Source organism: the organism of the source record quoted next, unplaced genomic scaffold (assembly GCF_019419815.1).
Source record: "Pyrus x bretschneideri cultivar Hongxiangsu unplaced genomic scaffold, Pyrus_bretschneideri_v1 Contig6, whole genome shotgun sequence".
NCBI lineage: Eukaryota > Viridiplantae > Streptophyta > Magnoliopsida > Rosales > Rosaceae > Pyrus > Pyrus x bretschneideri.
The window spans coordinates 3,009,100-3,117,030 of NW_025999798.1; the positions used below are offsets into that span (position 1 = coordinate 3,009,100).

A 107,931-nucleotide genomic window follows, 5' to 3' on the forward strand; every position below is an offset into this window, starting at 1 on the left:
CACGAACTTTGGTACTTTGGTTGCACGCGACACCTTTTTATTGCATTCTTCTCCAGCAGAGCTTCATGAACACCCTTTTTTGTTGGTTCAAGAAGATGAAGTTGTATCCACGAACTTTGATACGTTGGATGTCTACGCGTAAGTCTGCTTCTCTTTCCTTGAGAAACTTGGAAGCAACTGGCCATATTAGAGTGTCGTCATCATCTAGCGTGTATCACAGTAAGACTCCACTTCTTAGTTCTCCGCTTGCTGATCGAAGAAGGAGAGTTTGGTTCTCAGTGGTTGAGAATTGAGCATTTATGGTAGTAGTCTTTGAGCGTAGTAGTATGGTTGGTTAATCTACTGACTAAGTGCCAATGAGCTGACGATCTTTTTTGCTTGTGGAGTCCATCTCACCCCATCATTAGTCACAAAGACTTGGTTTTTGACATCTTCTGGTTGCGGTACTCTTATTTGTGCAGCATAGTTCAAACCTACCACATACTATACAAGACTAACCATTCTTTTTTGGTTGTATGTTCTTTGTTTGACCATTGTAATTAATGATCCAATTAGTGGATGTTGCGAACAGTTGAGAATCGAAAACCATATTCTGAACAAGATCTTGTGCGTAATCGTGCGTCTTTAGCGGATGTTGCAAATAATTAAGAATCGAATACCATATTTTGTAATTTACTTCGGGAATCAAGTCAAATGTTGATCGAACAAAGCATGTGGAGGTTAATCGATACTTTGTCAAAGAAAATCCTGTAAGGAAGATTGTGTTTATACCGTTTGTGAATTCTGAGGACCAGCAGGTTCATGTTCTTACTTAGGTAGTATCTAGTAAAGTTTTTTAGGATCCAATTATCAAATTGGGCATGTATGATATCTATGCACCAACTTGAGAGGAGTGTTGATTTGAGTCTTAACATGTAAATATTCTAGGAGTCCTATTTTAGATAGGACTAAGATTTGTTTGATTGTAATCTCTCTTGTATTTAGTTTTCATATCCTTGTAATTATATTCCTTATAGAATAAGGCAAACATACGTATATATTGTAAACTTAAATAATAAATAAAGTAACGAAGTATTTTAACGTATTTCTTCTCTTTGTACGCGTTTTGTCGTAAATCACCTAGGTCTAATCTACATGGAGGGAGTCTTGACTTGGGTGCAACGGGACGTGCACGCAGCCTTTGACCTAACCATGAAAAAGAATTAAAACTGCTCAAATGATTTATTAAATGATGTGCTTTGGATAATCAGAAACTTTCAAGTGTGAGTGGATCGAGCTTGGAAGCGAAGCCATGGAGATGGAAAGCAATCTTGTGATGAAGAATCAGAAGCTGGAAGCCTCCGGTATTCTCAGGAAAGCTCTTATAATCCCTGCCAGAAACATCAAATTCTTAACTTTCACAATCCTCACCTCCCTTCCTCTCTTCTGTTTCTTGATTTACTATGAATCCCATCTCCAGAAAATCATGGTTGAAACCTTGAAAACCCTAAACCTGCCTCCGCGTGAGGCCGGCATGAATCGCTACTTGACTTCCTTCAGGTTGAGTTGGTCCATTCCAGTTGAGGTATCCAGAAAATTGAACCAAGATTTTCCCAATGAGTTATTTTATCTGGGGTTTCTCTTTGTGGTGCCTCTTCATCTCCTCCATTTTGTAACCGCGATTCCGATCGTTTACTTGGGATCTAAGATACACACAGAAGAGAGTCCAGTGATGACTCTAAGAGAAATGGTGAAAAAAACCTTTGACAAAACAAGGCTGAAGGGAACTTTTGTAACATTTTCTTATGTCCTTGTGTTGTCAAGTTATACTCTGCTAGGGCTGACATGGCTAGGAATAACCTACTATGCTGTCTTCCGAAACTTCAATGATTTCGATGCTTTGTTGTATGCTGTACTGTGTTGGCCGGCATTTGGGCTTCTGGTAATGTATTTGGCATGGAGTGCTGTGTGGAATGTGAGCGTTGTGATTTCGATACTGGATGGGGCGGGCGGCATCAAGTCGTTTGGTCAGGCGATATATTTTAGCAGCGGATGTGAGTGGAGAGGGTTTAGTTTGATGCTCATTTTCTTTTTCTGGGAAATAAGTTTGAGGTTGCCTTGCCTCTATTCCGGCTGCTACAAAAGCAGGAATTATTTTGGTGGTATTATTGCACAGGTTTGCTTGTTCTGCTTTGGGAATGTGCTGAAGTGGATTGTCTGCATGATATATTTCTACGATTGCAAGAATCGCGCGGTGGAGAAGAAATTGAAGATGCAGGCTAAGAAGAGAGGCAGTGGATGAATATTCTGTTTTCTTGTAGCTCAATTTGTAACTTTTATTTTGGTAGTTTTAATTAATGTGTTACTTGGAAATGAAATTGTGAAGATGTTGCAACCCTTCATGTAATACTATTGCAGTTTGGATGCATTCTTCCATCAAATTATATGTCTTTCTCTTTTACTATATTGATAAGAATTTGACATTTTGCAGCACCATTGCTAGGGCAACTGTATTATCTCATCGGAATTTCAAAGCGTCCAACAATCTACAGAAACAAAACCAGTAACTACATTGCTGTTACACTGAATTATGTATTACTGCATTGTTGTTGCACAGGGTAAGAATTGGTCAATTTTGGTCCTTCCACAAAGTAGGCCAACCTTTTTTCGTTATCTTTTGTGAGCCAAGAGACAAGGTCAAGAATATAACAAACCAATGGCCCCCTCTACATGTGAAAATTAACAACTTTGGGCCATGATAGTAATGTTGTAATTAGTCGAGAAACAAATGGGGTTGTTTCAAGAAGAGTTAAAAGTGCTTTCTGACAATCAAAAGCACTGCGAAATTTGGCAGAAAAACTTACATAAAAATATTTTTGGGAAACAGAGTGCTTCCGAGTGCCCTTTTTTAGGAAGCACTTGAATTTTTAATAAAAATCTCAACGTATTTGCATCAAAAGCACTTTTAGAAAGAAAAAAAAAAAAAAAAAAAGTTTATGAACATAAGCAATTCCGGACGAGACTTAAAGTTTAAGTCAAGTCTACCCTTGGCTCTCCAAGTATTCAATAGGCTGAAATCATCAAGAAAGACTTTTTCTGTTGATGGTGGTTGGGGTGGACTTGAGTATTGACTTGGACTTTTCCGCATTGCTAATTGCATCAAGAAAGACTTCAAAGACTTCATGTTCATTTAGAAATTCACGGTTGTATATGAAACCGTGTGGATTGAGCTTGGAAGTGAAAGCGATGGAAAGCAACCTTACGGTGAAAAATACTTAGCTTCTTGCCTTCGGATTTCTCCCCCCTCTCTTCTGTTTTTTTCCCCTAAAAGTTCATGGTTGAAATCTCAGAAATTGTAAAACAAATCCCTGATGATCTCCACTTCAATTGGCTCATACCATTTGACATAGCCAGAAAAATGAAAGACTATTCAGCTGGATTCATTCATCTCGGTCTTCTCTATCTGGTGCCTCTCCATATCCTAGAGCTCAGCACCATGCTTTTGATCGTTGATTTGGCCTCAAAGATCTATGAAGAGGGATCGACGATGACTCTCAAGGCAATGCTACATATACCCTTTTGAGAAAACTGTTGTGATTGGCTCATATTATGAGTTGGCAACAATTTCATCTCAACCATGTGGAGTGCTAGCTACTTTCGGCTAAAGAAAGGGACAAAGAAAAAGGGGGACATCATTATGATGTCTAGCCCTTGATTTGTGGCTTTTACAAAGGCAAAGAATTGGCCTTGTGTGATGAGCCGAAAGAGAGAAGAGGAGAGAGAGAAGGCGGGGCCTTTTGTTTATATTAAGGCATTTGGTTATGCCTTTGTGAAGTCTGAAAGAGAGCGTCCAAGGGGGAGAGCATTCGGCTCTCCCATGGAAAAGGTTGAACATGGTTTGAGAGAAAATCAAGAGAGCTAGAATGAAAAGTATTCTAGTGAAAGAACTCTTGGGGTAGAGTGAGGCTCTTGGGAAAATTCTGTGAGTGGGTGTACAAGGGATATGGGATTGGGTTATGTCGATTTAACTCATGTATATTTGTACTGTTATTCTCATAGTGAAGAGCAATATCTCTCCGGGGACGTAGGCAGTTTTTTGCCGAACCTCGCAAATTTCTTTGTGTCTTTATTTCTTGTATTTTATTTTGTTCAACTGTGTGTGATTTTGGTGAGGTTGTAATCTGAATCTCGGTTCCGCACTAACGAACGGGCCAAGGCACAACAATTGGTATCAGAGCATCGTTGGGGGCTTTGGTTCGTTGGAGGTCCAGATTTGTTGTTCACCATGGAATTTTCAGTTGAGCAGTTTAAAGGGAGAGGCGGTTTTGCTCTTGGTAAAGGAGAGTAATGGAAGCCTGAAGAAATGGAAGCCGTGTTTAGGGATGCTTGGATCAACTGCGAAAGTTGATATTGAGGAAGAAGACAAAGGCCTCTTTCTTCTTACCTCACTTTCAGATTTGTACGAGAACCTTGTGAAACTTTACTGCAAGGAAAGAAACAGTAAGTTTGGAGCAGGTGCAAGCTTCTTTGGTGTGGAATGATACACACAAGAGACCATGGATGATGGTGGGCACAAGACTGCTTAAGCTATTCAAGGTTGAAATCGTGGAAGAAAATTGGAAAGAGGATCTGAGAGAGACAGCAGGTTCGGATCCGGTTCCGAAGGCAAGGGTCCACAGTGCTACGGGTGCAAGGCCGGGTTAGCAAGTTTGTGGTGGAAGACTTTGAGTATGCCCTCTAGGTACTGGAAGCAACACTTCTCCTGGTGATGTTTAGTCTCAAGTGTTGCAGGGGTTTTGCAGCAGGTGGAGCTATGGGATTCACAGGTGATGAGAAGGTCCTGAGGTAGGAGGAAGTGTGGGAATTTTGTCTGGCTCGATGGGTTGTTGCTGGAAATAGGCGCGCTGACGAGTTTCCAGGTTGCAGACAATGAAGAGGAGGAAAACCTGCTGGAGGAGACGAGGATGTGTTGAGATCCTGTCTGAAGCTAAATGGTGATTTTTAGCTTGCAGCAGCTGCACATGCATTGGCAGTAACTAAATCGGAACAGGACCAACGAGGTGGATTCAGAGTGTGCATGCTGGTAAGATATTTTACTTGGTGTTTGAGGACCAAAATAAATCGTGCATGCAACAACGTACAAGGTGACAGTCGGCGCGGCAACTCCCAAAGATAAGTAAACGTGGGTCTTAACTCTTAATCACCATGCTCGAGTATACTCAACTCAAACTAGCAATTGGCAAACACCAATACGTGTGCAATTAAATTTGCTTCTTAATTTTCTACGTTTCGTCACATCCACAAAACTGTAAGAAAAAGTTGCCTGCTTTTTAGGAATATTTGTCAATAGACTGCCGAACATAGCCACCAAACCAGCAAAGACAATCCTTTCATTTATATTTCATCAATTTTTGAAGAGAAGAGAAATACAGATCAAACCTTATAGATTAATCCTTGTTTCATTTATCTTGCAATTTTGAACATTAAACAAATTTTTAAGAATTAATATGGAATGGGGATTTTAATATTTTGAAAGATTTGTTTTTGTAACTTGTGGGAGTTCGGGAAAAGACAAATTATAGTGTTGTTGGGTGGTTCTGAAGAAAGTAGATCAGTTAAGAGGAGAACGTGGGAGAAGAGCGATTGAGGATTTTTTTGGCGACAGAGTGCAAAGAGAGGAAGAGGAGAGAGCTAGGGTTTTTTTATTTAATTTTTAATTTTGAATAGGGCTGCTATGTTTGTGTGGATATAAGGTTCACGTAAAAAAAAGTAAAATTCATGTTCGTGTAATTACTAAATTGTTCATAGTTTTTATTTATGTTCAGTTTTGTCTAGAAAGTTAGAATGATAATTTTACGAAGTTTTGGTTAAGAATCAGAATTCTATTAATATGTATAGATTATTGTTTTATCAGGTGTATGATTGAAAACTGAAAAGAACAAAATCAAACGGTCCTTTAATCATCAGAAAATACTCTGCGTATTTTCGATTGTGACTGGGATGAACGCGCAAGTGAAGGCAGTGGACATGGAAGCAACCTTGTGATGAAGAATTATGAGAAGCTGGAAGCCTCCACTATTCGTTACAACAGATATTGGTATTGTTGCTCAATGTTGGAACCATATTGGACTATAAACTTATCTCATTCGGGTTTTGAGTTTAGTGGAAACTGAGAATGGTTAGAGTTAATAGGTGAATAAACCTCTTTCCTTTAAAGTAGGACATTAAGGGTTAAACATGTTGGTGAGTGGATATCCCACGTTGGAGCACTATAGACGTGTGTTTTGAACAAACCGTTTTCCTTGATAGGAGGAAATGGTTATGGTTGCACATTTATAAAAGTATAAGTCCCTGCTCAAGAGGAACATGTTTGTATATCAGAAAATCTAGCCCTATTCTAGAAAGAACATAAGGTCCTCCTTGAGTAGAATATTTCCTTTTCATTTCCCAGCGATCAATGGCTTCACAAAGTCTGAACTCAAATCACAGTACTTGATGCATGTTCGTAATCTATGTTTGCAGCTGTATTAAATTCCAACACTCAATGCTTAGATCAATTAGCTTGTTCTGCTTTGGGGAATTAGTATGGTGAAGTGCGATCACCTACATGATTTATTTATGCGATATAGAATTTAATATAATTTTGATATTATCTTTAACTTAATCATCAGTCCAACAAAATGTGGTTCGTACACACCAGATAGGCCCAATAAACCATCTAATTGTAGATTATTGTCGTACTTCTCCGATACATGTTTATAAACACCAATTAATGGTAAATTTTTTTATTTTTTTATATTTGAGCAAAATTAATTGTATTTTAAACTTTTATTTTTTATTGGAAGCTTTATTGTAAAATATAAATATGTGCAATATATTTTTGTTTGTGTAACGTTTGCTATGTTGCTTCATGGGGACATATGAAACTACAACTTGTTGAGATCACTTTCCCTCACAAAGAGTCCGTGGAAGCCATAAGGCACCCGCCGGGGCATCCTCACAGCAGCCACAATGTCAAGCTGAGGAGACTTTGCATCCATCACCAAGAACCTCGATTCCCCAGCCTTCTCATCGTGAACATACGACACCAAAAACCCGTCGTCCTCGTCCGCCTCAGGATTCTCGGGCTCTCTGGCTACGAAAAACGGCTCGCCCCCGTAGCACCCCGGCCCAAACATCCTGCTGGCCACAATACACTCCTTGTGCTCCGCATTGGACACATCCAATTTTACAACTCCTGATATCTTAGGCATGGGATCACCCACAGCTACATACACATACTTATTCTTCCTCCCGAGGTAAGCCGGATTGATCACGGCGAAATCCAGATTTCTGGTCGAAATCAGCTGCCTCGTCACAATCCCCGTTTTGAGATCAATCCGAACCTTCTCAACCAAGGAATGAACAAGATCCATCCTCTCCATTGTGTGCTCTGCTGACAAAACGTTTGGTGCCACCATCACAATAGCATCGTCCTCATCCCATGCATTGGTGGCGTGTACGCTGTTGAAACCCGGCACCTCAAACCACCTCATCTCCGACTCGTCCTTTGCGTACCGCGGAATCACTCCAATTCTCGGCACTTTCGAGGGGTCCAAACCAACGGGGGAGGCTCGTTTAGTGATCATGTCAATAAGGTTCAACCCAATTTGTATGTCAGCAAATATGGCATGTTTTTTGGTGATTGCGAAGTCATGGAGGAACGTTGGAGTGACCATGGAGAATATCGGAACGTCCGGCTGCTTCACGCCATTCGAATCAAAGTGGAAGTAGGTTAGAAACGGCCGTATAAAGCCATAGCGGAAGGCGAAGGCCTCCCCCGTGTCAGGGTCTATCTTGGGATGAGCTGTCATGTTCATGGAGAGCTTGCCATCGAAATCATGGCGTCCCAGAGTTTCGATATCTCCGTTGGACGTCAGGCGGATGGAGTAAGGGAGATCGGACTCGCCGAGAGCATAAAGTCGGTCGCCAAAGAAGGCCAAACTTGTGTTTGCAAGACCAATGCCATTTGCAGGATTGTATTGGCCTATAAACAAAGTAACGGTGAATATTTGAATATTACATCGATCATTTGATAGTAATACTGAATGAAAGATTAGAATAAAAATATAATTAATTTAATTTTGTTATGACAGTTATGTACTTGCTAATGTTGTACTAAGTATCAGAAATTACTCCTTTTTCTTTTGTGCTCATCCTTTAACTTTTGGATGGAATAGACCAAAGAAAAATTGAGGAAGAAAAAGGAGATGTGGAGTAACAAAAAAGATCATTACTACAATTATCATGTATTTGTACTATTTATTTGGGCCCACAAATGTATATGGATCCCATTTTTATTAAAGAGATAATAAATAATGATATAAATAGATAGTAAGAACAACAGTTTTGAACAAAAAATAAAGGGTTAATTACAAAATACTATTTCAACTATTGGTGCCACGACACTTTCATACCTCATCTTTTAAAATTGACAATTTCATACCTCATCTTACGAATTTGTACCAATGTCAGACCTCCGTCAGTTTTCTGTTAAGTTTGACCGTTAAGTTATGAGCTGGTAGGTGTGGGAACCACATCCTTACCCAACTAAATTAAAAAATTAATTAAATACAAATAAATATATTTCAACAAAAAAAAAAACTAATAAATATAGAAAATCATTTAAAAATTTATTAAGAAAATGTGGGACCCACCCCATCCCCCACCTCCCACCTTTTCCCTTCCCCTACCTTTGTCCCTTCGAAGATCTTCGACCCAAACAGAGGCCCAAGACCTTTCCTCCTCCAACACCCCATCCAAACCCCCACCCACTCCTCTTCTGATCGCTGCCAATCCCAAGACTCTGACCACCGCCGCTCCCCGCCATCCTAAACCACATCCCACCTCTGACGCCAACGTCATCCACATCCTTAGCTATTCCAGCTAGTTCTCGCCGGACCACATCCACCACTGAGTTCTTCGATTCTCGATCCCCTTCGAAAAACCCTACCCTCTACAAGTACTATCGCAACACCATCATCGCCAAATCTAGGGCCATTAACCTTTCTCGAAAGCTCACCTTCATGGACCCCCACAAGTCTCTAGTTGACGACATCGGCTCCGTTCAGAGGATTTTCGATTTCCTCGAGGCGTGGGTTTGATCAATTACATTCATTCCGCGCTCAACAAACCCCTCAAGTGGGAAGACAACAGCAAGGCCGTCGATGCTTCTTCTAACGGAGGCAGTGAATCCCCCGCCTACGGTGCCAAGGAGAGCCCCAAGAAGATGACCTGCAATGGTTGTAAGTCTGTTTGCAGCATTGCCTCAACTATGGAGATTTGAAATTTAGGGTTAAGGTTTGGGGGAATTAGGGTTTTCTGTTTGAAATTGGGGAATTAGGGTTAGGGTTTGGGTTGAAGAAGGGAGGGGGTTCTGAAACAGAAATAAGGACAAAGGTAGGGGACGGGATGAGTGCGAGTGGGGATAGGGACGGAGGAGGGAGACCGCATCCCAAAGAGAGGAGAGAGAGAAAAGAGAGAGAGGGTGGTGAAGGAAGGTTGGGGGGACAAGGAAGGGTTTGGTGGCTGTCGAAAAGAAGAAGAAAAAGGGTTGGTGCGGGTGGAGGAAAAAGAAGGGCGGATCCCTTAGGCCACTTTTTATTTTTTTTAGTTTTTTAATTTTTGAATATTTTATTATTAAAAATATATTTTATTATTTTTTTAATCTAATAGGATTAGTGAGTGGGTCCTGTCTTTGGCTACGTCAGGATTTAACAGATAAAACAACAGAAAAACTGACGGAGGTCTGACATTAGCACAAATTCGTAAGATGGGGTATGACATTGTCAATTTTAAAAGATAAGTTATGAAAGTGTCGTAAAACCAATAGCTGAGGTAATTTTTTGTCATTTACCCAAAAATAAAACTATAATAGTTTTTTTTTTTTCAATAGTCAGGACAATTTATAATAAGAAAAATGAACAATAATGATTAAATTGAAGAAAAACTATTTTGTTTCTTTATCAATTTAGTAGCCATAAAGCCGACATGTTTTGTAGTCCGGATCGCTAAAGATTATGTTATCCAATTTTTTTAGGCTTAAATGTCAAAATAGTTTCTGTGTTATAGCCATATGGCCAATTTAGTTCCCGTATTTCGATTTTGACTACTTTAATTCTCATGTTTGTCTCTATTAACCAATTAAGGACATTTCATTCAATCTCTTTTAAAAATTTCATATGAGAAATAATTACTCTTTCTCTTTTGAGAAAAATGCAAATCAACAAGAAATAACACATATAAGAAATAAAACTTCTAATCTGAAAAATGATTAAGGTTGTGACATAGAAAAAAGAGGGAGCAATGTTAGGGAGGAGGTCAGAGAGTTGGGAGGAAAATAATTTTTAATTTTATTTCATTTTAAATATTTTAAATCAAATAAATTATAATTTTATAATAATATATATATTTTTTATAAAAATTAGATAAAAATGTCTTTAATTAGCGAACGAAAAGAAAGACAATAACTAAATTGGCCAAATTAGAAACACAAAGATTACATTGATCCTTTGATTAAAGGGAACTTTAACGAAAAACTCCCGGTACAGTTCACTTTAACGAAAAACCATATTTTTACACTAAAAAGTCAATCATGATACTATTCACTTTACCATTTATTTTTTCCTTATTGTTAAAACTAAAAGTTTTCAAACCATTTTCATTAATTTCTCTTTAATTTTAAAACATAGAAATCATTTTAACATTTAAGTCAATTTTTTTAAAGGAAAACTAATAAAAATGGTTTGAAAACTTGAGTTTGAATGATAAGGACAAAATAAAGGGTAAAATGAATAATACCAGAATTGATTTTTTAGTGTAAAAATATAATTTTTCGTTAAAGTGAACAGTACCGCAGATTTTTCCGTTAAAACTCTTTTTTTTTTAATAAGAAATATGTAGAAGAGAATGCATTGAAATGTTTGCGTTTTAGGTATGGAATGGATTGTGGACCCTACCTGTAAAGACCCGGGCAGCGAAGAGAGCGCCACGTGTGGCGGAAGCGGTGAGGCCGTTGAAGCCAGAGAAGACGTTGGGAAGTATAGGGTGGCCGGCGTCACGCTCAACGGTGTACTTGTAGGTCTTGACGTATCGGCTGCAGAGCACCGCCCGGCCTCCAGAGATCCTAACGGAGTGCAGCATGCCGTCCCCGTCGAACAGGTGGTAGGGCCCACGAGGAAGGTATTGCGGGTTGGGGCCATTGCGAATGTAGGCTCCGTCGAGGCACGGCGGCAGGGAGCCGTGTATGATCTCACACTCCGTCGGCGAGAGCTCCTCAACCGGAGCAAAGTTGTGGGAGAGCACGTGCCTGGGGTCCACTGAGGGTTTCACTGGAGGGTCGATGAAGCTGTTGATGAAATCGTCCAAAGCATTGAAGATCACTGCGGGTAGCGCAGAAACTGTTTGTTTTGCCGCAGTGAAAGTTGAGGCATTGTTTTGAAGAGCATGATCGGCTTTTGCCGCTAGCGGCGGTGGTGGAGTGGTTCTCGGAGGCTGCTGCGACGGCGGCGGCCTTGAAGCTGGTGGTTGGGAGCTGGGTCTTTCTTCCATTCTGATAGAGGAAATACTGCTGAGCTTGGGGGAAGAGAAGGCAGGAAATGCAGATAGGAAGGAGGAAGAGAAGGCGTCCATATTTGGTATGGCCTTGGACGAGATCAGCTGGTTGGAAATTGGAATAAATAAAGGGTTGGGAGCTTGGGATATTTACATGATGTTGGGGGCCAAAGTATTTCTGGCCACAATTCTGCTACATACATCTGTGCCAGTTCCCAAATCGGTGGTGTGTTATCTTGGGTTTCTCTCTCTTATGTGAATTTTTTTTTTTTTTTTTTGTCAAAAGTTGAATATTATTAAATACGTATCGAAATTTTTACATCAGATGCCATAGTATTAAATAATTATTTTGGTTCAAAATCATCCTATGAGTGATCACTCTCCACACGCATGGCATAAGATGCCACAAGATGCGCAGCCTCATTACAGGCACGGGGAGTATAAATAAACTCAACAAAACATAATTGTTGCTTAATAAGGTTAATGTCCCATAGAATACCATCCATGATTGCTTCTGGTTGCATGCTTTCATGAATCATGTTGACAAAGACCTTTGAATTAGCTTCCAACTGAACAGACCCGAAGCCCATTTCCACACAAGCAAAGCCAACCTCATTGCTTCCGCTTCCACCATGATGCTCGAAACATATAGTACTTTGCCCACACCTCCAACACCTTTTAAAATGCCCATAAAATCCCTCGCATTCTACCCAAAACCACCCACATCAGTATGATTACACCAGGCTCCATCACAATTAACTTTTATTGTTCCAAAAGGTGGCTTAACCCACCCTTCAGGACTCTCCCCTCTTCCTTGCTGCCCACAGGTTGGTTGTTGCACTACTTCCCCATCACATCCCGCTATCTTCTCCCATTGTTGTTGAAGTAATTGCATCACAACAGTAGGCTCTACCTCAATTTTCTCAAACACCATACTAGTTCGACACTTCAATATTCTCCATAGACCACAAACCACCCAACGCATAAGATCACTAACCTCCCCCTCCTCACCATATTCCGCCATCTCCGGCAACCATTGGGCTTCCAAATGAGTATAATCTTGTTCTACACTTTTCTATCTTCATTTTGATCTATTATGGGTCGAATTTAGTTAAGAAACGATTGAGTTACGAAGCTTTTAAATTTGCCCAAACTTATGGCCAAGAGCTCCAGGACACTTAACAAAGTTTTTAATGGAATGACCAAAATAATGGATGGTGAACAATCTCAGGGACTATTTCTATTGATTTTCAATCTCAGAGACCAAAATGATGTGTTATGCAAATCTCAGGGACCATTTTGGATATAAAAAGAAGCCTATAAATAAATAGACAAAAATGCCTAATATGCCTAATAATTGATTTATGTATGTTTTGTCACACCCAATAATTGACTAATGATTAACATGCCTAATATGCCTAATAAATTTATTACACATATTAGGCATATTTTAGCTCATTATTCATTTTTATTGGTGAATTTGTTTTGCATGTATTGTTAACTTAATCAAACAGCTTTTTTTTTATGTTGTAGGTAAATTATTTTGCATGGATTCTTATATATATTAGACATAATTTTTTTTTATAGTATATATATGTGTTTAAAATAATTTACCCACATTTATATGTAAAATATAATTTTCGTAACATTAACTCTACATTTATTATTTATAAGTATGTTTTTTAACATTCATTTATTTTGTAGGTAACTTATTTTCATGTAATATTATATATATTAGGCATGTTATATATTTTATAAAAATATATATATGTATTTATATATTGGTAAATTAATTAGTACAAAAATATAGTTAAATTTTGTACATATCATAAATGGATGGTGTATTCAATTCAGATTCTAAGGAATTTTAATTCTTTTGATAAATCTCAACAAAAAAAAATCTAGAAATATTTAATCAGGATTTTAAATGATTCTCTGAAATTTAACATGCATTGAATTAGGGTTTTAATATAGTTTATTTAGATTTTTAGAAATCCATGTGTATTCAATTAGAATTTCAAAATGTTGATAACATTCCAGGTGTATTCAATTGGAAATTCATTTTATATAATTTTTAAAAGTTGAGGAATTTGAGGGAATTATAGAGATTTCGTAATGTATTTTAAGCACTCGCAAATCTCACCTCTTCCCTTGAGATTTCAAGAGAATTGAATCAAAATTTTACATGCAATTTCTCAAAATCTAAATAGAATACACATAATTGTCTTGGTCAACTCTTGAAAGAAGCTACAGTTTTTCACTCTCACAAATAGTGCACCTACTATTTGAATTTTAAAATGTTAAATTGCTTAAAGAAAAAAGCTAGATGGAAATAAGGATTTTACGAGAGAAAAAACAAAGAGGAAAAAAAACTGAAATCGTGCTTATTAAAACTCAACGAATTACATCATTATTGTAGATAATAATATGATTCATTAACATAATTAGTGTATTGTGTCATAAATTGCAAATAATTTGTAATAATACGTTATTTCTTTGCTCACATTTCAACAAATTTGAATTTTGAGTTTTATTTGAATGTTTAAAGATAGATGGGCTTCTATTGAAGAAACAAGAGTTACAAAGATCTATCTCTAGAAGAACCCTTAATTTTATGGTTCTCACCACATGATTAAATAATGTGATGGGAGCGATAGACATATGAGATAAACATATGAGGATAGTCAATTTCAACTCTCCTATTACAAGACTAAGTAATGTAATGAGAGTGCTAAACATAAGTGATACACATATATATATATAAGGACAACTAGTCTGGTATCTCTCGTTGCTTTACTAAATAACGTGAGATATATACATACACACATATTATGGAATAGATACGTAAAGTATGATTATTGTTTTTATTAATGGCATATTTTGCGTTTATTAACACAGTAGGGATTAAGTAGGCGATTTTCACGTTGAAGTACTATACATGTCATATCTAAACAATTAAGTATGTGTTTCGCATAGAGGAGTTGTTCATGACTTCTCTTATCTCAAGTAAGTAAGCAAACCTTACCGTTACAGGAAAACATAAATCACCGAGATATTACTTTATCTTTACTTCTTATTAGATCACGTTATATGTCATGTGGTTAGAGAAATAAAAAATAGTATACACTCGTGACATGCATATTCTTACCCAGAAGGCATTCTTTAACATATAAATAACGTGGATATAGTTTCAAAGTACACAAGTTATCATGTTACATGGGACCATGGGTTCAGATCAAAGCCAAACGTACAAGCGAAAACAACTGTAGGGGATGTGGTTTGTGTCACATTCATATCAACTTGTGACTAGAGTTGTCAAATCGTTCGGCTTGGTCCATCCTCGTTCATTTCAAGTTCGCTCACATGGGTTTGGGATCGAGTTTCTCTTGAAGTATTAAGGCGTTGATCTAGTCGTCATCGGAGTCACAAAGGATATCTAAATTGACTCTTTTATGCCGACCAGCTCCAGTCAGCCCACTTAATAAACGAATTATGCTTGAGCCAATCTTTTAATAAAAAATGAAAAATGATCTACGTCGAATTCTTTTCTTGAGGATTCTAAGGATCATGTGATCACGATCGTTCATCGTATATCGTGCAATTAATTTTCATTAAGTACTATTTACATTTAATTTTAAAATTTAAAATAATTTCTGACCGCACGATATATGATGAACGGTCGCGATCACAGGATTCCTAAGATCCCCAAAAAAAAAGATCCGACAAGGATCCTTTTCCAACATTAAGACTTGGACCATGTTACTAAACACGCCAAATTCTGCAAAACAAACTGCAGTTAAACATGTTATTAAGCTAAATATCACTGCTATTAAGTCTTACTAACCTTAAAAATGTATTCTTTTAATTGAAAATCAACGAATAATGAATTCTTTTTATAATAAGTCAGGGTCGCGAGCCGTGCTAGGCTCAGAACATGCCCAATGGGCCTCTATCCGGGTGACCCATTGAACCTATATCTTAGGTGCGGTCCGTCCACTTCTTACGAATCGTGTCGTACCGTTCCCTATTTAAATAGATCGTGCCTGTGCCGGCCGATCCGTTTGACACCTCTAAATTTGTCTAGTATTGGATTAATATATGCACAAATATAAATAGGTTATGAGTTTTTGATAAAATAAGAATAAAAATAAACAAAATTGGAAACACCAAAAATCATGATATAATGCCATTTACTAGACGTTGTCGTATATTTGGATGAGAGATACGTAAGACTAACAAAATCAGGCTAAATTAATTGGAAATACATTGTAAAAAATTAGATTGAGGGATTTGAAATGATTAGATAGAATGCAATAAGAAATGACTGATTGAATCATTTGTAAAATCATTATTTATATCTTTGTATTTGGCCTGCGAGACAAGTGCCTTACATACCTTAATTAGAACCACCTAATATTAGAATCATGGATCTGTCACTGCTTTGCATTCTCTTTTTTGTAACCAATTTTATTTGTGTGTATTTCTCACACACTTTTAGTGTCAATATAGTTACTATTTGGGTAAAATCTGCTCTATGTTTCTTTCCAACTTCAATTTTAGAAAGGAAAAGCTACCAACCCTATGATGGTGAAAATTTCCTCATTTAGCTTTTTGTATTAATCACCTACCTTGCATTAGAGAGAAGAATTATACAGTTGTTCATGTTTGCGTAAAAGAGTGTTTCTAGCACAACTTTTGCAAAAGAAGCATGCTAGCTGTCAATCTTTCTGAGCTTCATGATAATTATATGTAAACGTGCGACTAATGCTAACATGACCATTGAAGAAGTATACCTAAACCAAAAAACGAAGGATGCAAAATCACTATCCCAATGATGCAAGTCCGTCCTTTCGACTTGTGGCTGTCTTTTGCATTGATTGATTCGCGGGGTATGTTTAAAATTAAGAAGACATAACCCGCACTCAAAACTCAAAAGCAATTCAAAACCCTACTCACTCGTCACCACATATATAACATCAATGTCCAATCAGTCAAAATCACCAAATTACCGATTAAATAACATGCGCCACCTCGAGTTATGAATTAATACTCTATCATGCAAGATTCTGGTAATGGAGGAAGACGCTTATCATATACATGTCATGATTGACCATTGTCCTTTCTTATATTTGGCCTGACGAAAAGATCGTGTTTGTTGTGTTCATGCCGTTTTCATGTGATACTCGTTAATTTAAGTGGTTATGTCATGTCAAACCTATTATCTTAACAAGTTCTTATCAGGTGACCATATAATGGCTCGATTTATTAATGGGTTGTGTCGTTTTGTATCGGGTTAACGAGTCATACTAGAAATTAACATGCCTAATGTCTAGATCTGAAAAACGATATCTTGTCGGATTCTTAATGGGTGACACTATAATGACTCGACTTATTAATAGGTTCTTAATAGGCGACCCGATAATAACTCGAATCGTAAACAAGTTAACTCAAAACATGTTATTTTTGTGTCGGTTTACGTGTCGTGCAAAAATTCAAAGGTCTACTTACATTCAAAGTTTAAAATTTGTTCGATGCAGTTGATATTTTCATGGAAATATCAAAAAATCAAAGAAATATATGGAAATGGGGAGCGAAGTCTAAATTCACCTCATATTGGAGGAACTCTTAAGTTTAGACTAAAATCGACATATATTACCAATATTTCTAACCCATATGTTAAATATCAGAAAAACTCTTGTATTTTGTCCAACTAATGTTTGACAATCTCTAAAGTTTCATTTTAAAGCTCCATCATTTCCATTGAAAATAATCGATATCGATATTCGATATTTTCACAAATTCACATATCGCTATTTTTACCAATACCGATATTTTAAACACCGCTTATATAAACGTCTTTTTACAATGAAAGTGGAGCTGCATTGAGTATCAGATTCCCACATTAGCACATTGGGCCTCCTTAATCCAGAATGCTATGAAAAATATCTTATTTTGGGCTTATCCAGACCCAGGTACATATATTTATCTCTGGTTAATTAGCCATGCTTCCCTTTTGGACTTAAAAATGCGGAAAGCGGGCAACAAGTTCAATCACAATGCAATCCCATTGAAGTTTGTGTAGATAAAACCCAACCCCAATTTGTTGCTAAATTCTCAATATCTCGTAAGGACATTAAAGTGATTGATGATGGAGTTTTGGTCAAGTGATGGATGGTGTTTGAAATCTCTTCCCTAATATTGTTAGATCACTTTAAGCACGTCCCAAGCTATTCGAATTGGTAGAGAGCAAACAAATCAAAAAAAACTTTGGGAAGCTAAAATTTGTCTTTTAGCATGCCAAAATCTAGCATTTGACACCACAATATTGGAAATGCTCTAAGCGCACTAAAAGTGCTTTTGTTAGAAGCATATTCAAATCCTTAATTAAGATTTCAAGAGCTTCCTACGTAGAGCTTTTGCTTTTAATTATCCAGAAGAGCTTTTAGTCTTAATCCAGCATCCGCTTGTATGACAATGTAGATGTATGGAAGTAGAACCTCACGTACCAGCAAGTACAGTATCATTGTCAGATACCATCCAAACCCATTGACTTGATGGCCACTGGGTTTAATCAAACGAAGCCTTCTCAATACATTGTCGTTGACTTGCTTAATAAGCTATTTTATATTACATGACAAGTGATTTCCGCACACATCCTTGTCACTTGTATTCTTGTTTATTTTTTGCATTTGAATTGAAAAATAGTATGCGTCTATACAGAAATCATTTTCCTTTCATATAAGTACTGAAGTATCCCCTGATTAATTTGTAGCTGGTGAAGGTTGTTGATATGGAAAGCAACCACATCATGCTGAAGCAAAATCTAGGGTTATTTGACATACTGAAACAAGCTCTAAACTTGACCTACAAGAATACCCACTTTATTCTACTCACCTCTCTCCCTCTCTTCTGCTTCTCACTTGTCTATGAACCATTGCCCCAAACAACTCTGGTTCAAATCTCATAATTCGTCCGACAACACCACCTCGATTCCTTCAACTACGAATGGAACATTGCTCCACACGGCCACAAGATTGATCGTTGCATTGATGCTCTCAGCTTCTCTAATCAGAGGTAGTGAGCGGCAACGGCATCAAGGACTTGATGATTCACCCGTTTTCTCTGTTTTCGGACTCGGTTTAAGAGGGTCTTGCTTGTTTTTTGCATGCTGTGGAGGAAGGAATGGAGTTGTTGCTCATGTTGGGGTTTTCTGCACCGTGAATGTGATGAAGTGGGTTGTCTTCGTGGTTTACTTCAACAACTGCAAAAGGCAGAGCTTGGGGAAGAAAGTTGATGATGAAGTCGTCGGAGACGATGGTTTGACGAACGCCAAAACGGCATATGATGTTCATGATCCGCCAGACGGAGCACTTGATTTCGGGACCTGTTGAAAAATGACGCATTTGCAGGAAAATATGATGTAATGAAGATTAAATGGAGGCAAAAACTAGCTTGCATGTATATAACCATCTCTGTAATTAATCATGCGGAAAGACGATCTTCGAAAACACTGTTCACATCACTACTACAGCTCCAATAATCCCAATAGGGATCGACTCTAGAACAGCAATTCAAATATCAAATTATTCCATGGTTCATTGCTCTGAATTAAACTATTTCAACTACGGGATAAAAAGGCGCTCGGCAACAACAATTCTGCTTGTTGGATGCTACTAAAGTGTTCCTCACTTTGTTTTTGCGTCAATAACCTTCTTCGCAAAAGATGGTAGACAGAAAGCAGCTGTATGAATCTGAAAATGAGAAAGGAAAGAAAGGTTAAATCTGACAGAAATAGGGATATCATGATGATGAGCTCAACGAAAACAAGAAAAAGCAAAATCACACCTCAGAGTTGTAAAATCTCAAGGATCGTTTCGACTCATCAATTGAATTCACGGGGTGCTTAAAATCCACAGCAGGTCCCTCGGTAGAACAAAGCATAAAACCAATCACGCCACTGAAACAGAAACGAAAGCAAAATAAACAGTAAGATAGGAACTTGTTCAATCAGATTAACGATGGACCAACAAACCAACATACAACACAACGCCAAGTTGTGATAATGAAAGAAAATTTGTAACTGACTAGTGACGGCCATGCAAGTGATGGAAGCACAGAAGAAAACAACAGATTAAGCTAACTTTGGAAAAAATATGTGGCCTATAAGTCAATTGTTGCACTTTTGAAACCATTAGCTATGATAATTTACCACCTAGTAAATTGCAAAATGAAAAGAATCCCGCAATTAAACAAGTTATAAACACAAACGTGGTCATGCAGGCAGGCACATCCTTGTACATCCGTGTATGTGTGTGCATGAGAGAGAGAGAGAGAGAGAGAGAGAGAGAGAGAGTGTGTGTGTATGCGTGAAGGAGACTCAGAAAAATGTATACCTTGGATATGTAGGGACTGTAGTCCATGCGTAGTTGACAGAGCCTTTGAATATCTCGCGACAGTTTGCCACAATATCCTCAATGATGTGCATGTGAAGCCATATACTCTCTGCCTGTGTACACACAACTCCTCCCGGACGAAGAGCATTCGCTACTGTCTGGAAAAAGGGCTTCTCAAAAAGTTCTTTTGCAGGACCTGATTGAAAAAAGAAAAAAACATCAAAACCAGTAAACTCACAACTCTCATATTTCTATCGAAAGCAAGATGCATGTAGTTTCTTATTAATACCTATTGGGTCAGAAGAATCCACTATTACTGCATCATAAGTTCCTGCAGGAACAGCCTTCAAAAATGCAACTCCTACAATATTAAGAGAAATCTTATGAGTAAGCCGTTTACAAGAAATGAAACGAAAAGGCAAGAAAAAAAAAAATTAGACAGAAGAAGAACAAGCGTACCATCACCAACATGAAGTGTGACCCGTGGGTCCTCATATCCAATAGCTACCTCAGGGAAAAACTGTTTAGACACCTGGAATGCAGAAGGAAATAAATCTGTTACCATTTCATCGTATAAAAGTCAGAAGTCTTGAGTCCAATTGTGCGTATTGACAGAGTCTATGTCAAATGAGAACCACATGGTAACATGCATGCTCCAGTCAAAGTAAATTCCTTCAAGTAATGAATCTAGGTGTACACGAAAATATTACACAAGCTACTTTGAAAAGTTTTATACATTAAAATTACAAACAGAACAAGCCGAAAGACATCAAACAGAACAAGCCGAAAGACATCATCATCAACACTTACATCAATCACCATCTTATCGATCTCACATATATCAATCTTCTCAACCGAAGAATAACGAGCCACTTCCCTCAGTACCCCACCATCTCCTCCACCAATAACCAAAACCTAAACAATACCAATTTGGAAAGATTAGACTTCAAAAACAATTCACAATGCTAAAACCACTCAAAAGAATTTATTAAAAAACCATTGTCAAAGCACACAGTTCTAGTAAATGGTAGTTCAACAAAAAATAATATTAACCTTCTTTGGATTTGGAATTGAGCAGAGTGGGAGATGAGTAATCATTTCTTGATAGGCACATTCATCCCTTTCTGTTAACTGAATCACCCCATCCAACACAAGAACCTTTCCATATGTCGCTGACTGTAAACAGAAATCGTAGCATCAATTGAGATAATTTTTTTTCTTAAAGATCAAATGATTGAAACGATTAGAAATAGACGTGAATTTATGAGAAGTGTCAATTTACCTGGAAGACCATCACATTCTGATAGTCAGACTTTCCCTGAAACAAAATCTGCTCTACCTTCAAGGAGTGTGCCTCTCCTGCATAATATCATGTATAAATCAATTTCCATAGAGTTGCAGTCTAGTTCTATAATCAGTCTACCAAACAACGGGAAGATACAATAAACAATCAACAAAACACCGAGCAATCCCTGTTTTCATTTGGTAAGCATCCGATTATCAATCTTATGTTTCAAACATCCAGCAACACGCATTATAACTTGAACAAACATTTGATGAGAAATTATTCACCATAGTTAGAGAAAGTGCAAGTATTGGAGCATGTGACCATATAATATCAACATTTCAAACTTGCAAGTGACTCAGAATCGCTAAGCGACATCAAGCAGTATACCCCTGCATTCCAACACTTGATGACATACAAGAAAGCAGAGGAGGGAAATTTATCATATACTCTGTACCCCTGCATCCCAACAATTGTGGTCCATAAAAGCGGCACAATCTATTAGCTTCAATCTAAACTGTTATTCTGTGCAAAAACCCATTTCCAAGATTTCATTAGCAAGCATTAATACCTAACAGGCAAACAAATAACGATTCAGAAAACAAACCAATAATTTCATAACATTTATAGCTATAAATATTAAATAAACTATTTGGAAACTTTCCCACAATTTCTGAGCTTCCAAACACAAGTTATAGCGAGAAAATAAATGGGGATGGAAGAGAAAACCAACCTGGCCACATTGAGCTAATCTCAGAAAACCAGCCGGGAATGACAGCGGAGACAGAATCCGGCTCCTTGCTACCGTCAGTCTCCATGGAGACGGCTGAGGCAGCAGCTGCGGCGCCGTTCTCTTCTTCCTCCCTGGGCCTCTTCACAGGAAAATCAGCGGACCCCGCCACGCTCTCGTCCGCCATAGCCAAACGCACCAAAGGAATGAACCAGCGAAAACCTAAAGGAGGCGAGATATGAATGAGTGAGCCGCGAGCGAGTGAGTTTGCTAGCGGTTTAACTTTTAAGGACACTCTGAGAAAACAGACCGCACAGTCTCGGACTCTCGGCGTCGCTCAATTTTATATAAAGCCACAAATTTTAATATATTCTTTAATAATTAATTAGTTATTAAAATGAATTAAAACGTTGTATGGTAAATTAATCTGGTGAAAAACACAAAAAGTACGCCTCACCCGGGCTATGTAGTATTATTGTTTATTTGTAAATAATATCGTTTGTTTAAAAAAAATAAATTATAATGTTTATTTAATAGTACAATATAAATATATATAATTATTTATTTATTATTTTAGAAATATGTTTATTTATTATCTTAGAAATATTTATAAATATTTATTTATTTAATTATTTGTTTAATGGGAAAGTACAATATAAAATGATAAGGTTCTCAATTAGGGTTTGCTGAATTCGGCTTTTGTTTTTGTTGGAAAAAAAAAAAGAAACAAATGTTCCCCAAAATATCATGTCTGACGCTTGATATTTGCGCAATAAACGCCCTTCCTTTGTGGGTATTTTACCAATCTTGCCACTGATTTGCTTATTCTTCTTTTTTTTAAACTTTTGGTTTCTGTAATTATAAAGTGAAGAAATTATTCGAATTAGATGTGGGCGGTGGCTTTGTGTGGCTGGCTGCTGTGACTTGGGAGTGTTTTTAGTTAATAGGTGACAGGGTACATTAGTTGTGGGGCAGCAAAGTCGAGCGAGATTAAGATAATAGTGCAGAGAACAAAGTTGACGTGCCATCGACAAAAAAATAAAACATAACAAACCCTACATATCCTTCGGCTTTCACACCCCATTCCACCATGTCGGCAATTTGCGGACTAACTAAGAACAGATAAGTTGGAGAAATTGATTGGGCGTGTGTGCTGAGTAAAAAGTAGTGTGGTGCATTTCCAGTAAACAAAGTAGGAAAGCAAACCCTACATATCCTTCGGCTTTCACACCCCATTCCACCATGTCTTTTTTTCATTTTTTTTTATTTATTGAGAAAGCAATTAGCAGCAAAATTACAGAGACAATGATGGCTTCAGGCTTCTAGATGGAGAGATCGATCAGCCCCAGAAGGCAATGATGCGTGTGATGTGAACGCATTGTTGGGCCATCACAACTTGCGGGCGATTGCTTTCACTGTTGAGAGAGACAGAGAGAGATCGAGAGGGACAATGAACTTTTGCCAAATAATTAGGTTTTCCTAACTTGATGTTAATAGCAGTGGATGCCGAGCTGGCCTGTCGTCTGTAACATGCATGCACCCATGCACGCATGATTCCCATATCAACTTTGGATCCGCTTTTTAATTCCTATGTAATCATTTCTCTGACGTCTTTTTGTAGCCCAACATATAGAAGAAGTATCATTGAGAGCTGAGAAGCCTGTTGGGCCACATAATGGCCTCTTCGAAATGCAGAGCATGACGCACTTGATGAATGTTAATGGCCCGTTTGGGATCCGCTAAGGCGCATTTCTGCTCGTAAGAGATGTAAGCACTGTCAATTTAGAGGCGTTTGAGATTACTTACGTAGGAAACACTTTTATGACCCAAAAAACAAAATATTTGTTGAAGAGTCTCCCGAGTCTCCTTCCGTTTAGTTGATCTTTTTAATCTTAAAATTTGGTGTTCATGCTGGCTCTTTGCCCCTTGGTTGCACCGAACCAGTGGTCAGTCAAATGTCCCAATGCCGATCACGATAAGTTTAAGGTTTGTCACCTGGACAATGTTGGCTATTCCACATTGATGCGGAAAGAAGAAAGAATGAGTTTAAATATGATTACTCCACTCTAACTAATAACAAGACTTCTTGTGATAAAGCTTCGCACCTGACGAATTGGGCAGATAGTAATTACCAAGTTTGGGATAATATCGATCTCGTTAGAGTGGGCCAGTGGTGGATTTACAGAGGGACCTAGAGGTTCCATGACCCCCCGGAGGCCCTAAATTGTGCTTTAAAATTATCTGGAGACCTCTCGTACTCAAAGACAACGCTCAATGCAGGCTGCAGTGGCGTGGTCTTCAAGTAAATTGCCTTGAGAAGACCGACCAGTGCAGGCTGCAACAGCGGCGTCTTCAAGTAAACTACATTGAGAAGACTGATTTTTACACGCTACATTGGGGCGTGAGACAAGCTTCGTAGGACCATCAAGGGGCTAACCAATTTCTGAAAGTAGAGATGATAGAAAACAAGCGAAATTCATATAGAAAACGACCTTGCGAAGACAAAAGAAAATTTTTTGTTTTAAGACTTTTGGGCCATAACGCTCATTTAGGCCAATTGTTTGGTTTTCTTCGGTTTGCTGTATGTTTTTGGGCCTAATCTTTTTCTTAAGCTTTTGGTATGCTGGTTGGTGTGTTGCTTGTTTTTTGGTTTTCAAGGGCCACGTTTTCTTTGTGCAACTTTTTTGGGTCTTTATTTTGTAACTTTTCTTGGTAACTAATGAATTTTACCTTTGTATCATAAAAAAAATAATAAAATAAAATAAAAAACCCAAACCCCTAGCACGTCCCTCCCACCGCATGCCTTGCTCATCTTGATATTATATTCTACCTAAAAAAAAAACTTGATATTTATATTCATCTTGTGGGTTATGGTAATGATTTTTTTCAATTAGGGGATTAGCAACCTTGGTAAAAAAAAATTACGGAAGAAAAGGTTACATCAAACATTTGTGTATGTATATTTGTTTATTCAGTTGACTTTGGTTTTACCGATTGTAATTGTTTTAGTGGAGATGAAATTTTTTTTGAGGGTCGACTTCGTAACAAAGTGAGATATCAATGGTTCCATGAAGATGACATTTTTTGCCATAATTGTTTTTCTTTATTATTAGGATCCCCAGATTTAAAAACCCTAAATCCGTTAGTGGAGCCCCGACCCGTTGATCTAAAATGCCAACAGACAGTCAAGACAAAAGATAACACCTGTGTTATCCAATTTTTTATTTTATTTCAGATTCATACCCACATCACTCTCTGGTCTCGCTCTCTCTTCCCCTCTCTTCCCCTCTCATTGCCCATAATCTGGTTTCCGAATAAAAGAACTTGTTTCATACCACATTATCAGGAAAAAAAAAAATTATATATATATATATATCCATGCACATGTTGGGAAACTGCAGATAAATTATGATGCTGCTGAGCTATTGGGTTTATATTGTATTATATCATGTGTATGGGATCAAATACGCAATACAATGCTATGCATGGTATATAATTTATAGAGTAAATATCAGTTTACTACCTTCAAGTTTTGTGATTTTTAACGTTTGGTACTTTTTTTCGTCCCAGAATCATATCTAAAATATTAATTTTGGAACAATTTCGTACATCCGTTAGTCTGATTATTAAATCAGCCGTTAACTGATGATGTAGCACTAACGTGGACAATGATTAGGCGCCACGTGTCAATATAAGTACCACATGAATATTAAAAAGTTAAAAATAATAAAATTTCTGGGCGTTCACCCCCTCCCTCCCCGCACACCCCACCCATTCCCCTGCTTCTCCTTTCCTTCTCACCTCTGTAGTCCACACGGAACTCTCCCACCCTTACCTCCAACCCTAACCCTAACCTCAAAATTCAAAACAAAAAAAAAAGGAGAAAGAAAACAGTAGATTCACCACCAAGATCAAGAACCCAGGTGGAGATTTTAGCAAAGGCAGCTAAATACCTGATCTTTACGGCGATTTGCGGCGGAGCTTTTATGGGTTTCAAGGAAAAGCCTTAAATCTTGACATATTTTTGTCGGTTTGCGGCGGAGCTTTTTGGGTTTCTTGACAACAGTAAATGGGCTTGCCAACAATAAATATGTGTGGACTGCAAAGGAGAAAGGGGAGGGAGAATAAGGGGAATGGCTGGGTGTACGGGGAGGATGGGTGCAGGGAAGAGAAGGAAGGGAGAAGGAGGGAGGGGGTAGGGAGGGAGAGAGGGGGTGAACGCCCAGATTTTTTTTTTTTTTTTTTTTTGTTCTGAATTTTGAGGTTAGGGTTAGGGATCGGAGGGAGGGGTGGGAGAGCTCTGTGTGGACTGCAGAGGAGAAGAGGAGAGAATGGAGGGAGAAGGGGGGGAATGAGTGCAGGGAAGAGAAGGGAGGGGGTCGGGAGGGAGGGATGGGGTGAACGCCCAGAATTTTATTTTTAAATTTTTAACATTCACATGGCCTATATTGACACGTGGGATCCAATCATTGTCTATATAGGCGTCATATCATCAGTTAACGGCTAATGTAACAACCAGATTAACGGATGTATGAGACTGTCCTAAAATTAACACTTTAAGTATGACTTTGGAACGAAAAAAACTTCATATTACCAAATATTAAAAACCACGAAACTTAAGAATGGTAAATTGATATTTATCGTAATTTATATTATATGTACACTCATTTCAAGGTGATAGAACTGCATAAAATAATCTCTGGATCATCTCGTCCACAAAGCGGTGCACTACGACGACTACGTGCACAATGTGTCGATATAAAAATGGATGAGGATCTCGAAAGATTTTTCAAAATGCTCGAAACACATAAAGATATAATATATTTTACTATGTAAATGATAAAATATATGTCATTATATAAGTGGTACACCGCCATTATTCAACTGTATTTCGTGAAAAAAGTTGGGGATTTCTGGTTTATTTTTCTTGCTTTGTACAAAAGGACTTAAATTTAATCCAATACATTGAACAGCGTGCAAGATAATCCATTTCAAACTAGCAATTTCTACACCGGGTAACCCTTGGTACTTTATATACTCACTTGATTCGACTCAATCAAAAGATGCTATACTTATTTTATTAATACTACAGTTTAGTAATATTTCTTTTTACTTGTAAGTGAGAGGTTATAAGTTTGATTCTTACCTTAGGCGAATTTGAACCACATTATTGCTAGCATATTGTGAGACTAAGTCTATTCTCTCTCCTTAGTGTAGATAATATCGTTTATTAAAAAAAGAAACCCAAGATAAATTAGTTAACGTGTCTATTGTTTATTGGGTAAGGAAACTAAATTTGTAAACTAAATGACATGGAAGTTAATGATTGGATTATTCCTTAAGTGTTAATTAACATGCTTATTCCTTATTGGTGACACATTATCTAGTTTACAAATTTAGTCTACCTAACATTACTTTTATTTTTTAAGACAATAAAACATGTGTAAGTTATTATTAGGCTAAAATCAAAAGATGAGTATATACTATATAGGGTACTCACTAATGAATGTTTAAGTAATTTTCTTGTTATACATACTATGCACGGGCATACGACATTATGTAGTAATTGTAAAACTGAATTACAATATTGGCTTTGAATTTTAAAACAAATATTGCAAATCTCTAGCATTTTTTTTAACAAACGATATTATATATACTAATGAGTGGGAAGTGAGCTAAGCCTCACACTAGGCTAGCCATAATAATGTATTAGAATTTGCTTTTAACAAGAATCGAACATAAAACATCTCATTTATAAGTGAAGATTAATAACATTAGACTGCAATATTAATTGGTGAAAATCTCTGGTATTTAAGGGTCATAGTGATCATTTATTTATTTTTATTGACATGGAGAATTCTCTACGGATTAGACGGAGCACACATATTACGTGCGTAAAATAAAGGATTTAGAAAAACATGTATATGAAAGAGATAAGTTGAAGAGAAAGGTGGAAGAGAGAAAAAACTTTAATTTTTATATTTTTTTTATAAATTAGGAACATAAGTTCAGATATGAAATTACTGCTTAACCTGAATATATTTAATCTTACTTTTTATAGATGGGTTAAAAACAGTAAAAAAAGGAAAAAAACTAAAGAAGAAAAAAAAATTGGGGAAATTGTCATCTTAAAAAAAAATTCCAATAAAAGAAGAAAAACAAAACCCTATATAGAAAAAAAGCCTCAAATAGTAAGATAATTAATCAATTTCAAGGAGTTTCCAAAGAACGAATATAAGGACTGACTCAGAAAATGGTAACTTTTGCCCAAAAAAAAAAGAAAAAGAAAAGAGAAAATGATAACTGAAAAAATCTCTTTTCTTTTGGCAATAACAGTCTTTTTATTTTCTTTTTCTTTTTTCCAAACAGTAACATACTTTTTATAAGTACAGATTTTTGTCGTCGTAATGTTCTTATCTTGCATCCAATTGATTTAAAACAAAACTAATAAAAATGATTTGAAAACTTTAAGTTTTAACGATAAAGACAAAATAAAAGGTAAAGTAAATAGTATCATAATTAACTTTTTAATGTAAAAATATAATTTTTCGTTAAAGTAAACGGTACCAACAATTTTTCGTTAAAGTTTCTTGAGTTAATTCCACTAAATATTCCAACTTATCCAAAGCAAACCAAAATTTTCAGTCTTATCTACTTATCCACCATTACACGTTTTGATTTGTCAAAGTTGGTCAGGCAACAAACACTTTATGCAACCGGCCTTGCACGGGTGATTTAGTGATTAGGGATGTATTTTAAACACATATTTCACACTTCACGTTTTGAGTTCAGCTCTTAGAATCGGTGAATCGCTAAATAGTGATGAGAAACAACTTAAAATATGTCTATGAGTTTTTCCGATCCGTAAAAGAGTTCTCTTTTTCAAATAATAAAAAATCAACCAGCCTCAGAATTATTTTTGTAGGCCGTCACCTGTCACCTTGAGAGACCAAGAGATCAGTGGTGGTGCTGTAACCATCGATCATGGCGACTCGGAGGGTCGGCTCGCTTTTGAATCGTTCCTTCACTTCTGCTTCTATGTTTTCCAAAGGTAATCAATCTACTAACCCAATTCCCCAATTCCAACGCTTTTTCGAACTTTTGTGTTTTTTTTATTGTTTATATTCTGCTGCCTGGATCATATGGCCGACGGATCCGATCGGTTTGTGTTCTGCATTTTGTAATATCATGCATTAGCTGCCATGTTGGTTTGGTTGGTGAGAAAAACGTAGGATGAAGAACTGAAGATTGAATCTTTTTCGAATTTTTCAGAACTTGATAATCATAAATTGTATTTCTTGAATTCTTGAGTTTTCGTCAGTTGACATTGACATTTGAATAAAAAATAATTTCCACACATTCATTTTCTTTCTACCTAACTTGTTAATTTTCGTCATTTGATTTTTTCGAAGAAGAAAAAAAGTGTGTAAAATCAGTTCCTTTATTTTTCTCTTGTGGTTTGATTAAAATTTTCTTTGTTTGAATAAACAAAATTTGGATTTCCATGAGATGGATTGTTGAATTTTGGAGAGTTACATGCTTGCGTTTTTGGATCTCTGATCTTTTTGGTGCAAGTGGCGCTGAAACTGATCCCACCACTGGCTTGTTCTTTCCTGGCTGATGTATGCCTGCTATCCCTATTTCTGGCTTTTAGCTTTTCTAATGAGTCAAGCTCAACGGTGGCTTTCAGCTTTTTCCCAATCACCCACTGTATCTTTTTATGATATAGAAATAAAAATCTTCTCTGGATCTGTGTCCATAAACGACAATTCTAGATATTTAGATCATTTATTTTAAATCATATTGTCCTTATCAATCATTCTATCGGCCCATCCTAAGGTTCGAAACTCTCATTTTCTCTCTTCAACTACCCGAATTTTTTGAATTCTTAGACTCTAAGCATAAAGATTAAAAAGAATATTGACTTAACCATATACGTTCCCGACTGGCCAACTTGCATTTTTTAGGAGAAATAGCCCTTCTATTTAACGAGTAATATTTATATATAAAGCAAATGGAAAATGTGAATAGTGATTTGGTGTCACTAAATTTCAATAAAAAATAATTTGACAAAAATGCTCCTAAGACAAAAAATTTCAAAGTCATCCCAAAATAATGCATAAAATAAGGCAATATCATTTTCGTCATTTTAACTGTACTTTTTTAATAAATTTTTTTTTAATTATTACTTCACAATAGGTTAGCGATAATGTGATTCAATTTATCTATTTTAAAAAACGTTCAAAACATCTTAAGAGACATGTAATGTCAGTTATAAAAAAAGGTCATTCGCACGCGGATAATAATGTGATTAAATTAGTTGTCAAATGATTATTTTTTTAACAAATGATATTATCTATACTAAGGGGGAGGGAGATCAGTTTAGCCTCACAATGGGCTAGCAATAATATAATTCAATCAGTTGTTTATTAAATATTACTTTCTCTATTTTAAACACATTTAAAACATCTTAAGAGACGTGCAATGACGGTTATAAAAAAAGTCTTTCGCACATGGATAATAATGTGATTAAATTAGCTGTCAAATGATTTTTTTTTTTTTTTAAACAAACGATATTATCTACCACTAAGGGGAAGGGGGTGGGCTTAACCTCACAATGGGTTAATAATGATGTGATTCGATCAGTTATTTATTAAGTATTATTTTCTCTATTTTTAAACACAATCAAAACATTTTAAGATGCGTGTAATGCCGGTTATAAAAAACGTTTTTCGCATGCGGATAATAATGTGATTAAATTACATTAAATTAGTTGTAAAATGATTATTTTTTATTTTAACAAACGATATTATCTACACTAAGGGGGAGGGGGTGGGCTTAGCTTCACAATAGACTAACAATAATATAATTCAATCAGTAGTTTATTAAATATTAATTTCTCTATTTTTAAACACGATTAAAACATCTTAAGAGGCCTATAATGCCGATTATAAAAAATGTTTTTCGCACGCAGATAATAATGTAGTTAAATTAGTTGTCAAATAATTTTTTTTTTTTTTAACAAATGATATTATCTACACTAAGGGGAAGGGGTGGGCTTAGCCTCACAATAGGCTAACAATAATGTGATTCAATCAATTGTTTATTAAATATTATTTTCTCTATTCTTAGTGTAAATTATTTAGAGACCGATTTTATTATGTGAATTCAACTGCTTTAATTGGTTTATGAATGATTTATTCTAGCATGATCTAAGATTATTCATGTACTTCAAGCATTTGACTTTTCTTTTGTCAATTTACGCATATAAATACATTTAAAACATGTATGCCGTGATTCAAAAAATGTCGCGCGTGCATGAACGCTAGTGTCACATTAGTCATGATTATCTCAAAAGATGTTCCTACCAAATTATCATGTCATTCGTCACACTATTTGGTGATTAAATATGTTACTTAATTATACATGAATTTGATTAATTAGTCAAAGCACAATGTGTTCGTTTATTTCCATTTAAGTTGAAGTCTCCATACTTCATAGATTAAAGTAGTTTAAAATAGGGAGACTTTGAATGCGGTCCTTAGTTATGAATATTCTTTAATTGAAACCTTGTTGGTTTTGAATTTTTGATCAAGGTTCCTGAAATTAATGTGATAATTTATTTCTATGTACGTTACTGTATTTTTAAAATTAAAAATTAGAAATTTTAGTTGTTTATGTAAATGAGATTTTAAATAAAAAAAACCATAATTTGTGGAATTAAAAATATTAAAATATAAATATACTATTGTGTGTGTGTGTGTAAACATGGGTACATTCATCAAAATTAACCAAAAAATTAATTTTATCAAAACATGGGTACATTCTTCAAAATCACATAAAATAAAATAAAGATATTAGACTTAATAACATTAGTAAATTTCTTCGATTAAACTTGACATGGATACATTTTAAAATCAAAGAAAAAAGAATGTACCCATATAAGTTTAAAAATGAATTAGAAAAAAATTGAATAGATTTTATATAAAAAATTGTACATTTTACATATAACAAATTGGTATATTTAAGAATGAGTACATTTTAAGATTAAAAAGTTTTACATGAATGAGTACATATAATTAGCATGGGTACATTTAGCAAAATAAAAAGTACAAATAAAAAAAAAATATGGGTATAAATACAAATAAACTTTAAAAATATGGGCACAAAAAGAAATTAATATATGGGTACAAATTAAAACTGAAAAGAAAATTGGTACAAATTAAAAAAGGGTACAAACTAAAACTAAAAATATATGATAAAAAAATTAGTCATAAATATAAATATACTAATTGTAACTGTAACATCCCATATCGTCCAGGGGAGTGATCCTTATATATATATATATATATATATATATATATATATATATATATATATATATATATTCCCATCCCTACTTAGCATGAGGCCTTTTGGGAGCTCACTGGCTTCAGGTTCCGTAGGAGCTCCGAAGTTAAGCGAGAAGCGGGCTAGAGCAATCCCATGATGAGTGACCCACTAGGAAGTTGCTCGTAAGTTCCCAAAAACAAAACCGTGAGAGAATGGTAAGTCCAAAGCGGACAATATGGTGCTACGGTGGTGGAGCGGGCCCGGAAAATGATCCGCCCATGACCGGGATGTGACAGTAACATTTTTAACATTAAATGAATGTATTTAGAAATAAAAAAAAAAAAATTATTAAAATAATTAATGATGTTATTAATACCCAAGGACCTTGATAAAAAAATTGAAAATGAATAGGATTTTAATCAAGTAAAAGGAAGGATGAGAACATAATTTCTCCTTTAAAATATCACCTGTCAGTACAGAGAAGTTAATAATCATAAATGTCTATCTTCTTGTACTTTTCTTTAATTTTGGTGTTGGTGGTATTTTCTGACTGGATATTTGACATTAGTAGTTTTACCCCGTTTATATTTTACTCAATTGACTTGATTTTACTTTAACCAGGGAGGTCTTCTTCTGTGGTTAGAGGAATTGGTAAATATAGCACCGATGCTTCCATTGAGTCACCAATCTCTCCATCCGTCAAAGTAAATTATACCCAGCTTCTAATTAATGGACAATTTGTAGATTCTGCATCAGGTGATCTTTCTTTTCCTTCACGAGTTGTCTAACAGTTTGTGTTTCTCAGCATTGTGTCAAGCATTCATGTTGTTGTAATTTAACTTCAATTTAGCATTTTCTGGTTCTTCGTGTGACGCTTGGATTTGGTCTCAGGGAAAACTTTTCCCACATTGGACCCCCGGACTGGTGAAGTGATTGCTCATGTCGCTGAAGGCGATGCTGAAGATGTAAACCGCGCAGTTTCTGCTGCCCGCAAGGCATTTGATGAAGGACCGTGGCCTAAGATGACAGCTTATGTAACTACTCATTTTACTTGTTCAATGATAGTATATGGTTATGTGAATTGTTTCAAGTTCAGTGCTTTGTTCAAATTTTCTAATAGAACATCATTTTGCAGGAAAGATCACAAGTCCTTCTCCGCTTTGCTGATTTGATTGAAAAGCACAATGATGAAATTGCAGCCCTTGAGACTTGGGATAATGGGAAGCCATTTGAACAGTCTGCTAAAATTGAAGTACCAATGGTAGTTCGGTTTTTTCGTTACTATGCTGGTATGGACTTTTTTTACACAACTACACCACATGCTTTATGGGGTTTGAACAAAATTTATGTTCTGATCTTGGATATGCCACAGGATTTGCGGACAAGATTCATGGTCTCACGGTTCCAGCTGATGGAGAGTATCATGTGCAAACCTTGCATGAACCTATCGGTGTTGCAGGTCAGATTATACCATGGAATTTCCCTCTTCTCATGTTTGCTTGGAAGGTTGCGCCTGCTTTAGCATGCGGCAACACCATTGTTTTGAAGTCCTCAGAGCAGACACCATTGTCTGCTCTATATGCAGCAACTCTGTTGCAAGAGGTACTACACGAATAAAAATTTACCGCATCACCTTTTTTGATAAGTTCACTTTCCCATGCGTTTGCTTCGATGTGGTCTCATTTGCTTCAATGGTGTCTCTGTTCCAGTTGAAGTAGTTTTTAGAGATAATCTGCCTTTCCATGCTTACTGTGGTGCTTTACCTTTCATTCTGATTTGACGGATTTTAACAATTTTCTGTTTTGAGTTGGACCTGCGAGTGGATTATGTGAATGAGCTTTCACATTGATCTTTCAATTACTAATGCTGATTGATTTTCCTTTTGTTTTGTTTGTTTTTTTTTTTTTTTCACAGGCCGGACTTCCTCCAGGTGTTTTGAATGTGGTTAGTGGTTTTGGTCCAACTGTTGGTGCATCCCTTGCTAGTCATATGGACGTTGATAAGGTAATGTATAATTAATGTAAGCTTCTTTCTTGTAGTTAGCCATCTTATGTAAGTTCATAAGAACTGAGAATTCCTCATATATTTATTATATCCACAATAACATCTTTTTCTCAAGCGTAACTTTTCCGAATTCATGATGAACAAATGTTGCTCAAGGCTGCAACGAATTCGAGTAATAGTAATGCGTCTGCTAATGTACCAGTTTGCAACTTTGCATCAATTTGTTATCTGATTGCAATGTTCCTGCTAAAATTACCGTTCATCCCTCCACAGTTTGCGTTTACTGGATCAACTGACACCGGTAAAAAAATACTTGAATTGGCTGCCAAAAGCAATCTTAAGAACGTAACTTTGGAGCTTGGCGGGAAATCCCCGTTCATTGTATGTGAGGATGCTGATGTAGATAAGGCTGTTGAGATGGCACATTTCGCTCTATTCTTTAATCAGGTATCTAAGCATTGTCTTCGGAAAAAAGTTTGATTCTAAGGGGCAAAGAAATCCATTTGCTGATTACATGACACCTCTGTTTGTAGGGTCAATGCTGCTGCTCTGGTTCTCGTACTTTTGTACATGAAAAAGTATATGATGAGTTCTTAGAGAAAGCAAAAGCCCGTGCTGAGAGACGCCTTGTTGGAGACCCGTTCAAAGGGGGCATTGAGCAAGGTCCTCAGGTAAAACAAGTGACACCTCTATTAATCTCTGACCATTAAACATACTGCTGTCGAATGTTGTTTACACAGCCTCACCTGCATTTCCGGTTTTGTATTCTAAATCAGATCGATTCGGTCCAATTTGAGAAGATCCTGAAGTACATAGATTACGGTGTTAAAGCTGGAGCTAAACTGGAAACCGGAGGAGAGAGGGTTGGCACAAAGGGTTTCTATATTAAGCCCACCGTATTCTCAGATGTTCAGGTACCAATTTACATTGCAGATCATAAAAACCATAATATTTATCGAGAAGCCGAAACATGATTATATATTTATATTGATCTAAACATTGCTGTCCCGTGGAGTAGGATGACATGTCAATAGCTTCCGAAGAGATATTTGGTCCGGTGCAGACCATCTTGAAGTACAAGTAAGCAATAAAATCCTGCTGTGATTACAGCGTCTGGCACTTCCATTAGAACTAACGATATGGCTGATTGCAGGGATCTGAATGAGGTGATACGAAGAGCAAATAACTCTCGCTATGGACTTGCTGCAGGGGTCTTTACACAAAACATAGACACTGCAAACACATTGACTCGAGCATTGCGCGTCGGTAGTGTATTTATAAACTGCTACTATGTCTTTGATGCCTCTATTCCTTTTGGAGGGTACAAGATGAGTGGAATCGGAAGAGAGAAAGGCATTTACGGTCTTTCCAATTACTTGCAAGTCAAGGCTGTTGTCACCCCCCTGAAGAATCCTGCATGGCTATGAACTTCATAAGCTTTTTTTGTCCTTGCCAAAAATAAGTGGAGAACTGCATCAAAATAAGTGGCTGTGATGTCATGATGGCATTAGGGTGGTGATGATGATGATGATAAAAACTTTTGTTTCTTTGTGATGAACTCTAGAAACGTTTCTGTGTAATTAATTGTTGGTTAAGTTGATCAGTATTTTAGTGGTTGGTCTAATGGCAAATCAACTTTCTATGGTTTGTTGGTGCATCATTTTCTCCTTTTCAAATCACAAATCAAGACTCAGTTTACATGATTATTGTGTCTTACTCTATCTGCCATTAATAGTATGTTAAATTTTTTTTTTGTCAAATTTTTTTTTTGGTCAAAATTAATAGTATGTTAATTAGTTGTTTTGTTAATTATGATACGTTGATCTAATCATGTGCCAACTGAATCCAAAAACTTTTAGCGTCTATAGAGCCAACTGAACCCAAAACTTAAATCATCGTTCAATCCATTTAATTTCACCTTCACCTTACCGTAAAGTTTTGAAAATTAAGGTAAGACTTTTCGTTGAGATTCTTGAGGGTAGAAACCCCATTTGACAATGTTTTGGGCCTCACCGCTAAATATACACTTGTTGCTCAATAAATTGCTAAATATACATCGTAATACATTATAAAAATTTCCTTAAATGCTCATGAAAAATATTTTGGGAAAATAAAAAAATTGCATTTTTTTTTACAAAAAAATGGGTTAACACTCACGGTTTTCAGTTAGTTTTGCAAATTCGTATATAAATCACTATTCAATCCATTTATTTTCACCTTCACCTCACTCTGAAGTTTTGAAAATTAAGTTGAGACTTTCCATTGACATTCTTGAGTGTAGAACCCCATTTGACAATGTTTTGGGCCTCACTACTATATTTTTTTTACTTATTTTTTGAGTTTTCGGATGAAATATTCTACTACATATACATTTGTTGCTCAATAAACCGTAAAAATGCTTTCAAATTCCTTAACAATTTAACTTAATGCTCATGAAAAATATTTCACGAAAATGAAAATTTTGCATTTATGACAAAAAAATGTGGGTACTCACGGTTTTTAGTCGGTTTTGCAAATTCGTAAATAAATCGATTCTCCTGGAAAACATTTCGCAAAAATAAAGTTTGAACTTTTAGCAAACAAACATGTGTGTTAGGCATGCACACCAAATGAGGTAGACTCTGCGAACGCAAAACAAGACAGACCTGAACGTAGGAAAAGTGAAACGGGCTTCGTGTACGCAAAATGAGGCAAGCTCATGGCACACAAAAAGAAATGGGCTTCATTCATGCAAAACAAGTCAGCCTCTGCTCATCGAAAATGCTGCGTCTTTTGGCATGCAAAATGAGACGGGTTCTGTCGCTCAAGCTGAGGCCGACTTGGCGCACAAAAAATGCGGCCTTCAAAACGGGGGAGGCTTGGCACACGAAAAATGAGGATATAAATCTAAATCTAAAGGCATTTGAATCTAAATAAAGTAACGTAAGGATAAAAAAAAATCAATGAAAAAAAGAAAAAAGCAGAAAATAAATAAATAAAATTGAAAATGATCTGATCATTACTTCACTACTGATTGTCCACAAGAGATGTCACTAGCGAGGTAGTGATTTATACAAATATCAATCGATGTCTTCATACCGATCCCTCCTTTTCAAAATTTTATTTTATTATTTTATTTCAACGCTACATTGAGGCACATTCAATAATGGAATTGTCTTCGAAAATCAAATAGTGTTCAATAAATTTTTGTTGCTTTTATGTTGTTTTTTTAGGCTCTCTCTAAAGTGAGCTTATCAAAATTTTTATTTCCAACTAATCACTCAATCAAACATAGTCCTATACATTCGTATAAACTATTCGATCAACTCGACCATTCTATTTGGTGACGATATAAACATCCACGAAATGTGGTACTCACACCACTTGTTCATTCTTCATTATACATACGATGATTTTGGAGCGAGTCCACTCCTGCTATTTGCCACCCACTACATATAGACGGACATCATCTCTATTAGACAAAATTTTCCATTTGTACAATTATTCCGTTTCTCTATTTTTAATGCAACGACTTCAATATGTTATAATTATTCTCTTCACTCATAAGAAACTAAATAATTACACTTTAAATTCTCCATAACTGTTAGAAAATTACACTCAAATCACGAGAATCATTGAAAACAAAAGGGAAGTCTGTTCTTCCCTTCCTCTCTTCACAAGTCATAACTAATTAACACCCTTGACTTCGCATAAATCAATTGAAAAACAAAATTTTAAATATTAATCAATACCAAATTATATTATTTCTCCCATAACAATTAAAAATAATTCCACGTTAACTTCCTCCAAATAATTCCACATTATTAGGTCATCTCAAACGGACTCGACCTAAGGGTCATAAGGCTAATCGCCCGTTTTGACACAAATACTGTCTCCAACCGAAAGCTGGCCAAGAGCAGCCAGTCCACTAGCCCGCCAGCCCAAGCACATGCTACCTGATGTCATGTTGACATCAAGTTACTGTTTGACTTTTTCTTTTCTTTTTTTGACGAAATTTATAAAATAAAAAAAACAAACAAAATTCTATTTTTTTTTTTATATATAAACGCCTAAGTCATTTCTAGCCCATTTCTCACATCTTTTTTTCACAATTCTATACTATCTTAACTTATTTTATTTCAAATTTTCACTTCCTTTTCATTCTATAAAAATAAGAAATCCGAAAACTTATTATTTTAGTGACAAGTGACACTCAAAATATGTTCGAAAACCTTATTTTAATATGGTAGTTCAATTCAATTAAAATAATAAATTATGTTTGGCCTATGATCCTTTGGCCTCCTCGGTTGTAGATGATTTTTTGTCAAAGAACTATGTTTAGCACTCTTTGACCCCCTCGTTTAAAAATAGTATAAAATATGACCTAACATTATTGATTAAAATATAATTTTTTATAAGACTATAGAGCTCAACATAACCCTTTAACCTTCTTTCAATTGGAAATGACCTTAGAACCCAAAGTGTCGACTCTCTCGAGTGTCGCACTCCCATTAGCCTTCCCCAACTCGAAACACTCTACGAAGCCGCCATTTTCCCAACACCCAGGTGTCTCACAGGACACGTGTCGAACGGTGAACTCCCAAGTATGGCGCCCTCGGATGTCTCGTATTCGTCAGCGACGAACATACTTCCAACACGTGTCCCGTATAACATAAACTCACGGACGTCAAGTTCTTGAACCCAAACAAGCAAACAAACAACCAACCAACTCTAAGGAACAGACCTTTTCATCCTTTCTTTTCGATGATCCAAAGATCTAACGGTTCGGGTCGCCGGATTCTCACATACCCGGCGGTTCATCCCTGCGAAGCCATAGCTCCGCAGACACTCCTGACGTCGCTCATCGCTCTCACCCGCAACATTTGCTCTTTCAAGCCGAAGTTCATGGCCAGCAACGCCAGAAACGCCCGGGAAATAATCCGACAAGTCGGAGTCGTACGGGTTTTTCTCGAAGAAGTCCGAGACGGGTCGTTGGGTCTTCCGGCCTCCGCGGTTCTGAGCTTGTCGGAGCTCCACTTGGCCTTCCAGAAAGTTCAGTTCTTGCTGGAAGACTTGGCCAGGGACGACGCCCGGGTATGGATGCTGATGAATTCGAGTCTCGTGGCGAGTCAATTCCGTGTCCTGAGTCGGGCCATGGGTACGGCTATCGATGTTCTCCCTCTCGGGTCGGTCAGCGCCGCCGTCGAGGTCAAGGAGCACGTGGAATTGGTGGCCAGGCAAGCGCGAAAGGCGGGGTATGAAGTCGACCCGGATGATATTCGGGTCGCGTCGGCGGTATGGTCCGTTTTGTCCGGGTTTCAGAAACGGGTCGTTCCGGGCGTGGGAGATTTGAAACGGGTTCTCGAGTTTCTCGGGATTAGGAAGTGGAGCAAGTGTGAGAAGCAAGTCAAGTTCTTGGATTCGGAAATTGTTCTCGAGAATTTGAGCGAGGAGAAGAGAGAGGTGGCCTTGTTGAGCAGCCTGAAGGGGTTGATGTGCTACTGTCGATGTGTGTTGTTCGATGTTGTCGATGGGGAACCGGGTCGAAGATCCGAGACCAAATGCGGTGGCGGCGAGGCGGTGGGTTGCTTCAATTTAGAAGATTTCCGGTGCCCGATTTCGCTGGAAATCATGGCTGATCCGGTGACGGTAGCAACAGGGCAGAGCTACGATCGGTGCTCGATTGCGAAATGGTTCAGAGCTGGCAATCTCATTTGTCCCAAGACAGGGGAGAAGCTCAAGAACACGGAAGTGGTGCCGAATTTGGCGCTGAAGAGGTTGATCCAGCAGCACTGTTTCGAAAATGGTGGTGCGTTTGCTGATTCGGGTCATCGAAATCGCGACATTGGGAGGGCTAGGCTTGCAGTTGCAGGGAGTTTGGCAGATGAGGGAGCCATGAAAATGGTGGCCGAGTTTCTTAATGGAAGGCTTGCGGTTGGGACAGTAGAAGAGCAGAACAAGGCTGCTTATGAAATCCGGCTTCTTACGAAAACAAACATTTTTAACAGGTCTTGTTTGGTTGAAGCCGGTGTGGTTCCACATTTGTTAAAGCTGTTGTGTTCAGCTGATTCGGTGACTCAAGAGAACGCCATTGCATCCTTGCTGAATATTTCGAAGTATTCGAAAAGCAAGGCCGTGATTGTCGAAAATGGGGGTCTGAATTTGATGGTAGATGTGTTGAAGAAAGGTCTCAAATCAGAGGCTCGGCAGCATGCTGCTGGCACATTGTTTTACCTCGCTTCGATCGAGGAGTACAGGAGATTGATCGGAGAAAATGCAGATGCCATACCGGCTTTGATGGCGCTGATCAAGGATGGGACTGATAAGGCCAAGAAAAACGCATTGGTTGCGATTTTTGGGCTCCTCACACGCCCTGCAAATCATAGGAGGGTGATAGCAGCAGGAGTAGTTCCTCTGCTCGTTCATGTCTTAACATCATTTGATAGTGAAGCTCTCGTCATGCATGCTCTGGAAATTCTGTCAACTCTCGCAGAGAAAGCTGATGGATCGATTGCAATTTTGCATTGCAAAGCATTGGATTCGATTGTGGGGATACTGAACTCCTCCATTCCAAGGGCAGGGAAGGAGTTCTGTGTATCTCTGTTGCTTGCTCTTTGTGTAAATGGCAGCGGAGATGTGGTTGCTCTTCTAGCGAAGAGCCCTTCGCTTATGGGATCTTTGTATTCCCAACTAAGCGAAGGCACATCCCGAGCAAGCAGAAAGGCCAGTTCTCTCATCAGGGTCCTGCATGAGTTCCATGAAAGGTCATCCGGCTCAATCTCTCCGGTTCTTCCACAAGAGCGATTCGTTCACGTTAGGTAACCCCGAATATTTGTGGGGTTACTTACATTATCCAGGGTCCTGTGTATATATCGTGTTATTTTAGTTTGATTTTCTGTCTGGTTTGGTTTCGTTATTGGCTCGGTTTTTTCAAAATGACTGTATGTATGATATGATCAGCTTCTATTTTTTTTCAATGAAGCTTTGTACAAAATCATTGTTATATTGCAATGTATTGTAATTCTTTTTCCATTTAAAATCACTAATAAATCATTCATGATTGTTTCAATGTACAAAACTATCTGCTCGAGTTTCTCCGATTTCCAGCCTTGATTGGTAGGGTAAAAGAAGCTGACTGTTTTCGGGTTGAGGTATCAAGTGCCCTTTCAAGTTTTGATACCACTTGCTCCATGCTTGGCCTTTGCAGCTTAGTCCTGTGCACGACAAAGCTAGGTTGAACACAAGGTCAAAAGCTTCTACCGAATACTCCCCGTTAAGTTTGGGATCTGCGAATTCTGTTACATCACCTCCTTTTGTGAGAGCCCTTGCCTGAAGGGCAAAGACACGGAACATAAGAGGCCGAATCAGTGACTCGAAATAGTTTTGCCAATATGTGGGTAAAAAAGAATGAACTTTCTTACCATTTTACTAAGAGGCATTGGTTTGTTTGAGTTTAGGTTGATAACCTGCGCCCTGAGATAAGTTGCAGAAGAACTATTCCAAAACTGTAGACATCTCCTGAAGCATTTACGCGGTGATTCTTTCGGTACTCAGGATCAACATAACCGAATGTGCCTCTCTCTCACTTCTGAGCTCACATAAGACTGTCCCAAGTCCATAACTTTAGATAACCCGAAGTCTGACAGTTTTGCTTGAAAGTTTTCATCAATGAGAATGTTTGTTGGCTGCCAGTTGGGAATGCGACAAGAAAAGAAGTCGGATGAAAAGAGTGGTAAACGAACAGCTACAGAGGCGGCGTCAAGAAGAAAGATATGTTCCTACCTTGATATCACGGTGAACAATGCAGCCTCCTGGATAAGTGTGCAGAAACCAAAGACCCCTAGCGCTGTCAACCGCAAGCTCAAGTCTTGTTCTCCATATCAGATTTTTATCCATACCTGCAATCAGCTTTGATTGAATTGGCTTTCCAAATGATGAAAACGCCAGAGAAAATCTACACGAATGGAAGCGGAAACTTACCCAATAGCCATTCCGAAAGGTTCCCATTTTGACACAGTTCATAGACCAGGAATTATTCTTCTACATCCTCACAAGAGCCAAGCAAAGCTACAAGGTTTGGATGTCTAACATCGGAAAGGCTCGTTACTTCGCGGATGAATGTCTCAACAGATCCATCGTTGATTATGTGCTTCACTGCAGCATGTTTCCCATTGGATAGTATGCCTTTGTATACCTTTCCTGGAAATATTATCAGATGGTATCAGAAAGGAAACTTCGGATTAACTACATAAAAACTACCCAAACAATATGGCTATTTTCGAGTTGCTCCTGAACTATTCAACATATTCAAACTCAGACCCGAACTTACGGATATCTATTTTTCGGAAGAGACAGCTGTCACATATAAATTTATCTGCAAACTTTTATACAAAACATATATATGTGTGTGTGTGTGTATGTATATATATATATATATAGAGAGAGAGAGAGAGAGAGAGAGAGAGAGAGAGTGTGTTTGTGTGTCTGGAGTTATTTGAAGTTGGAAGAGTGCAAACAAGGCAAATGGCTGTGAGGTGATGCAGAAGAGAGGAAGCTGATGTATGTGAGATAGCTCTGTCGTGCCATGTACTATGCAGGCTAATCTAAACAAGATTAGCATTTTGTTAATCAAACAATTAGTTAAGAATCAATACAATATTTTATTGATATAAATAACAAGTAATGCCGAATGTAGAAATCTTGAGAGCGATTTCTGAAGTTGGTTGTTAAGAAATAAGGGAATGACAAACCAATGGGACAAAACGCATGGTACAATTCTCCTGCTAATCAAGCTCACTGGAGGTCAAAATTTCATTTAAAAATAGTGGAAGACCGATTGGAATGAGTATAATAAACTTAACCTAAGAATCGCGAAAATCCTGTGTAGGAACACCCGATCACGTTATTCGTAGGGCAATTCTCCACAAAAATAATAACAGACCTTATGTATTTTGATCTCATTCGACCTCACGCTGGTCTAACCCAATATGAGAGTTTCCCTAATCAAGGAGCTCTACGGCCCTACCTAAGATTTCCTTCTCCAAGACAGATGTTGCACTCAAGATCAAGGTGTTGCACTCAAGAGCAAGATTCTTAACTTTAGTTCTAAAGGTACTCAAAGTCTCAATTTTAATTGAGACTTTGAGTTGGTGTATGATCATATCTCTCTGGTTTGACAAGCGTACATTTATCACCCAAAGAATATCATTTAATAGCAGAAAGTTACTTTGTAAAAGTCGCAATTCCAAAACACACTATCTTCTAAGATCTGTTTGACTTGATGAAGATCACAAGTGTGACCATTTTTATGCCACACAAACGCCAGTAGTTATCAATTTGGACACCTAAACTTATATAAGTCAATTACGAGTGCCAAATGGGAACGTTCTCCCAAGTTGGAGAGGTTTTTCAGTGTGCCAGAATACAAGGTAGAACACACACATATTATACAATTTAAGAGATAAGTTGAAAAGAATTTTTTTTATAACTATATAATAACATGTGATATTCTACCATATATTCCGGCCACAATGATAATTCTCACTTCAAATCGACTTTCTTGCCATCTTAACATCCTCACCGTTCAGGTAGTCGTGCGGTCAGTTTTCGTTAGATAATGTTTGTATGTAATTTTAAATAAAAATTTCAAAATGATTTCTGACTGCACAATGTATGATAGACGGATAAGAAGTGAAAGAGAATATCTAGAATTCTCACAAAGAGGATTTCTAGGATCTTCATAAAGAAAATCTAGATGAGATCCAAATCCAAGAAACATAAACATGAAGATTTTACATGCTTTCATTTTTCATTTAAATTGATTTTTCAATATGCTCGAAATACTACATATATACGATCTGACGTATTATTTTATGTTCGGATCACATTGAAAATCTCTCGTGTGTGTGGTGGGTTGACCATGATTCACGAGCCAATCAGTAATAACAATTCAATAATACAATAATATTACACAATAAAGTTTGCAACCTTGAATATGCAGCAGCAGAAGAAACGCCTATCTTTGTGGAATTCCCATTAACTGTTGATACGCATTTGATTTTGTATAATTATATATTTTGAAGCCTCTCTCTCTCTTTCTCTCTCTCTCTCTCATATTATATGTATCACACTTTTGGAGTTGCACTTTGAAGCCCGTCACCTGTCACCTTGAGAGAGCAAGAGATCAGTGGTGGTGCTGCAAACTATCAATCATGGCGACTCGGAGGGTCGGCTCGCTTTTGAATCGTTCCTTCACTTCTGCTTCTATGTTTTCCAAAGGTAATCAATCTACTAACCCAATTCCCCAATTCCAACGCCTTTTCGATCTGTTGTGTTTTTTTTTATTGTTTATATTCTGCTACCTGGATCATATGGTCGACGGGTCTGATCGGTTTGTGATCTGCATTTTGTAATATCATGCATTAGCTGCCATGTTTGTTTGGTTGGTGAGAAAAATGAAGGATGAAGAACTAAATATTGAATCTTTTTCGAAATTTTCAGAACTTGGGTGTAGAAATTTTGCAAAATACACAAAACCCATGTTGAATTTGATAATCATAAACTGTATTTCTTGAATTCTTGAGTTTTCCTCAGTTGACATCGACATTTGAATAAAAAATAATTTCTGCACATTTTTTTCTTTCTACATAACTTGTTTAGTTTCGTCATTTGAAATCAGTTCCCTTTATTTTTTTCTTGTGGTTTGATTAAAATTTTCTTTGTTTGAATAAACAAAATTTGGATTTCCATCAGATGGATTAAGTTGAATTTTGGAGACTTAGACGCATGCGTTTTTGTATATCTGATCTTTTTGGTGCAAGTGGCCCTGAAACCGACCCCACCACTGGCTTATTCTTTCCTGGCTGATGTATGCCTGCGAAAAGGGATCCCATCCGTATCTCTTCTATCATATTCACCAAGTCAAAGAATTCGAGCTCTTAAAATTTGATCAAACGATTAAAGTTATTATAACTTTTAAAAGAGCTCTTGTTTTTAGCCATTTAATCAAATTTGAAGAACCCATATTCTTTTAATTTGATGGATTTGATGGAAGAGATCCGAAGAGAATCCCTTTACGTATGCCTACTATCCCTATTTCTAACTTTTAGCTTTTCTTATTGGACAAAGATTGTTTGCCTTCGGTGCCCTCTCGTGCCCTTCTATTTTGTGTGATCACGGTTAAGTTATGTTAATATTTTATATTACTTTTTTATAAAAATAATAAGATAAAAATAAATAATAATATAAAATATTAACGTGACCGCACAAATAAACAGAAGAACTCCAGACAATCCTTGTCCTTTCTTATTCGTCAAGCTCAACGGTGGCTTTTGGCCTTTTCTCAATCACTCACTGTATCTTTCTATGATATAGAAATAAAATCTTTTCCGAATCTGTGTGTCTCGAAACGTAATCTTAGGGATTCAAGTCATTCATTTTAAATTTTACTATTCTTATTAGTCATTCTACTAGCCCATCCTAAGGTTCGAATCTTCTATTTTCTTTTTTAACAATCCGAATCTTTAAATTCTTAGACTCCAAACATAAAGATTAAAAAGAATCTCGACTCAATCATTTATGTTCCCAGCTGGCCAACTTTCATTTTTTAGGAGAAATAGCCCTTCTATTTAACGAGCAATATGTCACATTAGTCATGATTATCTCAAAAGATGTTCCTACCAAATTATTATGTCATTTGTCACACTATTTGGTGATTAAATATGTTACTTAAGTGTACATGAGTTTGATTTATTGGTCAAAGCACAATGTGTCCGTTTATTTGCATTTAAGTTGAAGTCTCCATACTTCGTAAATTAGAGTAGTTTAAAATATCACCTCAATACAGAGATGTTAATAATCATAAATGTCTATCTTCCTGTATTTTTCTTTAATTTTGGTCTTGTTGGTATTTTCTGACTGGATATTTGACATTAGTAGTTTTACACCGTTTATATTTTTTACTCAATTGACTTGATTTTATTTTAACCAGGGAGGTCTTCTTCTGTGGTTAGAGGAATTGGTAAATATAGCACCGATGCTTCCATTGAGTCACCAATCTCTCCATCCGTCAAAGTAAATTATACTCAGCTTCTAATTAATGGACAATTTGTAGATTCTGCATCAGGTGATCTTTCTTTTCCTTCACGAGTTGTCTAACAGTTTGTGTTTCTCAGCATTGTGTCAAGCATTCATGTTGTTGTAATTTAACTTCAATTTAGCATTTTCTGGTTCTTCGTGTGACGCTTGGATTTGGTCTCAGGGAAAACTTTTCCCACATTGGACCCCCGGACTGGGGAAGTGATTGCTCATGTCGCTGAAGGCGATGCTGAAGATGTAAACCGCGCAGTTTCTGCTGCCCGCAAGGCCTTTGATGAAGGACCGTGGCCTAAGATGACAGCTTATGTAACTACTCATTTTACTTGTTCTATGATAGTATATGGTTATGTGAATTGTTTCAAGTTCAGTGCTTTGTTCAAATTTTCTAATAGAACATCTTTTTGCAGGAAAGATCACGAGTCCTTTTCCGCTTTGCTGATTTGATTGAAAAGCACAATGATGAAATTGCAGCCCTTGAGACTTGGGATAATGGGAAGCCATTTGAACAGGCTGCTAAAATTGAAGTACCAATGTTAGCTCGGTTTTTTCGTTACTATGCTGGTATGGACCTTTTTACACAACTACACCTTATGCTTTATGGGGTTTGAACAAAATTTATGATCTGATCTTGGATATACCACAGGATTTGCGGACAAGATTCATGGTCTCACAGTTCCAGCCGATGGAGAGTATCATGTGCAAACCTTGCATGAACCTATCGGTGTTGCAGGTCAGATTATACCATGGAATTTCCCTCTTCTCATGTTTGCTTGGAAGGTTGCGCCTGCTTTAGCATGCGGCAACACCATTGTTCTGAAGTCCGCAGAGCAGACACCGTTGTCTGCTCTATATGCAGCAAACCTGTTGCAAGAGGTACTTCACGAATCAAAATTTTCTGCATTACCCTTTTTGATAAGTTCACTTTCCCATGCGTTTGCTTCGATGTGGTCTCATTTGCTTCAATGGTGTCTCAAGTCCAGTTGAAATTTTTAGAGATAATCCGCCTTTCCGTGCTTACTGTGGTGCTTTACCTTTCATTCTGATTTGACGGATTTTAACAATTTTCTGTTTTGAGTTGAACCTGCGAGTGGATTATGTGAATGAGCTTTCACATTGATCTTTCAATTACTAATACTGATTGATTTTCCTTTTGGTTTTTTTTTTTCACAGGCCGGACTTCCTCCGGGTGTTTTGAATGTGGTTAGTGGTTTTGGTCCAACTGCTGGTGCATCTCTTGCCAGCCATATGGACGTTGATAAGGTAATGTATAATTAATGTAAGCTTCTTTCTTGTAATTAGCCATCTTATGTAAGTTCATAAGAACTGAGAATTTCTCAAATATTTATTGTATCCACAATAACATCTTTTGCTCAAGCATAACTTCTCCAAATTCATGATGAACAAATGTTGCTAAAGGCTGCAACGAATTCGAGTAATAGTAATGCGTCTGCTAGTGTTCCAGTTTGCAACTTTGCATCAATTTGTTATCTGATTGCGATGTTCCTGCTAAAATTACCGTTCATCCTTCCACAGGTTGCGTTTACTGGATCAACTGACACCGGTAAAAAAATACTTGAATTGGCTGCCAAAAGCAATCTTAAGACCGTAACTTTGGAGCTTGGCGGGAAATCCCCGTTCATTGTATGTGAGGATGCTGATGTAGATAAGGCTGTTGAGATGGCACATTTCGCTCTATTCTTTAATCAGGTATCTAAGCATTGTCTTCGGAAAAAAGTTTGATTCTAAGGGGCAAAGAAATCCATTTGCTGATTACATGACACCTCTGTTTGTAGGGTCAATGCTGCTGCGCTGGTTCTCGTACTTTTGTACATGAAAAAGTATATGACGAGTTCTTAGAGAAAGCAAAAGCCCGTGCTGAGAGGCGCCTTGTTGGAGACCCGTTCAAAGGGGGCATTGAGCAAGGTCCTCAGGTAAAACAAGTGACACCTCTATTGATCTCTGACCATTAAACATACTGCTGTCGAATGTTGTTTACACAGCCTCACCTGCATTTCCGGTTTTGTATTCTAAATCAGATCGATTCAGACCAATTTGAGAAGATCCTGAAGTACATAGATTACGGTGTTAAAGCTGGGGCTAAACTGGAAACCGGAGGAGAGAGGGTTGGCACAAAGGGTTTCTATATTAAGCCCACCGTATTCTCAGATGTTCAGGTACCAATTTACGTTGCAGATCATAAAAACCATAATATTTATTGAGAAGCCGAAACATGATTATATATTTATATTGATCTAAACATTGCTATCTCGTGGAGTAGGATGACATGCGAATAGCTCGCGAAGAGATATTTGGTCCGGTGCAGACCATCTTGAAGTACAAGTAAGCAATAAAATCCTCTTTCTCTATGCCTGCTGTGATTACAGCGTCCGGCGCTTCCATTGGAACTAACGATATGGCTGATTGCAGGGATCTTAATGAGGTGATACAAAGGGCAAATAACTCTCGCTATGGACTTGCTGCAGGGGTCTTTACACAAAACATAGACACTGCGAACACATTGACTCGCGCATTGCGCGTCGGTAGTGTATTTATAAACTGCTTCGATGTCTTTGATGCCTCTATTCCTTTCGGAGGGTACAAGATGAGTGGAATCGGAAGAGAGAAGGGCATTTATGGTCTTTCCAATTACTTGCAAGTCAAGGCTGTTGTCACCCCCCTGAAGAATCCTGCATGGCTATGAACTTCATAAGCTTTTTTTGTCGTTGCCAAAAACAAATGGAGAACTGCATCAAAATAAGTGGCTGTGATGTCATGATGGCATTAGGGTGGTGATGATGATGGTGATAAAAACTTTTGCTTCTTTGTGACGAACTCTAGAAATGTTTCTGTTGAATTAATTGTTGGTTAAGTGGTTGGTCTACTGGCAAATCAACTTTCCATGGTTTGTTGATTCATCATTTTCTCCTTTTCAAATCACAAATCACGGCTCAGTTTACATGATTAATGTGTCTTACTCTCTCTGTCATTAATAGTATGTTAATTAGTTGTTTTGATAATTATGATACGTTGATCTAACCATGTGCCAACTAAATCCAAAACCTTTTAGCATCTACAGAGCCAACTGAACCCAAGGCTTAAATCATTTGTTCAATCCATTTATTTTCATATTGGCCTCACCGTAAAGTTTTAAAAATTAAGGTAAGACTTCCGTAGAGATTCTTGAGGTTGGAACCCCATTTGACAATGTTTTGGCCTCACTGCCATATTTTGCTATATTTTTCACTTATTTTTTTATTTTTGAGCTTAAATATTCTACTAAATATATATTTGTTGCTCAATAAATTGTAAATCCACTTCCAAATACATTATAAAGATTTCCTTAAATGTTCACGGAAAGTATTTTGGGAAAATAAAAAATTTGTATTTTTTTTTACAAAAAATCGTGGGTTTTTAACCCTCATTGTTTTCAGTCAGTTTTGCAAATTTGTACATAAATCACTATTCAATCTATTTATTTTCACCTTCGCCTTACTATGAAATTTTGAAAATTAAGTTGAGACTTTCCATTGACATTCTTGAGTGTAGAACCCCATTTGACAATGTTTTGGGCCGTACTACTATATTTTTTACTTATTTTTTTAGTTTTCGGATTAAATATTCTACTAAATATACATTTGTTGCTTAATAAACCGTAAAACTGCTTTCAAATTCGTTAAAAATTTAACCTAATGCTCATGAAAAATATTTCGCGAAAATGAAATTTTTACATTTATGACAAAAATGTGGGTTGACACTCATGATTTTTAGTTGATTTTACAATTCGTAAATAAAGCAATGCTCCCAAAAAATATTTCGCAAAAATAAAAAATTTGAACTTTTAACAAACAAATGTGGGTGTTAGGCACGCACGCCAAATGAGGCAGACTCTGCACACGCAGAACAAGGCGAACCTGGATGTAGGAAAAGCAAAGTGGGCTTCATGCACGCAAAACGAGGTGAGCTCATGTCACACAAAAAAAGTGGGTTCTATTCACGTAAAACGAGTCAAACTCTGCTCATAAAAAATGTGGCAGCTTCTGGCATGCAAAACGAGGCGGGATCCGTCGCACAAGCTGATGTCGACTCGAAGCACAAAAAATACAGCACTGAAAATGGGGCTGCTTGACACACAAAAAACAAGAATATAAATCTAAATCTAAAGGTATTTGAATTTAAATAAAGAAATGTAAGAAGAAAAAAAATTCAATGAAAATAAATAAATAAAATTGAAAATGATATGATCGTTAGTTCTCTACCGATTATCCACAAGAGCTGTCACTAGAAAGGTAGCCATTTCTCCGAGTACCAATCATTAGTGTCAGACCGATCCCTCCTCTTTTTTTTTTTTTTTTCAACGCTACATTGAGGCATATTCAATAATGGAATTGTCTTCAAAAATCAAATAGTGTTCAATAAATTTTTGTTGCTTTTATGATATTTTTTTTAGACTTTCTCCAAAGTGAGCTTATCAAAAATTTTGTTTCCAACTAATCACTCTTTAATCAAACATAGTCCTATACATTTGTATAAAACATTCGATCAACTCGACCATTCTATTTGGTGACAATATAAACATTCACGAAATGTGGTACTCACACCACTTGTTCATTCTTGATTGCTCATTCTTCATGATTTTGAAGCAAGTCCACTCCTACTATAAACAGACATTATCTTTATTAGAAATTTACGCTGAAATCACAATAATCATTAAAATCAAAAGGGAAGTCTCTTCTTCCCTTCCTCTCTTCACAAGTCATAACTAATTAACACCTTCGACTTGGCATAAATTAATTGTAAAACACAATTTAATCATTTCCAAATTATATTATTTCTCCCACAACAATTAAAAATAATTCCACGTAATTAGAACCCCCTACCCCCTGTCGACTCTCTCGACCGCCGGCGACCTCTCTTCACGTACACTTTCCCTTCCCATAATCGACGGTACCCGGGTCGCACTCCCATTAGCCTTCCCCAACTCGAAACACTCTACGAAGCCGCTATTTTCCCAACACCCACGTGTCTTTGGTGCAAATGGAAGCGAACCAGACTGGCAGAAGAGAGTGCTTGATTAAGCTGCTCTCTGAGCAGAACCGAGGCGGGTTTGCAAGGTTGATGGAGAATATGGATTCCTTAGGACTTCAAGTTGTTGATGCCAATGTCACGACACTCTATGGAACTGTTTAATACATTCTCAACGTTGAGGTAAGATTCCGATAAAAGAAGATTCATCTTGTATTTGAACCCTTGATAAGAAATCATCTCATATCGATAGCGAGTAAGAACAATTTATTTTGCTCACTTTTCTTACACATGCATTGCACTGTGTTCGTCCACATGCAAACAAAGACACTCGGGCAAAGAAATTGAGAGAGTTTAATCCAGCTAACAAGGGGTACAAATCAGACAGTTTAATCTGATAGATTATCGCTGATTTTGGAAAATCGAAGGTTTCATCCAAGAACATCTAAACAGCTCCTTTAGACATGTCAAAAGTACGGAAGATTTTTTTTACTTTCATTTACCATCGTAAATATGGAAGTTTTGGAGGCTCACACGACAGTTTTTTCTGGGTCTAATGAAGTAAATTTACAGTTAAATATTCTGCCAATGATTGCATCGTCGATTAATACATAGATCCCAAAAGCGTGTAAATGAAAAAATTAGGCACATTTAATTGAAATCTTATTGCTCTACCTGTACTATCAATACAGATTCTTCATATTAAGGACTAAAAAAAAAAGTACAACGAGTAAACTTTACGAGCTCTTCCCTGCTGCTAATGCTTGGAGGGAACTAGAGAATAGAGCGACCTCAGCTTCTTCTATTTTTTTCAATGAAGCTTTTGTACAAAATCATTGTTATATTGCAATGTATTGTAATTCTTTTTCCATTTAAAATCATTCATGATTGTTTCAATTTACAAAACTATCTGCTCGAGTTTCTCCGATTTCCAGCCTTGATTGGTAGGGTAGAAGAAGCTGACTGTTTTCGGGTTGAGGTATCAAGTGCCCTTTCAAGTTTTGATACCACTTGCTCCATGCTTGGCCTCTGCAGCTTTAGTCCTGTGCACGACAAAGCTAGGTTGAACACAAGGTCAAAAGCTTCTACCGAATACTCCCCGTTAAGTTTGGGATCTGCGAATTCTGTTACATCACCGCCTTTTGTGAGAGCCCTTGCCTGAAGAACAAAGACACGGAACATAAGAGGCTGAATAAGTGACTCGAAATAGTTTTGCCAATATGTGGGGAAAAAAGTATGAACTTTGTTACCATTTTACTAAGAGGCATTGGTTTGTTTGAGTTTAGATTGATAACCCTGCGCCCTGAGATAAGTTGCAGAAGAACTATTCCAAAACTGTAGACATCTCCTGAAGCATTTACGCGGTGATTCTTTCGGTACTCAGGATCAACATAACCGAATGTCCCTCTCACTTCTGAGCTCACACAAGACTGTCCCAAGTCCATAACTTTAGATAACCCGAAGTCTGACAGTTTTGCTTGAAAGTTTTCGTCAATGAGAATGTTTGTTGGCTGCCAGTTGGGACGCGACAAGAAAAGAAGTTTGATGAAATGAGTGGCAAATGAACAGCTACAGAGGCGGTGTAAAGAAAAAAAAAAATTCCTACCTTGATATCACGGTGAACAATGCAGCCTCCCGGATAAGTGTGCAGAAACCAAAGGCCCCTAGCACTGTCAATTGCAAGCTCGAGTCTCGTTCTCCATGGCAGATTTTTATCTTTACCTGCAATCAGCTTTGATTGAATTGGCTTTCCGAATGATGAAAATGCTAGAGAAAATCTACGCGAATGGAAATGGAAACTTACCAAATAGCCACTCCGAAAGGTTCCCATTTTGACACAGTTCATAGACCAGGAAATATTCTTCTACATCCTCACAAGAGCCAAGCAAAGCTACAAGGTTTGGATGTCTAACATCGGAAAGGCTCGTGACTTCGCGGATGAATGTCTCAACAGATCCATCGTTGATTATGTGCTTCACTGCAACATGTTTCCCATTTGATAGTATGCCTTTATATACCTTTCCTGGAAATATTATCAGATGGTATCAGAAAGGAAACTTTGGATTAACTACATAAAAATTACCCAAACAATATGGCCATTTTCGAGTCGCTCCTGAACTACTCAACGTATTCAAACTCATATCCGAACTAACTGAAACCCTACGTAAAACTAACCAATATTCTTACCGTTCTGGAAGATTCTTACCAGCTCCGCCTTGCCCAATGAAGTTGACTGCGCTTAGATTGTCGGTCGCCGAATAGATTTCCTTGCTTGATATCTTAAGGCTGACGGATTCTTCAGACAGTAAATCATTTGATGCTGTCCGGTAAAAAAAGGTAAGCAATAATTCACAATTGTTATGTTAATTCCTAGTAAGATATCAAACTTGTTGCAGAAATACCATCTTTTCGAGCTAAAATACTCTCCTGAGTCCTTTTTCTGCATAAGGTCCATGTTGCAATGAGAATTATTGCTGTAATTCCTGCCACACCTCCACATAGAATCCACAGACCTGACATTCTCATGAAATTAATCAAAACACCATCACGACTGATCTTAAGAAAAAAAACTGCCAGCAACTTCCCGTACATGGTTGTGGTGACAATTAGGAAGTTAGATTACCTGTTCTCAAGTTTACGCCCGTACTTCTTGAACTTCTCTGCACATCTGCAACAGAAGCAAAGGCGAGACTCAGCTCCAGTTTAGGGTCTGTTTGGGACTGCTTTTTAAAAGGGCTAAAGGAATTCTCTTACAACCAAAAGCGTTTCTGACTACTGTTTCTAAATCCACTCCTTAGTAAAAGCGCTTATGAGTTAATAGCAGAAGGGCTTCCGTAGGAAGCAGTTCCAACAGTTTAACAAAATGATACAACTTACTGTTGTGAAAAATGAAGACATGAAATAGTATCAGTTTCTTTCTTGACAGCCCATACCTTCTGAAAGTTTCTGATCCCCAAGGCATTCATACAGTGCTGAAACCCAATTCTTATCATCAATCCTCCTGCTTGTTAAAGTTACCAAAACTGCAAAACCACAAATATCAGCTTCAAGTTTTGACGACGACGACTCATTTTCCGACGATGCCACAATCTCTTCCCACCTTCTGAGACATGCACTACAAGCCTGATCCTGCTCGGACTTTTCTCCCATGCCCAAAAGCTTACAATCTTCATCTAAATTTTCCAGTGTGTTCCCCAGATTGTCGAAAACATCTACTTTCGTGTAGTCAGAGCATCCGCCGGCTCCACTTGTTAGCTTGTCAATTCCACAACTCAAAACACCATCTTTAATATCCTTCATTGAAATTAAGCAGTTTGTCTGCTCTGTCGAGTTTAAGAAGAGCTGCACTGTCCGGGATGCCCTGTGCTCCGTCCGGTTTGCCCTGTGCCCCAAGGCGTATAAGTAATCATCAAAAGCTGCTCCGCAACAATTGCTGATAAATCCACCCCAATTTCCTTCTTCACAACTCGTGCTGCGCCACTCTGAAGAGTCTTGAACATCAAGGACACACTTAATATCTGGGGTTTGTGAGAAGGAAAAATTTAAGGCACTGAGGAAAAGAAAGAGTACTATCATAAGGGGCGGTTTGTGATATTTCATCGGATTAAGACGATGGAAATTCAACACAAGTTTGGCCATGGAGGGTGGGTTTTAAGGATCATAAACAAAAGGGTAGATTTAGATGCCAGAATTATGCCCTCCTTAAACCGTCCTCGGGAAGATTATGTGTTCTTAGTGCTTGTGTTTCTGTGGAGAACGGATGCTCAAAAACTTCAAATTTGGTATCTGGAATGATTTCAGAATCTAAGAGGATCGATCATTGGCTTGGATATCTATTTTTCAGAAGAGACGGCTGTCACATATAAATTTATCTGCAAACTTTTATACAAAACATATATGTATGTGTGTGTGTGTGTGTGTGTGTGTGTGTGTGTGTGTGTGTGTGTGTAGAGAGAGAGAGAGAGAGTGTGTGTGTGTTTGGAGTTATTTGAAGTTGGAAGAATGCAAACAAGGCAAATGGCTGTGAGGTGATGCAGAAGAGAAAAAGCTGGTGTGTGTGAGATAGCTCTGTCGTGCCATGTATTATGCAGGCTAATCGAAACAAGATTAGCATTTTGTTAATCAAACAATTAGTTAAGAATCAATCAAACCACAGTATTTTATTGATATAAATAACGAGCAATGCCGAATGTAGAAATCTTGAGAGCGATTTCTGAAGTTGGTTGTCAAAAATTTAAGGGAATGACAAACCAATGGGACAAAACGCATGGTACAATTCTCCTGCTAATCAAGCTCATTGGGGATCAAAATTTCATTTAAAAATGATGGAAGGCCGGTTGGAATGAATACAATAAACTTAATCTAAGAATTGAGAAAACCCTATGTAGGGACACCTGACCACATCATTCGTAGGGCAATTCTTCCAAAAATAATAGCGGACCTTATGTATTTTGGTCTCACTCGACCTCACGTTGGTCTCACCCAATATGAAAGTTTCTTTAATCAAGAGCTCTACGGCCTTACCTAAGATTACCTTCTCAAAGACAGATGTTGCACTCAAGATTAAGATTCTTAACTTTAGTTCTAAAGGTCAATTTTCAAAATTGAGAATTTGAGCTGGTGTATGATCATATCTCTCTGGTTTGACAAGCATACATTTATCACCCAAAGAATATCATTTAATAGCAGAAAATTACTTTGTAAAAGTCGCAATTCCAAAACACACTATCTTCTAAGAACTGTTTGACTTGATCAAGATCACAAATGCGATAATTTTTATGCCACACAAACACCAGCAGTTATGCAAATTGGACACCTAAAATTAGATAAGTCAATTCAGATTTTTGAATGGGAACGTCCCTCCAAGTTGGAGAGATTTTTTAGTGTGCCAAAATACAAGGCAGAACAACACATATTATACAATTCAAGAGATACTTGAAAAGAATTTTTTTTTTACAACTATACAATAACATATGATATTTTGCCCTATATTCCGGCCACAGTGATAATTCTCACTCCAAATCGACTTTCTTGCCATCATTGGTTGGGTTCTATTTTTTTTTTTTTTTTTTTTAGATCATGAGACTCGTGAGTCATTCTTGGGGCCCCAAGTTATTGGGCTCTAAATCAACAACCATGTCCTCTTCCATTCTTTTTAAATCAACGATGAAGATCCGAGCTATTAGCTTATTAGTATCATGTTTTAGCAATATTTTTATTAACTCTAAGAGAGCTTTTGAGTTGATTCTGATAAAATGATGAGTTTGATATTAATTTATTATATTGATTTACTATGGGGTTTAGCCATAATCCTCCATCTCTAATGTAAAATTCATTGAGTATTAAACCAAAAATGGAGATTGGAATTCTTTCAACATCAAGAATTGAAAAGAAAAGCACTATTAGACTAAGAGCTACTTGATTATGTATTTTCAATCTAGTTAATGTTTTTTAATAAAGACAGACATCCTGCACCAAAAATATTTACCTGCTTAGGGTCCAAATTTTTTATTCTGGTAACAAAAAGTTTAGTGTGCATTAGTTAACTATCACCACCAGCGTCAGGATATACCCACAACCTTGAGCCAGAATGACTTACGTGTGGCAACTAACTGCCATTGCCACTGATATAGATTCATATAGAAATTTACAGATCACGCACCAACTGTTGGCAACAAAACTCAAATTTTAATAAAACGACACATAAAACAAAAACCTTACAAACTGAGCCAATCCTCGTTTGCAAGGGTCCAATTCTTCACGTACAACACTTTCTTAAAAAAGAAGTGTGATTACAAGTTTACAACCCAAAGCCTAGTCACCTTAATAAAATAAAAAGCACATCGTTTCAAACTCCCACAAAAGAAGGAAAAAGCACATGACATTTGGTTACCTCTCAATTCAATAACTGGAGACTAAAACGACAACGTCTCATTCCGTCATTCACCTCCAACAGTCCTACCAAATCTCCATCGCCAAAATATCTTCCCGGAATCCAAAAGCAAAACTCAAAGATCTGAGCTTTCTCAGCTGATCCAATCCCTCAACCCGAACCCGGAAACCCATTGTGAAACATCCACATCCACCAATTTCCGATGGGTTTCAATGCCAAAACCGCCGACGAAAATTCTGAGGCCAGCCTCCTGCTCCCCACCGTAACCGCCGCCGCCGCCGTACCTAATAAAATCCCAAAGGACTCCTTCCACTTGGCCTACATCATCTACTTCACACTGGGTCTCGGCTACCTACTCCCATGGAACGCTTTCATCACAGCCGTCGATTACTTCGCCTACCTCTATCCAGATGCCAGCGTCGACCGGATATTCTCCGTCGTGTACATGGTGGTGGGCCTCTTCTGCCTCCTCCTGATAATCTTCTACTCCCACAAGTCCGAAGCCTATGTCCGGATCAATGTGGGCCTGGGCCTCTTCGTCGTTTCGCTGTTAGTCGTTCCCCTCATGGATGTGTTTTACATCAAGGGTCGGGTCGGGTTGTACGACGGGTTTTACGTGACGGTTGCGGCGGTTGCGCTTTCCGGCGTGGCGGATGCATTGGTCCAAGGCTCGCTCATTGGGGCGGCTAGTGAGTTGCCCGGAACTTATATACAAGCCATTGTGGCCGGGACTGCTGGTTCAGGTAAAACTCCCTGCTCTTTGGATTTTCCGGTCGACTCTGGATTTTCAATTTTTGGGTTTTCTCTTTGTTTGATTTTGGTTTCTGGGCATTGTTTCATTCTCTGAATTAAATTCTGATTTTAGTTAATCCCAGATGACTTTGTTTGATTTTCTGAATCTCTGTGTAATCTGAATGGCCGTTTGGGAAACTCTTCTGGTCATAAGCGCTTCCGCTAGAAGTGCTTTTAATGGAAACACATTGAAATTGTTATTAAAAGTTTAACTGCATTCTGGAAAAGCACTTGGAAGTCTGCAGGAAACCTTCTCCATAGAGGCCTGTTTTCCTACCAAATGTAGTTAGAAACGCTTCCGATTGTCATAAGCACTTTTAGGTCTCTATGGAAGTATCAAATGAAAATTTCATTGCTGAAGCATATTAATTTTTCTGCTCTAGGTTACTGGTTATGAGTTCATCAGAGTTTCCAAATTTTGGATATGATTTTACAGGAGTCGTCGTTTCTGCTCTAAGGATCGTAACCAAGGCTGTATATCCGCAAACTGCCGATGGCCTGAGGAAAAGTGCTAACCTTTACTTCGCCGTCGGGATAGTCATTATTGTCATATGCATTGTTTTCTACAATGTAGCACCAAGGATTCCAGTTATGAAGTATTATGCAGACTTAAAGGTTCAGGCTGTAAACGATGAGACAGAAGAGAAAGGTCCGCGGACAGTGACTCTGTTGAGATCAACTCTGTGGCACGTAGTCGATAGAGTCAAGTGGTATGGAATTAGCATCCTCCTCATCTATATCGTGACTTTGTCGATTTTCCCGGGATACATTACTGAAGACGTGCACTCTCAAATTCTCAAGGATTGGTACCCGATCATCCTTATCGCTGGCTACAATGTGTTTGATCTCGTTGGCAAGTCTCTGACTTCTGTGTATCTCCCCAAAAGTTCCAAGGTTGCAATCGGCAGTACAGTTGTGCGATTGCTCTTCTTTCCTCTCTTCTACGGGTGCTTGCACGGCCCCAAATTCTTCCGAACAGAGATTCCAGTGACGATACTAACTTGCCTTTTGGGACTCACTAACGGCTACTTGACCAGTGTGTTGATGATTTTGGCTCCCAAAGTTGTCCAATTACAACATGCCGAGACCGCCGGGATCGTGATCGTGTTGTTCTTGGTTCTGGGGTTGGCTGCTGGCTCGGTTGTATCTTGGTTCTGGGTCATCTGATTGCTCAGCAAATTGGGTACATACCAAAAACTCTAAAACCTGCTATTGCCGAGATCCCACTGCTGGCTCAGTTGTTTTGCTGTATAACTTTGTAATTCTACTGTTACTAACATTTCCCTTTGTTTCTTAAACATGGATTATGAAATGTAAATGGTTGATTATCAATTTGTTCATCTTTATGTAAACCTGAATTTGAATCGGATACCATACTAGCTCTAATTCTGCCTTCTAACTGCTAAAGATGTGATTTTTGCACTCCCGTTTTCTCGTTAAACCAAAGGAAGATCAAGGAACAAAAACAAAGGGAGAAGCGTAAAATGAGAAAGCGGGAGTGTGAATCAAATCACACCGTGGGTTTGAAAACAAAAATAATACGCACCCGTGCTTGGCGTTCTTAGAAGAGAATAACACAAGTGTAATGGTAGGAAGGGTTCCCCTGTCATGCACTGCAAAATACAATGGCCTGAATGAAAGTGCCAGTATAAATATAAGTAAAATTTTGTAAAGAATCAGCAATAGGACATCTAATAGATTCCAAAGCTACAAACAACCCACAAGAGTGAGGAAACAAAACAGCGGGCGTTAATAGCTTACGGAACAAAATGTATTATGAAGCAACACAAACAGAAAGAATATAGTTTAGCCTTGACGGCCATCTATGCTATCCTAGGTAACGACGCTGGAGGCCAAAGGACATATTATGCTAACAAGACTCGGGTCTACAGCAGCAAAAGTACAACTGACAAAAGAAAACTATTAAGTTCTTGTTCTTGAAGCCAGACCTGTCTCGACCTTCTTAATTTCAAAGATGAGCATCCTCCACATCTTGAGAACAAACATTTCGGCTTCTTCGTCTAAAATGGATTGAAGCAGCTGCAGCATGCGTTCTGCTCCAACATGTTCCTGAGTACTAGATACAATGTAATCTACAAGTGTGGTCTCTTCCTCTCCCAGGAATTCCGTAATCTTCTTCGAAATCCATGGTCTCATGCGTTCATGTAGTGCATGCTGTGAAAGCAGAACACATCAGACATTAGTACGAGCAGTTTTTAGACTATTTGAATGAATGATCACCAGGAAGCAAATCTTGCAAGTTTAAACAAAATAATTTAAAATCATGGGCTGCGCTTACATGTTCATAAATAGCCCAATTTATTTCATAGGAGAATAATTCCTCCTTTGTCTTTGGAATCATATCGATCAGTTGTTTTGCATCCAAAAGCTTCTTATTATCCTTTGCCCTTGGTTTATTCATCGCATGGTCTCGATCCGTATCACGGTCAATAGTCTTCTCCTTATGCTCATCTCTAGTCCGATTAGACTCATCACCATTCTGGTCCCTATCCCGGTGGCTTGACCTATCATTAGAACGTCTACTTCTTTCCTTCTCCGTAACTGGCTTCTCTTCTTTAGAACTAGCATTTGATATTCGCTTTGCGAATTCAGCCGCTGCAGCCAAATTTGATGGAGCTGTCCCAGAAATTGGTTGGACAGCCTGTAGTTCTTCGGTTGAATAATCAATGGGAACCAGGGGCCTCATTTTTTTGTCCTTGTGTGCATCATCATCCTCCTCATTGAAAACAGAAGGAACAGCGGTACGTTTTCCAGAACCCAGTAGGCCAAAACCCAACTTCTTTGCTGGGGCACTGCCACTCTGCTGCGGTTCTGATGCAGAAACTGATGTCATGGTTGACTCATCACCACTGTCACCATTTTGTAGAGTCGCATCACCTGTCGCATCAAAGTCAAACGACATGAACAAAAAGGAAAAGAAAAGGGAAAAGAGGGCAAAAGAAAACAACGATAAAAGCAATAAATAACTTCCCAAGTAATTTACCTATATGATTCTCATGACCAGAATCACCCCCATTATCCTGTTCAGTTGCCTTATCTTTCAGTTGCACAACGAATTCTTCAGCCAAAGCAGCTTTTTCGCTTCCATTTGCAACATGACCAGATGAATCCCTCAATGCATCTCTCTCTTGCTGCAGCTGCTTTTCCTCTTCAGCCCTCCTTCTGGCCTCAGCAATTTCTTCTTCCTCTTTCTGCCTGTCAGCTAAGTCATCTTCTTTCTCCCGTAGTCTCCTCTTTCTCTTCTCCTCCAACACACTTCTCCTCCATTTTTTTCTGGAATCTTCATCCTCATCATCTTCTTCATAAATTACCTCTTTCCTCCGTTTGCGTTCCCTCTCTTTCTCCCTCTCCTTCTCATACTGCCTCTGTTTCTCTTTCTCCCTTTCCCTATACTCCCAATCTTTGAGACATTTTTCATACTGATGCTCCGCATCCTCCAGTTTTCTCCTTTGCTCCTTCTCCTTCCGTACCCGTTCTCGCTCTGTTTCTCTTTCGTATCTTTCAATCTCATGCTCCTTTTCCCGTTTCATATCTCGCTCATTGTCTCTGCTCCTCCGATCTTGCTTTCTGCTCCTATCATGTGAGCTTGTTTCAGGGCTCCCCTGCTCACTTCTTGTTTTGTTGTCACTAGTTATCTCTTCATCAATTTTTTCTTCATAAGCATCTGAAAAGTTAAAGTACCAATTATAAGTATAACAACAAACTGCCACTAATAAATGACTCTAAGCAACTTCATTGCTTATTAAGTACAAACATGAGACTTACCATTTCTTGTTATATCAACATCAGAGTCTCCATCCCTTGATTTAGCTGGCAGCGCTGAGTTTGAATTCCTAGTAACATCACCAGGGGCTGGTGTAGGTGGCGGAGGAGGGAGAGGTTTGTTTTTTATTCTCTCCTCTATCAAACTTGTAAGCTTCTCCATAGCCTCCCGGTCAGCTTCCTTGTCTTCGTCAGTCACAACTCCAAAATTGGCAGGGTCATTTTCTTTGTTACTCGAATTACCATCTTCCTCCTTTGAGTCTTGTACAGAAGGATTTGAAGGTACATTCTTCTCAACGTCTAGTGCACTTCCATCACCTTTCTCAGCTGCTTCAGCTTCTTTGAGCTTCTTTGAGTTTTCAGTCTTCTTTTTAACAACCCTCTCCAGATACTCTCTTGTCGCTTGATTAACATTTAACTGTTTATGTTTACAGCATCAAATATAAAGAGATAAATATAAGCAAAGCTGAATGTGCGGAGAAGTATATATGGCATGATTACTAAGGAAGGCCGTGAGATTTTCCATTGCACCATAATGACAATGACAAAAAAAGAAAAAAAAAAAAAACATACACAATTAAACTGACAAATTATCTAATTAGAATCAAGACATACCACAAGGTCCTGCCCATCAATGCTCAAATTAGTGAGAAGACGCAATGCCCGAAGAACCCCTTCAGCAGATTCAAATTCGCAGAACCCAAAGCGCCTAGGAGTCCCATCTGTGGGATCTTGAGCACGTTTCCAACTCTTGACAGGTCCACACAACTTCACAAAAGGTAAACCATCAGAAGTCAACTTATAAATTTGGGTAACATAACAAAACAGTGGGAAAATTGATAAAGAACAACAGAAATCGCAGTAATTTGACAGCACACCTGGAGGAGATATTTCATAAATTCATTGTCCACTGTTGGTGCTATCTTCCCAACATAAACAGTGGTTTGTGGTTTCTCAGCTGGAGCGACAATAGGAAGAATTGGCCTAACAACAGGAGGGATAATCGGGCGAACTCCAGGAATCCCAGGAACAGGGGCACGCTGAAGCAAACCAGTTGCTCCCAGTGGGCGTGGAGGAAACGGGGTCCGAATCATTGGATGATATGAAGGATAACGAGGAAGTCCTACAAAAACACAAATAAATATCTTGCAAATATGTCAGAGAACGCTTATGAACTGGATCCGATGATGGATAGGTGACCCTCCCCAAACTAAACAGATGTATGAAAAACAGTATGACTCTAAATAATGACTTTTGTTACCACACATTAAAAGAATATTAGAGATGGCAGCACAGGCATAGCAACTACCACCAGCTGAACAGATAACCTGAAGGAAACATTAAGAAGCAGCATCGTGTTCATAAACCATGAATGAATAAATTGTGCTTACCTTGCACATCCACTCAGACCAAAGTAGCCTTCTCAAGTATAATAAAACCTCCAATATCTCATGCATATAGGGGTTGATGAGAATTACACATACTTGATATACCGACAGTTTAATTCATCTCAAAAGGTTAGCAGTAGGCAATGCAGCATGAGAACGTTAGAAGATTAAAAACAAAATTTTAACAAACAAGCACATAGTACTAAAAACACGCACAAATAAACACATGATTAGATGTCTAAATGTATATATAAATAGATTGATTGATTGTCAGATGGATGGATGAATGGATGATGCACATATATATGTATCTATGGATAGAAAGACTTCAGTACCTTAGAACACAAGGGCAATGAGCACTCAGTTGCAAACATGGTCTGCTTCTGGCAATTCATAAACCCATGAAAGGGATAGTATCCTTAAAATTACCAGAAAGCATCCTACTCAAATAAACACGACATGGTAATGTAACTTTAGCATGACAAACTGAACAGTAAAATTTTCCGAAATTTGGGAATATTCATTTATATTTTGAACTCCAGACCAACTTGAGCTTGAATAAAACTTCAAAATATGTGCATACCAAAAAAGGAGTTGTAGATGGGGGGTTCTCAAAGCAATATGAAGCAAGCCTTCCAACCTTTCTCACCGAATTCAATCAAGACACTGTACGAGAAAACATCCTGTCATCGATACCCTCAATCTAACACACTACACTAACTTTTCTGAACAAACTCCGAACTCTGCTTTAGCAAACTCTTCCCACTGTATTATACCATTGGTCTTAATTTGATTGCTATCCGTAGATTAAACAAAGTTATTTACTTTTCACTTTTTCGAGACAAAAACCAAAAGCTTGATGCACTCAAGCAATTCCGTGTGGCACATTAAGCAACTGGACCTAAGTATTTCTTGAACAACTCATACCAAAACAGCACCAAGCAATTGAAATACGAGAACCAACAATAAATACAAATATTTGGAATTGAATGGAAATTGAATAGCAGAAAAAAAAAAATACGAAATAACGAAGTGATTACAGAGAGAAGCAAAAACCCACCAGGTAAGGCGCCTTGAGGAGCACCAGTGGACATGGGTGCGTATCCATTAGGCATCGGTGCGTACGGTCTCATAGGCTGCATCTGATAATGCATCATATTCTGCGGGGCCGAGGACGGCGGGGGCACACCAGGAGCCATCGGAGCTCCGGAGCTCACACCAGGCGGCTGGACACCGGGGATTTGATAATTCGGATTGGGCACACAGGGGTTCGGTATTGGAGTGAACTGTGGAACCGGCCGGAAAGACGGCGCGACCGGCGGTAAGGCGCCGGAAACCTGTTGTGGCGCGAAGGAGATCGAAGGATGTGACGGTGGAGGCGGCAGAGATACTAGAGGCGGATTCGAATCAGGGTTTACGGTGATAGGTGTGGATGATAACGACGATGATTGTGATGGTGGTGGTGGTGGTGGTGGTGGTGTGGTGGAGGCGGGTACGGGATCAGGTTGGTTAGATTGGGGATTAGGGTTACTGGATTGGGGATTGGACAGTGGATTTGTGGCGGGAGAAGGAGTGTCCGCCATGGCTAGAAAGAATTGAAATCTGTGGGTGAATTTTTGCTGTTTTCGTGCCCTAGGAGAGAGAAACAAGGAGAAGGATAGTGACAGAGAGAGAACAAGGGGAGAGTTTATGCACGAATTACACGGGTTAGTGTTCCGGAACAAGTAAAAAATTTGTTTGTTTAGCAGTATACGTGTCGCACCTCGATTGGCCAACAAAACTCGAAAGAACATATAGGCCACAAAAACTATGGTGTAATAATTAATCGTCTACTATGAGTTTACGTGTCATTATATTTTTAATTTTGAAAAAAAAACTACCTAAAGTCAAGTGAAATGACGCGTAGCATATAATTAGTGTATGCCATCACAGTTTATGGTGGTGAACAAAAATACACTCGTAAAACTTTGTTACCTTTAAGAAGAGATTTTTTAATATGTATGGAACCTGTGATAGTATACCACGTGTTATTATACAAATGTTGAGATACTTGAGTTAAAAAAATTAACAACTTGAAAAATAAAATTCTCCTCCACTTAAACAGATAGTGTACCACATATGTTCCGAAGACGTCAAAAAAATTTCTCACTTTAAGTAGATTTTACATTATTGTGACATGATATGACATAAGATTCTCACTTTTTAGGTCCCCACTTGGCTTTGTGTGTGTAGTTAAGTCCAAGTTTTTCAAATTGGACACTCAGTTTTTAATTTTCTGGAATTATACCTTAATGTTTTGACATCCAATTTGTATATTTCATTAGGTTGATTGTAGATAACCGTTAACTAACGACGTTGTAAGTGCAGGACACACATGTTAAACACTTGTGTATTTTCTATGGAACGACTACCACGTTTAGAAGGCACGCATTAGACTAAATGATTGATCAGCTAATTAGCCAAATAAAATGTGTAAATTGAACGATGTCAAAAGGGTTAATTGTAACATTCCACGTCGTCTAGGGAGTGGATCATGTGTATATTTCCATCTTTACCTAGCACGAGGTCTTTTGAAACTCAGTGGCTTCGGGTTTCATAGTAACTCCGAAGTTAAGCGAGTTCGTGCGAGAGAAATCCCATGATGAGTGATCTACTGGGAAGTTATCGTATGAGTTCTCAGAAACAAAACCGTGAGGGCGTGGTCGGGTCCCAAAGCGGACAATATTGTGCTACGGTGAAGTCGAGCCCGGGATGTCCCAAAGCGAACAATATCGTGCTGGATGTCCCAAAGTAAACAATATCGTGCTACGGTGGAGTCGAGCCCGAAATGTGATTGGGAGCCCGGACGGGGATGTGACATTAAGTCCAATTGTGAACAAAGTAACATCTTGTACATTATATTTTACAATTGATCGCAAATGTTGACGATGTAAAGTGAGGTTTTTTTTGGATAAAAATGTAATGATATTTCTTAAACATTGAGACGACCTTAAACAATAGGGTTTAATTTGGTTTATAATAATTCGATTTTTAGCTAAAGTCGAAAACATAAAATGTTACTATTCAATTTGGTTAGTCGGGTCTACCTAACATTATTCAAGTAATGTTAAATAAATTAATTTTTGATCTAAATTTTATAAATTATATAACGTATTTGGTTTAAAAAATTGATCTACCGAATATTATTTTTATTAGGTTTTTGATTTTGTCGTGACATAAGAGCTGGTGAGTCAGTATAAAATCACAACCGGTGAGAAGGGAGTGTGAGAGCTTCCGATTAGAGAGAGGGAGAGTAGACATTTTGGGGCTTTCGCATTCTCTGCATGGAGGAAGAGACGGGTGGGAAGAGGAGGATCGATGTCAGCAAGGTGCTGGATTGTCTCGACGACAGCGGCGACCCGCTGGAGAGGGTGGTTTTGCCGGAGTCAAAGCGGAAAGCTACGGCCGCGGAGGAGCAGCCGCCGAAGCAGTCCGGAATGGGGGGCGGTGATCAGCAGCGGGATGATTTCTTCTATGTCATAGCCGATCACGAGCTAGAGGAGAAGATTAAGCGGCAGAAGAGTAACATTGAGAAACTGAGCCGCAGCTTGCCGGACAAAGGCGAAAAGCTCCGGGTGGCTCTTATGCAGTTGGAGGACGAAAAGGAGCGGAGGAGATGCAGTCGGCTTGAAAAGGTGCGTTTTGCTTTTCTGTTCTGTTTGGTTTCTCAGAAAATGGGGGCAAAATTGAATGCAAAGTTTAAATTTTTTTTTTGGGGGGTGGGGGTTTAATGCTTCATTTCTAGTTTTATATTGATGTGCTTCATGCCCTTTTCAGTCTGGTTGGAATTGCTGGAAATCAGAATTCTGAATGTTTATGTAGAAGTACTTCTCAGAAAAGTGCTTATCAAAATTGATTCTGAGTCTTCTGACCGTAGTTGCTTTGGTTTTCATTGAATAGAACACCAGTAGGTGGGAGGAGATCGCACAAGCCACGAGCTGTAAAAACAGAAACATGGGTAAGCCCTTTCTTTCATCGATGTGTTGTGTTCACTAAAAAGTTACACATTAAATGAACCGAATTTGCTACGGATTGTTTGCATGGTTAAGTACTGTGGTGTTGCAAATATCATTTTATATGTTTTGCGGAACTCGTGTTTAAGAAACTTAAATGTGGCTTCTAGATGATTCTACTGGCTTCAAAAATGAGGCTGCAGCACCTCTGCCAAAGCCAAAGTCTGAATTTGCTTGCCATTTTGAACAAAAGATGGAAGAAAAGGTAATGCGATCCACCATATTCTTCTTTATTGTTTGAATAAGTGGCTTTTAAAATTTAAATATAATTGCTTCGGTCTATTCTTAATGCAGTCTGATTCTAGGACAGCCAATGAAGCTCAAACAGAATCATCTCTTCTTCCATGCAACCAGCAGAGCATGAAAAGCAATGGAGAGTTATTGCAAAAAGGAGGACGGAAAGGTAGATCTTCATCAAGAAACGTACCTCGTCAATGCTCTAGCAGTTTTAATCATAGACGAGAAAAATGTTCTCTTTCAAATGGTGGTCATAAAGGCGGGGCTTCTTTCCCTTGTTCACTTCGCCACGTTGCAGAAGACTTGTCTAGTTGTGGCAGAAGGTAACGGTCTTTTCTTTTACCTCGTTCGCTTTCAGTGTATTATCTTCTATTGAAGTTCTAACTACACTAGATAGCCTTAATGGCTAATACCCCTTTTATTTAATAATTTGCATTTCTCTCTTTTCCTTCTTTCCAGCTGGAATGACGCTTCTCAAATAAATGGTTCGAGGCATCAAAGGGTACAATGTCTTGTGTTTCATTCTACATTTTATCTGGGCACCTTCTTTTTAACTGAAAATGTTGGAATTAGTGAGAAGTTGTCTTGATGGGTGAAACTTTTGCTACAATTAGATATATTTTAGTGTGATCATTGCCTTATGGGCATTGTGTTTTTGTCCTGTCATAGTTTATATATCCTGTCACTTTCTCCATTTAGTAATTAAATCCATAGTTTCATGATTATAGCAGGGTCAGACCGTTGTAGAAATTCTGGATGAGGAGGATGCTGAACCTGTGGACACAGCAGAGCAAGAAGAAGAACTTCCCGAGGGGTACCTATAATATAAAAAACTGTTGCTAATTTTTTTTACCGTGTTTCAGACTTAGCCAAAATTGAGGTTGATATTAACAATACAATAATCTGTTTACCTTGTCTCTTTTTTCCAGCATTAACGAGGTTAAGATCTACTACCCATCAAGGTAGAAAATCTCTTTTTGGAGAGGATGCAAAGAGACCTCTTTGAATGTTGAGGATATAGAGTACAACTGATAATCATGTGTTTTTTTTTTTTTTGTCGTATTCAGAAATGATCCAAAATCTGTAGAAATCTGTTATGCGGACATTGGGTGCCTTGATCCTGAAGGCTACTTGACATCAACTATCATGAACTTCTACATTCGGTTAGCTATTTTAGATGTAGTTCTGTAAATGCAGATTTATAGGTCACAATAACGGACATGCATTCCTATCTTTTCCCATATCATATATGTGATGTTGCAATATCTTTTGACTAGATATCTACAACAACAAACATCCCCAACAGACAGAGCGTTACGCAACTTTCATTTCTTTAATACATTTTTTTATGAGAAACTCAAGGAGGATGTAGCATATAAGGTAAGTATTTATCTTGTTCTACTTTCAGTGCTTGCTGTTTCTGTGCCAAAAATTGGGTTAGTTAAATTGGTAATCCATTTGTTTTAGAAACTCAGAATCCATTTTTTATGTGCTTAATGATCGGCCAATATGGTCGAGACTTTCAAAGTCTTTAGAGACTATGGAAACTACTCATACCACATAATTTCTTTTACACTTTTAGAAACAGTGAGTGGAGACATCTGGCGTAGATCTTGACTGAAAAGCCTATGATGTATACGTATATATGTACATACACACACATATCAGTATATCATGCAATGGCTATATCATGCTCATTTTTGCTAGCTTGTTTCCCTTGTACCATGTAGGGGGACGACAAGGATAAACGTTTTGGCAAGTTTAGGAGATGGTGGAAGGGTGTTAATATATTTGAGAAGGCATATGTACTTATTCCTATAAATGAAGAGTAAGTCTTTTTGTTACTGCTAAGATTAAGTACTTGTAGTTGTAAGATTGTTCATGGGTAGAAAAATGTGGCAGATGACAATGGACATACTTGCTAGAAAGCTCATAACTGGAATAAACTGTTTGCCATCTTGATGCTCATTTGATATATTTTTTTTAAAATTTTAATTTCTACTTGATCAAGTGCTGAAAGATGAGATGCACCTTAACAGAAGAAAAGGGATGAAATGTTGGAAGCCTTGTCTGGATTAATGCTCACGAGAATGTGGGTAGAAGTTATTGTACTTGCGTGTCTGGCATGGTTAGTTGACTTGACTGCCTTGCCAATGACTAATGACTTTTATATAGTTGCTACCATTGTAGTAAAAAGCAGTAAGCGGGATAAATCCTGTATCTAACTAAGATGAGGCTGGATCAATATGGTTGACTTTTGAACTCGGATGAATGATATAAACACAAAGTGCTCAAGAAAAAAAAAACTTGTATAAATCATTTTCTCTCAGTGTTTTAGTATTCATCAATTTTCAAATGTTATGATAAACTAATGTGGTATGTTTTCTGTATCCTAGTTTCCAGCTTTTTTTTTTGTTACTTAAACTACCAAACATATGATTTCATTATGGTGTTTGACGTATCCAGTAAACATTGGAGTCTAGTGATTATCTGCATCCCTGACAAGGAAGAAGAATCAGGACCCATTGTACTTCATTTAGATTCTTTATCCGGAGTCCATTGTCCTAGATCTGTTTTTCAAAATATTAAAAGGTGAGACAAAACGTGCCCTTAATCTGTTTATGTCTTGCTAGGTTATTTCAATTAGTTAATGGTGATGGAATTGATGACTAATGTCCTAAGCAGCTATCTGAGAGCAGAATGGAATTATTTGGGTCCAGAAGTTGCCGTTTCAGATCTTCCTATTTCCGACAGTATATGGAAGCAACTTCCCCAAAAAATTGAAGAGAAAAAACTTGCGGTACATTTTGCTCTTAAATTGTTGAAGTTTAAATGTTAGAATGCCATTACTATAAAAAAAGAAAATTTGTTCCACATTTCCATAGGCATATGATTATTAGAATTACAAGTACAGTATATACTTAATTTTGAGACGTTGTGTGTTAAAATTGTATAAGATCATAAAGCTCTTGGACATTTCACTTAAAACTTCAAATTTCACTGTGGCTAGGAAGTTGGAAAGGTTGCTAACATCCAAAGAATACCCAGCTATCCCCAAAGTGCGGGGCATGTTGTGCTTGAATGACTAGCCTGCCTTGGTTGGTTTGAAGCTTACCTCTTTTTGTATTTCCCACCAGGTCCCCCAACAGCGAAATGAATATGATTGTGGTCTATTTGTCCTTTTCTTCATGGAGCGCTTCATCGAAGAGGCCCCTGAAAGGCTGAAAAGGAAAGATTTGTCAATGGTAGTGTGTTTCATCTATTCTCAACCTTTCCGTCCTTGAAGAGAAAATAGAATGATCTCAAACATGTTTCTTCTGTTCTTAACTTTTCCGTCTTCGATTAATTATCTTGAACTCCCAGTTTGGCAGGCGGTGGTTCAAACCTGAAGCAGCTTCAAGTTTGAGAATGAAAATCCGGAAAGTACTCAGGCAAGAATTTCGAGATGCTCTTGTTAATCTCTCAAAAGAATCTGCTCCAGCGGTTGGTGCTTCTGAAGAATGAACCGGCATATGGGATACTGACCGAATCCGGTGCACAGATGCAGCAACTAACTGAGCATTGAATCAGGTCTTCCATCCATGTATAGCTCAGACAGGGTGTAAATTATCTTTTGAGTTTAGCATTGTATAGCGTGGGAAAATCGGTTAAAATGCCATTTTTTCGAGAGCTAAGAGGATACCAGATTGGCCAGGACAAGGCGTGCATCATAGTCGTCTGCATTACTGACCATTTCTGGTGAGTTAGCATCGTGCTTCAACTGTATAGTACGGAACAAAGATAGTGCTGATAGATTTCTTAATGCAATGCTCACCATTTTACACCTTATGCTTTTAAGAGATGCTTTTTCCTAAAGTGATTCCCTGCCATTTTCTTTTAGAGTGCTGCTATTTGGCTTATCCTTATTGCATTGCCAACATATGCTTCACTAATTACTCCCAACACAAGCAACGTCGTCGATTCATACCCACTTGTAGCATTTCACGCGCGAGTAATAATTTTCACGTTCTTTCTTTCGGGAAGGGAGGATTAGGAAATTCTTATTGATTGTAGCTTTTTCCAAACCTCCGGGAAAAGCATGAAAAGAAAACTTATGATACAATCCCTCTATCACTTCAGAGTGAAAGGAGCGATCTTGTAATTCTTGGTCTATGACTTTACATTGTTAGCTTCTCTGTTTGATTTTCCCATTGAGGCCAAAACCTCTGCGGTGTGCACAAACATGGATTGGGATTATCTTCTCTCCTCTTTCCATCCCCTTCCATCTATTTCTCTCACATTTTCTATTTTGTCTTTCTTTTTCTATAAAAAAAATTAATATAAGATGTTAACGTAGTTTAACCGTGATCCTTGAAATAGAAGGGAAGAGAAGAATAGGTAAAAAAAGAAGGGAAATAATCCTATTTCCGAACAATAATGTTGGAGAGGGTTGAAAGGGGGAACAAGCAATTTATAATTTATTCGAACGATAGTGCTGGACATTTATGTCTACTTTTCCTCCTTTATGTCAATATTTATTTAAAGTGATTCCAACTCTGTGGATTGCTGGTTTCACATTTAATTTACACATCAAAGCAAAAATTGTTAGATTCCGTTAAATCAAATAATTTAATAATTTTTTATCAAATGTGTAACTTCAAAGTGACCATATAACGATCATATGCATGCATGTGAATATTTATGTTTAGTACAATCATTTTTTTAACGTCAAGATTATGACTATATTAATACGTTTAAGTATTATAACCAAATGCATGAATTAACGGCGAAAATTGTGTTGGACCCACCAATAATATCATTGACGCACAGCAAAAAATAATTTGGTGGGGGTAGGTAGTGGAGATTAGGATATGCTTTAAAAATAACACATTTATATAAAATTTAAACTTGAAAATTAGAGATCTCAAATTTCAAGTTAAATTTTCTCTGTTTATAAATCCAAACACGAAATAGTTGTAGAATGTGAGTGACGATTCCTCATATCCCACTCCAATGCAGGATAAATCTAAGGGATAGTTGCAGAACGTAAGTAGCAGATTAACGATCACTCGTATCCTCATGCAAGATTAGTTCCTCATTAGATAATTTGTGGATAAAAATGCAAACCAAAGTCGAATATTTTCCTGCCACTGAGGTTTCAACGCGTGGGACATGTATTGCACCATATGGTGAAAGGTGCAGTTTTTGCTACAAGATTATATGCAAGCAGAGGAGGACTATCATCGGCTGTCAACTTCTCAAAGTCTTAATAAAATACAAGTACATAAACATTTGCAAAAACGTTACTCCTGTAGAACTTCTCAAAGTCTTCAAAACTACAAGAACAGATTCAACAAAAAGCCGAAAAATTTGTATTACAAGTACATATGGTGATTGTAGTAAGATAAAGATGTGGGCAGAGTTTGTGCTGCAATCTTTATACGTAACCTTAAGTCCGGCAATCCCCAAGATGGGTACATCCGATGATAACGGCACTATACCCCCCATATGGAACAGAAAAGGGTACATCAAGTTATCGTCCCTCATCCAAACCGAAGTGAAATGCAGCTAGTCCCTGCAAACCACACGAAAAGATTAATCAAACTTCGTATATTCTAGGAGAGTACAAGGTATGAAAAATTTAGTCAACTAGTACACATGCGCGTAAAGCAACTGCAACATCTCTTAACGAACAATGAAACCAATGAATCAATTGTGGGATGGAACCTACTGTCGTTAAAATCAATCGCATAACAAAGAAACATATTCCATTCATCTTAGTAGCATTTATCCATTTAAGGTTTCATAAAATAAAGTCAGCACATTGACTTTATTTCGATGATTTTCAAAACAAAGGTAAAACACATGCACAGAGAACTTTCTATAGCACAATTAGGCAGGGAAAGAAAGAATGATTCGAAATAAAGGAACAGGGTGTGTATGAGGTACGAGTTCAAGGCTTTGGTTTTGTTTGGGGGGGTGAGGGGGTTGAAGGAGGGGGATTTCTCCTATATCTGTGTCGTGGGTGGAGGAAAAGAAGCTTCTTCCAGAGAGAAAGCAACACGTCTCAAGTCTGAATCCTACATTTATAGTTCTCAAACATAGAGGCTAGATGTGAACAAGGTTTAAGTTTGATATCCTGAAATTGCTACATACACAAAATATACAGAGCATCGCATTTCATCAATAAACCCTACTTAGCTACCAGATATATCGAGCATCAAAAGTTGGCATTACGAATTCCTGGCATGATTTTTAGCAGACATGAATGCATATAGGCACATCGGTTACAACAACTAATTGAACTAATAGACACATAAATCAGAAAACCAAGTATTGCACGTAGGAATGATGACAAAGCGGCCTAAAGTGTTACAAAATGAAACTTTACTTACCAGTACTTAATCAAGCCATCCCAGCCACATGTTGCAACTTTACTTTGCTCCAAGGGATGCCATGCAGCCCCAATGCATACCCCTTCATGACATTTGAGAGTTCTGAAGACTTTGCATGTCTTCCAATCCCAAAACCAGCATCTACCTTCACCATCACCCGACATAACAAACCGTCCGTCTGGCGAGAAATTGACTTGGCAAGCATACCCGGCGACGACATGCCCAGCAAACCTCTTCTTCTTATTGAGCTGAAACTTCTCCCTAGTGCTATAAATCAGAATCTGATTGTCCATACTCTGTGCTGCAAGCCAATTGGAATTGGGGTGCAGTGAAATTGATGGCATAGAATGCATATGAGGCTCACTAATATACTTAATAACCACAGGGATCCCAAACTCCCATACGCGAAGCGACTTGTCATCGCTGGAAGTAACAAACCTACGGTTATTATCCACAAACGTAATCGTATTCACAGCACCCAAATGCTGATCATACTCTTGATTTATCTTCCCCTCATTCATATCCCACTGAACAATCTTCTTATCACTCATACCTGCCAACAATACATTCTGCTTATCCTCGTCTGGATTCAGCTTGACAACATAAGGAACCTTCCCGGTTGAGAATGTAGATATCACCTGCCCAGTTTCAGTATCCCAGTACTTGATATTCTTATCATAACTAGCAGTCAAAAACCTACTCCCATCATTAGAGAAACAAATATCCCGAACTGCCTTAGAGTGACCCATGTAAGTTCTCATACACTTTCCGGTATTGAAAACATCCCAAATCTTCACCTTGGTATCCATCCCGGCAGAGAGAATCAAATGCCCGTACTTAGGGAAGAACCTAATAGCAGACACACCCTTTGTGTGCCCGCTCCAAGTGTGCACCAACCTCTTCGGAATATAACAGTGATCATTAGATGCCTTAGCATCTCTCGGCGGTGCAATCCAAGACCTACCCTGATAATCCCTCTCTTCCTTCCCATGAAACGTAGTCTTCTCAACCACAGCCTCACCCTTATCGCCAGCCCCTTTCTCTTCGCCTTTCTTCTTGGCATACTCCTCTGCATACTTCTTCTGCTCCTCAGTCAGCTCCGTTGGCAGACCCTCCTTCTTTCCCGCCCACGGACTCTTCTTATTCTTCATCAACCACACGTCACTAGCCGGGTTCTGGACCTCCTCGGGGTCCATATCTTCATCCTCACCCTCATTCTCGTCCAATTCCTTCCTCTTTTCAATCTTCCGCTTCTTCTGCTCGTGCTGGGGAATGTTATACACAGAAACGGCGTCGTTCTTCTGCAAGGCCTCGAAATCTCCAACATAATTGTACCCAGCAGAGGCCGATGGATCAGCAGCATACCCATACTTGTGAAAAGTATTGTACTGCTCGTCGAACACGAAGGGCTCAATCGATGCGTCCTCCACGAAGCCGAGCTTGTGGTTGCGCATCCCCTGGGCGATGCCGTCCTTGGCGTACGGGTGGGATGGGCCGTAGATGGGCGCCCACAGCTGGTCGTACGTGGGGTTGAAACCGACGATGTGTTGGGTCGGGTCGATGGGGCGGGTGGAAGACCGGTTGGCCCCGGCTACCGCCAGGGCCAGCATAGTGTCGTCGACATTGGGCGCCGCGGACTTGGCGGGGAGGAGCCGAGGCGGCGACGTGTCTGGGGACGACGGTGCGGATTTAGGGTTTTGGTTGTGCTCCTCTGGCTCGTTCGATTCGTCGTCGTTTTGATCAGAGTATGCTCGGAGAAGATCCATTCATAGAAACAAAGACGAACCCTAAGTCCTAAATTTGGTCCCTGTACTGAAAAATTGAGACTTCATACATTAAATTTGAAATTGGAAATCGAACGAAAAGAAATCGGAAGAGAGGGATTGGATGGGAAATAAAAAATAAGATTGGGATCGAGAAAGATACTCACCGGCGGCTTGGAGAAGGAAAACGGCAGTCGCTACGGCAGGCACAGGAGGATTCTTGGCGGGGTTGAGGTTTTGGAATAATTTGGGGTTTTCCAGTGGGGTTTCGATTTGCGTTCGAACTTCGAAGAGGGAAAGAAATCCGACTTCGCCGGATAGGAGAAGGATAGTAGGGGTGTCATTTAGAGAAACTTGTGAGGGTATTATTGGTATTTTAAATCTATTCCTTTTTATTTCTTTTTTGGAGTTCTGACTGTGTAGTAGAAATTAGGATTTTTTTTTTTTTTTTTTTTTTTGGGGGTTCATTGAGATTGAATCTTTCAACTAAAATGGTGTATGAAATAAGAATTCATCAATAAAATGGCTCACGCAAATTAATTTGGTCATTCTGTTAATTTTTTTGTTAAATTTTCTATTTATGTATTGAGGTGGTAACTGAGTGGATTTCGTTTGCCCAATCATATAGCTTCACTTGAATTACTCATAAAACCATTTTTTTTTTCAAGATTGAAAAACTAAAAATGACTAAACGTTGATGCCAAATTGACAAGGTAGTACTTGAAGTTGGAGAGGTTCATAGGTACAGCACCTGAATTGAGGGTATTGTGAGAGATAACGTCCACAAAAATGAGTCAAAGTTAGCATGACAAATCAGGAGTGACGTAAAGAGAGTTTTTTTGTCTATATTGAATCACTCACCATTACATGCTAGAAAACATATGCAAATAAGATATTTCAATTCAACAAATGCAACAGAAGAAAGAATCCCCAAATAATGTTACTAACGCAAATACTAGCAATGCCAACACTTCAAGGATTCTTCACTTTGATCCTCAACTTTCGAGCCAACTGCGCTGCTTTCGAATGAACAGGCCGCTTGCTGCTGTCACACTGTTCTACTTCCACCCAATTAATCAATCTGAGAATGACAGATTGAGGCACTTTTCGGATATCTTTATCCGTTGTCGTGCCTTTTGATTTCTTCATCCCCGTCTCCAATGCCATCTCAATAAACTCCATAAACCAGTTCCCAGCTTCCGTTTCGATCTGCTTACTCAACCTGATTGTGTTGCTTAAGCTGCTTAAACTAGCAGAAGCCGGCTTCTTGTTTTCGTCGTTTTCACCAATGGTTTCAAGACTCAGCTTTCCGAGCGGAGTGGATGGTGCTTTCGGCTTTTGATGAGTAGAGCTTCTCAGGTGCTTCTCAAACGTTGTCGTTTTCTGCTCGCTTCTTTCAGAAACCGCTGCAACTGATTTGTACAATGCGCACCTTCTTTTCGACAAGTTTAGTTTAGAGTTCACGGAGTTTTGAACAATTTCATGCAGGACAGAAAATTCTTCATCATCTTGATCTTTATCTTTGTGATGCTTAACTTTTGGAGTAGTCTGAGTCATTTCAGAAGCTGAAGTAGCCGCTTGTATCGACATCATATCATTTACTGATTGGACAATTTGGTGATGGAATTCGAGGAATTTATCAAAGCAGGCTGATGGGGCATCTGCTCTAGCTGTTCTGCATAAGTTTGAAAACATCCTGCACAAGCAAGCATTGGTTTTGATCTTAGCAAACAAATATCTCAAAGTTCAATTTTTCACTACTATATAAGAAAAAGGAGGGGATTCGCTTTACTTGAGAGATCGAACTAGGGTATCGGTAGCTGAAGCCTCTCTGAGTGCATTAAGGGCAATCTTCTGAGCAGTCTCTCTATGCTGCACAGCTTCCTGCATAAATAATCTCATCTCAAGAGTCAAAACCCAAAAGAAAAATTGGTTTCGGTCGTAAACAAGAAGCAACACTTGGAGATGAAAGTACTTACTTTGCCAAGCAAGCTGAGCCTTCCTGGTAAATTCATGGGGAGGCTAGTGCTGTTTTCGTTGCACAAGTTACCGGGCTGCGGCTGCTGCTGAGAATTCGTGTTTGTGTCCTTCGAGTTGGAGGATTTCTGTGCTGCATCTCCAGCCACATTGAGTGAAGTTGCCACTCTTGCATTTCGTAATCGCGGTGGTGGAGTCGAGCTCTTCTTTTTTTCCTACAACAAAGCAAGAATTCGCATTCTCAGCCAACAAAATACAACAGTCTTCAGCAAACAAAATCAAACATTCTTCCACAAACAAAAATTCTAATAACTAGAAAAATCAATCGGTGCAGCTCAGAAAAATATGCTAAAGAGGAGCAATGTACCTACAGCTGAGTTGAAGGGGCTAATTGGGATCCTTGGCTCTCGATCAGACACACTTCTGCTTCTCTGAAACCTCGACATAGATGGCGTGACACAGCTCTTTCTCAACGCAGGGCTTTCACCTCCCTTCGAATCTGCCATCTTAGCCAGAAGTCCACCACCAAATGAACTCCGAATCCCCGAATTCAACCCTCCGTCTCTTCCCACTCTCCCCCTAATCATTGGAGACATCGACCCATTTCGCCCGCCTCGCTCTTTAACAGGAGTGCACTGATCGAAATCCAAAGGAACAGGCTTTAACACCATGGGAGACGAAACCCCATCAGCTCCATTAAGCCCTGTTCCCCAAGACCCCCTTCTAGTAGGCTTCAAATTCGACATTTGTTCGCTTTTCTCTCCCTTCTCCCTCAGCCCCATCAACGGCTCCGGGGTACCCATCAGAGGATGCCTGCCGGGGAGCGGTTTGGCTCCCTTCACCACCGGCACCGGAGACCCAGGCTCCAATCCATCGACATATATAAACTGACCCAACTGCATTTTATTACTGAGAACAAAGTCATTGTGCTCCGGAGGAAGGCTGGCGTAAATTGAGTGGGAAGAATCGGAAATTTTGATGTAGAAGCCCTGTGTGGGCCAAAGGCTCTTCTCATCAAGGTCTGCCGGGACGATGTCGGTGATCTGCAGAAGCGCGCTCCGGTATTCGCCCGTCGGCTTGACCCCTGTGTTCATTGCGTCCACGAGCTTCAGTAGAATTCCCGGTGCCAAAGCTGCCATTTTTCGCCTTTTTGAGGTTGCTGAATTGGGGAAGATAACGATCGCGGTCGGAGATTGAAAACCCAGGTAGCAATTTTGTCGGAAAATCAACCAAATTTGAGTGGAAAATCGACCGAGTTTGTTGAGTTGAAGACAGTTCTTAACTCTTTTAAGTTGTCAGAGGGTTTGGGGATAAGAAGTAGTTGAGGTTTAAGCTGACCGTTGGCAACGGGAGCTATGTGTGCCAAAAGGTTACTTTTTAAAAATTCGGAGATTTTCGAACGTTGAGGCAACGGTCTGATTTTGCTGGTACGTCACGTGATGTTTTTGAATTCTTGGTGAAAAAGAATCAATCGATCAATGTTTTTTCATCTTTGGAAAATGATACCTAAAATTAAATTATATTTGACATCGTCAAAATGGAAAATATCACGACGACGAATTCGATACCAAATTAGATTGTTGTTTATTTTATTAATTTGATATGAAGTTTTATTGTGCTCAAACCAGTTTGATCTACCAATTAAACCAGATTCACAATAACAATGAACTGAAAATTAGAGAAACGAAGATATTGAGCTGTTGTTTGTCAACAAGACTCACAGTTACAATGAACTGAAATTATAAAATTCCAAAATTAGGCAATGTGGCTTTGACAGGTCCTTGCAATTTCTTGTACGACTTGTTAATTCAATACAAAATGACGAAAAAAATAACACGTTCCGAGTCAACCGGCTAACGAGCCGGGTCGTTTTTGGATTACATGTCAATAACCCGTTAAAATAACGAGTATAACATGTAAACAATACAAATACGACCTGTTTGCCGGATTTAGACATTAATCATGACAATTTCTTACATGATCCATTAACCCAACACGGATTGTCACTACCCATTAACTAGTAGGCTCCTGGAAAGTTTTTTTTCTTTTCTTTTTTTTTTTTTTTTTGATCCAGGCTCCTGTAAAGTTAATAATACAAAATTTACAATACTTTCCCGCTACAGAAAACGAAAACTGAAATCTAGCAATGAAATGGTTATCAAACTTAATCTAAGTTAATCGACCCTGTCATGATACAATAATGTATTGCAAACTTTATTGCCAATAAAACCAATAACCATAACAGCCAATTTACCAATTGGTTCAAAAACAACAGTAAGCTAGTCGCAGATTTGTACCAAGACATTCCCGATCTCTTGTTTTCAAAATTTCTAACGAGGACATGAAGAATGTCAGGTCACCATAACTACAGTCTGAAAAACATCGAGAAAGAATGAAACGATAATCTACTTTTTGAAGTTACATTAAAGTTCAATTGCAATCAGAAACAAACTCTTGTATTCATGATCCCGCCTTGTACCCAGAAACAGCAGCTCAGTGGCCATGCTATAGTGGAGTTGCAAAACCTGCACCCAGTTACAAATATACAAGGTGAGAAAATGAAGGAAGCCTGGAGGACATAGAGTCATGCTTCAGTAAGCCTCAGTGAGAGAGAATCATTTGACATGGTTATAGACAACACTCTTTGATCGCAATCACCCATCAGTAACGAAACCATTATTAACAGGAAATATGGAAGAGCGACGGTTAGGTACCAAATGTCATGTTATGATTGGTGGGGGTCAAATAGCCATTGTTATCCTTCGTTGAGAGTAACCTGGGTTAATTGTTAGTTGAATCAGTTAAGTATGGTTAACTGTTTGTTAGATCTCGGGTTAGTCGTTGGATTTGTTAGTGGCTTATAAGCCATGTTCTCTGTTTTAGAAAGGTTGTTAAGTATTGTAATCATCTTCTCTGTTTTAGGGTTAAGGTTGATTTGGGATTTATTAGTGACCAGAGTTACCAAATTAAAAGATGAGTTGCCATATTAATAGAACCCTTAGTTAATTTGGTATGTATTACCATTAACAAAAGCATCGTAGTACGTCTGATATAAGGATGTCTAGGAAACTAAAGTTCCAAGAAGTTTTCATGGACAACATTCAAAACCATGAAAAACAGCAAAAATGATATATATAATACACTTGGCATGTCATTCTACCCATACATAATAGAACAAATTCCAGAGTCGAGATATTTCTCCCCCTTCCTTCACCATGTCACAAGAATACGTATGAAGAATACTACGAACAATGCATTCAGCTACTTATTTTCGTATGCAGCTTAGCCATCTGTATCAGATATAAGAAATGCTATTACTTAGTGTTGAGATTATGAATCCCAACAATATTGATGCTGGCTAACGTTCTCATGGAAAAATAAACAACAGAGTAACCAATGTGGTCATATTTTGTAGAATAGCCCTTGGTAAAATACAATACCATCCGGCCACTATGAAAAAGTATGAGACATATAATTTGGAAACACACTACGACCCCTTAAAAACTAGGTGCAGCATCAAACATCAGTAGACCACAGGTCCAACTCAACTCACTTGAAAAACAGGTAATAAGAGAAATCTCATATCTTACACCCTCTTCTGCAGTAAAAATACCTTTCCCTTCATGGCATGTTAACACCATTTAGCCCGGTAATAAATCAAAAGTCCCATTCACGATGTTCCAACATAAAACGCCTATTCATTTTCAGAGAGTACAATTCACTAACAACATTACCGAAGATAGGCATGCTATGGATTCTCGGAAATGATAAATGATAATATGCAATGACATTCAAAAACATATGACACTTACATAATCCACTGTATGAAAACCAACGTAAAATTCCGAAGAGTACCTTCTGATAGGCACCCCCAGCTGGTATTATGCAACGACAGAAGCGACGTGAACAATGCAGAAGCAGTAGCACTGTGCAACGGGATCAATGACTGCGCACCGCCTAACTCCACCGGAAGCCTAAGTGAAAAATACAAATCCTCTAAAGCCTCCCAACACGCAAGTTTAAATTTAATACCCACCAGTCAACACAACAATAACAAGTTCATGAATTGAACACAAACGATGTTTTCTCAAATCATATTGACTATAAATTTAGTAACAAATTCATCTGTTTTCCTAACAATGCTCGAAATTTCAGTAGAATGAAGAACATAAAAACTAATCATACAACCGAAATTAATAAAAATAAAAAACCCGTATGCACAAAAGACCCAAAATTCAGTTTTCCAATTTAATTTTTTCAATCAATTGCTAACATATGTACAAAATTAAAGTTCAAAAAAAAAAAAAAAAAAAAATTCTAACCTTGAGAACTTGAGCTTCTGGGCAGCGAGTCGAGGAGCAGAAGCGGGCTTAAGGGAAGTGAGTTCGGTCAGCTTAGAAGCATTGGAGGCGAAAGGTGAAGGCGGTGGACGGGACAGAATGGTTTTTGCAGAAGCTGAATAGAATTGTAGGGTTCGCCTCGCGCAGTTAGCCGCCATCTCTGTTTCCCTCGACTCTTTTCCAAAGCTCAAAGCTTTGATCCTGGACTCCCAGTCAAAGAATTGTTTGTGGGCTGTCTGACAACATATATGGACCACATGCCTCTTGGCCCAATATTTTAAAGGCTGAGTTTGTGAGCCCATGGGCTTGTTGTTAACTTAAATAATTGGCACAAAACTGGATCTGAAATTCAATATCCCTTTCCATTATTAATTAGTTATACTAGTGTCTTCGCACCCGTTCACGCCCCTTCACATGTGATGTTAAGCCACAAATACCTAAGAAACATCTTGTTTTTTCTTTAGAAAAGGGAGTGGTGGTGACTTTGCCACAGTAGTTTACCCTTCTAAAAGCTAGGAGAACTCACATAAACATATCGTTTTTGTCATGAATACTGTGTCTCATGTGGTTTGCCACAAATATTTAGCGCTAATTTGGTATTGCTGTGCTTTGAAAAAAAATAATTGCTTTTACTGTGCTGTGAGAATAAGTTCATTTTTTATGATTCACGTTTTCATCTTTTTTTTTACCCAAAACTGTGAAAATAAGCTGTTTTTAAGTGTTTATCAGATATCTTTTTGAGCTCAGCTTTTTTTTATAAAGAAAACTAAGGAAAATGGCTTCACAAATTTGAACTTTGAATCTTAATCGAAAAACCACCTACTAACTTTATTTAATGGTTAGGAAACTCGCCAAACAATGAGTTTCCGATTATACCCCGACAACACATTCTCTCGTTTATTTAATCCGTTTCACTTCAGATGTGATAAAAAAAGCTTTTGTACGGTTTCTACATCATGTCATTCTCTCTACTATTTTCTCAATTTATAATTCCGATCAGATCGTCGACGATATAGATGACGCCACCCTTGTGATCCATGTGGAAGTCAAGACCAAGAAGAGTTCGAGAAGTTCGCGACGCTCCCGACCAATCTTCCACTGATAACTAGAAGTTCAAGCGAGTTCTGACCATCATCAGAGATGGCTTAGAGAATCAGATGGACTCCAAGAGGTACCTGTAAGGTCTATAATTTCAAGTTTCACATGATTTATTAATATTTAATGACATAATTAGATTATTCATTGGTTATTAGCATTTGGGTGCGAAATATATTGCTTGAAATCTTGAAAATCTGCTGCTAAATATTGGACAAATTCCAGAATTATTATTCTGTTTTTTGTTTACTTTGTTTATGGTAGTTAACTTAATTTTTTTCATATACTTTTTTGTTATAATTGTTGGTTCTTAAAAATTTAGGTTGGGTCTGTCACCATTGGTGGATTCCGTGCATTAAACGTCAGTTTTTTTAGCACCTGCCACTGCCGGCAGGCAATGCTTTCTAGTGTTTTGTTTTTGCGGGCTATGCAATGTCAATGAGATTGGAAGATGCTTCTATAGATTGTTAGAAGAACCAAATTGTTATAGGAATTATGTTTGAACTGCTCTCTCTCCCACTTTCTCCCACTCTCACATATGTATTTTGTTTTGACATTAATCATTCTTGTTAAATACTTCAAGTTTTTTTCTCTATTTATTTTCTGCATATTTGGGGTCTTCTAGTTTTGATTGAGTTGACTATTTCTGGGCTTTTGCAATATTTTACTCATATCTTTTTCAAGTGATATTTTAAGAAGATGAAATGATTAAGTGTTTGGAGTTTTCTGGTTGCTTTTGATTTGTAGAACTTTTTTTGTTTAAATTAATAAATGAATTATTTTTTAAATATAAAAATTGGTTGGTTTGCCGTAGAATTGAACATTTGAATCTGTTTTCACTTCTTTCACAGTTTGCTGCAAGAGAAGATAAATATGCAAGTCAAATTTGCAATCAAGAACTATGTCACCGAAGTACCATTTTTCTTCATGAAGCTTAAGCATTCAATTTAGCTTTCAATTTTTATTTTGTTTTATACTTTGATTTGGCCTATGATGCATTCTCATTGTCCTTTTGATTCCTGCAGCTGATTGGAAATACCCCGTTGGTATATCTCAACAATATTTGTTGTGGATGGTTGCGTAGCACGAATTGCTGCCAAGCTAAAGTCACTGGAACTCTGCGCTAGTGTAAAAGGCAGACATATTCTTTGCACTTTTCCCTAAGGGATATTGATTTTGTTGTCCTAATACGAAAGAAATCAATACTCAAGGTTAATTCACATTTGATCTTGAATTTGTAAATGCAGGAGTGCATATTGTATGATCAAGGTTTTTAATTTTCAGAAATAATCAGTTTTAGTTTAAGATATAGTGATAATACCTGTGTTTAGTTTTCAAAAATAGTCAGTTTTCAGTTTTAGATATAATGTAGTACCTGTGCTCAGTTTCAGAAATAGTACAGTACCCGTGTTCAGTTTTAGAAATAGTCAGTGATTAATTTAAGAAATAAGGATAGAACCAGTATTCAATTTAAAAAATAATAATGATATATGTGTTTAGTTTTCGGAAATAGTCAGTTTTGAGTTTTACATATAGTGTAGTACATGTGCTCAGTTTCATAAATAGTGCAGTACCCGTGTTTAGTTTCAAAAATAGTCAGTGATTAATTTAAGAAATGGTGATAGATCAGTATTTAGTTTAAGAAATAGTGATAATACACATGTTTTGACACACCCCGACCCAGAAAGTCCACTTGGACCCTGAATCGAGCTGTGCTGGCCGACACCTGGAAGGTGACGAAGCCATAAAATGTGATAGTGTATAAAAAGTGAATGAATTTGAATCTAAAAGTGTCTAAATACCAGAGTGCGCTACGAGTGGGAGCGAACCCATTTCACACGCGATGTCAGAGCATAAGTAAGGTACAGTAATGTGGGTAAGAATCATACCCTCAAAAATATCCATTAATACTAAGATTCGCCATAGATTCTTGTCGATACAAACTCAGCAGCTAAAACCTGGAGGGCACCAAACAGAAGGTGTGAGTAAGCAATAAAACCAAGCTTCCCAAAGTTACTACCTCTTTAAAAGTAATGCCCCTAAATGTAAAACCCGTATCGTTTTCCGTAAGACAGTACAACATATATACATATATCCAAACCATACTCAGAAATGACCAAAACCACGGTTTGCCATCAAATCCACCATACATTAATAAGTAGGCCAAATGAACTAAATCAATACAAAGTTATATATCAGTCAGAGTCATCTAAAATGACATGTACAACTTATCCGTATCTCATCAATCATGGCTAGCATATAAGTCGGAGTTACCTATAGTGACCTGTACGACTTATTCATATCTCGTCAATCTTGGCTAGCATATAAGTCGGAGTCACCTATAGTGACCTGTACGACTTATCCATATCTCGTCAATCATGGCTAGCATATAGCTCAATAAGTATACCTGCACACGAGTCGGAACCACCTAAAATGGTCTGTACGACAGGACTGGGTGTAAATAAATACGCTCAAGTGCTACGATCACGTGAAAACTGGACGAATAATCGCGGGTCACCTACGAGTCGGAACCGCCTAAAGTGGTCTGTACGACAGGGCTGTGCACCTACCTTGGATCCAAGGTGAACGTAAGGTGCGGGAGGTAAACATCACGTGAAGGACTGTGCCCTGGCCACTGGCGGGAGCACTAACACCAGGGTGCAGGTTTATGAGCTCTCAATGCATCTCAATATAACATGTGCAATTCATGGCAACCAGTACGACAGTATCGAAGTTGCCTAACTCATAACTGTAGTCAGGCTATAACGCAATCGATTCAACTAGTACCATAAACTCACCTGAACTTACCTAGGTGTCCTGAGCTCACCTTTGGACTTGAAAGCATTCCCAATAATTATATGCAAGTAATATACATATGGATATATCATGATGCAATCTACTACTCAACCATGTCGTAGCATTTTCAATTATAAACAATATGGTGTGAAGTGTACAATCAATAACGCCCTACTCCCAAACTACTTATTTTCAGGGATAATTATCCATGACAACCCAATTAACTCTAATTTAACTAACTAATTCACAAAACTAAAACTTGTCTTTACCAATTTCCTTCGCATTACTCAATTTCCCAAGCAAGACTTTTGTCTCAAATATTTTATGGCTGCATCTAACGTCTCGTTAGACTGCCTACGTACCCTAAATAGGGATCAAGCCATTCGTAGTTCATATAGGTACTTCAAGCATTCACAATAATTATATGAAGGTAATATACCTAATCAATTTAAGAGTGTCGATAGAACTCTCAATAATATGCACAATAAAAAGGAAAAGATCCACTCACCTAGAGTCCACGCTATACTTCTCTAGCGCACACATCGAGGCGTCCTGAATGATCGGTCCCTGCCACGAAGTCCAAAAATGGACGGAAGATGGTCAATTTTGCCCACGAAGCCGGCGGGTGCCTAAAACTTCCCGACGTCAATTCGTCTTCTACGGTGGTCCAACGGGGTCAAGGTTGGTTGGATTTTGCTCCTGGGATGATGGGCTACAAAGCCCAAGTGGTGGCATCGGCCATTGCTTTGCCGATTTGCCGGAAAATCGAGAAGGGTGGCCGGAGCACCATTGATTTTTGTCAACTTTCGTGGCCTCAAACCTCTACATCCCATGGTTAATCAAGGTGGTTCTTGGGTGGGTTTTGTAGAGGGGAATGAGAGCTTCAAGATGGTGGTGGTGGCATCGAAAAACTCCACCGGAGTTGGCCGGAATCGACCTTGGAAAATGGGAACCCGCGGTGGGTGCGGGTGGACGAAAACCCACTTCCCGTTTTTTTTTTTTTTTTTTTTTTTCTTTCTTCCAATTCTGATTGGGCTTTTCCCCACAAGGGGGGATTTAATTTAAATAAACGCTAAACCTTGAATAACCAATTTCGAACGTCTGTAACTATACCGTTATAATTTGGACTCGCAAACAGCTTTCGTCTATACGTTCGTACCAATAAGTACTACGAGGATATGCTAAAAGAATAAGTCCCACATCTCTTGAGTTGATGGTCAACAAAAGTCAAAGTCCTTGCCTCTAGGGCAATTTTGTAAATTCACGCTTTTAAAATAAAATAAAAACGTAAAATTTGGAACGAGTTGTCACATGTTTGGTTTTCAGAAATAGTTAGTTTTCAGTTTGAGATATAGTGTAGTACCCGTATTCAGTTTCAGAAATAGTGCAGTACCCATGTTCAATTTCAGAAATATTCAGTGATTAATTTAAAAAATAGCGATAGAATCAGTATTTAGTTTAAGAAATAGTGATACTACTCATGGTCAATTTTTAGAAATAGTAAGTGTTTAATTTCAGAAATAGTGTAATACTCATGTTTAGTTAAAAAATAATTAGTGATCAGTTTAAAAAATAGTGATAGTACCAGTGCTTAATTTAAAAATTGGGAACTTTAACGAAAAGTTTCCGGTACTATTCACTTTAACGAAAAATCACATTTTTACACTAAAAAGTCAATCATGGTACTATTCATGTTACCATTTATTTTGTCTTTATCGTTAAAACTCAAAATTTTCAAGCCATTTTTATTAGTTTTCCTTTAAAAATAGTGATAATACTCGTGTTCAGTTTCATAAATAGCTAGTGTTTAGTTTCAAAAATAGTGTAATAGCCGTTTTCAGTTTCATAAATAGTCAGAGTATAGTTTCAGAAATACTGTAGTACCTGTGTTCATTTTTTTTTTTTTTAAATAATCAGTTTAAAAATAGTGAGAGAGAGAGAGAGAGAGAGTGTGTGTGTGTGTGTGTGTTTAAGAAATAGTTAGTGTTTAACTTATGAATAGCTTATAGGAAATTTATATTAATCTTACTTTGATTCTATAAATATTTCAATAAGCATTTAACATGATTTTGAATCTTTCTCATTCTAAATCCTTCTTAATTCAATTCCTCTATTTCTTACTAATTTATAAATTAGTAAATAAGCTATCATTCTTTCTCATTTTAGTTCCTCTATTTCTTTTACAAATTTTTATGCACGTCATTAATGTAGTTGAACCTCCACTCAAGCCCCATGACCCCAAAAATAAAAGACATAACCTGGCCTAATTTCCCTTAAGAGTTGAGACCAATCAAGATTTAATCAATTCAATTTTAGTTACATATGATTAATGTTCTGCGAGTAAAAGAGTATGTGGATATGGCAAACAAATGAGGAAGATGTTGGCTGGGCTCTAAATTTAATTAGTAAAAGATAGCATGTAGGATGAGGAAGGAAGGAAGAACTTCTCACATCACATGCATTCAAACCAAAAGCAGTGAGGAGATGCAGAGGGAAGCAACTTGTGCCGTGCTCAAAAAGACCTGACAAACCTCTGGTACACGACATGCACTTTTCTCTCTCGGTTTCGATTTCGTTTTCAGGTTGTGTCGGAGATCGGGTTAAATGAAAGAATGTTTGAGTAAGAAAAAAAATGAGTGAAGTTGCTCCCATTGCTTTCTACGGTGTGTTTGAGAAATGGGAAAGATTGGTGTACTTGAAATTTAATATGCTATTTTGTGGTGGATATACTTATATATATATATATGCCTAATTATAGTGCTAATCAATTAATAATTAAAATAATAAATTCAATTTTCTGATGGAATTGGACTGACGGAATGGAGTTTCCGTCAGGGGCATTGGTTGGAATAAAAAGTCTTGGTTTTGCATGTGGGCTCATTTCCTACTTATGAGACTTTAGTTTTTGTTTTTATTATATTATATTTTGTCCTTTTTATTAAATTTCAAGTTTTTTATATTAAAAAAAAGTTATAGGATGGTTTTTTGTTAAAATAAACTTAGTTCAAGTCATTTTCATTAAAGCTCTACTTTTTATAAAAGCATCTCAGTACCAAATCAGTACTTAGTTAGGCCAATAACATGTATTACTTGTAATTACTTAATTAAGTTCATTTTTAATGTAAAATAGGGGAATTTGGGCTTAACTTCCAAGTAAACCCTAAGCTTGTAATATTCTCAAATTAGCTATTGCAGGCCGAAGAGGGTTGGCTAAGTTGGTAAGGTTATGCTTTGTGTGTCACCTCACCAAGGTTCAAGTCATGACGTTAATTCTCGTTTGTGCATGATCTGTAAATTTCTATGTAAATACACACTGGTGGCAGATGACAACTAGATGCCACGAATAAGTTCTTTTGGCAATGCCGTTGGTGATGAGAGTAACCAATCTCCTCCTAAACTTTTTTTTTAGCAAAAAAAAAAAGCTATTGCAGTACGCCTCATGGCACACAAATTTGAATACCCTATCGTAAATGTTCACAGTTTAAATCTCGTCTTGTCAAAAAACTTATCTCATTGTTGAAAGTTTGGAACTATAAACAGTAAACCATTCATTTGGTAAACACCATGTTAATTGTTATAGCCAAAATACTTGAATAAAAGCATGCATTTGATCAAAGTAGGTCATTTTCATCTATGGTGATGTTATTGGTCAAATGTTCCCTTCCAATTCGAACTTGATTGCACATTAAGCACTATGCTTAACGTTAATGATATCGTCATTTTGAAACACGTAGCTGTGTTAATCTGAAAAACATGTCATCATGAAAACATAAATAAATTAACATTAAACTGTGAGATGATGGAGAGTTCATGGAAAATCTCTTTTTTTTTAGTCTCCTTAACACCTTTCTAACAACTAAATATTGAAATAATTTTAAGATTTTAAACATTGTTTATAACTTTATATCCTCATCTACTAATATTGAAATAATTTTAAGCTTTTAAACATTGTTTATAACTTTATATCCTCATCTACTCATTTGGAAATTGCAATGCTTCTTGGATAAGGACACACCATGTTTTCATTAATTTGCTTTTGCAAATAGAAGCTAATCCTAATTGAATTATATTTGGTGTTAAGTATACATAAAATCGTAAATTTGTTGACCACCCTTTTAACCATTTGATCAACAATCCAATTAACATACTTGGAGTTGGGAAAAACATACCATTTTAGGATTGTCTTTTGACTTTGAGCAAGTAAAATATCAGCTACATAAATCTCTCTTTCTTTTCAAAGAGTAGAATATCGCTGTATTTAAAAGAAAAACAAATATTATGTTTTGCAAGTATCCACATTAAGGGATAGAATTTTAGCATAAGAGATTAAAGATATTTTGCCAATCCATCTATTGTCACTAAATAAGTTCACAATTTATATTTTGTAATGTAGCAAGTTATTTACATGTTAAGTCTCATGAGCTAAGAAATTCTATTAAAGAAAATTGTTGTAATAAAAATGATTAGAAGCTATTGATAAACGTTTTACTTAATTTAAGACGTTGTCTGGACTTTCGGGCTCAAGAGTTTTTTTCCAAAAGGGAAATAGTGAGAATATATGACATAGAGGGATAAAAACTTAGTATAAAAGCTTAAAATATATTGAACCTCTTCATCTTTAGCAATTGATTTGCGACTTAAAGCCAACAAGATTCTCTGCTTTGCAAGAGTCGGGGACGTCTATCGTATGCAATTTACTCTTGATTCGCATTCTAATATATTCTTGAGCTAGGGTTTGCGGCGTCAACTGCTTAGTCATCACAATTGGACACCAGAGAGTTATGGGGGGGAGTCTGCTACATGCAGTTAGCTAGTTGCATTTAATTCGCTCCGCGTCCTGAGAATCTGCTGAGACTGACCCAACAACTCAAAAATCAAAAGCCATAAAAGTAGTTTTCACCCTGCAACAACTTCTCTTCACACTTCAAAGCACTGTTGCAGCACCCTAGCAACAACGTGACCTTCACCCATCTCCATCTTGCAGCATTTTGCGTTTACGCAACCAAAAACCTATTTCTGTTATGAGTTTTGAGGAAAGACGTCTGCAACTACAAATTAGACAGGTCCGATCATTGAAACACAACGAAGAATAGATCTTACAAGAGTGTACGTATATTGTAAGTGAAAAAGAGGGGAAAAGAGAAGATAATAGGGATTTTTCGGCATATGATAAATAATCAAAATACGGTTAAAAATTCCCAAAGAAATACTCTGGAGTACTATAAAATTTCCGAAAATAAATTTTCTTCACCATATGTGTGTTGGAAATTTATGACGGGCAGAGAGTGGTTGGTCTGATATCATGGCCGAAACTGGGCATTGGTTTTATGATATGGTGGGAAAGGAAATGCAGAGCTTCCTCCCTAAACCTGTAGGACTCTTGCTTCATATCGTTGCTACCAAATGTATGGCAAGTAGTGATGGTCTTGGTTTGTCTTGTCAGTGGTCCACCTATGTACTAGCACCAGCAGCTAGGTAGTTGAGAAAATCCCATCCTCCTCCTTTAAAGCTCCTATAAGTATAAACCCTAATCGATGGAACCCAAGAACCGTACTTTTTGTGCATGTATGGAAACTGAAAAGCAGATCGGCCGGGAAGGTATCAATTTTCTAGAAAAATTAAATTTGTAAATTAAATTATATATCACAAATAGGAATAAACACGTTTATCAACGTTTCAAATAATAAACCAATTATCAACTTTCATATTCTTTTGTTTCCAAAATTTTGTCTACAAATTTAGTCTCTCTAGCATACTACCTGAGAATCGAGATCTAGACAGGTGCCTCGACAAGTCTAGATGAATTTTCTTATTTTTTAAACGCTTAAAGATTAATTGTGGTGGTAATCAGCCAATTAGTGCCTAAACAGCTCTAGATGGAAACTTTTAGAACACTATCTGCATAAATGGGAAAAGGATCATTGCCGGATCCTTTTCCTGGGGATTTCATGATCGTGGCCGTTTAAAATTAAATATAAATAGTACTTAACGAAAACTGACTGCACGATGTACAATGAATGACCATGATCACAGGATCTCTCAAAAAAGGATCTGGCGAGGATCCTTTTTCCAAAAACGTTCATGAATTTTAATTTAGGAAAATTAATGAAAATGGCTTGAAAACTTTGAGTTTTAACGATAAGGACAAAATAGAAGATAAAATGAATAATACCATGATTGACTTTTTAGTGTAAAAATATGATTTTTCGTTAAAGTAAACAGTATCGAGTGCTTTCATTAATTTTTTTTTTTAATTTCTATAATACAGTTATCTGTGCATGGATTTGAAAGATATATTCATACATTATTGATACGTCGTCAATAAGATTGACAATGATGATACGTTGTCAATAACATTGACAATGATGAGATCCAATTCAAGCCACATGATTGATTTGACATGCTTGAAAATGAATCGCTATGATTCAAACTTCAGGATCCAAGGTTAATTATGGACGCGATATTTTCGTCTTGGATATTTTGTAAAAAATAAGACGTGTTTAAAGAGTTTTAAATTATATTTTATAAAAAAAAGTATTATTAGCACTTAAAAAATTTCATTTTATATTCTTTAAAATTGTATTTTTCTTTTTAAATATAAAAAGTTTGGAACGTAGAATGATAAATTTGAAGTGTTAATAATAATTATTTTTATAAATCATATAATGTTATTATTGATGATTGAATTATTACTTAAGTATCGATTAACGTGCTTATTTTTAATTAATGATACATCACATTATTTGTAAATTTGTTCTAAAAATTTCGGATTCATTTCAATTGATAATTGAATTATTATTTAACGTTAATTAATATACTTATTTTTTTGTTAATGTCCCATCATACAATTTACTAATCTGTGACATTGATGTAACTAGCATTATCATATTGTCCACTTCTAAATTCTAATTAGGAATGACAATTCTAACCGTTAAACCCGGGAATCGTAAATAACCGTCTGAATGAATTGGATTTGGATATGAAAATTCGGGTATGGTATGGATATGGGGAAAAACCATGAACTTTATTCGGTTATGGTTTTGGATATGGTTATAAGGGTCCTCAATTCATATCCGTCCCCGAATCTGACCTGAATATATTGTGTGTGTGTGTGTGTGTGTGTGTATTTGATATATAATATAATTTTATTCAATTTACCAAACTCTCACTATACTAATTCATTATGTATGCATCAAATCCTATATTATCTTTATTATGCACCAAACATTATGCATGGGGCATACCAACAACCTCATCAATTCAACACTCTTATTGTTATACTCAACCAAATTAATTCATTGAATCGTTTTATATATCAATTATCAAATGTTCCAAGTTTATCAGATTCATCTCTCTTCAAGAGTCTCACTATCAAGAAATTAATTCATTGAATCAATTTGTTTTGTCTTCGTTTCGTATTTGCTTTTGTCCTCTTTTTCTTTTTTATTGGACCAATTTATCATATTGGCTTATCGTGAACAGCTTCAAATATATTGTTATGTTTTTTGTAATTGGATTTTGCTATTTAATGATGGAATTAGTATCTACTAAAATTTATAGTGCATAAATCGGATGAATATAATTTTTTTTTTTTTTTGATGAAAATGGATATAATCGATAACCGATTGAAAATCCGTCACCTGGTGGATATAGTTATGGATAATCCCCGATGGTTAATTTGTGGTTATGAATATGATTAATTTTCGTGGTTATGAAGATAAATATAGCATTTCCATTATCAAATCGAACCATTGCCATTCCTAATTCTAATTGATCTTGAAACTTGATGAAGTATATCCGCCATACTTTCGCCTTCTATCATATGAAGAGTTGTTGCGCATCAACGTCAACATTACACATTTAACGATTTTTCAAACCTAATTTTAAATGGATAATGATTCAACATTTATAAAAAATTAAAGGCCTTCATCCTAAATTATGGCAGTCAATATTAAACCGCATACTTTTCTTTTTAAGGTAATTTAGCTAAAGATCATAAAAACTTTACTATTTAGAAATATATCAGTGACATATTTTGTTCTAAACTTAATTAGTGATATATTTTTATTAATTAGGTACAGGTCAAGAATAAATGCTACAGGGGCTTTAGAGCAAGTCCACCGGGAGTGGATTGCCCGGCACCAAGCACCCAAAAGAGGCCGGCCCCCAACCAAATCACTCCACCCCAGCCTAATAGGTTGGCACCCAGCCCAAGTCAGGCAAGAGACCGGCCCAGAATCGACAAACCCAACAATCAAAGCATTTGACGTGAGCAATCCTGTGCTCGGCGGCCGGGACAGTGTTGGCCGTGGGGGTGTTCACCACCAAAATAAGAAACCCCAATAACACCCTTCATCCATCACCCTGCCGTATTCAAATCTCATCCTAAAATAAGAAACTAGACGTGTACCTCTAGGAACGACACCCAAACAACTCAGATCATCCACACACCCATTCATGCCACCCTAACGACTTTCACTTTTGGAATTTCATCTTGGAATCCAACCATCTACGCTTCTACCCAATGTAGTGGACCAGGATTGAGATTGCTTTTGTCGACAAGTTCGCTTGCCGTTGGACCAGGACTTGCCGAGCTATGTGATGGTGGTTATGAGGATAAAAGGGCTAGGAAAAAAAGGCTTTAGATGAAAGGGTGGGGAACAAGTCCGAGCATAATATTTTTATTATTATTTTATAATAAAAATAATAATATCTTAATAAAATTGATTAGGCTATTTTCTGTTAGGGGTGGAGATCTTAAAGCATTATCAATAGTCAAAATTTTACCATTCTCTCCATCTTTCTCATTTTTTCAAAAAAAATTGTGACTACATGCTGCCCAACCTTTCTCCTCCACCACACAACCAACCGTTAAGCAAATCTATGAAATCTGCAGTCAAGCCGTCCATGTACGCTCCGTCTTCCCTCACTAGGACACCACATCGATCTCTTTCAACCTTCTCCCACTCCCAATCCAGCAACTTGTTTTGGTAGGACTCTTTGACGATGCCACACCACCGCTACCACCTGCAAGAGAAAAAAGACCCGAAATCAAACCCAAAAAGCTCTAATTTCAATACATACGCCTCGCCCCTTTCACCGGCAAGGCTTTCTTGTTGAGCCCAAAACGGGTAAAGCCGTGACGAGGATCTGCGGGGGGTGAATTTTACAGGTTTTGATAGTTTCTTCCTTTGGGTTTGAAATCTTTTTGTGTTTTGATTAATTTGATGGGTTCTATCTCCTTTTGTTCTGTGATATGAAATTTATAGTTTGTTTTTAATAAGTAATTTTATGGGTCGAGAGAGACTCCATGAGATGTGGAAAAGATTATAGGAAGAATAACAGAACCAGGAAACGAACATTGCAATGAAGCGTCTGAATATAAATGTAAAAACAAAACCATGAAATGGACACTGCACTGCAGTGTCTAAATCAAAACGTAAAAAAGAAAAAGAAAAAAAAAACAGAATTAGGAAACGAACACTGCATTGTAGTGTCTGAATCAAAATGTAAAAATAGAAAAACAGAACCAGGAAACAAACACTGCATTGTAGTGTCTGAATCAAAATGTAAAAATAGAAAAACAGACCCACGAAACGGACACTGCATTGCAATGTCTTAATCAAAATGTAGTAAAAAAAAAAAAAAAACAAACAAAACTAGGAAACAGAAATTGTGTTGTAGTTTCTGAATCAAAATGCAATACAAGAAAAACAGGACAGGGAAACGAACACTGCATTGTAGTGTCTGAATCTAAACATAAAAATAAATAGTTGCTCAAAGAATGAAGCATAGAAGGCGAGTGAGTGATGAAAAAAAAAAAAAAAAAAGAACTAGGAAATGGACATTGCAATGTAGCGTCTGAGAAAAGGGATGTCAGTTGAACTGGATGCTAGCTGTAATGCCAGATTCTGTAATTTTTGTTTATTTTAAATGTCAAATTAATAAATCATACAATGTACATATAAAACAAAATATGAAACAAATTTCCCAAAAATTTCCCAAAAAGGTTAAAAACAAACACTAAAAAAATAGATACATACGTATTACGCACACTCACCCAGCATGTCCGCTAGTTGTGTGTTGTATGCAGCCTTCCCAAGTTTTCTAGACATCCTTGCTCATCCAGTAATATTTTTGGGGGTTAAATTAGAATAATAGTTGGCTACTTAAAGATGAGTAGGAACTTCTACTTAAAATTTCTTAAAATTGTTCGTTGTCAATTTATAGAATATCGTATTTATAATTAGAATCGTTCAAATTATAAATCACCCTATAAAGATCGCCTCTACAAAAATCAATTAAAAATATGGAACTTTAACAAAAAGCTCTTGGTACTGTTCACTTTAACAAAAAACCATATTTTTACACTAAAAGTCAATCCTGGTACTATTCACTTTACCTTTTATGTTGTCTTTATCATTAAAACTCAAAGTTTTCAAGCCATTTTTATTAGTTTTTCTTTAAAAATAAGGTAGTTTAGTCATCAAAATGTTTAAAAACAAATGAACGGTATTGGTAAAAACATTACGAACCATCTATGTATTTGCTACAATAAATTGACTTAACGTCCTTAGTTTTAATTTAGTTTTTTGCATAGATGATCTTTACAGTGTGATTCATAGTATGAACGGTTTTGATCATAAGCACAAAACTCTGTAACTAAAACACTAAGATTTTTTAGTAGGAGCTGCTACTCTTCTTTGAGTAGCTAAATATTCTTCATTAAATTGTGAAGGCTTTTTATTCGAAATGGTCAATGAAATCTGCATAACTTTCAATTGGTTTCTGAATTTGTTGTCACATCCCCGCCCAGGCCCCTACCACATCCTGGGCTCAACTCCACCGTAGCACGATATTGTCCGCTTTAGACCCCAACCACGCCATCACGATTTTGTTTCTAGGAATTCACACGAGAACTTCCTAATGGGTCATCCATCGTGGGATTGCTCTCGCGCGCTACTCGCTTAACTTTGGAGTTTCGATGGAACCCGAAGCCAGTAAGCTCCCAAAAGGCCTCATGCTAGGTAGAGATGAGAATATACATATAAGGCTTACAAGATCCTCATCCCTGGGCGATGTGGGATGTAACAATCCATCCCCCTTAAGGGCCCGACGTCCTCATCGACACACATCTAGCTAGGGATTGGCTATGATACCAAATTGTCACATCCCGGCCCAGGCCTCCACCACATCCCGAGTTCGACTCCACCGTAGCACGATATTGTCCGCTTTAGGCCCTGACCACGCCTTTACGGTTTTGTTTCTGGGAACTCACACAGGATGCGATACCAAATTGTCACATCCTGGGCTCGACTCCACCGCAGCACGATATTGTCCGCTTTAGGCCCTGACCATGGCTTCACGGTTTTGTTTCTGGGAACTCACACGGGATGTGATACCAAATTGTCATATCCCGGCCCGGGCCTCCACCATATCCCGAGCTCGACTCCACCGTAGCACGATATTGTCCACTTTAGGCCCTGACCACGCCCTCACGGTTTTGTTTCTGAGAACTCATACGAGAACATCCTAATGGGTCACCCATCATGGGATTGCTCTCGCGTGCTACTCGCTTAACTTTGGAGTTTCGATGGAACCTTAAGCCAGTGAGCTTCCAAAAGGCCTCGTGCTAGGTAGAGATAAAAATATACATATAAGGCTTACAGGATCCTCACTCCTGGGCGATGTGGGATGTAACAATTGTCCCTTAGTAAATCATTTTGTTAATTTCATAAAAAATCTGTCAATATCCTCGTTAAATTATCACTTAAAGAATGGCACAGTGACCATATTTTAAAGGTATTTTTGTTAAAACAACTCTTATTGATATATTTTTCATGAATAACTAAAATAATTTACAGAAAACATATTCAAAGATCATTTTTATTAATTTTTATTATCAGAGATGAAAATAAAAATCGGCGTAACTCTTATGGACTCTTCCGGATAAACAAAAAAAAGGACGGTGCCGCCGACAACTGCTGTCCCTCATGGGTCATAAGCCTTTCTCATTCCCACAATTTACCCACACGGCCCTTTGGACCACCTCATCTTTTACCCACACGGCCGAATTGACCTCCGCCCTTCGTTATATATATATGTACGCCTAACACATTTTGTATGCCACTGGCTAGTACTACATTGCCACTTCATTTTCAAATCTATCGCATTTTAGCCATCTGCATTTTAAATTAAATATTTTCTTAATTACTTACAATAAGACGAGTAGCTACGATCTTTGGCATTTTTCTCAACACTCGCAGTTAATTATACACATTCTTTTTAGCGCTTGAAGTCTAAAAATTATGCGTTTGAATATCTCCTTTAGTATCACTTATATAACTAAATTGCAATTTCATTTTGCTTTTTCAACTGGAATTTATTAATATTCAAATTAAAATGGACAAAGCACCAATTAACCAAATTATTTAAAAAATTAATATAAAGCTAAAAACAATAATGCAATAATAAACAATTAGTAATAATATATAGATTAAACTCATTGCTCCATTAATTTGGCTTCCAATTATTGGGGAAGCAACACATAAACATTTATCAAGGATCATATATCATAATCAAGACATTCCAAATGTAAAAATAAAAAAAAATTAAAAAAAAAGGAAAAAAAAAACTCGAGGTCGAGCCATGGGGCTAACCTTTCTTAGCCACAGGTTCGAACCCAAATTAACCAAACGGGCTAACCCTCCACGTCATCATCATCATCAGTCAGCAATAGTCCAAGTCATATCATTCTGGAAGATCCAGTGGCAGACTTCGATCCGACCGGGACCCGAGCCCAATGCCAAAAAAGACCCATGAGTCGGACTCCAGGCAGACGTGTCCAAGTGACAGATGGCAACACCGTGGTTGACCTTGGCCTTCGAAACCGGGTCCAGAAGATCCGCTTCGTATACCCGAACTTTTGGAACAGAGTGACAGTAATAGAGTAGGTAAGGGAACAAGCTCTGGTGGCACGACACCGACTGCGTGACTTTGCCGCCGTTGATTCCCTTCACCGATCCGATCATCACGTCGTGCTTCGCCCCGTTGACGTTCTCGGTGCTCCGGACGACGATGTTTCGGCCGAGGATGGTGGTGGCGAAGTCAATCATGTCCTCCGCGGACCCGACGCAGCGCTTCGTCTCGCCGGCGCTGGGGGCTCGCTCGCATTCCTGCAGGGCGTCGACGATGATCTTCTCCATCGTCGAGTTATCCGCCGCGTGGAAGATTTGCTTGAGGGCGGCGATTTTGGAAGTGGCAAATGGTAATTTGGAGAGAATTGTCCGGGGCAGAAACGACCTTTTGGGCATTTTATCTTGAATGTCGGGCATTGGCATCACGACTCCTTTCTTGAGCATCGACTCCCGGAAGAATTTGCCCGGCTCCACCCATTTTTTCACCATACTGCCGCTAGCCGCCGCCGCTTTTACGGAGCCGGCGCCGGCCTTGGTGTAGCTTTTGAAACTTACGGTCTCCTTCTTGGCGTAGTCCTTGAAAGTCGTGTTCACGCCGTAGATCTTGAACCCGATATCCTGCCCCCTCGCTCCCTTCCCGTACCCGGTGAACTTATCCGACCCGATATTGAACGACTTGCCGTAACTCGTGAAATCCATCTTCTCGCCGTTGGAGTTCTTGGCGTACGACTGAAACGAGTCGTCGCCGACATTGGCTCTTTCTCTGTAGCTGGTGAATGTCTCGACTCCGGCATTGCCTCCGTCGCCGTAGCTCTTGAAATTGTTCGCCGGATCATTCTGGTCGTTTCCGTAATTATTGAACTTGTCGTTTGCTCCGTTCCCGGATTGGCCGTAAGCCGTGAAGCCGGACCCGACTACATTGGCGTTAGTTCCGTAGCCCGTGAACTCGTTCGGGGCCCCATTGCCGTTTTTGGAGTAGCTAGTGAACGATTGGTCGCCAGCGTTGGCGTTCTCACTGTAGCCCGTGAACCCGTGGGACCGCCCGTTTGAATCGTCCGAGTACGAGTTGAATCCGAGGTGGGGAACGTTCACCGAGTCGGCGTACTTCTTGAAATCGCCGGCGCCGCCGGTGGCTCCGGCGGCGTAGCCGTTGAAGCTCTGGTCCACCACGTTCCCGTCGTTGGCGTAGCTGGTGAACTGGTCCTTGTGGTTGACCGAGTCGCGGCTGTACCGCCGGAACGAGTCGACTGGGAGGTTCTCGCCGAGCGAGTAGTTTTTGAACGAGTCGACTCCGGCAAGCCGATCGGTGCCGTAATTGGTGAAGTTTTTGTCTGCGTAGACCGCGAAATTCGCGTCCTTGTCGTGCTTTTCTAGGCTCTGTGCCAAATCGGGGAAGCAGAGAAGATTGGCTGCGGAGCAGAACTCAGGCAGCCGAGTCGAGAGGCCGTTCTGAGCCGCTAGCTTCGCGAAGGCCGCCGAGCCCACCGCGTCCAATGGTGAGGCCTTCGAGAGCAAAAACGATGGCTTCTCAGCATCGTTCTGGACCTCTTTGTTCCAGTAACGAACCAGATAGGCCTTTGGCGAAAATGGGTTTTCGGTTGCACCGGAGCTGCCGCCTGCGGCGGCGATAGCAACCTGCATTGTGTCATAACAATGGCAAATCGGTCGGAACAAGTAAAATTAAAGTAGCCAGAAACAATGCAGTACAAAAATTAATCAATAGGATGAATTAATTCATAAACGGTACGAAATAAATAAAAAAATTGGATTACTGTTACTGGATAGAAATTTAGATGGCTTACATTGAGAGACGAGAAGAAGATAAAGAACAGAGAGAGGGGAGTCACAAGGCAGAGTTGTGTGTGCTGCTGCATTTTTGTTTTTCTTTATTTTTTATTTTTATTTATTGGGTGCGGGGAAGTGAGAGAGTCTGAGAGAGCGAGGGTTGAGAATTTTGGTGCATTTGTTGGGTTTTAAGCAGGTATATATATTGGTGTCGAAGAAAGAGGAGGGAATGAGCGAGTGAGTGAGTATGTGGGTTTGGAGAGTTTTTCAATATGCTTTAAATACGAGGCGGTCCACCATATATTATTGTACAAGTATAATGAAATGTTTCTTCATTTATATAATAACGTATGTCGTAGTATACTTATTCTGAACACGCTAAAAATCTATTGTGTATTTAGACTTTTGATCTCTCTCTCTCACTCTCTCTCACTCTCTCTTGTGGAGGTTTCATGTTCTAATGTATTTTGATGAGTTTGATGCTTACTTATAACGGTGTGATCTTGTCACTACACTTCACGTGATTTGCTAGAACAAGAAAATCTAATATCCAAGTGAATCAAGATTAGTAATTTACGCGTTGATTTTTATTAAATTGTTCAACTTGCCACAATGTAGAAAAAACAATTGATATTCAATTTAAGATGAACACCACAAAATTATAAAATTTAGTACCTAAAAATCAAAATGAAGCAAATTAAGTAGAAAATCATATGGTATGACTTCAAGTTGGAAGTCTTGAAACCTTTATATCCTCCTCTTAAATTGTCCAAGAAATTTTATGAAAGAAAAAGACTAGTGCAACTTTAATTTCCCAATTAAGAGAAAATCTAGCTGTAATCAATAAAAATCCACTCTAATTAGATTTGAATCAAAGGGCAGTCAATAAACATTCTAGAATTTTGTCTTTAAATAACATATAAAAATGTACAACGCGTCAACAATATTAAAATGTTTATTCAAAAGAATCACGAAAGTTTTTGTCTAAAACTAAAAATACAATAGCTACGACAATACAGAATTTGACCCCCACTTCTGAAACCAAAAATATAATAATTCAGTAAGTCATGGATTGCTTTAGTCTTGTATTTTATAATTTATTTTTCATTTTTTAATTTGGGTTGTGAAAACAATTATTATGCAAAGGAATAGATAAGGTTGCGTACAACAAATATTCTCATTTCGATCATTGCAAAATAGAGGGTGAGTTTTCGCACAATGAAAAAATTGCTCATTTGTGATTGAAAGGTCACGATTTGAGTCGTAGATACAGTCTATTTACAAAGTAATGATAAGGCTGCGTACGATAAATGTTCCTTGCAAAGATGGAATACTTGTTAGCTTGGAGCTGCCCTAATATGTCTCGATTCAAATTTTCTTATTTTTCATAGTTTGTAATCTAATCTTAATTAAGAGAGTGACTCGTACAATACAAATATAGAGTCGATATTACAACGACATATATGAGTTTACAACATTAACAGAAAACACGATAACAGTATATTCGTATCATGTAAATCTTTTTAATTAAATGAACTAACCGACGTCAGAAAAGGCCACGTCAATCAGTCCACGAGTCCAAGGCCGCAAACCGAGCTCTGACTCTTTAGCAAAAGAGCACAAAGAGCGAGTGCACTGATGATGTGGCAGCCCTTAAAACCGTGTAGATCACAGGTGGCAAAGTGGGATTGGCGGGGGGTCGCTGTTAAGACAGATTTTTGACGCGTTTAGCCGCTTAAGTTTTTGTTCTCTAATCCGGAATCTTTTCGTGATCCCTCTTTTTCCTAACGGGAAGGCATGCATTATTAGAATTGATTCAACACGAGCTGCATTATATCACGGACAGTGCCAAGGCTCGTGAGCTTCGGCAGGTTTTGTAGTTTCAGCGAGAGTGATAGGGTTGTATTCGGAATTGCGGAAGAGAATTCTCTAACTTGTTCGCTTGCGATATCGCATGATTGCGTGAATTACCACTTGAAATGTGTTTGGATCGATTACGATCGGGGATGATTGAACTAATTTGTTAACAAGTCTTAGCTATAACGAGGTTTAACCATTGTTCTAAAAATCACTAGATGGTAGTCGGACGTTTGGAAGAAGTCTAAGTTAGTGATTGTATGAGATGAAAATCCAAGTGATTACGAGTCCACAGTACAAGTGATTTAAGTCCGTAGTAATTTAAAGAATATTTTTTGAGACTTGTATGAATTTATAGAATTTTAAGAGAAATAACAGTATCAAATGCGTGATCTAAAAAACATTGGCAAAGTGGGTCACATAGAAGGTAAGCAGGGGCGCCAGACAATCAGCCCATGTTAACTAGCAAGCAAGGTGGCACAGCTTAATTGGACAATAGTTACAAAAACAAAACAAAAAATTGGTGAAAGTTGGGAGGTCGACTGGTCGGGTTGGGAATGAGAGAGAGAAACTCTTCGTTCTTCTTCCACGATCTCTTCTTCTTCGTTGGAACTAAAAAGTGCAAAAACTATAACTCTCCATTCATCATTTCTCAAGATTGAAAAGCAGGAAAAAAATGATTTCGAATTATAAAATAATCAGAATAAATCGCCTAAGATGCCTAATCACTTGTCTAGGCCGCCTAGAGCCGCCTCAGCGTCCGCCTAATCCCTTTCTCAATTTTCCTCTCGATTATGGCTTAATCCCTACGTCTGGCCACCGCCTAGCACTTAGGCGTCCGACTAGGCCAATTTTTGGAACATTGCGGTTAACTTACCATGAGTCTTATCAAAACCTAAAAAGTCATTTGATAATCAATTTGTTTTTACTTTTAACTTAACAAAACATGTTAGACAACTGCTAACCTCAAAGCTTAAATTCTCAGAGAATAATTCACCAATGTATATATGACGCACATCATATTTATTTGTTTTGAGGAAAAAGAGACAAACATATAAGTGTAATCTCACAAAAAAAGAAAAAAAAAGGGACACATAAGTGAGGAACTTGGAGTAACCTCATAATCGCTTGCGAATCAATATCTCAAATAATTAGTTTGTAATCTTGACTAATCCTAATTAATATTCGGCATGTGTTTTCAATGATGTAGGTGATCACCAAATCATATGATTGTGTCGCTTTATATATAGTTAATTATCATGCATCTTCCGCACGCTTCATAATTAATTAAAACTATTCGTATTTCATGAGCAAAACACAAACATGAAGAATCAGACATGGGCAAGGACACAGGCTTTCCAAATTATGTTGTGTGAAACAATGAAGATTTTTCTCTGATCTTGACGTGGTACTAGGATTTTTTGACAAATGAGACTGCATCAGAATATATAGGGACCCATTAATAAATTTCAAGGTTCTTTAAAGATAAGTCCTTGTACCTTTTAATTGTTATAGATCGAACATGCGTGACAAAATTGCGTTGTCGAATTATGTCATGTTATATGTATTTTCTGAAAAAAGTTGAGGTTCCATTATAAAATTAATTAGCAATATTGGAAGTAGTTTAACTTCGTATAAACTCTTGTAAGGGCTCTCCTCCCATTAATGTGAAATTATTTCTCAGCACGTCTTCTTATGTGTAACAGACCTCCCATTAATAATATGTGATTCTTTCTCAATATGCGCATTCACGTGTGACGGATTTTCAAACTAACACGTGACGTGGATACATGAAGCACGCATGGACGTTGGACTTCACTCATGGGCCAACCTTCTCTGATACCACCAAGAAAGTTGAGATTTCACTATAAAATCAATTGGCAATATGGGAAGTAGCCAAACTTTTTATAAATCTTGCAAAGTTTCTCTTTCCATCAATGTAAGATTTATTCTCAACCCTATAAAAATCATGTGCTTTCATAATATTATGTCAAATCAATTTTGGTGCTATCTAGCTACATTTATAATATTGAAAAGCCGCCAAAAATATGAAAACAAATAAATATTACCTAATAAAACATATTAATATAAAGAAAGAGAAGAGAATACTAGCTTCTCCGAAAGTATATGCGGAATGGAGCAACGATGCTATAGAGTGCTTTTGTTCACTTAAGTATAAAAAGCAAGGAAAATAAATTTAAAGGGAAGGAAGAAACTTCAAGTAGTGGAAGAAAGTTAGACTGAATGTTTGTTTGTATGATTAACATTTGTAGTACTATTCGATTGTATGAACATGGTATGTTTGGCTTTAGAATGGTATAGGTTGCATGCACCCATCATCGACATGAAAATGCAATGCATTCCTACTCTACTTTTTTGAACGAGGCTTGAGTTCAAATCTCAGGAAGAACATACACTAATAGAAATATCGTACTTGTGATCATGTAATCAGCGACGAAGTCACAGCGGCACAAGGAGGTGTGGCCGCACATATGGTGTCGAAAATCCCCATAAAGAGGGAGAAATCCGCTCTTTTAAACCTGCACAGAAGGTGTTTATGGATTGGGTTTGAACTTACCTCTTTAGTGTGTTTTATTTTTAATGAAAGTAGTTGCTTGAAAAAAAAAAAGTATATGTAAACTTAGACTGGCAGAGAGAGGAATATATAGACTTATAGAGAACATAATCTTTAGGAATGTTATAACTTTTCACTAAACATATATCTTTAGGAGGATATACAGACTATTTTTACCATATAGTTGTACCATCATTTGTATCATCTATTTAGTAGAGATGAGACTTACATACGTTGGCGGATTATACCTCTATTAGAGATTGTATAAATGATAGTACAAATAGGTGGTAACTGTAGTATTACTCTTCACTTAACCTAAAAAATTACATTACTTTCTCTTTTGGTAAAAAAAAATTTTACTTTTTTTAGTATGACTTTAATTTGTAAATGCGTATGGATTAATCTATGAAGCATACATTAATCAGCTCATACAATGTGAAGTGCTTATAACATACGATTTGTTTATCTATCTTTCTTTTAAAGTCAATTTATAAATCATGATCTATAGATTGATTCTGGTTGTTTATACCTAGTGAATTAATAAATTAAGAATTTACATAGGTCACTCATACATGCGTAACACGACTAATTCTAGCACTTTCAAATTCTTTTAACCCATTAATGCTTTGCGTGTTTTCTGTCTTGCAGCATACTGCAACGAAGTTCATCAATAGCCAGTAGATGCATGTGGTGATCACTTGTTTTGGTGCCTACAGAACACAATAGGGTTTCCAAATCTGATTTCAGTCCATCCGGAAATAGAACTGGGCCAACTTTAATCCATGTGAATTGTACTGTATCTACTTCTTCTGCCCCATATGACTTTTCATACATAACCCCATCTGGTTTCTAATTATTTATGGCCAGATTCCACCTGAAATTGTTATTTTTCTTTTTTATTCCGTCAAAATTATTTACCTATTTGATCAAAGTCTCCGTCGGTGTTTGATTTGAGAGATGTAGAGAAATACATATACAAATATTCATTTGCTTCCCGTTCCTGCATTATGATTACAGACATACATCCTTTGCTTCTGCATTTCTCTCCCCTAAAAATAATGGTATATGATATCTGTCCTACGTCACGAATCAATATCTCGAATCGCTGAGGGTCTTTCTTTCTATGAGTAGAGTTTTGATCTTTTGTGTCTATATATCTTCCTCGTGATGAAAAGATAAACCACAATATTCTTGCATTTATCTCTCTATGTTATAAATAGCTAGTAGGAAAATGAGAAAAAGGGAGAACAACCCCTTAATATACCTGCGTTCACATTGTCTAATATTACAGAAGAATCGTATATTGAATACGACGTTATGAATATACAGTAGGGTTTGGGGCATATTCCATGTTCTGTTCAAACCCCAGATTAGCATGCATTACTTTATACTTTTTAAGCAAAAACAATATAAAGACAGAAAAACCCTAGTTCTTTAGAACCTACCGTCAATCATGATCCACATGTCATGCCCATGGATCAGACAGACATTCGAGTGAAAGTGATATCATTTTTAATTGACCTTTCTCCTGCAGTCAAGTGATATATAATCCTATAAAATTAAACTGCCGACCAAGTACAGAAACACATTTCTAATTTTCACACTGTGGCTGACAATTTTAGATAGTTCCAGAGAAGATTAATTAATTCTTGACGATTATTTTTGTCTATAAACTTTTCATATTTGATCCATTGTTAAGTAGGGACTGCGGAGAGCAGCTTCACGAATAGAAATTTGGATCTCGAATCCAAAGTCTTGGCCCGATCATCATGTGCTCTCACATGGACAGCATTTTCAGCAGAGGAAACAAGTCATGGAAATGGGATTTGAAGTCAAAGTGGCAGTCATTTCAAGTAAGACCTATACTACCCAACTACTTCAGTACCTGCTCTGCGCCCACATATATAATCATATTATTTTTAAGGAGAGTGTCTCTGAGAGTTGCTCTTCTCTTTTTCTGCAAATTCAAGCTATACTGAAAAAGACGTTACTTTAAACGATGCCGTCTCGAGGCTTGACTGAAAACAAAAGCTTATGCCCATTTCAAACGACGGTTTATGGATCCAAGGCCAAGCTTTTGTTCAGCCACTAATTAACAGATTGACCAAAGCAAATGTGAAAAAACTGACATCATGATGGCATCATATATGAGACTACAGTATGAAAAGTTTGATTACGTGGTTAGTTAGAAGCTCTCATAAAAATTGAAACGTTACATACTGTTCTTAAACCGGTAAATTGGGTTAGAAGAATGTGAAAAAATGGTGGCCACGAGTATAGTATATACGAGAGGAACATTTCATTCATCACCTTATACATTTTGCCCCACACTATAGGCCACAAATGTTGTGACATCCAAAATTTGTCACCTACCCTAAAATGTGAAGAATATAAACTTGTTTAATTAAAATACAGTGAATGATTTATTTATTTGTGAGTTAGTAATGAGTAATAGCGTGATCATGCTGCCTTACTATAAAAAATTTCTTACTCATGGCATGTATGGACCCTGTATTTCTCTCTCTTTCTTCATGATCTGATTCCACTAGTACAGTGATCTCAGAAACGAAGCAACCTTTTTCTGCTCATAAAGAAAGCAATTCGACAACTGATCTCTATACGGCATGTTTACAAGCACAACGAGAACGAGGGTCGGAGAAAACTCGCATCAAATTGCCAAAAATACCAACTAAAACCTAAATTTGATAGTTTAATGCAATATATAGAGATACGGTAGCTATCTTTTTCTTTTTGTGCGTTCCAACAAGTATATTTTGATAGTTATATAGTGTGAAGTGTCAATTTAGTGACTGAACTATTACCTCAGTGAAAATTAGATTCCTATAAAAATTGCTAACTTCATCATATTATTATATTCAAAGCGATTTTATCCAA

At 37.7% G+C, this 107,931-nt stretch overlaps 15 protein-coding genes, 1 long non-coding RNA gene and 1 pseudogene across 28 annotated transcripts; 7 read left to right on the forward strand and 10 right to left on the reverse strand.

The window, feature by feature from the left end:
- The first annotated feature begins 1,291 nt into the window (after nucleotides 1-1,291).
- Nucleotides 1,292-2,281, forward strand: LOC125471372. The gene has a single exon (XM_048571700.1). It carries the CDS (start codon nucleotides 1,292-1,294, stop codon nucleotides 2,279-2,281), a length of 990 nt encoding a protein of 329 aa, XP_048427657.1.
- Nucleotides 2,282-6,857: 4,576 nt separating this feature from the next.
- On the reverse strand, nucleotides 6,858-11,791 carry LOC125471606 (probable carotenoid cleavage dioxygenase 4, chloroplastic). Its single transcript, XM_048572236.1, has 2 exons — nucleotides 10,977-11,791; nucleotides 6,858-8,005 (listed from the first exon to the last, which is right to left on the reverse strand). The coding sequence occupies exons 1-2, from the start codon at nucleotides 11,647-11,649 to the stop codon at nucleotides 6,906-6,908; spliced, it is 1,773 nt and encodes a 590-aa protein (XP_048428193.1). The 5' UTR covers nucleotides 11,650-11,791; the 3' UTR covers nucleotides 6,858-6,905.
- Nucleotides 11,792-19,030: 7,239 nt separating this feature from the next.
- On the reverse strand, nucleotides 19,031-22,309 carry LOC103953512 (spermidine synthase). 2 transcript variants are annotated; one of them, XM_048572211.1, is made up of 10 exons: nucleotides 21,983-22,110; nucleotides 21,700-21,774; nucleotides 21,247-21,323; nucleotides 21,018-21,140; nucleotides 20,775-20,879; nucleotides 20,424-20,496; nucleotides 20,254-20,325; nucleotides 19,965-20,160; nucleotides 19,417-19,528; nucleotides 19,031-19,322 (listed from the first exon to the last, which is right to left on the reverse strand). In XM_048572211.1, exons 2-10 carry the CDS (start codon nucleotides 21,731-21,733, stop codon nucleotides 19,257-19,259), a joined length of 858 nt encoding a protein of 285 aa, XP_048428168.1. In that variant the 5' UTR covers nucleotides 21,734-21,774; nucleotides 21,983-22,110; the 3' UTR covers nucleotides 19,031-19,256. The 2 variants fall into 2 exon arrangements, with proteins under 2 accessions (XP_048428168.1, XP_048428167.1); XM_048572210.1 differs by lacking the exon at nucleotides 21,700-21,774 and having other exon boundaries at nucleotides 21,983-22,309.
- Nucleotides 22,310-28,789: 6,480 nt separating this feature from the next.
- LOC103953517 (aldehyde dehydrogenase family 2 member B7, mitochondrial) lies at nucleotides 28,790-36,018 on the forward strand. Of its 2 annotated transcripts, XM_048571743.1 has the most exons (11): nucleotides 28,790-29,030; nucleotides 32,933-33,067; nucleotides 33,203-33,345; nucleotides 33,447-33,600; nucleotides 33,684-33,913; nucleotides 34,226-34,315; nucleotides 34,589-34,762; nucleotides 34,849-34,986; nucleotides 35,092-35,229; nucleotides 35,334-35,395; nucleotides 35,469-36,018. In XM_048571743.1, exons 1-11 carry the CDS (start codon nucleotides 28,964-28,966, stop codon nucleotides 35,740-35,742), a joined length of 1,605 nt encoding a protein of 534 aa, XP_048427700.1. In that variant the 5' UTR covers nucleotides 28,790-28,963; the 3' UTR covers nucleotides 35,743-36,018. The 2 variants fall into 2 exon arrangements, with proteins under 2 accessions (XP_048427700.1, XP_048427701.1); XM_048571744.1 differs by lacking the exon at nucleotides 32,933-33,067.
- Nucleotides 36,019-38,989: 2,971 nt separating this feature from the next.
- Nucleotides 38,990-41,248, forward strand: LOC103953516 (U-box domain-containing protein 19). Its single transcript, XM_009365258.3, has one exon. It carries the CDS (start codon nucleotides 39,059-39,061, stop codon nucleotides 41,114-41,116), a length of 2,058 nt encoding a protein of 685 aa, XP_009363533.2. The 5' UTR covers nucleotides 38,990-39,058; the 3' UTR covers nucleotides 41,117-41,248.
- A 124-nt stretch (nucleotides 41,249-41,372) lies between these two features.
- On the reverse strand, nucleotides 41,373-43,255 carry LOC125471373 (annotated as a pseudogene).
- Nucleotides 43,256-44,440: 1,185 nt separating this feature from the next.
- Nucleotides 44,441-49,351, forward strand: LOC103953515 (aldehyde dehydrogenase family 2 member B7, mitochondrial-like). Its single transcript, XM_048571745.1, has 11 exons — nucleotides 44,441-44,572; nucleotides 46,284-46,418; nucleotides 46,554-46,696; nucleotides 46,798-46,951; nucleotides 47,034-47,263; nucleotides 47,561-47,650; nucleotides 47,924-48,097; nucleotides 48,184-48,321; nucleotides 48,427-48,564; nucleotides 48,669-48,730; nucleotides 48,818-49,351. Exons 1-11 carry the CDS (start codon nucleotides 44,506-44,508, stop codon nucleotides 49,089-49,091), a joined length of 1,605 nt encoding a protein of 534 aa, XP_048427702.1. The 5' UTR covers nucleotides 44,441-44,505; the 3' UTR covers nucleotides 49,092-49,351.
- A 2,612-nt stretch (nucleotides 49,352-51,963) lies between these two features.
- On the reverse strand, nucleotides 51,964-54,004 carry LOC103953548 (probable serine/threonine-protein kinase PBL28). The gene is made up of 6 exons (XM_048571701.1): nucleotides 53,815-54,004; nucleotides 53,619-53,732; nucleotides 53,217-53,435; nucleotides 53,019-53,134; nucleotides 52,663-52,923; nucleotides 51,964-52,570 (listed from the first exon to the last, which is right to left on the reverse strand). Exons 1-6 carry the CDS (start codon nucleotides 54,002-54,004, stop codon nucleotides 52,319-52,321), a joined length of 1,152 nt encoding a protein of 383 aa, XP_048427658.1. The 3' UTR covers nucleotides 51,964-52,318.
- Nucleotides 54,005-54,031: 27 nt separating this feature from the next.
- On the reverse strand, nucleotides 54,032-55,051 carry LOC108867672. Its single transcript, XM_048571702.1, has 2 exons — nucleotides 54,346-55,051; nucleotides 54,032-54,072 (listed from the first exon to the last, which is right to left on the reverse strand). The coding sequence occupies exons 1-2, from the start codon at nucleotides 55,049-55,051 to the stop codon at nucleotides 54,032-54,034; spliced, it is 747 nt and encodes a 248-aa protein (XP_048427659.1).
- Nucleotides 55,052-57,267: 2,216 nt separating this feature from the next.
- Nucleotides 57,268-59,466, forward strand: LOC103953518 (equilibrative nucleotide transporter 1). Its single transcript, XM_009365260.3, has 2 exons — nucleotides 57,268-58,048; nucleotides 58,534-59,466. The coding sequence occupies exons 1-2, from the start codon at nucleotides 57,508-57,510 to the stop codon at nucleotides 59,262-59,264; spliced, it is 1,272 nt and encodes a 423-aa protein (XP_009363535.2). The 5' UTR covers nucleotides 57,268-57,507; the 3' UTR covers nucleotides 59,265-59,466.
- Nucleotides 59,467-59,728: 262 nt separating this feature from the next.
- On the reverse strand, nucleotides 59,729-64,866 carry LOC103953520 (RNA-binding protein 25). 7 transcript variants are annotated; one of them, XM_009365268.2, is made up of 8 exons: nucleotides 64,329-64,468; nucleotides 63,852-63,934; nucleotides 62,759-63,003; nucleotides 62,496-62,648; nucleotides 61,884-62,298; nucleotides 61,102-61,782; nucleotides 60,397-60,995; nucleotides 59,729-60,272 (listed from the first exon to the last, which is right to left on the reverse strand). In XM_009365268.2, the coding sequence occupies exons 3-8, from the start codon at nucleotides 62,972-62,974 to the stop codon at nucleotides 60,021-60,023; spliced, it is 2,316 nt and encodes a 771-aa protein (XP_009363543.2). In that variant the 5' UTR covers nucleotides 62,975-63,003; nucleotides 63,852-63,934; nucleotides 64,329-64,468; the 3' UTR covers nucleotides 59,729-60,020. The 7 variants fall into 7 exon arrangements, with proteins under 7 accessions (XP_009363543.2, XP_048427978.1, XP_048427979.1 ...); XM_048572021.1 differs by having other exon boundaries at nucleotides 62,759-63,708; XM_048572022.1 differs by having other exon boundaries at nucleotides 63,604-63,934.
- A 1,848-nt stretch (nucleotides 64,867-66,714) lies between these two features.
- On the forward strand, nucleotides 66,715-71,380 carry LOC103953521 (ubiquitin-like-specific protease 1D). 3 transcript variants are annotated; one of them, XM_009365269.3, is made up of 14 exons: nucleotides 66,715-66,942; nucleotides 67,208-67,265; nucleotides 67,431-67,525; nucleotides 67,615-67,880; nucleotides 68,017-68,059; nucleotides 68,286-68,371; nucleotides 68,487-68,519; nucleotides 68,625-68,720; nucleotides 68,835-68,937; nucleotides 69,288-69,385; nucleotides 70,024-70,149; nucleotides 70,243-70,357; nucleotides 70,695-70,802; nucleotides 70,921-71,380. In XM_009365269.3, the coding sequence occupies exons 1-14, from the start codon at nucleotides 66,745-66,747 to the stop codon at nucleotides 71,059-71,061; spliced, it is 1,566 nt and encodes a 521-aa protein (XP_009363544.2). In that variant the 5' UTR covers nucleotides 66,715-66,744; the 3' UTR covers nucleotides 71,062-71,380. The 3 variants fall into 3 exon arrangements, with proteins under 3 accessions (XP_009363544.2, XP_018504500.2, XP_048427913.1); XM_018648984.2 differs by having other exon boundaries at nucleotides 68,289-68,371; XM_048571956.1 differs by having other exon boundaries at nucleotides 66,801-66,942; nucleotides 67,085-67,265.
- Nucleotides 71,381-73,927: 2,547 nt separating this feature from the next.
- LOC125467884 (pre-mRNA-processing factor 17-like) lies at nucleotides 73,928-76,023 on the reverse strand. Of its 2 annotated transcripts, none has more exons than XM_048571815.1 (2): nucleotides 75,862-76,023; nucleotides 73,928-75,738 (listed from the first exon to the last, which is right to left on the reverse strand). In XM_048571815.1, the coding sequence occupies exon 2, from the start codon at nucleotides 75,695-75,697 to the stop codon at nucleotides 73,928-73,930; it is 1,770 nt and encodes a 589-aa protein (XP_048427772.1). In that variant the 5' UTR covers nucleotides 75,698-75,738; nucleotides 75,862-76,023. The 2 variants fall into 2 exon arrangements, with proteins under 2 accessions (XP_048427772.1, XP_048427771.1); XM_048571814.1 differs by having other exon boundaries at nucleotides 73,928-75,743; nucleotides 75,862-76,022.
- Nucleotides 76,024-76,514: 491 nt separating this feature from the next.
- On the reverse strand, nucleotides 76,515-79,008 carry LOC125471445. The gene is made up of 4 exons (XM_048571813.1): nucleotides 78,043-79,008; nucleotides 77,674-77,886; nucleotides 77,487-77,578; nucleotides 76,515-77,390 (listed from the first exon to the last, which is right to left on the reverse strand). Exons 1-4 carry the CDS (start codon nucleotides 78,808-78,810, stop codon nucleotides 76,667-76,669), a joined length of 1,797 nt encoding a protein of 598 aa, XP_048427770.1. The 5' UTR covers nucleotides 78,811-79,008; the 3' UTR covers nucleotides 76,515-76,666.
- An 856-nt stretch (nucleotides 79,009-79,864) lies between these two features.
- LOC103953524 (protein NUCLEAR FUSION DEFECTIVE 6, mitochondrial) lies at nucleotides 79,865-82,184 on the reverse strand. Of its 2 annotated transcripts, none has more exons than XM_009365275.3 (3): nucleotides 81,994-82,184; nucleotides 81,527-81,645; nucleotides 79,865-80,196 (listed from the first exon to the last, which is right to left on the reverse strand). In XM_009365275.3, the coding sequence occupies exons 1-3, from the start codon at nucleotides 82,167-82,169 to the stop codon at nucleotides 80,177-80,179; spliced, it is 315 nt and encodes a 104-aa protein (XP_009363550.1). In that variant the 5' UTR covers nucleotides 82,170-82,184; the 3' UTR covers nucleotides 79,865-80,176. The 2 variants fall into 2 exon arrangements, with proteins under 2 accessions (XP_009363550.1, XP_048427526.1); XM_048571569.1 differs by lacking the exon at nucleotides 79,865-80,196 and adding an exon at nucleotides 80,658-80,961.
- A 742-nt stretch (nucleotides 82,185-82,926) lies between these two features.
- On the forward strand, nucleotides 82,927-84,424 carry LOC103953526. The gene is made up of 3 exons (XR_668062.3): nucleotides 82,927-83,182; nucleotides 83,958-84,018; nucleotides 84,132-84,424. It is a non-coding gene; the product is annotated as an uncharacterized LOC103953526 (long non-coding RNA).
- Nucleotides 84,425-98,387: 13,963 nt separating this feature from the next.
- On the reverse strand, nucleotides 98,388-100,783 carry LOC103953527 (polygalacturonase 1 beta-like protein 3). The gene is made up of 2 exons (XM_009365276.3): nucleotides 100,622-100,783; nucleotides 98,388-100,454 (listed from the first exon to the last, which is right to left on the reverse strand). Exons 1-2 carry the CDS (start codon nucleotides 100,691-100,693, stop codon nucleotides 98,628-98,630), a joined length of 1,899 nt encoding a protein of 632 aa, XP_009363551.2. The 5' UTR covers nucleotides 100,694-100,783; the 3' UTR covers nucleotides 98,388-98,627.
- Nucleotides 100,784-107,931: the final 7,148 nt, after the last annotated feature.

What these genes read in the sequence shown, in the direction of transcription:
- LOC125471372 (XM_048571700.1), top strand. Translation starts at nt 1,292, where the DNA reads ATGGAGATGGAAAGCAATCTTGTGATGAAGAATCAGAAGCTGGAAGCC.
- LOC125471606 (XM_048572236.1), bottom strand. Translation starts at nt 11,649, where the DNA reads ATGGACGCCTTCTCTTCCTCCTTCCTATCTGCATTTCCTGCCTTCTCT. An exon ending in CGCTGCCCGGGTCTTTACAG is followed by an intron (nt 8,006 to 10,976) that starts GTAGGGTCCACA and finishes CTTTGTTTATAG; the next exon opens with GCCAATACAATCCTGCAAAT.
- LOC103953512 (XM_048572210.1), bottom strand. Translation starts at nt 22,166, where the DNA reads ATGGCGGACGAGAGCGTGGCGGGGTCCGCTGATTTTCCTGTGAAGAGG. An exon ending in AGAATGTGATGGTCTTCCAG is followed by an intron (nt 21,141 to 21,246) that starts GTAAATTGACAC and finishes TTCTGTTTACAG; the next exon opens with TCAGCGACATATGGAAAGGT. An exon ending in TCGATAAGATGGTGATTGAT is followed by an intron (nt 20,497 to 20,774) that starts GTAAGTGTTGAT and finishes TCTGCATTCCAG; the next exon opens with GTGTCTAAACAGTTTTTCCC.
- LOC103953517 (XM_048571743.1), top strand. Translation starts at nt 28,964, where the DNA reads ATGGCGACTCGGAGGGTCGGCTCGCTTTTGAATCGTTCCTTCACTTCT. An exon ending in GGCCTAAGATGACAGCTTAT is followed by an intron (nt 33,346 to 33,446) that starts GTAACTACTCAT and finishes ATCATTTTGCAG; the next exon opens with GAAAGATCACAAGTCCTTCT. An exon ending in GCATTGAGCAAGGTCCTCAG is followed by an intron (nt 34,987 to 35,091) that starts GTAAAACAAGTG and finishes ATTCTAAATCAG; the next exon opens with ATCGATTCGGTCCAATTTGA.
- LOC103953516 (XM_009365258.3), top strand. Translation starts at nt 39,059, where the DNA reads ATGATCCAAAGATCTAACGGTTCGGGTCGCCGGATTCTCACATACCCG.
- LOC103953515 (XM_048571745.1), top strand. Translation starts at nt 44,506, where the DNA reads ATGGCGACTCGGAGGGTCGGCTCGCTTTTGAATCGTTCCTTCACTTCT. An exon ending in GGCCTAAGATGACAGCTTAT is followed by an intron (nt 46,697 to 46,797) that starts GTAACTACTCAT and finishes ATCTTTTTGCAG; the next exon opens with GAAAGATCACGAGTCCTTTT. An exon ending in CAGCAAACCTGTTGCAAGAG is followed by an intron (nt 47,264 to 47,560) that starts GTACTTCACGAA and finishes TTTTTTTCACAG; the next exon opens with GCCGGACTTCCTCCGGGTGT.
- LOC103953548 (XM_048571701.1), bottom strand. Translation starts at nt 54,004, where the DNA reads ATGTACGGGAAGTTGCTGGCAGTTTTTTTTCTTAAGATCAGTCGTGAT. An exon ending in CATTGGGCAAGGCGGAGCTG is followed by an intron (nt 53,436 to 53,618) that starts GTAAGAATCTTC and finishes TAATATTTCCAG; the next exon opens with GAAAGGTATATAAAGGCATA. An exon ending in TTGTTCACCGTGATATCAAG is followed by an intron (nt 52,924 to 53,018) that starts GTAGGAATTTTT and finishes CCCAACTGGCAG; the next exon opens with CCAACAAACATTCTCATTGA.
- LOC108867672 (XM_048571702.1), bottom strand. Translation starts at nt 55,051, where the DNA reads ATGGCCAAACTTGTGTTGAATTTCCATCGTCTTAATCCGATGAAATAT. An exon ending in GGATCAGAAACTTTCAGAAG is followed by an intron (nt 54,073 to 54,345) that starts GTATGGGCTGTC and finishes GCAGATGTGCAG; the next exon opens with AGAAGTTCAAGAAGTACGGG.
- LOC103953518 (XM_009365260.3), top strand. Translation starts at nt 57,508, where the DNA reads ATGGGTTTCAATGCCAAAACCGCCGACGAAAATTCTGAGGCCAGCCTC. An exon ending in GGCCGGGACTGCTGGTTCAG is followed by an intron (nt 58,049 to 58,533) that starts GTAAAACTCCCT and finishes ATGATTTTACAG; the next exon opens with GAGTCGTCGTTTCTGCTCTA.
- LOC103953520 (XM_009365261.3), bottom strand. Translation starts at nt 64,851, where the DNA reads ATGGCGGACACTCCTTCTCCCGCCACAAATCCACTGTCCAATCCCCAA. An exon ending in TTGATGGGCAGGACCTTGTG is followed by an intron (nt 62,299 to 62,495) that starts GTATGTCTTGAT and finishes AAACATAAACAG; the next exon opens with TTAAATGTTAATCAAGCGAC. An exon ending in TGTTGATATAACAAGAAATG is followed by an intron (nt 61,783 to 61,883) that starts GTAAGTCTCATG and finishes TTAACTTTTCAG; the next exon opens with ATGCTTATGAAGAAAAAATT.
- LOC103953521 (XM_009365269.3), top strand. Translation starts at nt 66,745, where the DNA reads ATGGGGGGCGGTGATCAGCAGCGGGATGATTTCTTCTATGTCATAGCC. An exon ending in AACAAAAGATGGAAGAAAAG is followed by an intron (nt 67,526 to 67,614) that starts GTAATGCGATCC and finishes TTCTTAATGCAG; the next exon opens with TCTGATTCTAGGACAGCCAA. An exon ending in TTGAAGAGAAAAAACTTGCG is followed by an intron (nt 70,358 to 70,694) that starts GTACATTTTGCT and finishes ATTTCCCACCAG; the next exon opens with GTCCCCCAACAGCGAAATGA.
- LOC125467884 (XM_048571815.1), bottom strand. Translation starts at nt 75,697, where the DNA reads ATGGATCTTCTCCGAGCATACTCTGATCAAAACGACGACGAATCGAAC.
- LOC125471445 (XM_048571813.1), bottom strand. Translation starts at nt 78,810, where the DNA reads ATGGCAGCTTTGGCACCGGGAATTCTACTGAAGCTCGTGGACGCAATG. An exon ending in GGCTCAGCTTGCTTGGCAAA is followed by an intron (nt 77,579 to 77,673) that starts GTAAGTACTTTC and finishes TTATTTATGCAG; the next exon opens with GAAGCTGTGCAGCATAGAGA. An exon ending in ACCCTAGTTCGATCTCTCAA is followed by an intron (nt 77,391 to 77,486) that starts GTAAAGCGAATC and finishes TTGCTTGTGCAG; the next exon opens with GATGTTTTCAAACTTATGCA.
- LOC103953524 (XM_009365275.3), bottom strand. Translation starts at nt 82,169, where the DNA reads ATGGCGGCTAACTGCGCGAGGCGAACCCTACAATTCTATTCAGCTTCT. An exon ending in CAGAAGCTCAAGTTCTCAAG is followed by an intron (nt 81,646 to 81,993) that starts GTTAGAATTTTT and finishes TTTTTCACTTAG; the next exon opens with GCTTCCGGTGGAGTTAGGCG. An exon ending in CTGGGGGTGCCTATCAGAAG is followed by an intron (nt 80,197 to 81,526) that starts GTACTCTTCGGA and finishes AACTGGGTGCAG; the next exon opens with GTTTTGCAACTCCACTATAG.
- LOC103953527 (XM_009365276.3), bottom strand. Translation starts at nt 100,693, where the DNA reads ATGCAGCAGCACACACAACTCTGCCTTGTGACTCCCCTCTCTCTGTTC. An exon ending in TCTTCTTCTCGTCTCTCAAT is followed by an intron (nt 100,455 to 100,621) that starts GTAAGCCATCTA and finishes GACACAATGCAG; the next exon opens with GTTGCTATCGCCGCCGCAGG.